Source organism: Triturus cristatus, chromosome 7 (genome assembly GCF_964204655.1).
Source record: "Triturus cristatus chromosome 7, aTriCri1.1, whole genome shotgun sequence".
Lineage (NCBI taxonomy): Eukaryota > Metazoa > Chordata > Amphibia > Caudata > Salamandridae > Triturus > Triturus cristatus.
In genome coordinates, this window is record NC_140590.1 from 6,593,877 (window position 1) to 6,738,055 (window position 144,179).

The window sequence follows — 144,179 nt, forward strand, 5'->3', positions numbered from 1 at the left end:
TGAGGTTTAGGTTTGCGGAGCTCTTCCTACTATGGAATCGTAAGTACTTGCACCTCGCCACCCCCACCCCCATTACAAGGGCTTGGCTGCATTATTTAATGATATTTTGTCGGCCTCCGTATACTTTATTGTTCTCACAAACAATGGACAAGCATCAGCATGTAGCTCCGGGGACACGTCGTGACGCGTTAAATGTTTTACCTTCAGCGTCCCAGCGTCCTTCTACGCTACTTTTGCCTTACTAATCTGACGAGTTTTGATGCGCTACATGATGTACATTCAGCGTCCCAGCTTCTTTCTACGTTATATCTCCCATATAAATACATCATTGAGCCTGATAGATTGTTTACGGGGAGTCTTGCGACACAATACAGGTTTTCCAGCCTATTCGGGGAACCAGTGGCTAAGACAGTGGTGTGCATATAACCTCTGGTTGGCATTACATTATTTGTCACTCCCTACGAGGCTCTTCCATAGCTGCATATGACGTTCTTGTCGTTAACAAGAACTCCAGTATACTCTGTGGCTCAACGCAACGCAGTTTTACAATATTCCTGGTATGTTGTCCTTTTTACCTTCTCGTTTGTTTTTCTGCCTTCTATATCCTAGGACACTATAAATTTAGTGCTCTCCCACCCTGGCCTCGAATTCAACACAGCCTATGAGGGTGAGTTTCCTTACACTACTCCTGTTCATTTTGCGCAGCTAACTCTGGGGTGTCCAGTACAATGATATGTATGTTTTACTGCTGCTGTTTCGAAGTATGTCCTGCACACGTTTGCTCACAATCGATGCATGTCACGGTTACATTGACATTCCCACTTATCTACAACAACCCTGATATCTCGGATTGTTTTTAGTGTAATGCTACCTTGATTGCTGTACTTGTAATTTCTTCTTTCTTTTTTCGCAGGTTGTGTTATTTAACCATGGTACCACACATTTTTAGGGTGCTGTACGTGTGGCCACCATTGATAGCTCCTAGAGGTTGTGACCACCACCAAAAAAGTGTAGGTAGCCTCATCATTTTGTTGGTCCTGAAGAATTGCCAATTATTAAATTACCAGGCAAGAAACATGTTGACCTTTTTAGCACATTGACTCACACACCTAAAGGAGAGAGATGTGCGTTTCACTTTGTTTTTAATCAGGATGGTGACCATGCTTTATTAAAATAGTTTGAAGTGGATCACCTATCCCTGTTTTAGTTCACTCACCTCACACCTCACATGCACCTACACCAACTAGCAGAAGCAACCCCTTACACACCTCAATCATCGGCATTGGAAATAAAGATCTCCGTTAGGAAGGCCCCATTTGGGTGCCTGATCGGGCATTGCACCGCCGGCCCGATAAGGAGCAAGACCCGGTGATGAAGCTTGTTGGGTGTGTGAGGGTCTTCTTTTCCAGAAGGAGCGATTTTCTCTCCTGCGCACTGTATCACCCTCACATTGTCACCTTGGTATCGTCTAGTTATACTACCACACCCTGCGTCACTTTTAGGAACTGCATACCTATTTGTTTTCACATCAAGGGCAACCTGCCATGTCATGAAGAAGGCACCAGATGACACAGACGGTCCACCTTCCATGTCATGAACAAGGGAAGAGGATGCTGAGGAGGGCCACCTGCCATGAACAATAGACCAGGTGGCTCAGAAGGGCCACCTGCCATGTCATGAAGAAGGGACCAAGAGGCACGGGAGGGCCACCTGCCATGTCTAGAACAAGGGAGTGAGAGGCACAGAACCTCCACCTGCCATGTCATGAACAATAGACCAAGAGGCACAGGAGGGCCACCTGCCATGTCCAGAACAAGGGAGTGAGAGGCACAGAACCTCCACCTGCCATGTCATGATGAAGGGACAGGGAGGCTGAAGGGCCACCTTCCATGTCATAAAGAGTGGACCAGGAGGCACAGAACCTCCACCTGCCATGTCATGAAGAAGAGACCAGGAAGTGCAGAAGAGCCACCTGCCATGTCATGAAGAAGGTACCAGGAGGTACAGAAGGTCCACCTGCCATGTCATGACGAAGGGACCAGAAGGCACAGAAGAGCCACCTGCCACGTCATGAACATGAGACAAGGAGGTACAGAAGGGCCACCTGCCATGTTATGAACAAGGGACCGGGAGGCAAAGAAGGTCCACCTGCCATGCCATGAACAAGGGACCATAAGGCACAGGAGGGCCACCTGTCATGTCATGAAGAAGGGACCAGGAGGCACAGAAGTGACCCATTGCCATGTCATGAACAAGGGACCAGGAGGCACAGAAGGGCCACCTGCCACGTCATGAACATGAGACAAGGAGGTACAGAAGGGCCACCTGCCATGTTATGAACAAGGGACTGGGAGGCACAGAGTGGCCCTGCCATGTCATGAACATGAGACGAGGAGGCACAGAAGGGCCCCCTGCCATGTCATGATGAAGGGACCAGAAGGCACAGAAGAGCCACCTGCCAAGTCATGATGAAGGGACCACGAGGCACAGAGGGCCACCTGCCAAGTCATGAACAATGGACTAGGAGGCACAGAAGGTCCACCTGCCATGTTATGAACAAGGGACCGGGAGGCACAGAAGGGCCACCTGCCATGTCATGAAGAAGGGACCAAGAGGCACGGGAGGGCCACCTGCCATGTCTAGAACAAGGGAGCGAGAGGCACAGAACCTCCACCTGCCATGTCATGAACAAGGGACAGGGAGGCTGAAGGGCCACCTGACTGCCCTTGTGGAGTCAAGTTTCAACACACTGCCCTTGTAGTATCAACACACTGCCCTTGAAAAGACAAGTGTCAGCTCACTGCCCTTGTGGAGTCAAGGGTCAACACACTGCCCTTGTGGAGTCAACACACTGCCCTTGTGGAGTCAACACACTGCCCTTGTAGTATCAGCACACTGCTCTTGAAAAGACAAGTGTCAGCACACTGCCCTTGTGGTTTCAACACAATGTCCTTGCAGAGTCAAGTGTACAAAGGGAGTCACTTTGTTCTTCAGCTGGAGTTCAATAGTACATAAGACCCTGGGGCAGTGGTAGTAAGCGGCATTGCCCATCAAATATACTGCCCAATAGCCACTGCCCACCAGTGATACTGCCCAATAACCACTGCCCACCCCAAGCCCTGAGGAAAGGCCAAGCGCACAAACAAAAAGAAGAAAAGCTATTGGGAATATTTGCAAGTTTAATATGTATCTAAACATTAAAGATTCTACTGGAATACATAAGGTTAAAAGTCCGGTATCTGAGCATCTGTGCTATCCTTCAGTCCTCTGGCGCCATCTAGCGCTTCAGAGGGTGCACTGCAGGTCTGCTGGAGCTCCAGGGTCTCTACTTGGACTTGAGGTTCAGAGCTTCTTTCGCTTTGTGAATCTTATCCTTAAACCAGTTTCTGCAACAAAAACAGAGCACGGTTAGCATTGCTTCGAGAGGGGAGCAGTCAGTACAATCAAACGCAAGAGCACAGTAGACACGGCCCCCGAGAGGGGAGCATTCAGGAGGGTCAGATGCAAGAGCAACGTAAGCATTGCCCCCGAGAGGGGAGCATTCAGGAGGGTCAGACGCAAGAGCACGGTAAGCATTGCCCCCGAGAGGGGAGCATTCAGGAGGGTCAGATGCAAGAGCAGGGTAAGCATTGCCCCCGAGAGGGGAGCATTCAGGAGGGTCAGATGCAAGAGCAGGGTAAGCATTGCACCCGAGAGGGGAGCATTCAGGAGGGTCAGACGCAAGAGCACGGTAAGCATTGTCCCCCGAGAGGGGAGCATTCAGGAGGGTCAGATGCAAGAGCACGGTAAGCATTGTCCCCCGAGAGGGGAGCATTCAGGAGGGTCAGACGCAAGAGCACGGTAAGCATTGTCCCCCGAGAGGGGAGCATTCAGGAGGGTCAGATGTCCTGAATGAATCAAAAAACTGTAACTGTGTCCACTTTTGGAGAGGAGGAGAGGCTGAGAGGTGCAGAACCCAGACCTGGTGGACAAAGAGGAAGGCCTAGCTGAATGAACCTGCATGGAGGGTGAATCAAGGGAGTCCCCCCACAGCGGAGAGGACCTGGCGGCCCAGCTGGCCAGAACTAACCCAAGAAGGATGTACAAAGCCAGGTTGTCGAGGACCAAGGAAGCATCTAGGACTGGTTAACTGTGTCATCTATAAAGTAAACATGAGCCACCAGGGACCATGCGCTGACATCATCCGGACCATTGGTAGCCAACCCTTGACAGCCAGAAGGGGCATTGAGGTTTCATCTCTGTAACCGGCACATTTGAGTCCAGTCCCAGTGGCTGCAGCCATGACCCCGGACTCTAGACCTGTAGGAGCTTTGTCTCTTAATGCTTTAGTTCTGGAGATGTCATATATGAAGTCAAACTCAGGGCTTACCCAGTTCTCTAGTCCCAACTGGAGAGTCAATGTGTGCCTCTCCAGTGAAGCTTGCTGTCCATGGTGGAAGAAATGTTGGTGCTGGCCACACTCCAGCATCAGCAGTCCACTTGCTTTAAACCAGGACCTGAGGCTACTTCCGGATCAAATTGTTTTTTCTTGAACTAGAACCAGTGCTCGTAGCCCCAACTAGCAGATTCCAGGTAGCCTCAAAGTTAGAACTAGGCAGGCTTGTTAATGCATGGCAGATCCGGAAGTTTGGGAACCTGCCCAGGACAGGGGAGCCCTTGGCCTTTGGATGAAGGAAGCCAGAAGTGGCCACAGAGCTCTGTGATGTTCGTAGTATCAGGGGCAGTGTCTCGGCCCAGCAGGGGCAAGAACATGCATGTTCTGTTTAACATTCAGTGCCCTAGTTACATGTGCAGCCCCCACTGGAGATTATAGGGTAAATACTCATAGCAAACAGTCTGAGTTCTAGACTCTCCCTCACCTTGGGGGAAGCTCACAACATACTGCCCCTGTAGATTAAAGTGTCAACACACTGCCCTTGTGGAGTCAAGTGTCAACACACTGCCCTTGTAGAGTCAACACGCTGCCCTTGTAGAATCAACACACTGCCCTTGTAGAGTAAAGTGTCAACACACTGCCCTTGTAGAGTCAAGTGTCAACACACTGTCCTTGTGGAGTCAATAAGCAGCCCTTGTAGAATGAACACACTGCCCTTGTAGAGTCAAGTGTCAACACACTGTCCTTGTGGAGTCAATAAGCAGCCCTTGTAGAATGAACACACTGCCCTTGTAGAGTCAAGTGTCAACACACTGCCCTTGTGGAGTCAACAAACTGCCCTTGTGGAGTCAACACACTGCCCTTGAAAAGACAAGTGTCAGCACACTGCCCTTGTAGAGCTGTTTCAACACACTGTCCTTGCAGAGTCAAGTGTACAAAGGGAGTCACTTTGTTCTTCAGCTGGAGTTCAATAGTACACAAGACCCAGAGAAAGCATTGCACCCGAGAGTGGAGCATTCAGGAGGGTCAGACGCAAGAGCACGGTAAGCATTGTTCCCTAAAGGGGAGCTTTCAGGAGGGTCAGATGCAAGAGCACGGTAAGCATTGCCCCCGAGAGGGGAGCATTCAGGAGGGTCAGATGCAAGAGCAACGTAAGCATTGCCCCCGAGAGGGGAGCATTCAGAAGGGTCAGATGTAAGAGCATGGTAAGCATTGCCACCGAGAGGGGAGCATTCAGGAGGGTCAGATGCAAAAGCACGGTAAGGATTGCCCCCGAGAGGGGAGCATTCAGGAGGGTCAGATGCAAGATCAACGTAAGCATTGCCCCCGAGAGGGGAGCATTCAGAAGGGTCAGATGCAAGAGCATGGTAAGCATTGCCTCCGAGAGGGGAGCATTCAGAAGGGTCAGATGTAAGAGCATGGTAAGCATTGCCACCGAGAGGGGAGCATTCAGGAGGGTCAGATGCAAAAGCACAGTAAGCATGGCCCCCGAGAGGGGAGCATTCAGGAGGGTCAGATGCAAGAGCACATTAGACACAGCCCCCGAGAGGGGAGCATTCAGAAGCGTCAGATGCAAGAGCAACGTAAGCATTGCCCCGGAGAAGGGAGCACTCAGTAGGGTCAGTTGCAAGAGCACAGTGCATTGCCTCCTAGAGGGGAGCAGTCAGTACAATCAAACGCAAGAGCACATTAGACACGGCCCCCGAGAGGGGAGCATTCAGGAGGGTCAGATACAACAGCAACGTAAGCATTGCCCCCGAGAAGGGAGCATTCAGGAGGGTCAGGTGCAAGAGTACGGTAAGCATTGCCCCGAGAGGGGAGCATTAAGGAGGGTCAGATGCAAGAGTACGGTAAGCATTACCCCAGAGAGGGGAGCATTAAGGAGGGTCAGATGCAAGACCACAGTAGGCACTGCCCCCAAGAGGGGAGCATTCAGAAGGGCCAGATGCAAGACCACAGTAGGTACTGCCCTTGAGAGGAGAGTATTCAGGAGGGTCAGATGCAAGACCACAGTAGGCACTGACCTTCGAGAGGAGAGTATTCAGGAGGGTCAGATGCAAGAGCAACGTAAGCATTGCCCCGAGAGGGAAGCATTCAGGAAGGTCAGATGCAAGAGCACGGTAAGCATTGCCCATCGAGAGTGGAGCATTCAGGAGGGTCAGATGCAAGACCACAGTAGGCACTGCCCCCGAGAGGGGAGCATTCAGGAGGGTCAGACGCAAGAGCACGGTAAGCATTGCCCCTGAGAGGGGAGCATTCAGGAGGGTCAGATGCAAGAGCAACATGAGCATTGCCCTCGAGAGGGGAGCATTCAGGAGGGTCAGATGCAAGAACAACGTAAGCATTGCCCTCAAGAGGGGAGCATTCAGGAGGGTCAGATGCAAGAGCACGGAAAGGATTGCCCCCGAGAGGGGAGCATTCAGGAGGGTCAGATGCAAGAGCAACGTCAGCATTGCCCCGAGAGGGCAGCATTCAGGAAGGTCAAATGCAAGAGCACGGTAAGCATTGCCCCTGAGAAGGGAGCACTCAGTAGGGTCAGATGCAAGAGCACGGTGCATTGCCTCCTAGAGGGGAGCAGTCAGTACAATCAAACGCAAGAGCACATTAGATGCGGCCCCCGAGAGAGGAGCATTCAGGAGGGTCAGATGCAACAGCAACGTAATCATTGCCCCCGAGAAGGGAGCATTCAGGAGGGTTAGATGCAAGAGTACGGTAATCATTGCCCCGAGAGGGGAGCATTAAGGAGGGTCAGATGCAAGAGTACGGTAAGCATTACCCCAGAGAGGGGAGCATTAAGGAGGGTCAGATGCAAGACGACAGTAGGCACTGCCCCCGAGAGGGGAGCATTCAGAAGGGCCAGATGCAAGACCACAGTAGGCACTGCCCTCGAGAGGAGAGTATTCAGGAGGGTCAGATGCAAGACCACAGTAGGCACTGCCCTCGAGAGGAGAGTATTCAGGAGGGTCAGATGCAAGAGCAACGTAAGCATTGCCCCGAGAGGGAAGCATTCAGGAAGGTCAGATGCAAGAGCATGGTAAGCATTGCCCATCGAGAGTGGAGCATTCAGGAGGGTCAGATGCAAGACCACAGTAGGCACTGCCCCCGAGAGGGGAGCATTCAGGAGGGTCAGACGCAAGAGCACGGTAAGCATTGCCCCTGAGAGGGGAGCATTCAGGAGGGTCAGATGCAAGAGCAACATAAGCATTGCCCCCGAGAGGGGAGCATTCAGGAGTGTCAGATGCAAGAACAACGTAAGCATTGCCCTCGAGAGGGGAGCATTCAGGAGGGTCAGATGCAAGAGCACGGAAAGCATTGCCCCCGAGAGGGGAGCATTCAGGAGGGTCAGATGCAAAAGCACAGTAAGCATTGCCCCCGAGAGGGGAGCATTCAGGAGGGTCAGACGCAAGAGCATGGTAAAAATTTGCCCCCGAGAGGGGAGCATTCAGGAGGGTCAGATGCAAGAGCAACGTAAGCATTGCCGCCGAGAGGGGAGCATTCAGGAGGGACAGATGTAAGAGCAGGGTAAGCATTGCCCCCGAGAGCGGCACAGTCAGTAGGATCAGATGCAAAATCACAGTAGGCATTGCCCCTGACAGGGACACAGTCAGTAGGATCAGACGCAAGAGCACAGTAAACATTGCACCTGAGAGGGGAGCATTCAGGAGGGTCAGATGCAAGAGCAACGTAAGCATTGCCCCTGAGAGGGGAGCATTTAGGAGGGTTAGATGCAGGAGCAACGTAAGCATTGCCCCCGAGAGGGGAGCAGTCAGTACAATCAAACGCAAGAGCACATTAGACACTGCCGCCGAGAGGGGAGCATTCAGGAGGGTCAGATGCAACAGCAACGTAAGCATTGCCCCCGGGAAGGGAGCATTCAGGAGGGTCAGGTGCAAGAGTACGGTAAGCATTGCCCCGAGAGGGGAGCATTAAGGAGGGTCAGATGCAAGAGTACGGTAAGCATTACCCCAGAGAGGGGAGCATTAAGGAGGGTCAGATGCAGGACTACAGTCGGCACTGCCCCCGAGAGGGGAGCATTCAGAAGGGCCAGATGCAAGACCACAGTAGGCACTGCCCTCGAGAGGAGAGTATTCAGGAGGGTCCGATGCAAGTGCAACGTTAGCATTGCCCTGAAAGGGAAGCATTCAGGAAGGTCAGATGCAAGAGCATGGTAAGCATTGCCCCCGAGAGTGGAGCATTCAGGAGGGTCAGATGCAAGACCTGTTGGACAGGCCACACGAAGGGCTTGTTCCCTCCCCGCACGACAGGGCCCGAGCTCCGGCCCACCAGGCATAACCCACGAAAAGCACCCGTACCCCGTCTCCCGACGGATCTTCTGCCCTCGGACCTCTACTCATCACGGGGCCCAGCCCCACCGGCTTCCCCGGCCGGTTCAAGTGTCGTACTTTGGTACTCGGAACCGCGTAGGGGACAGGGCCCTACCTCTGTCTATTTTGGTATTAGCGAACCGCAAATGGTAAATGCGGCACGTACGAGTGCTTTATGTGCCGTTCCAGCTACGAATGCACTGTGTACACATATTCTGCTCAACTACGCGGGTTCCATTTTGGAAGCAGTGGCCATCTTGTCATTGCCCTCACATAGGCTATGATGGAGTTAATACGGGCCTCACAGTACACGGGCTTTCCCTCTGACTTCCCTGTGACCTGGGCAGCTGGCTCTGCTGCCCCGGGTCAAACCGGTCTCACGAGCTCCCCTTCCTCCTTCCACCTGTGATTCGTATCAGGGCTTGACCCGTCATAAAACCCTTTCATTCTACACAATCCCCCGGCTAATCTCTTCCACACCTGCTTGTTCTTGCTTTATGACTTGTTTCTCAAAACAGGAGATGCTTATATTTATTGGGGGGTCTATTTACTTCAAACATGGGATCTGAACCTTCCTGTGTAAATCATTGTGGGCTGGCCGAACTGGAATGTGGGATGGTCATCATGACTCTGCTTTTTCGTTTGTAATGTATACCTTTATATGACCATATCGTAAACCAAGGAATGTATGCCTGGAGCATGATATTTTGTACTTAAGGAGAAGTCCGTTCCTATGATTTTCAGCAGTCTCCTGAGAACATACACGCTGTTGTACTTCTAGGATACCTGTCATTGGTCTGCAGCCAATAAACGAATCTTTGACTTCACCCAGAAGACTCTGTGTTTCTGTAGGTCCGGAACAGGGTGAAACCCCGAAGTCATAGGGTGTGTGCCCCTGCACCGCTGGGTCTAAAATACCCAGTACTTCAGTTTGGCGCCCAACTCGGGCCGATTTCAGCGGTACCAGTCCAAGCCAGAGGTTCGTGAGGAGCTTCGTGTGGAAATTCCGGAGGAAGGCCGCCACTTCATCGACCCCTGCATGTCGACGTGGTCCGAAAGTCTTTTCTGCGAGGTTCTCCGCGTCCCGACAGCTACGAAGGACTGCTGCCCTGATTAATCGACATGTTTTGGACCCTTGACGAGTTTGAGAGAGCGAAACAATCGAGAGAGTCTTCTGGTGACGTCATCGATCAGCAATATTCAGTTAAGTATAAGTGGAGCGTCTCCCATTTGTTTTGGTATCCCTCGGGATCGTTTGATTTGATTTGGTAATTGGTGATTTGGTGTTTGCAAACCCCAAAGCCAGAGGACTCGTGTATTCACGAGAATATCGTAATCGATAATCCTTTGACGTTTGGATCTAGACTAGTGAGCGAAGATGCCTGGTTCTGGACTATTTGGTAGATTATTCTGTTTGGGTTGTGGAAAAGATTTCCAGCTGGAAGAATCATGTCCGGTTCCTCCGGTTGGAACTCCAACTTATGAGCTCTATGTGAAACATGGCGTAGGCCCCATTGCATATAACGAAGTGTGGATCCACTACACCAGGAAAGACGGTGTTTTAAAATGGCCCCAAAATGGTAGTTTTGATACCGATATTTTAGATAATCTGGAAATTAAATTGTTTAAGAAGAAAGCCCGGCCGGCGATGTTTGACTCTTTCCGCTTATGGCGAAAGGAAGCCAAACAGAAGGAAATTAAGCTAGTGAAAAAGAATAAGAGAGAGAGAGGTATGTCAGTAATGCAAGCAGCTGTACAATTTAAAGATAATGAAGAGGAGCAAATGAATGAGCAATTGCACAGGCAGCGTAAGTTAGGGATTGACAAATGTTACCCAGCTTTGCCACATTCTAAGCAGGATGAGTCAGAAGAAAAGGAGAAAGATCCCTTAATGTCGCATTTGTTGAGTTCGCCACCCCCGTATGCTCAAACTGCCACGGCGCCTCCCCAGCTTGTAAATATGCCACCTCCAGTGCATATACTGCAAGCCTTGCCGCAACCGTCAGTTGCTTTGCAACCAGTTCCTATTCCTGTAGCGCAGCCCTCTCAAGCGCCGTCAGTTGTGCTTCCAACTGCCCCCGCACTTCCTGCGACTTTGCTTAATCCAGTAACTGCCTCCCCTAACACTCTTCCTTCTACCACTCCAGTACCTGTCTCTACATCCTCTTTTCTTCCCTCTGTTTTTCCCCCTGTTCTCGCCTCAGCTTCTCCTTCAGCGCGACAGCGTTTAGCTAATGTGGTTACTACATTAATGTCGCCTCTCTTTGGGTCATCTGGTGCAACTCCTGGTGTACAGCGTAAGCAGTTGCGCAGCCAATTGCCTAACCCCGATGAGAAAAAGGTAATAGATCACATGGCGCGTAGATGGATCGTTTTTCCTTCACTGTATGATGTGGAATCGGTTGTTAACACTTTCCATCAATGGGATGCCCCGAAACAGAGATATGTATTCGAGAAAATGTGCGAAATTCTCTGTGAAGAATTGGAGGATAGTGGTAGAAATCCGAACCCGCAGGAATTGTGTAGAGTGAGGTTCGATTTTGGAACTGGTATAATTGTGGACCGCGAAGTAGATAAAGCAGTTGCGGTTGTATTGTCCTTAAGGAATGACGATTGCCAACAGTCATTGTTTGAACACGAGGTCCTTGTGGGGAAAAAGGCAAAAGCGCGACAATACCCTATGAGAGAAGTTCCCCCGGTATGGAAAGAAGCAGTTGCAGCTGTCGGCAATAACCCCGCTGTGCCAGCGCATTTCCAACGTGTTTGGGTGCATGTTCCATGGAAGCGCTCTGAGGTGTTAGCGCTTAAGCAGTCCTTGCCTGATCCCCGTAAAAACCCAGCAGGTTATTATAAAGAGTTGTCACAGACGGCAGGGTCATGCATTATGAATCTGGCCGACATAGACATGTTGTTTGGTAATGTTGTTCCACAGCCTCTATGGGGATCAATTCGTAATGTAGATCACGATGCAGAACTAGGGGATACATGGGCTAACATTGTTGCTGCTGATGCTAGACAAACGGGTGGTGCGAAACCAGAACCTTTAGTAGCTGAATTGCCTGGTAGAATCATCACGTATATGAAGACACTAATGCCTGCGATGCGCGTAAATTGGGACAAGTTATCTGCATGTAAGCAAAAGAAAGATGAGACAGTGTCAGACTTCTTTACTAGGTTTGAGGAAACGTTTATTGACCACAGTGGGCAAGATATGAGTACTGAGGGTGGCCAACGGTTGTTTGTGGATAAGTTTGTGCAGAATTTACTCCCTGACCTGTGTAAAAAGTTGAAAGATTCAGAGAGTTCTTGGGCCGTTTCTTCTTCAGCGCAAATACTGGCTACTGCACAGTATTATGAAAACAGAGATAAAGACGAGAAAGATAGAACGGAGAAGAAAACGAAGGAACTAAAGACAAAGGTCCTTTTACAGCAGGCCTATCCACCACGTGGCGGCGGTAATAATTATAGACAACCCCAAGGTGTCTATCACCAACCCCAACAATTTCAGACTAATCAGCAAATGAATGGGTATTATCAACCACGTGTCCCTGTAGGTCCCAACCAATGTTCATACTGCAAAGAGGAAGGTCATTTTAAATATAGTTGTCCTAAATTAATGCAACGGAACGGTAATATGTATGGCGCAAGAGGTAGAGGTGGTCAGCAAGCTCCTAGAGGCAGAGGGCGTGGAAGTGTACCCCAAAACGCGCGTCCTCTTCCGCCCCAAAGCGCCATTAATAGCTTTGATCAGCAAGCTAATGCGATTAGCAATACGGCCCAGTATTATAATAATGATTATTATGCAGAGGACGGTGATGCAGACAGTAATGATTACTAGGACAGCCATAGACAGAGAGAGGGAGTTGTTTCAGTGCCAGTGGATCAGAGTGGACCGTATGTTGATGTGACTACAGCAAATGTCACGGAGCCTTTCCTGCTAGACACTGGTGCTGCAAAGAGTTCAATCATGCATTCCAAACTCCCTGGCGCACCTTTGTCTGGCGATATAAATGTTTCAGTAGGTTTTTCTGGCGCCCCAGTTAGGAACCTGATTTCCAGTCCCATGTCACTTTCTGTTGGACCTTGCGAGCTGAAAGCGCCCCTGATCCTGACAACAGGTTGTGGTGAGAATTTGCTGGGATTAGATTTGTTGAAAAGATTGCACGCTACACTGCATTGTTCTCCTTCAGGAGTACAACTTACATTAGGCAAGCAAGTGGTTTCTCCAATGTATTTGTCTAAAAACACGATGCCACCTGAATTGTCATCCCTTCCGGATGCCCTTTGGGCTACTGGTCCCAATGATGTGGGCCTCTTGGAAATACCACCATATGTGGTGACTCTGAAGGCTAATGTCAGACTGCCACGTATTCCCCAGTACAAGATCTCTAATGAAGGCCAGAAAGCATTGTTAGACATTGTTAGCGACTTGATTAATAAGGGTGTGATTGAAGAAACAAGAGGCAACGTTTGCAATAGTCCGATTTTACCTGTCTTAAAACGAACGGACCCTTCACAGCCACCTGTTTACAGATTTGTGATTGATCTTAGAGAGGTTAATAAGATTGTTGTGCCTCAGTTTCCGGTTGTCCCTGATATAACTGCCTTGTTAACGATGATTCCAGCCTCTGCTGCATGGTTTTCAGTGATCGATTTAAAGAATGCTTTCTTTAGTATCCCAATTGCAGAAGAGAGCAGAGACATTTTTGGTTTTAGTCTGGGAGGCCGAAGCTTCCGCTTCAAACGCGCTCCCCAAGGCTACTGCGAGAGTCCATCCATATACAGTCAAGCTTTGAAAGCGCAGCTTGATGCACTTGTTTTACCTAGTGGCGCTATCCTGATCCAGTACGTGGACGATTTACTGATCGCTGCAGATACTGAAAAGATCTGTAAAGAAGCCACATTGTCACTGTTGCGCCATTTATCCGCTTACCATCACAAGGTGTCTCTCTCTAAGCTGCAATATTGTCGACAAGAAGTGACCTACTTAGGTCATCTCTTATCGAAGGAGGGAAGGAGACTGACCCCAGAAAGAATTCAAGCCATTGCACAGTTGAGTGTGCCAAAGACACAGAGAGAAGTGCGTGCTTTCTTAGGAATCACCTCATACTGTAGGCATTGGATCCCTAGTTTTTCTTTATTGGCAAAACCTTTATTAGCATTAACATGCAAAGACACACCGAATCCTATCCCATGGTCTGAAGAGTGCCAGAAAAGTTTTGTGGAATTGCGCAATGCGTTGTGTTCAGCACCTGTGTTGGGCACCCCTGACTATAGCAAGCCTTTTACATTGTATGTTCACGAGAAAGATGGATGTGCGTTGTCAGTGTTAACACAGCCTTTTGGCGACAGACCGCGCCCATGCGCGTATTTTTCATCCACCTTGGACCCTGTAGCGAGGGCATTGCCAAGCTGTCTGAGAGCGACAGCTGCTGCAGCGATGTCTATCCGACAATCTGCTGGTCTGGTAATGGACAACACATTGATTGTCATGGTTCCACACGCTGTAGACACATTATTAAATAGAACCAAGACACAACACTTGACTAGTGCGCGATTATCAGGGTATGAACTCACACTGTTAGCTAATCACATACACATAAAGAGATGCAATACGCTGAATCCAGCCACATTATTGCCGATTCCAGCAGACTCAGATGAGATTGAGCAACATGACTGTCTGTTCAGGACAGAAGAAGAGACGAAAGGGAGAGTAGATCTCAAAGATACTCCCCTGACTGAATGTGATGGCACTTTATGGGTAGATGGGTCATGTTTCAAGCTCCCTAATGGTGACACGACTGCTGCATATGCTATCACGACTTTACATACGGTCGTGGAAACTGCACGAGTGCCACATAATTCGGCCCAAGCAGCAGAATTGATCGCCCTCACGAGAGCATGTGTGTTGTCTGAAGGAATGAGAGTGAACATATACACAGATAGCCAGTACGCCTTTGGCGTGGCTCATAATTTTGGGCGTTTGCGGAAAGAGCGTGGGTTCCTGACGTCGCATGGAGCTAAAATTCAGAATGGCAAGTTGGTGAATGATCTCCTTGAGTCACTGACCCTACCTTTGCAAGTTGCGATCATGAAATGCAGTGCGCATAGGAAAGTCACAGATGATGTTGGACGTGGGAATGCGTTTGCTGATGAGACCGCGAGAGAAACAGCACAGAATGTGAAGACTAGAATGTATGTTGCAGGCCCCGCAAGATGGGGTAATAATGTGGGAATGTGTGAGAACACAATAGAGAGTGTGAAGTCGCTTCAGGCTGAAGCTACAGAAGAAGAGTTAAGCAAGTGGAGAGAGAGTATGGGTAAGTTGGATGAGAATGGTTGTTGGATTGACCTGACAGAACATAGGCGATGGTTGTTGCCTGATGCATATGTGCTTCCAGTGGTTACTATGGCACATGGAATGGCGCATATCAGTACGAAAGGTATTTGTAAGTTGTTGGCTCCAGTATGGCAGAATGTTGGGATTCCCAAGTGTGCAGAGAATGTGGTCAAGAATTGCATAGTATGCTTGAAGTACAACCCTGGTAGGGGAACCCCAACTCCGGCTGGTCACTTTGCACCCCCATCATGTCCATTCGAAGTTTTGCAGCTGGACTTTATTCACATGGAAAGATGCAACAACCTGAAATATGTACTAGTGGTTGTTTGTGCTTTCTCAAAATGGGTAGAGGCTTATCCTCTGAAGGATAACACTGCCCTATCCACAGCCAAAGCCCTTGTGAAGGAGTTTTTCCCCAGGTTTGGAATGCCGAGAATGGTGTGGTGTGATAATGGAAGTGAGTTTGTGGGTAAAGTGATGAAGAATGTATGTGAAGGTTTAGGCATAAGGCAGAAATTCCACGCTGCAAATCACCCCCAATCAGCTGGACTAGTTGAACGCTACAATGGAGCCTTAAAGCTCAAGTTGGCCAAAATCCAGGCGAGCACTGGTCTTAAATGGCCTGACGCTCTGCCTCTAGCACTCTTGTCCACCAGAATGACGATACACTCACGAGTGGGACTTAGTCCTTATGAAGTAGTCTTTGGCCGCCCGGCCAACGTATGGGGTGTGCCAAGGCCTACGAAGTTCAGTGAAATAGAGCATCCAGTACTGCTCGATTACCTGTATGATTTGACTGTTAAACTGCGTGTTTTGCACCAACAGGTACATGATACTCTTCCCCAAGCCTCTGAACCTCCTGGACACCCCATCAACCCTGGCTTGTGGGTCCTGGTCCGGAATTTCCAGCGTAAGGGCAACGACGAACCTCGCTGGATCGGCCCCCATCTTGTTCTTCTTTCGACAAGATCAGCAGTGCGAGTGAAAGGGAAGAAGCACTGGATTCATGGTACTCACTGCAAGGTAGTTCCCTTGCCTCTGCCATATGACCAGTGGGTCAACGAGGGTATCGCCGACTCAGAGACAGACATTGTACCTCGCTTTGTACCATTCAGTGACGCCCGCTTAAGAGACACAGCTTCAGACCAAGAGAGTGACAATATTCTGCAGGAAGCTGTGCCGCCATCAAATCGACTGGACACCACTGAGCCTGAACTTTTGTTTCAAGACCAAACAGCACCTGGCCGTCTCCGCTATAACTTGAGACCTAGGCCCATGGACAAATAAAGATTTCCTCATTATTTCCCTTTTGACATTTTTTGCTCTCCCATCTGAAGGACTTTCTTGATTTTTGTTTTTCGAACCACCATCCGGGTTCTGCCGCAGGGTCGCGGTGCCAAGACTTTGGGGTACAAGCCGAAGACGCTAGGTCAACGGTTCTGGTTGGTCTAGGGCGTTTCCCTGGACTGACAGGCGTACTCCTTAGCAGAAGAAACTCATCCACCGCGAGCGGCCCGAGTAGAGGATGGAGTTTTGTAGGATGGAGAGACCGATTGAGGAAATGAACTCTCAAACAAGGATGTGTAGAATTGTAAAAAGTAAATGTTTTGTCTTTTTGTGCTTTGTTACACTGTGTAGTATCATGATGTTTATTGTAGGATGTGTGTTTTCCTTTGCTCCAAAACCCATTGCACCCACTCAACAGCCTATATCTCTTTCTACTGCCTCCTCTCACTCTTTTCACCCTTTGCCTGAGCACGAACAGACCCGACGATCAGAGTTCGTAAATAACTCGTTTATCCAACTCTTGCACCAGCACCAACTGGTAATGAATACGACCAATTGCTGGGTCTGTGGGTTAATGCCCCATACCACTAACAAGGGTATTCCCTACCTGGTGCTGCCATATAGTTACAATGGATCGTCATGGGTATTCCAGACCATGTTTCTCTATGCTCTAGATACGTACTCCCCTCGCCAACCGCGTTCCATCAGACCTGGTACAAATAATAAAGCCTTAGTGAAAGGAGTTGCCGATATGAGTAGGGATATTAATGCATACTCGTCCATTCCCAAAGAAGAGCTGAGACCTTATGTAGGATGGAACGCGACGGGGTATAGTATTAGTCTGGGTGAAAGACAGCGAAAAATCTCATCTCCAATCTGGGTCGTACCCCACCTGGGTCGGTTCTGCTTACAGGGTAATGGTCAGAACCCTAGGGCTCAACTGGGAAGAAGTGACTGTACTGAAACGTACACTTTCCCGTCACAGTTTTCCCCTGCGTTTTTGGCTGCTAAGGGCACATATTTCATCTGTCATGACCGAGCATATACATGGTTGCCCCCTGATTTCTCGGGCACATGTTATATTGCGAACTTGCTACCGCCGACATTTACTGCCGCCTCCGACTATCACAAGACCAGAGTTGTGAGAGGCGTGATTAGTAAGGAGGACACTGCCGGTCAGGAAGCAGGAGATTTCTTCTTGGGTTTCCTGCCGTTTTGGGGACCTATGATCAATAGTAGGAACCTGAGACAGCTGACTCGTGTGGTTGAATCCACCGTCAATGTAACGGCTGGTGCCCTTAGTAATTTGACAGCTGAGCTCCAAGCGGATCGCCTTATGACTTTGCAGAACCGCATGGTCCTAGACGTTATTCTTGCAGACCGCGGTGGGGTATGCAAGGTCATCCAATCCAGTTGCTGCATTTTCATACCAGATAATGCTCCAACAGTGTATCAAGCCATCTCCAAACTCCATAAAATATCTGAAGCCATACACGTGGATAAGGGAGATTGGTCACTGATGGGATGGTTCTGGGAATTGATATCTGCCTGGGGTTGGAAAGTTCTGATGGTCATTGGAATGATCTTAGCCATTCTTTTCCTGTTCTGTCTATGCATACAGTGGGCTCCTGCGATATGTGGCCTCTGTGCTACCTTATGTGTAAGGAAACCTGTATCGAGGGACGAGCTAAGTAATAGGATGATGCTACAGCAACATCTCCATGACTTCGTGAACATTGACCTAGACTCGGATTAAGATGAGTATGGTGATTGCCTATGTAAGGGCAAAAGGAGGGTCTGTCGTACTTTGGTATTCGGAACCGCGTAGGGGACAGGGCCCTACCTCTGTCTATTTTGGTATTAGCGAACCGCAAATGGTAAATGCGGCACGTACGAGTGCTTTATGTGCCGTTCCAGCTACGAATGCACTGTGTACACATATTCTGCTCAACTACGCGGGTTCCATTTTGGAAGCAGTGGCCATCTTGTCATTGCCCTCACATAGGCTATGATGGAGTTAATACGGGCCTCACAGTACACGGGCTTTCCCTCTGACTTCCCTGTGACCTGGGCAGCTGGCTCTGCTGCCCCGGGTCAAACCGGTCTCACGAGCTCCCCTTCCTCCTTCCACCTGTGATTCGTATCAGGGCTTGACCCGTCATAAAACCCTTTCATTCTACACAATCCCCCGGCTAATCTCTTCCACACCTGCTTGTTCTTGCTTTATGACTTGTTTCTCAAAACAGGAGATGCTCATATTTATTGGGGGGTCTATTTACTTCAAACATGGGATCTGAACCTTCCTGTGTAAATCATTGTGGGCTGGCCGAACTGGAATGTGGGATGGTCATCATGACTCTGCTTTTTGTTTGTAATGTATACCTTTATATGACCATATCGTAAACCAAGGAATGTATGCCTGGAGCATGATATTTTGTACTTAAGGAGAAGTCCGTTCCTATGATTTTCAGCAGTCTCCTGAGAACATACACGCTGTTGTACTTCTAGGATATCTGTCATTGGTCTGCAGCCAATAAACGATTCTTTGACTTCACCCAGAAGACTCTGTGTTTCTGTAGGTCCGGAACAGGGTGAAACCCCGAAGTCATAGGGTGTGTGCCCCTGCACCGCTGGGTCTAAAATACCCAGTACTTCACAAGCCGCCATCTTGGGCCCTGCACCACGAGGCCGCGTGGCCTCACCCCGACCCTAACCCCGGGCCTGACCGGCCCCGACATCCCGGCACCACCATCCACCCAGGAGGTGAGCGGACCACTTGGCAGGTCAATGGGAGGACGAAGTGTCAAGAGCTCTTCCCCCGCCAGGTGCCGATCGCCCCAGCTCCCCCGGGCGCTGGCTCCACCCCCTGCTGGGTGTCTGGACACCTCCATCCCGGGCCCTCCGACCTCCAAGTGCGAGGGTCCGGACATCAAAGAGCGCCTGCCCTATAACTGGGGCAACTCCGGAGCAGGAAGGCAGTTGTATCCTGGAGTCGAGAGACACCGAGAGAACTCAGCCTTGACGGACTACTGGCGCTGCCGTAGCCCGCTCTTGTGAACCATCGTCCTGCCTGCTGGCGCTGCCGCGGCCTTCTACAACATCCATCCTCGTCGGGACCTGCTGGCGCTGCCGCGGCCCATTGTAACGACCATCCTCGTCGGGACCTGCTGGCGCCGCCGCGGCCCGTTGTAACGACCATCCTCACCGGGACCTGCTGGCGCTGCCGCGGACCGTACATCGACCATCGTTCCGGGACCTGCTGGCGCTGCCGCGGCCCGCACCAACTAAGCTCGAGGATTGTGAGCTAATCATCATCTCATCCAAACTACCTGACTGGTAGACAGACTGTCCCGCTACCCCTTACCCTGCTTTGAGAGACTTGAATCGAGGGGACCCCTGAGTCCAGACCTCCTTGTACCATTCAACCGTACCTTAAGAAGTGCTTATAAAGAACACTGAACCTTATCCGTGTGTGGTATCTGTCTGTGGGGGGGGAAGTTACTTATCTGTACGATCGCTGGAGACGGCTCTCCCCGGAGACCTCTCCTCCTGACCCCGGCCGACCCTCCCGGTCCGTCTATCCTTTCTAACATTGGTGGCCAGCGGCGCGATCCGAATCAACGCGTAATCGTACAGAGAGTAGCTCACCCCACGACAACAACACGATGTCAGCCAAAGATAGCAACTCCACCGAGAAATTCCAAATGGAGAAATTAGAAGAATACAACCACCGCGAACTGAGACAATTCTGCATAGAACTTGGCATTGCTACCACCGGCCTGAGTACCAAAGAGGATCTAAAGCACGCCCTAGAGTCGTGGGCAGAAACTGGGGTCGCCGGACCCTCCGACCAAAGCAGCATCACACCAGAGGGAAACGCCACGGCTCCCGAGGAGCGGGGAACGGGCCTCTCGCAGGAGGAGATCCGAGAAAGAGAAAGAACCAGATTGCACGAGCTGGAAATGGCACGACTCAAGATGGATGGGGAACTCAAGTTAGCTGAACAGAAACTCAACCTCGAGCACATGCGGCTCCGAGATGAACGAGAAGAGAAGCAGAGACAGAGAGAGCTGGAGGAGAAAAAAATAACGCTCGAGCACGAGCGCAAATTGGCGGAAATAGAACTTCGGAAACAGAATAAAGAACTGGGGGTGCCTGAGCGACCACACACCCCGGGGCCAATCGAGAAAAAAGTCCACATCCCCAAGGATGTTGTCCGCGAGTATGTCCGAGAAGACGACATACAACAGTGGTTTAAAGCCTACGAGATCGCCATGACCTCCCACCGGATCGACCGGAGTGATTGGGGAGCCGGACTCTGGGGGAGGTTTATCAACGAGGGGCGCGATGCCCTACTGCAGCTCCCAGATCACCAAATGTCGTCCTACGACCACATGAAGGCTGCCCTCCTCACCCGCTACGGCCTCACACCCGAGATGTACCGCCAGAGGTTCAGAGATTGCACCCGGATCCCAGGTACAACTTGGGTAGAATACGTGAACTATTTCAGCCGTGCCTTCGAGGGTTGGATAAAGGGGAGCCAGGTCACCACCTACGAACAACTCTTTAACCTGATGGTATGGGAGCACCTGTCGAACAACTGCTTCGTCGAGCTCAGGCAGCACCTCCTCGACAGTAAGCTGACTGACCCCCGGCAGCTCGCCGCCGAAGCTGACCGATGGGAAAGCACCCGAGTGGGCCGGAGGGGGCCACACGAACAGAACAGAAACAACCAAGGCCAGCACCGTCCTCGGGGAGGAGGAGGGGGCCAGGGGCGAGGGAGAGACGCCTTGCCCGCAACACCCGTGGCCAGCACCCCGGCTCCGGCCGGTCGGGGCAACCCCCCGTGGCGTCCTGGGGTCCGAGCCAATGTCACGTGCCACCGATGCCAGCGAGTCGGCCACTACGCCAATGACCCGAGCTGCCCGCAGAACCAAACACCCAAGCCCCGCCAGGTAGCTGCCGCCGCCCTGGGGGAAGAGCGATCATTGGAGGAACCAGAGGAGTATGAGCCGGCCCAGCAAGAGTGGGAACCGGCCGCCATGGTCCTGGCGTGCTTAGGGGGAAGAGACATGGTCCCGCGGGCTCCCCTACCCGCTAACACCAGGAAATACAGTCAGTGGGTGACCATTAATGGACAGCGAGCCGAGGCCTTGCGTGACACAGGCGCCAGTGTGACGGCCGTCCGCTGTCACCTGGTGAAGCCCGAGCAGATCCTGCCGAACATTCTCTGCCCCGTCCGCTCGGCAGACAACTCTGAAAGTATGTGTCAAATGGCCTGCGTTCCATTCGAATGGGGAGGGGTCTCCGGCCTGTTGAAGGTGACGGTCCGGGACGATGCCCCCGTGGACTGCCTCCTGGGAAATGACCTCGAGAGTTCCCCGTGGGCCACCGTGGAGAGAAGAGAGCACCTGGGGATGCTGGGCCTCCCGGACTGGGCCTGCATAACCACCCGGTCCATGGCCGCCCGTGCCGTCCCTCGATCAGAAGAACCAGAATGGCCAGCACCTCCGCCCCCAGTCGCCCCAGTAGAAGACACCGACGAGGCCAGCCTCCCAGACCCGACGGCCGAAGGGGACGCGCAACCCCAGGACCTTCCTGACCTGGCTCAGTGGCGTCAAGAGGGGGGGCCCACCCAAGCACAGTTCCGCCAGGAACAAAAGACCTGTCCCTCCCTCGAGGGACTCCGCCAACAAGCCAGCGCCCAGAACGCAGGGGACTCCACCGGAACTCACTGGGTCTACTGGGATAACGACCTGCTATACAGCGAGCAAAGAATCGCCGAGCTGGGGGCCGGTCGAGTACTGGTGGTACCTCTCCGCTTCAGAGACTTTCTGCTCAACCTGGCCCACGATGTCCCCCTGGCTGGACACCTGGGCCAAGATAAAACGTACAGCCGCCTAGTGACCCACTTTTTCTGGCCGAAGATGAGGAATGACGTCCTAAACCACTGCCGATCTTGCCCCACATGCCAAGCCAGCGGGAAGAGTGGTCGGAAGCTGAAAGCCCCTCTGCAACCCTTCCCTGTGGTCACCACCCCGTTCGAGAGGGTGGGGATAGACATCGTGGGGCCTCTGGACCCCCGCACGGCACAAGGGCACAGGTTCATCTTAGTACTGGTGGACCATGCCACCCGCTACCCCGAGGCGGTGCCCCTACGGACCGTGACAGCTCCGGTGGTTGGCCGGGCCCTAATGGGGATCTTCTCCCGGGTAGGCTTCCCCCGAGAAGTCGTCAGCGACCGAGGCACGAACTTTATATCCAAATACATGAAGTCCCTCTGGCAACAATGCGGGGTCACCTACAGATTCACGACCCCCTATCACCCCCAAGGGAACGGACTAGTGGAGCATTTTAACCGCACCCTCAAGGGGATGATTGGAGGATTGGAAGAGCCCCTCCGTCGCCAGTGGGATGTACTACTCCCGTGCCTCCTCTTCGCCTACCGCGAAGTTCCCCAGAAGTCCCTCGGTTTTAGCCCTTTCGAACTCCTGTACGGGCACCCTGTGCGAGGGCCCCTCAGCCTAGTAAAAGAAGGTTGGGAGATGGCCCCCCTAAAGACCCCTCCAGACGTCTTCAAATACCTCCTGGCCCTACGCAATCAGACCCGGCGCTTCAGAGAGATGGCCAAGGCGAACCTCGAGGCCAGCCAGGAGGACATGAAGAGGTGGTATGATCACAATGCCTCCTCCGTTGAGTTCGAGCCTGGACAACAAGTATGGGTGATGTCCCCCACCGAACCATGTGCCTTGCAAGATAAGTGGACGGGGCCCTTCAAAGTGGTCGAGCGCAAAAGCCCCGTCACTTACCTCATCGACCTGGGGACCTCCCGGAACCCCCTTCGGGTCCTCCACACCAACCGACTCAAACCACACTTTGTGCGCTCAGAACTCAGCCTCCTGATGGCTACGGACAGTGGGGCAGAGGAAGACTCCGAACCCCTCCCGGATCTTCTGAAGACTCAGGAGAATGACGGCTCCGTGGACGGGGTCCGACTCTCTGACACCCTCACTTCGGAGCAACGCCAGGGCTGCCGGAACCTCCTGCTGCAGTTCGCTACCCTGTTCTCCCTCACCCCCGGGGTCACCCCTTGGTGTTTGCACGACGTGGACACCGGGGACAGTCCCCCTGTCCGACACCGGGCCTACCGCGTACCAGATCGGGTACGGGCCTGCATACAGGAGGAGGTGGCCAAGATGCTCACAATCGGGGTCATCGAGCCCTCGGACAGTCCCTGGGCCAGTCCGGTTGTATTGGTCCCCAAAGCCGCTGCCCCCGGCACCGCACCTGAACTGAGATTCTGCGTCGACTACCGGGGCTTGAACGCTGTCACCCGGACCGACGCTCATCCGATCCCCCGAGCAGACGAGCTGATCGACCGGCTGGGGGCCGCCCGCTACCTCAGTATCTTCGACCTAACAGCGGGCTACTGGCAGATCGGCCTCACACCCAGGGCTCAGGAACGGTCAGCCTTCTCTACCCCCGATGGCCACTACCAATTCAAGGTCATGCCCTTCGGCATGAAGAATGCCCCCGCCACGTTTCAACGCCTCGTGAACCAGGTCTTGGCGGGGCTCGAAGGGTTCAGCGCTGCCTACCTGGACGATATCGCTGTGTACAGCCACCACTGGCCCGACCACCTCCGTCACCTCCAAGAGGTCCTACAGGCCCTCCAGCGGGCCGGCCTCACAATTAAGGCCGGCAAGTGCCAAATTGGCCAAGGGTCTGTGACCTACCTTGGGCACCAAGTGGGAAGCGGGCTGGTGGCCCCGCTACAACTTAAGATTGCTGCCATCCAGTCCTGGCAGCCCCCCGTCACCCAGACCGAGGTCCGAGCCTTCTTGGGGATCACCGGCTACTACCGGCGGTTCGTGAAAGACTACGGCAGCATCGTGGGGCCCCTCACGGGTCTCACGTCCAAGAACCAGCCGAAGCGGATTAACTGGACCCCCGATTGTCAAGCGGCCTTCGAGAAGCTGAAGGCCGCTCTATGCACCGCCCCTGTGCTCCAGGCCCCCGATTACAGTCGGGAATTCATGGTACAGACCGACGCCTCCGACCACGGCATCGGAGCCGTCCTTTCTCAGTTAAACCCCGAAGGTCATGACCAGCCGGTGGCCTTCATCAGTCGACGTCTCCTGGCCCGAGAACAGCGCTGGAGCACCATCGAGAGGGAGGCCTTCGCAGTGGTGTGGGCCCTCAAAAAGCTCCGGCCCTATCTCTTCGGTACCCACTTCCGGGTACAAACCGACCATCGACCCCTGCAGTGGCTGATGCAGATGCGGGGGGAGAACCCAAAACTCTTGCGCTGGTCCATTTCCCTGCAGGGAATGGACTTCACTGTGGAGCACCGACCAGGCCAAGACCACGCCAACGCGGATGGCCTGTCCCGCTTTTTCCGCCTCGACGAGGAGAGTCCCCAAGGAGATGGGTGACTCTCCCCGTCTTCAGCTGGGGGGGACGCATGTTGGACAGGCCACACGAAGGGCTTGTTCCCTCCCCGCACGACAGGGCCCGAGCTCCGGCCCACCAGGCATAACCCACGAAAAGCACCCGTACCCCGTCTCCCGACGGATCTTCTGCCCTCGGACCTCTACTCATCACGGGGCCCAGCCCCACCGGCTTCCCCGGCCGGTTCAAGCCGCCATCTTGGGCCCTGCACCACGAGGCCGCGTGGCCTCACCCCGACCCTAACCCCGGGCCTGACCGGCCCCGACATCCCGGCACCACCATCCACCCAGGAGGTGAGCGGACCACTTGGCAGGTCAATGGGAGGACGAAGTGTCAAGAGCTCTTCCCCCGCCAGGTGCCGATCGCCCCAGCTCCCCCGGGCGCTGGCTCCACCCCCTGCTGGGTGTCTGGACACCTCCATCCCGGGCCCTCCGACCTCCAAGTGCGAGGGTCCGGACATCAAAGAGCGCCTGCCCTATAACTGGGGCAACTCCGGAGCAGGAAGGCAGTTGTATCCTGGAGTCGAGAGACACCGAGAGAACTCAGCCTTGACGGACTACTGGCGCTGCCGTAGCCCGCTCTTGTGAACCATCGTCCTGCCTGCTGGCGCTGCCGCGGCCTTCTACAACATCCATCCTCGTCGGGACCTGCTGGCGCTGCCGCGGCCCGTTGTAACGACCATCCTCGTCGGGACCTGCTGGCGCCGCCGCGGCCCGTTGTAACGACCATCCTCACCGGGACCTGCTGGCGCTGCCGCGGACCGTACATCGACCATCGTTCCGGGACCTGCTGGCGCTGCCGCGGCCCGCACCAACTAAGCTCGAGGATTGTGAGCTAATCATCATCTCATCCAAACTACCTGACTGGTAGACAGACTGTCCCGCTACCCCTTACCCTGCTTTGAGAGACTTGAATCGAGGGGACCCCTGAGTCCAGACCTCCTTGTACCATTCAACCGTACCTTAAGAAGTGCTTCTAAAGAACACTGAACCTTATCCGTGTGTGGTATCTGTCTGTGGGGGGGGAAGTTACTTATCTGTACGATCGCTGGAGACGGCTCTCCCCGGAGACCTCTCCTCCTGACCCCGGCCGACCCTCCCGGTCCGTCTATCCTTTCTAACAAGACCACAGTAGGCACTGCCCCTGAGAGGGGAGCATTCAGGAGGGTCAGAAGCAAGAGCACAGTAACCATTGCCCCCGAGAGGGGAGCATTCAGGAGGGTCAGATGCAAGAGAAACATAAGCATTGCCCCCGAGAGGGGAGCATTCAGGAGGGTCAGATGCAAGAACAACATAAGCATTGCCCTCGAGAGGGGAGCATTCAGGAGGGTCAGATGCAAGAGCACGGAAAGCATTGCCCCGAGAGGGGAGCATTCAGGAGGGTCAGATGCAAGAGCAACGTAAGCATTGCCCCCGAGAGGGGAGCATTCAGGAAGGTCAGATGCAAGAGCACGGTAAGCATTGCCCCCAAGAGGGGAGCATTCAGGAGGGTCAGATGCAAAAGCACAGTAAGCATTGCCCCCGAGAGGGGAGCATTCAGGAGGGTCAGACGCAAGAGCACGGTAAGCATTGCTCCCGAGAGGGAAGCATTCAGGAGGGTCAGATGCAAGAGCAACATAAGCATTTCCCCCGAGAGGGGAGCATTCAGGAGGGACAGATGTAAGAGCAGGGTAAGCATTGCCCCATAGAGCGGCACAGTCAGTAGGATCAGATGCAAAATCACAGTAGGCATTGCCCCTGAGAGGGGCACAGTCAGTAGGATCAGACGCAAGAGCAGAGTAAGCATTGCCCCTGAGAGGGGGGCATTCAGGAGGGTCAGATGCAAGAGCAACGTAAGCATTGCCCCTGAGAGGGGAGCATTTAGGAGGGTTAGATGCAGGAGCAACGTAAGCATTGCCCCCGAGAGGGGAGCATTCAAGAGTGTCAGATGCAAGAGCAACGAAAGCATTGCCCCTGAGAGGGGAGCATTAAGTAGGGTCAGATGCAAGAGAATTGTAAGCATTGCCCCTGAGAAGAGCATTCAGGAGGGTCAGATGCAAGAGCAAGGTAAGCATTGCCCCCGAGAGGGAAGCATTCAGGAGGGTCAGATGCAAGAGCATGGTACGATATTGCCCCCGAGAGGGGAGCATTCAGGAGGGTCAGATGCAAGAGCAATGTAGGAAATTGCCCCTGAGAGGGGAGCATTAAGTAGGGTCAGATGCAAGAGCACGGTAAGCATTGCCCCTGAGAGGGGCACAGTCAGTAGGATCAGACGCAAGAGCACAGTAAGCATTGCCCCTGAGAGGGGAGCATTCAGGAGGGTCAGATGCAAGAGCACGGTAAGCATTGCCCCTGAGAAGAGCATTCAGGAGGGTCAGATGCAAGAGCACGGTAAGCATTGCCCCCGAGAGGGAAGCATTCAGGAGGGTCAGATGCAAGAGCACGGTAAGCATTGCCCCCGAGAGGATAGCATTCAGGAGGGTCAGATGCAAGAGCAACGTCAGCATTGCCCCGAGAGGGGAGCATTCAGGAAGGTCAGATGCAAGAGCACGGTAAGCATTGCCCCTGAGAAGGGAGCACTCAGTAGGGTCAGATGCAAGAGCACGGTGCATTGCCTCCTAGAGGGGAGCAGTCAGTACAATCAAACGCAAGAGCACATTAGACACGGCCCCCGAGAGGGGAGCATTCAGGAGGGTCAGATGCAACAGCAACGTAATCATTGCCCCCTAGAAGGGAGCATTCAGGAGGGTTAGATGCAAGAGTACGGTAAGCATTGCCCCGAGAGGGGAGCATTAAGGAGGGTCAGATGCAAGAGTATGGTAAGCATTACCCCAGAGAGGGGAGCATTAAGGAGGGTCAGATGCAAGACGACAGTAGGCACTGCCCCCGAGAGGGGAGCATTCAGTAGGGCCAGATGCAAGACCACAGTAGGCACTGCCCTCGAGAGGAGAGTATTCAGGAGGGTCAGATGCAAGACCACAGTAGGCACTGCCCTCGAGAGGAGAGTATTCAGGAGGGTCAGATGCAAGAGCAATGTAAGCATTGCCCCGAGAGGGAAGCATTCAGGAAGGTCAGATGCAAGAGCATGGTAAGCATTGCCCCGAGAGTGGAGCATTCAGGAGGGTCAGATGCAAGACCACAGTAGGCACTGCCCCCGAGAGGGGAGCATTCAGGAGGGTCAGACGCAAGAGCACGGTAAGCATTGCCCCTGAGAGGGGAGCATTCAGGAGGGTCAGATGCAAGAGCAACATAAGCATTGCCCCCGAGAGGGGAGCATTCAGGAGTGTCAGATGCAAGAACAACCTAAGCATTGCCCTCGAGAGGGGAGCATTCAGGAGGGTCAGATGCAAGAGCACGGAAAGCATTGCCCCCGAGAGGGGAGCATTCAGGAGGGTCAGATGCAAGAGCAACGTAAGCATTGCCCCCAGGAGGGGAGCATTCAGGAGGGTCAGATGCAAAAGCACAGTAAGCATTGCCCCCGAGAGGGGAGCATTCAGGAGGGTCAGACGCAAGAGCACGGTAAGAATTGCCCCCGAGAGGGGAGCATTCAGGAGGGTCAGATGCAAGAGCAACGTAAGCATTGCCCCCGAGAGGGGAGCATTCAGGAGGGACAGATGTAAGAGCAGGGTAAGCATTGCCCCTGAGAGGGGAGCATTTAGGAGGGTTAGATGCAGGAGCAACGTAAGCATTGCCCCCGAGAGGGGAGCATTGAGGAGTATCAGATGCAAGAGCAACAAAAGCATTGCCCCAGAGAGGGGAGCATTAAGTAGGGTCAGATGCAAGAGAATTGTAAGCATTGCCCCCGAGAGGGAAGCATTCAGGAGGGTCAGATGCAAGAGCACGGTACGCATTGCCCCCGAGAGGGGAGCATTCAGGAGGGTCAGATGCAAGAGCAATGTAAGCATTGCCCCCGAGAGGGAAGCATTCAGGAGGGTCAGATGCAAGAGCACGGTAAGCATTGCCCCCGAGAGGGGAGCATTACGGAGGGTCAGATGCAAGACCACAGTACGCACTGCCCCCGAGAGGGGGGCATTAAGGAGGGTCAGATGCAAGAGCATGGTAAGCATTGCCTCCGAGAGGGGAGCATTAAGGAGGGTCAGATGCAAGACCTCAGTAGGCACTGCCCCCGAGAGGGGAGCATTCAGTAGGGCCAGATGCAAGACCACAGTAGGCACTGCCCTAGAGAGGAGAGTATTCAGGTGGGTCAGATGCAAGACCACAGTAGGCACTGCCCCTGAGAGGGGAGCATTCAGGAGGGTCAGATGCAAGAGCAACGTAAGTATTGCCCCCGAGAGGGGAGCATTCAGGAGGGTCAGATGCAAGAACAACGTAAGCATTGCCCCCGAGAGGGGAGCATTCAGGAGGGTCAAATGCAAGAGCACGGTAAGCATTGCACCCGAGAGGGGAGCATTCAGGAGTGTCAGATGCAGGAGCACCGTAAGCATTGCCCCCGAGAGGGGAGCATTCAGGAGGGTCAGATGCAAGAGTACGGTAAGCATTGCCCTCGAGAGGGGAGCATTCAGGAGGGTCGGATGCAAGAGCAACGTAAGCATTGCCCCCGAGAAGGGAGCATTCAGGAGGGTCAGATGCAAGAGCAACATAAGCATTGCCCCCGAGAGGGGAGCATTCAGGAGGGTCAGATGCAAGAACAACGTAAGCATTGCCCTCAAGAGGGGAGCATTCAGGAGGGTCAGATGCAAGAGCACGGAAAGGATTGCCCCCGAGAGGGGAGCATTCAGGAGGGTCAGATGCAAGAGCAACGTAAGCATTGCCCCGAGAGGGGAGCATTCAGGAGGGTCAGATGCAAGACTACAGTCGGCACTGCCCCCGAGAGGGGAGCATTCAGAAGGGCCAGATGCAAGACCACAGTAGGCACTGCCCTCGAGAGGAGAGTATTCAGGAGGGTCAGATGCAAGACCACAGTAGGCACTGCCCTCGAGAGGAGAGTATTCAGGAGGGTCAGATGCAAGAGCAACGTAAGCATTGCCCCGAGAGGGAAGCATTCAGGAAGGTCAGATGCAAGAGCACGGTAAGCATTGCCCCGAGAGTGGAGCATTCAGGAGGGTCAGATGCAAGACCACAGTAGGCACTGCCCCCGAGAGGGGAGCATTCAGGAGGGTCAGACGCAAGAGCACGGTAAGCATTGCCCCTGAGAGGGGAGCATTCAGGAGGGTCAGATGCAAGAGCAACATAAGCATTGCCCCCGAGAGGGGAGCATTCAGGAGGGTCAGATGCAAGAACAACGTAAGCATTGCCCTCGAGAGGGGAGCATTCAGGAGGGTCAGATGCAAGAGCACGGAAAGCATTGCCCCCGAGAGGGGAGCATTCAGGAGGGTCAGATGCAAGAGCAACGTAAGCATTGCCCCCGAGAAGGGAGCATTCAGGAAGGTCAGATGCAAGAGCACGGTAAGCATTGCCCCCAAGAGGGGAGCATTCAGGAGGGTCAGATGCAAAAGCACAGTAAGCATTGCCCCCGAGAGGGGAGCATTCAGGAGGGTCAGACGCAAGAGCACGGTAAGCATTGCCCCCGAGAGGGGAGCATTCAGGAGGGTCAGATGCAAGAGCAACGTAAGCATTGCCCCCGAGAGGGGAGCATTCAGGAGGGACAGATGTAAGAGCAGGGTATGCATTGCCCCCGAGAGCGGCTCAGTCAGTAGGATCAGATGCAAAATAACAGTAGGCATTGCCCCTGACAGGGGCACAGTCAGTAGGATCAGACGCAAGAGCACAGTAAGCATTGCACCTGAGAGGGGAGCATTCAGGAGGGTCAGATGCAAGAGCAACGTAAGCATTGCCCCTGAGAGGGGAGCATTTAGGAGGGTTAGATGCAGGAGCAACGTAAGCATTGCCCCCGAGAGGGGAGCATTCAGGAGGGTCAGACGCAAGAGCAACGAAAGCATTGCCCCTGAGAGGGGAGCATTCAGGAGGGTCAGATGCAACAGCAATGTAAGCATTGCCCCAGAGAAGGGAGCATTCAGGAGGGTCAGATGCAAGAGTACGGTAAGCATTGCCCGAGAGGGGAGCATTAAGGAGGGTCAGATGCAAGAGTACGGTAAGCATTACCCCAGAGAGGGGAGCATTAAGGAGGGTCAAATGCAAGACTACAGTCGGCACTGCCCCCGAGAGGGGAGCATTCAGAAGGGCCAGATGCAAGACCACAGTAGGCACTGCCCTCGAGAGGAGAGTATTCAGGAGGGTCAGATGCAAGACCACAGTAGGCACTGCCCTCGAGAGGAGAGTATTCAGGAGGGTCCGATGCAAGTGCAACGTAAGCATTGCCCCTGAGAGGGGAGCATTCAGGAGGGTCAGATGCAAGAGAAACATAAGCATTGCCCCCAAAAGGCTAACATTCAGGAGGGTCAGATGCAAGAACAACGTAAGCATTGCCCTCGAGAGGGGAGCATTCAGGAGGGTCAGATGCAAGAGCACGGAAAGCATTGCCCCGAGAGGGGAGCATTCAGGAGGGGCAGATGCAAGAGCAACGTAAGCATTGCCCCCGAGAGGGGAGCATTCAGGAAGGTCAGATGCAAGAGCACGGTAAGCATTGCCCCCAAGAGGGGAGCATTCAGGAGGGTCAGATGCATAAGCACAGTAAGCATTGCCCCCGAGAGGGGAGCATTCAGGAGGGTTAGACGCAAGAGCACGGTAAGCATTGCCCCCGAGAGGGGAGCATTCAGGAGGGTCAGATGCAAGAGCAACGTAAGCATTTCCCCCGAGAGGGGAGCATTCAGGAGGGACAGATGTAAGAGCAGGGTAAGCATTGCCCCCGAGAGCGGCACAGTCAGAAGGATCAGATGCAAAATCACAGTAGGCATTGCACCTGAGAGGGGCACAGTCAGTAGGATCAGACGCAAGAGCACAGTAAGCATTGCCCGTGAGAGGGGAGCATTCAGGAGGGTCAGATGAAAGAGCAACGTAAGCATTGCCCCTGAGAGGGGAGCATTTAGGAGGGTTAGATGCAGGAGCAACGTAAGCATTGCCCCCGAGTGGGGAGCATTCAGGAGTGTCAGATGCAAGAGCAACGAAAGCATTGCCCCTGAGAGGGGAGCATTAAGTAGGGTCAGATGCAAGAGAATTGTAAGCATTGCCCCTGAGAAGAGCATTCAGGAGGGTCAGATGCAAGAGCACGGTAAGCATTGCCCCCGAGAGGGAAGCATTCAGGAGGGTCAGATGCAAGAGCACGGTAAGCATTGCCCCCGAGAGGGGAGCATTCAGGAGGGTCAGATGCAAGAGCAATGTAAGCATTGCCCCTGAGAGGGGAGCAGTAAGTAGGGTCAGATGCAAGAGCGCGGTAAGCATTGCCCCTGAGAGGGGCACAGTCAGTAGGATCAGACGCAAGCGCAGAGTAAGCTTTGCCCCTGAGAGGGGAGCATTCAGGAGGGTCAGATGCAAGAGCACGGTAAGCATTGCCCCTGAGAAGAGCATTCAGGAGGGTCAGATGCAAGAGCACGGTAAGCATTGCCCCCGAGAGGGAAGCATTCAGGAGGGTCAGATGCAAGAGCATGGTAAGCATTGCCCCCGAGAGGGGAGCATTCAGGAGGCTCAGATGCAAGAGCAATGTAAGCATTGCCCCTGAGAGGGGAGCATTAAGTAGGGTCAGATGCAAGAGCACGGTAAGAATTGCCCCTGAGAGGAGAGCATTCAGGAGGGTCAGATGCAAGAGCACGGTAAGCATTGCCCCTGAGAGAAGAGCATTCAGGAGGGTCAGATGCAAGAGCACGGTAAGCATTGCCCCCGAGAGGGAAGCATTCAGGAGTGTCAGATGCAAGAGCACGGAAAGCATTGCCCCCGAGAGGGGAGCATTACGGAGGGTCAGATGCAAGACCACAGTACGCACTGCCCCCGAGAGGGGGGCATTAAGGAGGGTCAGATGCAAGAGCATGGTAAGCATTGCCCCCGAGAGGGGAGCATTAAGGAGGGTCAGATGCAAGATCTCAGTAGGCACTGCCCCTGAGAGGGGAGCATTCAGTAGGGCCAGATGCAAGACCACAGTAGGCACTGCCCTAGAGAGGAGAGTATTCAGGTGGGTCAGATGCAAGACCACAGTAGGCACTGCCCCTGAGAGGGGAGCATTCAGGAGGGTCAGATGCAAGAACAACGTAAGCATTGCCCTCGAGAGGGGAGCATTCAGGAGGGTCAGATGCAAGAGCACGGAAAGCATTGCCCCGAGAGGGGAGCATTCAGGAGGGTCAGATGCAAGAGCAACGTAAGCATTGCCCCCGAGAGGGGAGCATTCAGGAGGGTCAGATGCAAGAGCACGGTAAGCATTGCCCCCAAGAGGGGAGCATTCAGGAGGGTCAGATGCAAAAGCACAGTAAGCATTGCCCCCGAGAGGGGAGCATTCAGGAAGGTCAGATGCAAGAGCACGGTAAGCATTGCCCCCAAGAGGGGAGCATTCAGGAGGGTCAGATGCAAAAGCACAGTAAGCATTGCCCCCGAGAGGGGAGCATTCAGGAGGGTTAGACGCAAGAGCACGGTAAGCATTGCCCCCGAGAGGGGAGCATTCAGGAGGGACAGATGCAAAAGCACAGTAAGCATTGCCCCCGAGAGGGGAGCATTCAGGAGGGTCAGACGCAAGAGCACAGTAAGCATTGCCCCTGAGAGGGGAGCATTCAGGAGGGTCAGATGCAAGAGCAATGTAAGCATTGCCCCTGAGAGGGGAGCATTTAGTAGGGTTAGATGCAGGAGCAACGTAAGCATTGCCCCCGAGAGGGGAGCATTCAGGAGTGTCAGATGCAAGAGCAACGAAAGCATTGCCCCTGAGAGGGGAGCATTAAGTAGGGTCAGATGCAAGAGAATTGTAAGCATTGCCCCTGAGAGGGAGCATTTAGGAGGGTTAGATGCAAGAGCAACGAAAGCATTGCCCCAGAGAGGGGAGCATTCAGGAGGGTCAGATGCAAGAGCATGGTAAGCATTGCCCCTGAGAGGAGCATTCAGGAGTGTCAGATGCAAGAGCACGGTAAGAATTGCCCCTGAGAGGGGAGCATTCAGGAGGGTCAGATGCAAGAGCAACGTAAGCATTGCCCCGAGAGGGGAGCATTCAGGAGGGACAGATGCAAGAGCAACGTAAGCATTGCCCCCGAGAGGGGAGCATTCAGGAGGGTCAGATGCAAGAGCACGGTAAGCGTTGCCCCTGAGAGGGAAGCATTCAGGAGCGTCAGACGCAAGAGCACGGTAAGCATTGCACGCAAGAGGGGTGCAGTCAGGAGGGTCAGACGCAAGAGCGCGGTAAGCGTTGCCCCAGAGAGGGGCGCAGTCAGGAGCATCAGATGCAAGAGCACGGCAAGCATTGCCCAAGAGGGGAGAAGTTTGGAGGGATGGACGCAAGAGCACGGCAAGCATTGCCCCCGAGAGAGGCAAAGTCAAGATGGTTAGACATAAGTATGGACGAAAAGGGGAGCCCCGAGGAAGAGTCAGACACCCGTATGGAAGACAGAGACACTAGCATGGAAGATATAGACACGGGTATGAAAGAGCTAAACACTTGTATGGAAGACAGAGACACTAGCATAGAACAGTTAGACACTAGTATGGAAGATATAGATACTAGTAAAGACACTAGCAAACAAAAGGGGATGTTTACAAAGAAGTGTCGGAGAGCAGCGTTAGATTTCTTTGCTTAACACTGTGCTCCGCCACTTCTGAAACGCAGGGCTTCACCATATTTACAACAATCCGGTGCAGCCCTGCATTTCCCCTGCGCTGGTGCTAATTTCAGCTGCCTAGCGCCAATGCTGGCACCCTTGCACTTTGATGCAAGGGTGCCTGTATTGGGTTAATGATTGTGTGCCGAAAGGTGTCCCTTCCTGAGCATAAACAATCTCAAATGGCGATTTGTTACTTTCATGTGTGCTGCTTTGTGCAACACATATAGAAATTGCAACTTGTCCTTTTTAAAATGATTGTTTATGTGCAGGAAGGGACACCTTCCTGCACATAAACAATCATGCATGCGTTTTGCTGGTTCTATGTGTGCTGCACAATACAGAACACATAGAAACAGCAAAAACGAGGAGAAAGAATGCATTTCTCCTCGTTTCACCATGTTAAGACCAGGTTTTTCTTGTTCCTCATTTTGGCACTGCTTCCTATTTACGTCGCCCTTGTGAATAGAGGGCAGCATCATGGGTGCTGTGGCAGAATGCCCACCGCAACACCCACTGCCCACCCCTTTCATGCTAAGTGTAGCGTGAAAGGGGGCCTTGTAAATAAGGCAAAGCCCGTATCGCCACAGGAATATCTTTAAAAGTGACGTACCTGTGGCGATAGGGGCTTGTAAATATGCCCCCAAGTGTATTGTCAGTCTGTTTCCTGTTTCCAGTTGTGGAGAGCCGTCGGAGCGTGCGAGGCGACCAAGGCGAAGTGAAGCCGAGTGTGTGTCAGCTAATTGCGGGTGGTTCGTCTTCCTTTTCCTCTCGGAGCAGAGCTCATCTGAGCGGGCGAGTGCGGCAGCCGTTGTCAGTTGCCATGGAGAGTGTGCCCCAAGATCCACACAGAAGCAGCGCAGTTAGGACTGGGTGTGGCTTCAAGGTTTTCTCAGTGTGCCCTACTTGTAACTCACTTTTTTCCTGCCTTACCGTGCTCCACAGGCCAGCGGGAGTGATGCTCCAGTGCGGAGCATGTGCTGTGGAATTGAGAGGGGGTGCCCACGCTTCAAGGGCACAGCAGAAGTTGCAGCGGGCCCCGAACCTATTGACACATCAGAGCGGGGTGCTGTGAACCTGCGTGTCTTAAGGCTGGCGCAGCGTTGTGCCGGCATTCTTCTTTACTCCTTTGAGTTCTGTATTGCCTGGCCTTCGTTTTGGCGCTGTCCCAGCCTAGTGAATCTGGAGCAGACTCGAAAGCAATGGGTGTTGCGGTGGAACGCCAACAGCAGCACCACCCATATCCCGTCCCTGTGCCGCAGCAGACTGCAGCAGGATGGGGCATATTTTCAAGGTGGCGTTAAGCCACGTTAAGTACCTTAGTTCCACCTTGTAAATAAGGGGAATGGCGCAACGCCACGGAAACATCTGAAAAAGTGAGGCTCCGGTGCCGTTAGGGGCTTGTAAGTATGCCCCCGAGTTCTGAGAGCCCCATCAGACAGAAACTACCAAAGGACCACTTATCCTTGTGCACATATTACAGATGAAGTTTCGAATCTCACCTGCATAGTTGGGGCCCTTGTAGAGGAAGTTAAAAGGATGTCTTTACAGCAAATAATGAACCATAGGCTTGGGCAACACAGGGACCAGAACGCTGAAGAATTAAGGTTTCAAATCCAACAGATCCAAAGTGATGAAAACTGTGAGGCAGCTCAGGGTACCCGGGGCTCAGATAGAAAGGGCCCGATTCACAGAACTAACTTAAGACAAAATCCTAAACTTACTACCATTTTGGTATTCACAGAAGGCACTTACTCATTTTGGTATTCACAGAAGGCACTTACTCATTTCGGTATTCACAGAAGTTAGGAGTCCTAACTTTAGGACTCCTAAATGCCTTCTGGGAATACCGAAAGTCTTAAAATTAGGATTTTTCTCAGTTTAGTAGTAGTATAGTTAGGACTCCTGACTTTAGGACTCCTAAATGCCTTCTGTGAATACCGAAAGTCTTAAAATGAGGATTTTTCTCAATTTAGTAGTAGTAAAGTTAGGACTCCTAACTTTAGGACTCCTAAATGCCTTCTGTGAATACCGAAAGCCTTAAAATGTTGACGTTTCTCAGTTTAGTAGTAGTATAGTTAGGACTCCTAACTTTAGGACTCCTAAATGCCTTCTGTGAATACCGAAAGTCTTAAAATAAGGATTTTTCTCAATTTAGTAGTAGTAAAGTTAGGACTCCTAACTTTAGGACTCCTAAATGCCTTCTGTGAATACCGAAAGCCTTAAAATTAGGATTTTTCTCAGTTTAGTAGTAGTGAAGTTAGGAGTCCTAACTTTAGGACTCCAAAACTGAGAAAAATCCTAATTTTAAGGCTTTCGGTATTCACAGAAGGCATTTAGGAGTCCTAAAGTTAGGACTCCTAACTTCTGTGAATACCAAAGTGAGTAAGTGTCTTCTGTGAATACCAAAATGAGTAAGTGCCTTCTGTGAATACAAAATTGTAGTAAGTTTAGGATTTTGTCTTAAGTTAGTTCTGTGAATCGGGCCCAAAGTGTGCAAGTTCATGATGCGCAGCAACAATCAATAAGTCATGGTATCCCGGCAGTGTCGAGCAATAGAATCTCTGTCGTAGGACAAGGAACGTCACGTGAAGGACAGGCCCCTCAGGGACCCTCAGGGACCCTCAGGGATCGAGAATGAAGGTAGGCAGATAACTTCAGAGCTCCAAGTAATACATATTACAAATACATCCACCTCCTCTAAGACGGATGGGCTCCCCGAAAGAGCAAGGAAACGGCTAAGAAGGGCTCGTAAGAAAACAAGACAGGTACGGCTGATAGACCCGAGGATGGGTACCCCATCTTTGAACCTATTCTATTGGAAACCGACAAGTGAACTCATCTGGGATGGAGCTGGGGACAACCACATGTATGCGGCAAACTGCCCCAGTGGATGAGACCCCGGCGCAGAGACCCCGAAAAAACAACCATGAGAACAAGGCGAGCGTGAACTCCGCCCTTGCCAGAAAGCATTCATTGAAATGTTCAAGATAAACATACAGACAGGAGATCTGGAAGAAAAAACGAGCTGCTTGCGAGGATTTATGGTTGAAGCTACATTATGCCTGCAAAACAGACAATATTAAAGCCTTTTGGGAACCATTAATGACCTGTTCAATGGTAGCAAGTGACATAAACTATCATCATATGGGGAGTGAATGTCCTTAAAAAGAGAAGTGATTACAAATAGACACAGTAAATGAGGCAATGATAATAGCAACTATAGATGGAATTAGATCTAATGTTGAGCCCGGCCCTTATGGGATCCGCAAAGCTGTCTTTAAAGCCAACCCAGAGCTGTGTCAAGAGTACCGACTCCACTGTTCAAAGATGTTGTAGCAATAAAAGTGGTTCCGGAATCATGGCCTTTATATAGAACGGCCCTTCAGAGAATCCGTCTCACTATCGGCTCATAGCACTAACCGATGTGGAGGCGAAGGTCTAACCGATGTGGAGGCGAAGGTCTATCCGATGTGGAGGCAGAGGTCTAACCGATGTGGAGGCAGAGGTCTAACCAATGTGGAGGCAGAGGTCTAACCGATGTGGAGACAGAGGTCTAACCAATGTGGAGGCAAAGGTCTAACCGATGTGGAGGTGAAGGTCTAACTGATGTGGAGGTGAAGGTCTAACCAATGTGGAGGCGGAGGTCTAACAGATGTGGAGGCAAAGGTCTAACCGATGTGGAAGCAAAGGTCTAACTGATATGGAGGCGAAGGTCTAACCGATGTGGAGGTCTAACCGATGTGAAGGCGAAGGTCTAACTGATGTGGAGTCGAAGGTCTAACCGATGTGGAGGTGAAGGTCTAACCGATGTAGAGGCAGAGGTCTAACGGATGTGGAGGCAGAGGTCTAACCGATGCGGAGGCAGAGGTCTAACCGATGTGGAGGCAATAATCTAACCGATGTGAAGGCAGAGGTCTAACCGATGTGGAAGGGGAGGCTTAACCAATGTGGAGGCGAAGGTCTATCCGATGTGGAGGCAGAGGTCTAACCGATGTGGAGGCAGAGGTCTAACCAATGTGGAGGCAGAGGTCTAACCAATGTGGAGGCGAAGGTCTAACCGATGTGGAGGCGAAGGTCTAACCGATGTGGAGGTAGAGGTCTAACCGATGTGGAGGCGAAGGTCTAACCGATGTGGAGGCGAAGGTCTAACCGATGTGGAGGCAAAGGTCTAACCGATGTGGAGGCGATGGTCTAACCGAAAGTCTAACTGATGTGGATGCGAAGGTCTAACCGATGTGGAGGCGAAGGTTTAACCAATGTGGAAGCAGAGGTCTAACCGATGTGAAGGCGAAAGTCTAACTGCTATGGAGGCGGAGGTCTAACCGATTTGGTCTAACCGATGCGGAGGCAGAGGTCTAACCAGTGTGGAGGCGAAGGTTTAACCAATTTGGAGGCGAAGGTCTAACAGATGTGGAGGCGGAGGTCTAACCGATGTGGAGGGGAAGGTCTAACCAATGTGAAGGTGCAGGTCTAACCGATGTGGAGGCAGAGGTCTAACCGATGTGGAGGCGAAGGTCTAACCGATGTGGAGTCGAAAGTCTGACCGACGAGAAGGCGAAGGTCTAACCGATGTGGAGTGGAAGGTCTAACTGATATCGAATGGAATGTCTAACCGATGTGGAGGCGGAGGTCTAAACAATGTGGAGGCAAAGGTCTAACTGATGTGAAGGCAGAGGTCTAACCGATGTGAACGCGAAGGTCTAACCGAAGGTCTAACCGATGTGGAGGCGAAGGTCTAACCGATGTGGAAGCAGAGGTCTAACCGATATGGTCTAACCGATGCGGAGGCAGAGGTCTAACCAGTGTGGAGGCGAAGGTTTAACCGATTTGGAGGTGAAGGTCTAACCTATGTGGAGGCGTAGGTCTAACCGATGTGGAGGCGAAGGTCTAACCGATGTGGAGGTGAAGGTCTAACCAATGTGGAGGCAGAGGTCTAACCGATGTGGATGCAAAGGTCTAACCGATGTGGAGGCGATGGTCTAACCGATGTGGAGGCGAAGGTCTAACTGATGTGGTGGCGAAGGTCTAACCAATGTGAAGGTGCAGGTCTAACCGATCTGGAGGCGGAGGTCTAACCCATGTGGAGGCGAAGGTCTAACCGACGTGGAGTCGAAGGTCTGACCGTCGAGAAGGCGAAGGTCTAACCGATGTGGAGGGGAATGTCTAACCGATGTGGAGGGGAAGGTCTAACCGATGTGGAGGGGAAGGTCTAACCGATGTGGAGGCGGAGATCTAACCTATGTGTAGGCGAAAGTCTAACTGATGTGGAGGCGATGGTCTAACCGATGTGGAGGCGGAGGTCTAACCGATGGGGAGGCGCAGGTCTAACTGATGTGGAGGCGAAGGTCTAACCGATGTGGAGGCGAAGATCTAACCGATGAGGAGGCGAAGGTCTAACCGATGTGGAGGCGCAGGTCTAACCAATGTGGAGGCGGACGTCTAAACGATGCAGAGGCAAAGGTCTAACTGATGTGGAGGCAGAGGTCTAACTGATGTGGAGGTGAAGGTTTAACCGAAGGTCTAACTGATGTGGAGGCGAAGGTCTAACCGATGTGGAGGCGAAGGTCTAACCGATGTGGAGGTGAAGGTCTAACCAATGTGGAGGCAGAGGTCTAAACGATGTGGATGCAAAGGTCTAACCTATGTGGAGGCGATGGTCTGACCGATGTGGAAGCGAAGGTCTAACTGATGTGGTGGCGAAGGTCTAACCAATGTGAAGGTGCAGGTCTAACCGATCTGGAGGCGAAGGTCTAACCGATGTGGAGGCAAAGGTCTAACCGACGTGGACTCGAAGGTCTGACCGTCGAGAAGGCGAAGGTCTAACCGATGTGGAGGGGAATGTCTAACCGATGTGGAGGGGAAGGTCTAACCGATGTGGAGGGGAAGGTCTAACCGATGTGGAGGCGGAGGTCTAACCAATGTGGAGGCGGAGGTCTAAACGATGTGGAGTTAAAGGTCTAACTGATGTGGAGGCAGAGGTCTAACTGATGTGGAGGCGATGGTCTAACCGAAAGTCTAACTGATGTGGATGCGAAGGTCTAACCAATGTGGAGGCGAAGGTTTAACCAATGTGGAAGCAGAGGTCTAACCGATGTGAAGGCGAAAGTCTAACTGCTATGGAGGCGGAGGTCTAACCGATTTGGTCTAACCGATGCGGAGGCAGAGGTCTAACCAGTGTGGAGGTGAAGGTTTAACCAATTTGGAGGCGAAGGTCTAACAGATGTGGAGGCGGAGGTCTAACCGATGTGGAGGGGAAGGTCTAACCAATGTGAAGGTGCAGGTCTAACCGATGTGGAGGCAGAGGTCTAACCGATGTGGAGGCGAAGGTCTAACCGATGTGGAGTCGAAAGTCTGACCGACGAGAAGGCGAAGGTCTAACCGATGTGGAGTGGAAGGTCTAACTGATATCGAATGGAATGTCTAACCGATGTGGAGGCGGAGGTCTAAACAATGTGGAGGCAAAGGTCTAACTGATGTGAAGGCAGAGGTCTAACCGATGTGGACGCGAAGGTCTAACCGAAGGTCTAACCGATGTGGAGGCGAAGGTCTAACCGATGTGGAAGCAGAGGTCTAACCGATATGGTCTAACCGATGCGGAGGCAGAGGTATAACCAGTGTGGAGGCGAAGGTTTAACCGATTTGGAGGTGAAGGTCTAACCTATGTGGAGGCGTAGGTCTAACCGATGTGGAGGCGAAGGTCTAACCGATGTGGAGGTGAAGGTCTAACCAATGTGGAGGCAGAGGTCTAACCGATGTGGATGCAAAGGTCTAACCGATATGGAGGCGATGGTCTAACCGATGTGGAGGCGAAGGTCTAACTGATGTGGTGGCGAAGGTCTAACCAATGTGAAGGTGCAGGTCTAACCGATCTGGAGGCGGAGGTCTAACCGATGTGGAGGCGAAGGTCTAACCGACGTGGAGTCGAAGGTCTGACCGTCGAGAAGGCGAAGGTCTAACCGATGTGGATGCAAAGGTCTAACCGATGTGGAGGCGAAGATCTAACCGATGAGGAGGCGAAGGTCTAACCGATGTGGAGGCGCAGGTCTAACCAATGTGGAGGCGGAGGTCTAAACGATGCGGAGGCAAAGGTCTAACTGATGTGGAGGCAGAGGTCTAACTGATGTGGAGGCGAAGGTCTAACCGAAGGTCTAACTGATGTGGAGGCGAAGGTCTAACCGATGTGGAGGCGAAGGTCTAACCGATGTGGAAGCAGAGGTCTAACCGATGTGAAGGCGAAGGTCTAACTGATATGGAGGCGGAGGTCTAACCGATATGGTCTAACCGATGCGGAGGCAGAGGTCTAACCAGTGTGGAGGCGAAGGTTTAACCAATTTGGAGGTGAAGGTCTAACAGATGTGGAGGCGGAGGTCTAACCGATGTGGAGGGGAAGGTCTAACCAATGTGAAGGTGCAGGTCTAACCGATGTGGAGGCAGAGGTCTAACCGATGTGGAGGCGAAGGTCTAACCGATGTGGAGTCGAAAGTCTGACCGACGAGAAGACGAAGGTCTAACCGATGTGGAGGGGAAGGTCTAACCGATATGGAGGGGAATGTCTAACCGACGTGGAGGGGAAGGTCTAACCGCTGTGGAGGCGGTGATCTAACCGATGTGTAGGAGAAAGTCTAACCGATGTGGAGGCGAAGGTCTAACCGATGTGGAGGCGGAGGTCTAACCGATGGGGAGGCATAGGTCTAACTGATGTGGAGGCGAAGGTCTAACCGATGTGGAGGTGAAGGTCTAACCGATGTGGAGGTCTATCCGATGTGGAGGCAGAGGTCAAACCAATGTGGAGGCGGAGGTCTAAACAATGTGGAGGCAAAGGTCTAACTGATGTGAAGGCAGAGGTCTAACCGATGTGGAGGCGAAGGTCTAACTGAAGGTCTAACCGATGTGGAGGTGAAGGTCTAACCAATGTGGAAGCAGAGGTCTAACCGATGTGAAGGCGAAGGTCTAACTGATGTGGAGGCGGAGGTCCAATCTATATGGTCTAACCGATGCGGAGGCAGAGGTCTAACCAGTGTGGAGGCGAAGGTTTAACCGATTTGGAGGCAAAGGTCTAACCTATGTGGAGGCGTAGGTCTAACCGATGTGGAGGCGAAGGTCTAACCGATGTGGAGGTGAAGGTCTAACCGACGTGGAGTTGAAGGTCTGACCGACAAGAAGGCGAAGGTCTAACCGATGTGGAGGGGAAGGTCTAACCGATGTGGAGGGGAAGGTCTAACCGATGTGGAGGGGAAGGTCTAACCGATGTGGAGGCGGAGATCTAACCTATGTGTAGGCGAAAGTCTAACCGATGTGGAGGCGATGGTCTAACCGATGTGGAGGCGGAGGTCTAACCGATGGGGAGGCGCAGGTCTAACTGATGTGGAGGCGAAGGTCTAACCGATGTGGAGGTGAAGGTCTAACCAATGAGGAGGCGAAGGTCTAACCGATGTGGAGGTGGAGGTCTAACCAATGTGGATGCAGAGGTCTAAACGATGTGGAGGCAAAGGTCTAACTGATGTGGAGGCAGAGGTCTAACCGATGTGGAGGCGAAGGTCTAACCAAAGGTCTAACTGATGTGGAGGCGAAGGTCTAACCGATGTGGAGGCGAAGGTCCAACCGATGTGGAAGCAGAGGTCTAACCGATGTGAAGGCGAAGGTCTAACTGATGTGGAGGCGGAGGTCTAACCGATATGGTCTAACCGATGCGGAGGCAGAGGTCTAACCAGTGTGGAGGCGAAGGTTTAACCGATTTGGAGGCGAAGGACTAACAGATGTGAAGGCGGAGGTCTAACCGATGTGGAGGGAAAGGTCTAACCAATGTGAAGGTGCAGGTCTAACCGATGTGGAGGCAGAGATCTAACCGATGTGGAGGCGAAGGTCTAACCGACGTGGAGTCGAAGGTCTGACCGACGAGAAGGCGAAGGTGTAACCGATGTGGAGGGGAAGGTCTAACCGATATGGAGGGGAATGTCTAACCGATGTGGAGGGGAAGGTCTAACCGATGTGGAGGCGGAGATCTAACCGATGTGTAGGGGAAAGTCTAACCGATGTGGAGGCGAAGGTCTAACCGATGTGGAGGCGGAGGTCTAACCGATGGGGAGGCAAAGGTGTAACTGATGTGGAGGCAAAGGTCTAACCGATGTGGAGGCGAAGGTCTAACCGATGTGGAGGTGAAGGTCTAACCGATGTGGAGGTCTAACCGATGTGGAGGCAGAGGTCTAACCAATGTGGAGGCGAAGGTCTAACTGATGTGGAGGTGAAGGTCTAACCAATGTGGAGGCAAATGTCTAATGATGTGGAGGCAAAGGTCTAACAGATGTGGAGGCGGAGGTCTAACCTATGTGGAGGGGAAGGTCTAACCAATGTGAAGGTGCAGGTCTAACCAATGCGGAGGCAGAGGTCTAACCAGTGTGGAGGCGAAGGTTTAACCGATTTGGAGGCGAAGGTCTAACCGATGTGGAGGCGTAGGTCTAACCGATGTGGAGGCGAAGGTCTAACCGATGTGGAGGTGAAGGTCTAACCAATGTGGAGGCAGAGGTCTAACCGATGTGGATGCAAAGGTCTAACCGATGTGGAGGCGATGGTCTAACCAATGTGGAGACGAAGGTCTAACTGATGTGGTGGCGAATGTCTAACCAATGTAAAGGTGCAGGTCTAACCAATCTGGAGGTGGAGGTCTAACTGATGTGGAGGCAGAGGTCTACCCGATGTGGAGGCGAAGGTCTAACCGACGTGGAGTTGAAGGTCTGACCGACGAGAAGGCGAAGGTCTAACCAATGTGGAGGGGAATGTCTAACCGATGTGGAGGCAAAGGTCTAACCGATGTGGAGGCAGCGGTCTAACCGATGTGGAGGCAGAGGTCTAACCAATATGGAGGCGGAGATCTAACCAATGTGGAGGTGAAGGTCTAACCAATGTGGAGGCAAAGGTCTAACGATGTGGAGGCAAAGGTCTAACAGATGTGGAGGCAGAGGTCTAACCTATGTGGAGGGGAAGGTCTAACCAATGTGAAGGTGCAGGTCTAACCAATGCGGAGGCCTAACCGATGTGGAGGCGAAGGTCTAACCGACGTGGAGTCGAAGGTCTGACCGACGAGAAGGCGAAGGTCTAACCGATGTGGAGTGGAAGGTCTAACCGATATGGAGGGGAATGTCTAACCGATGTGGAGGCGGAGGTCTAAACAATGTGGAGGCAAAGGTCTAACTGATGTGAAGGCAGAGGTCTAACCGATGTGGAGGCGAAGGTCTAACCGAAGGTCTAACCGATGTGGAGGCGAAGGTCTAACCGATGTGGAAGCAAAGGTCTAACCGATGTGAAGGCGAAGGTCTAACTGATGTGGAGGCGGAGGTCTAACCGATATGGTCTAACCGATGCGGAGGCAGAGGTCTAACCAGTGTGGAGGCGAAGGTTTAACCGATTTGGAGGTGAAGGTCTAACCTATGTGGAGGCGTAGGTCTAACTGATGTGGAGGCGAAGGTCTAACCGATGTGGAGGTGAAGGTCTAACCAATGTGAAGGCAGAGGTCTAACCGATGTGGATGCAAAGGTCTAACCGATGTGGAGGCGATGGTCTAACCGATGTGGAGGCGAAGGTCTAACTGATGTGGTGGCGAAGGTCTAACCAATGTGAAGGTGCAGGTCTAAGCGATCTGGAGGCGGAGGTCTAACCGATGTGGAGGCGAAGGTCTAACCGACGTGGAGGCGAAGGTCTGACCGTCGAGAAGGCGAAGGTCTAACCGATGTGGAGGGGAATGTCTAACCGATGTGGAGGGGAAGGTCTAACCGATGTGGAGGGGAAGGTCTAACCGATGTGGAGGCGGAGATTTAACCTATATGTAGGCGAAAGGCTAACTGATGTGGAGGCAATGGTCTAACCGATGTGGAGGCGGGGGTCTAACCGATGGGAAGGCGCAGGTCTAACTGATGTGGAGGCGAAGGTCTAACTGATGTGGAGGCGAAGATCTAACCGATGAGGAGGCGGGAGGTCTAACCGATGTGGAGGCGCAGGTCTAACCAATGTGGAGGCGGAGGTCTAAACGATGCGGAGGCAAAGGTCTAACTGATGTGGAGGCAGAGGTCTAACTGATGTGGAGGCGAAGGTCTAACCGAAGGTCTAACTGATGTGGAGGCGAAGGTCTAACCGATGTGGAGGCAAAGGTCTAACCGATGTGGAAGCAGAGGTCTAACCGATGTGAAGGCGAAGGTCTAACTGATATGGAGGCGGAGGTCTAACCGATATGGTCTAACCGATGCGGAGGCAGAGGTCTAACCAGTGTGGAGGCGAAGGTTTAACCAATTTGGAGGCGAAGGTCTAACAGATGTGGAGGCGGAGGTCTAACCGATGTGGAGGGGAAGGTCTAACCAATGTGAAGGTGCAGGTCTAACCGATGTGGAGGCAGCGGTCTAACCGATGTGGAGGCGAAGGTCTAACCGATGTGGAGTCGAAAGTCTGACCGACGAGAAGACGAAGGTCTAACCGATGTGGAGTGGAAGGTCTAACCGATATGGAGGGGAATGTCTAACCGACGTGGAGGGGAAGGTCTAACCGATGTGGAGGCGGAGATCTAACCGATGTGTAGGGGAAAGTCTAACCGATGTGGAGGCGAAGGTCTAACCGATGTGGAGGCGGAGGTCTAACCGATGGGGAGGTGGAGGTCTAACTGATGTGGAGGCGAAGGTCTAACCGATGTGGAGGTGAGGTCTAACCGATGTGGAGGTCTAACCGATGTGGAGGCAGAGGTCAAACCAATGTGGAGGCGGAGGTCTAAACAATGTGGAGGCAAAGGTCTAACTGATGTGAAGGCAGAGGTCTAACCGATGTGGAGGCGAAAATCTAACTGAAGGTCTAACCGATTTGGAGGTGAAGGTCTAACCAATGTGGAAGCAGAGGTCTAACCGATGTGAAGGCGAAGGTCTAACTGATGTGGAGGCGGAGGTCAAATCTATATGGTCTAACCGATGTGGAGGCAGAGGTCTAAACAGTGTGGAGGCGAAGGTTTAACCGATTTGGAGGCGAAGGTCTAACCTATGTGGAGGCGTAGGTCTAACCGATGTGGAGGCGAAGGTCTAACCGATGTGGAGGTGAAGGTCTAACCGACGTGGAGTTGAAGGTCTGACCGACGAGAAGGCGAAGGTCTAACTGATGTGGAGGCGGAGGTCTAACCGATATGGTCTAACCGATACGGAGGCAGAGGTCTACCCAGTGTGGAGGCGAATGTTTAACCGATTTGGAGGCGAAGGTCTAACCTATGTGGAGGCGTAGGTCTAACCGATGTGGAGGGGAATGTCTAACCGATGTGGAGGCAAAGGTCTAACCGATGTGGAGGCAGCGGTCTAACCGATGTGGAGGCAGAGGTCTAACCAATGTGGGGGCGGAGGTCTAACCAATGTGGAGGTGAAGGTCTAACCAATGTGGAGGCAAAGGTCTAACGATGTGGAGGCAAAGGTCTAACAGATGTGGAGGCGGAGGTCTAACCTATGTGGAGTGGATGGTCTAACCAATGTGAAGGTGCAGGTCTAACCAATGTGGAGGCAGAGGTCTAACCGATGTGTAGGCGAAGGTCTAACCAACGTGGAGTCAAAGGTCTGACCGACGAGAAGGCAAAGGTCTAACCGATGTGGAGGGGAAGGTCTAACCGATATGGAGGGGAATGTCTAACCGACGTGGAGGGGAAGGTCTAACCGATGTGGAGGCGGAGATCTAACCGATGTGTAGGGGAAAGTCTAACCGATGTGGAGGTGAAGGTCTAACTGATGTGGAGGCAGAGGTCTAACCGATGGGGAGGCGGAGGTCTAACTGATGTGGAAGCGAAGGTCTAACCGATGTGGTCTAACCGATGCGGAGGCAGAGGTCTAACCAGTGTGGAGGCGAAGGTTTAACCGATTTAGAGGCGAAGGTCTAACCGATGTGGAGGCGTAGGTTTAACCGATGTGGAGGTGAAGGTCTAACCGATGTGGAGGTCTAACCGATGTGGAGGCAGAGGTCTAACCAATGTGGAGGCGGAGGTCTAAACAATGTGGAGGCAAAGGTCTAACTGATGTGAAGGCAGAGGTCTATCCGATGTGGAGGCGAAGGTCTAACCGAAGGTCTAACCGATGTGGAGGCGAAGGTCTAACCGATGTGGAAGCAGAGGTCTAACCGATGTGAAGGCGAAGGTCTAACTGATGTGGAGGCGGAGGTCTAACCGATATGGTCTAACCGATGCGGAGGCAGAGGTCTAACCAGTGTGGAGGCGAAGGTTTAACCGATTTGGAGGCGAAGGTCTAACCGATGTGGAGGCATAGGTCTAACCGATGTGGAGGCGAAGGTCTAACCGATGTGGAGGGGAAGGTCTAACCGATGTGGAGGCGGAGATCTAACCTATGTGTAGGCGAAAGTCTAACCGATGTGGAGGTGATGGTCTAACTGATGTGGAGGCGGAGGTCTAACCGATGGGGAGGCGCAGGTCTAACTGTTGTGGAGGTGAAGGTCTAACCAATGTGGAGGCGAAGATCTAACCGATGAGGAGGCGAAGGTCTAACCGATGTGGAGGAGGAGGTCTAACCAATGTGGAGGCGGAGGTCTAAATGATGTGGCGGCAAAGGTCTAACTGATGTGGAGGCAGAGGTCTAACCGATGTGGAGGCTAAGGTCTAACCGAAGGTCTAACTGATGTGGAGGTGAAGTTCTAACCGATGTGGAAGCGAAGGTCTAACCAATGTGGAAGCAGAGGTCTAACCGATTTAAAGGCGAAGGTCTAACCGATATGGTCTAACCGATGTGGAGGCAGAGGTCTAACCAGTGTGGAGGCGAAGGTTTAACCAATTTGGAGGCGAAGGTCTAACAGATGTGGAGGCGGAGGTCTAACCGATGTGGAGGGGAAGGTCTAACCAATGTGAAGGTGCAGGTCTAACCGATGTGGAGGCAGAGGTCTAACCGATGTGGAGGCGAAGGTCTAACCGATGTGGAGTCGAAAGTCTGACCGACGAGAAGGCGAAGGTCTAACCGATGCGGAGGGGAAGGTCTAACCGATATGGAGGGGAATGTCTAACCAACGTGGAGGGGAAGGTCTAACCGATGTGGAGGCGGAGATCTAGCCGATGTGTAGGGGAAAGTCTAACCGATGTGGAGGCGAAGGTCTAACCAATGTGGAGGCGGAGGTCTAACCGATGGGGAGGCGGAGGTCTAACTGATGTGGAGGTGAAGGTCTAACCGATATGGAGGTTAAGGTCTAACCGATGTGGAGGTCTAACCGATGTGGAGGCAGAGGTCTAACCAATGTGGAGGCGGAGGTCTAAACAATGTGGAGGCAAAGGTCTAACTGATGTGAAGGCAGAGGTCTAACCGATGTGGAGGCGAAGGTCTAACCGAAGGTCTAACCGATGTGGAGGCGAAGGTCTAACCGATGTGGAAGCAGAGGTGTAACCGATGTGAAGGCGAAGGTCTAACTGCTGTGGAGGCGGAGGTCTAACCGATATGGTCTAACCGATGCGGAGGCAGAGGTCTAACCAGTGTGGAGGCGAAGCTTTAACCGATTTGGAGGTGAAGGTCTAACCTATGTGGAGGCGTAGGTCTAACCGATGTGGAGGCGAAGGTCTAACCGATGTGGAGGTGAAGGTCTAACCAATGTGGAGGCAGAGGTCTAACCGATGTGGATGCAAAGGTCTAACCGATGTGGAGGCGATGGTCTAACCGATGCGGAGGCGAAGCTCTAACTGATGTGGTGGCGAAGGTTTAACCAATGTGAAGGTGCAGGTCTAACCGATCTGGAGGCTGAGGTCTAACTGATGTGGAGGCAGAGGTCTAACCGATGTGGAGGCGAAGGTCTAACCGACGTGGAGTTGAAGGTCTGACCGATGAGAAGGCGAAGGTCTAACCGATGTGGAGGGGAATGTCTAACCGATGTGGAGGGGAAGGTCTAACCGACGTGGAGGGGAAGGTCTAACCAATGTGGAGGAGGAGATCTAACCTATGTGTAGGCGAAAGTCTAACCGATGTGGAGGCAATGGTCTAACCGATGTGGACGCGGAGGTCTAACCGATGTGGAGGCAGCGGTCTAACCGATGTGGAGGCAGAGGTCTAACCAATGTGGAGGCGGAGGTCTAACCAATGTGGAGGCAAAGGTCTAACGATGTGGAGGCAAAGGTCTAACAGATGTGGAGGCGGAGGTCTAACCTATGTGGAGGGGAAGGTCTAACCAATGTGAATGTGCAGGTCTAACCAATGTGGAGGCAGAGGTCTAACCGATGTGGCGGCGAAGGTCTAACCAGCGTGGAGTTGAAGGTCTCACCGACGAGAAGGCGAAGGTCTAACCGATGTGGAGGGGAAGGTCTAACCGATATGGAGGGGAATGTCTATCTGACGTGGAGGGGAAGGTCTAACCGTTGTGGAGGCGGTGATCTAACCGATGTGTAGGGGAAAGTCTAACCGATGTGGCGGTGAAGGTCTAACCGATGTGGAGGCGGAGGTCTAACCGATGGGGAGGCGGAGGTCTAACTGATGTGGAGGCGAAGGTCTAACGATGTGGAGGCAAAGGTCTAACAGATGTGGAGGCGGAGGTCTAACCTATGTGGAGTGGATGGTCTAACCAATGTGAAGGTGCAGGTCTAACCAATGTGGAGGCAGAGGTCTAACCGATGTGTAGGCGAAGGTCTAACCAACGTGGAGTCAAAGGTCTGACCGACGAGAAGGCAAAGGTCTAACCGATGTGGAGGTGAAGGTCTAACCGACGTGGAGTTGAAGGTCTGACCGACGAGAAGGCGAAGGTCTAACTGATGTGGAGGCGGAGGTCTAACCGATATGGTCTAACCGATGCGGAGGCAGAGGTCTACCCAGTGTGGAGGCGAATGTTTAACGGATTTGGAGGCGAAGGTCTAACCTATGTGGAGGCGTAGGTCTAACCGATGTGGAGGGGAATGTCTAACCGATGTGGAGGCAAAGGTCTAACCGATGTGGAGGCAGCGGTCTAACCGATGTGGAGGCAGAGGTCTAACCAATGTGGGGGCGGAGGTCTAACCAATGTGGAGGTGAAGGTCTAACCAATGTGGAGGCAAAGGTCTAACGATGTGGAGGCAAAGGTCTAACAGATGTGGAGGCGGAGGTCTAACCTATGTGGAGTGGATGGTCTAACCAATGTGAAGGTGCAGGTCTAACCAATGTGGAGGCAGAGGTCTAACCGATGTGTAGGCGAAGGTCTAACCAACGTGGAGTCAAAGGTCTGACCGACGAGAAGGCAAAGGTCTAACCGATGTGGAGGGGAAGGTCTAACCGATATGGAGGGGAATGTCTAACCGACGTGGAGGGGAAGGTCTAACCGATGTGGAGGCGGAGATCTAACCGATGTGTAGGGGAAAGTCTAACCGATGTGGAGGTGAAGGTCTAACTGATGTGGAGGCAGAGGTCTAACCGATGGGGAGGCGGAGGTCTAACTGATGTGGAAGCGAAGGTCTAACCGATGTGGTCTAACCGATGCGGAGGCAGAGGTCTAACCAGTGTGGAGGCGAAGGTTTAACCGATTTGGAGGCGAAGGTCTAACCGATGTGGAGGCGTAGGTCTAACCGATGTGGAGGTGAAGGTCTAACCGATATGGAGGTCTAACCGATGTGGAGGCAGAGGTCTAACCAATGTGGAGGCGGAGGTCTAAACAATGTGGAGGCAAAGGTCTAACTGATGTGAAGGCAGAGGTCTATCCGATGTGGAGGCGAAGGTCTAACCGAAGGTCTAACCGATGTGGAGGCGAAGGTCTAACCGATGTGGAAGCAGAGGTCTAACCGATGTGAAGGCGAAGGTCTAACTGATGTGGAGGCGGAGGTCTAACCGATATGGTCTAACCGATGCGGAGGCAGAGGTCTAACCAGTGTGGAGGCGAAGGTTTAACCGATTTGGAGGCGAAGGTCTAACCGATGTGGAGGCATAGGTCTAACCGATGTGGAGGCGAAGGTCTAACCGATGTGGAGGGGAAGGTCTAACCGATGTGGAGGCGGAGATCTAACCTATGTGTAGGCGAAAGTCTAACCGATGTGGAGGTGATGGTCTAACTGATGTGGAGGCGGAGGTCTAACCGATGGGGAGGCGCAGGTCTAACTGTTGTGGAGGTGAAGGTCTAACCAATGTGGAGGCGAAGATCTAACCGATGAGGAGGCGAAGGTCTAACCGATGTGGAGGAGGAGGTCTAACCAATGTGGAGGCGGAGGTCTAAATGATGTGGAGGCAAAGGTCTAACTGATGTGGAGGCAGAGGTCTAACCGATGTGGAGGCTAAGGTCTAACCGAAGGTCTAACTGATGTGGAGGCGAAGTTCTAACCGATGTGGAGGCGAAGGTCTAACCAATGTGGAAGCAGAGGTCTAACCGATTTGAAGGCGAAGGTCTAACCGATATGGTCTAACCGATGTGGAGGCAGAGGTCTAACCAGTGTGGAGGCGAAGGTTTAACCAATTTGGAGGCGAAGGTCTAACAGATGTGGAGGCGGAGGTCTAACCGATGTGGAGGGGAAGGTCTAACCAATGTGAAGGTGCAGGTCTAACCGATGTGGAGGCAGAGGTCTAACCGATGTGGAGGCGAAGGTCTAACCGATGTGGAGTCGAAAGTCTGACCGACGAGAAGGCGAAGGTCTAACCGATGCGGAGGGGAAGGTCTAACCGATATGGAGGGGAATGTCTAACCAACGTGGAGGGGAAGGTCTAACCGATGTGGAGGCGGAGATCTAACCGATGTGTAGGGGAAAGTCTAACCGATGTGGAGGCGAAGGTCTAACCAATGTGGAGGCGGAGGTCTAACCGATGGGGAGGCGGAGGTCTAACTGATGTGGAGGTGAAGGTCTAACCGATATGGAGGTTAAGGTCTAACCGATGTGGAGGTCTAACCGATGTGGAGGAAGAGGTCTAACCAATGTGGAGGCGGAGGTCTAAACAATGTGGAGGCAAAGGTCTAACTGATGTGAAGGCAGAGGTCTAACCGATGTGGAGGCGAAGGTCTAACCGAAGGTCTAACCGATGTGGAGGCGAAGGTCTAACCGATGTGGAAGCAGAGGTGTAACCGATGTGAAGGCGAAGGTCTAACTGCTGTGGAGGCGGAGGTCTAACCGATATGGTCTAACCGATGCGGAGGCAGAGGTCTAACCAGTGTGGAGGCGAAGCTTTAACCGATTTGGAGGTGAAGGTCTAACCTATGTGGAGGCGTAGGTCTAACCCATGTGGAGGCGAAGGTCTAACCGATGTGGAGGTGAAGGTCTAACCAATGTGGAGGCAGAGGTCTAACCGATGTGGATGCAAAGGTCTAACCGATGTGGAGGCGATGGTCTAACCGATGTGGAGGCGAAGGTCTAACTGATGTGGTGGCGAAGGTCTAACCAATGTGAAGGTGCAGGTCTAACCGATCTGGAGGCTGAGGTCTAACTGATGTGGAGGCAGAGGTCTAACCGATGTGGAGGCGAAGGTCTAACCGACGTGGAGTTGAAGGTCTGACCGACGAGAAGGCGAAGGTCTAACCGATGTGGAGGGGAATGTCTAACCGATGTGGAGGGGAAGGTCTAACCGACGTGGAGGGGAAGGTCTAACCGATGTGGAGGAGGAGATCTAACCTATGTGTAGGCGAAAGTCTAACCGATGTGGAGGCAATGGTCTAACCGATGTGGACGCGGAGGTCTAACCAATGTGGAGGCAGCGGTCTAACCGATGTGGAGGCAGAGGTCTAACCAATGTGGAGGCGGAGGTCTAACCAATGTGGAGGCAAAGGTCTAACGATGTGGAGGCAAAGGTCTAACAGATGTGGAGGCGGAGGTCTAACCTATGTGGAGGGGAAGGTCTAACCAATGTGAATGTGCAGGTCTAACCAATGTGGAGGCAGAGGTCTAACCGATGTGGCGGCGAAGGTCTAACCAGCGTGGAGTTGAAGGTCTCACCGACGAGAAGGCGAAGGTCTAACCGATGTGGAGGGGAAGGTCTAACCGATATGGAGGGGAATGTCTATCTGACGTGGAGGGGAAGGTCTAACCGTTGTGGAGGCGGTGATCTAACCGATGTGTAGGGGAAAGTCTAACCGATGTGGCGGTGAAGGTCTAACCGATGTGGAGGCGGAGGTCTAACCGATGGGGAGGCGGAGGTCTAACTGATGTGGAAGCGAAGGTCTAACCGATGTGGTCTAACCGATGCGGAGGCAGACGTCTAACCAGTGTGGAGGCGAAGGTTTAACCGATTTGGAGGCGAAGGTCTAACCGATGTGGAGGCGTAGGTCTAACCGATGTGGAGGTGAAGGTCTAACCGATGTGGAGGTCTAACCGATGTGGAGGCAGAGGTCTAACCAATGTGGAGGCGGAGGTCTAAACAATGTGGAGGCAAGGGTCTAACTGATGTGAAGGCAGAGGTCTAACCGATGTGGAGGCGAAGGTCTAATCGAAGGTCTAACCGATGTGGAGGCGAAGGTCTAACCGATGTGGAAGCAGAGGTCTAACCGATGTGAAGGCGAAGGTCTAACTGATGTGGAGACGGAGGTCTAACCGATATGGTCTAACCGATGCGGAGGCAGAGGTCTAACCAGTTTGGAGGCGAAGGTTTAACCGATTTGGAGGCGAAGGTCTAACCTATGTGGAGGCGTAGGTCTAACCGATGTGGAGGCGAAGGTCTAACCGATGTGGAGGTGAAGGTCTAACCAATATGGAGGCAGAGGTCTAACCGATGTGGATGCAAAGGTCTAACCGATGTGGAGGCGATGGTCTAACCGATGTGGAGGCGAAGGTCTAACTGATGTGGTGGCGAAGGTCTAACCAATGTGAAGGTGCAGGTCTAACCGATCTGGAGGGTGAGGTCTAACTGATGTGGAGGCAGAGGTCTAACCGATGTGGAGGCGAAGGTCTAACCGACGTGGAGTTGAAGGTCTGACCGACGAGAAGGCGAAGGTCTAACCGATGGGGAGGGGAATGTCTAACCGATGTGGAGGTGAAGGTCTAACCGACGTGGAGGGGAAGGTCTAACCGATGTGGAGGCGGAGATCTAACCTATGTGTAGGCGAAAGTCTAACCGATGTGGAGGCGATGGTCTAACCGATGTGGAGGCGGAGGTCTAACCGATGGGAGGCGCAGGTCTAACTGATGTGGAGGCGAAAGTCTAACCGATGTGGAGGCGAAGGTCTAACCAATGAGGAGGCGAAGGTCTAACCGATGTGGAGGCAGAGGTCTAACCAATGTGGAGGCGGAGGTCTAAACGATGTGGAGGCAAAGGTCTAACTGATGTGGAGGCAGAGATCTAACCGATGTGGAGGCGAAGGTCTAACCGAAGGTCTAACTGATGTGGAGGCGAAGGTCTAACCGATGTGGAGGCGAAGGTCTAACCGATGTGGAAGCAGAGGTCTAACAGATGTGAAGGCGAAGGTCTAACTGATGTGGAGGCGGAGGTCTAACCGATGCTGAGGCAGATGTCTAACCAGTGTGGAGGCGAAGCTTTAACCGATTTGGAGGCGAAGGTCTAACCGATGAGGAGGCAGAGGTCTAACCGATGTGGAGTCAAAGGTCTAACCAACGTGGAGGCGAAGGTCTATCCGACGTGGAGGCAAAGGTCTATCCAATGTGGAGGCAGAGGTCTAACGGATGTGGAGGTGAAAGTCTAACTGACGTGGATGCGAAGGTCTAACCGATGTGGAGGCGGAAGTCTAATCGATGTGGAGGCGGAGGTCTAACCAATGTGGAGGCGGAGGTCTAAACGATGTGGAGGCAAAGATCTATCTGATGTGGAGGCAGGGGTCTAACCGAGGTGGAGGCGAAGGTCTAACCGAAGGTCTAACTGATGTGGAGGCGAAGGTCTAACCGATGTGGAGGCGAAGGTCTAACCGATGTGGAAGCAGAGGTCTAACCGATGTGAAGGGGAAGGTCTAACTGATGTGGAGGCAGAGGTCTAACTGATATGGTCTAACCGATGCGGAGGCAGAGGTCTAACCAGTGTGGAGGCGAAGGTTTAACCGATTTGGAGGTGAAGGTCTAACCGATGTGGAGGATGAGGTCTAACCAATATGGAGTCAAAGGTCTAACCGACGTGGAGGCGAAGGTCTAACCGACGTGGAGGCAGAGGTCTATCTGATGTGGAGGTGGAGGTGGAGGTCTAACCGATGTGGAGGCGAAGTTCTAACAGACGTGGATGCGAAGGTCTAACAGTTGTGGGGACGGAGGTCTAACCGATGTTGAGGCAGAGGTCTAACCGATGTGGAGGCGGAGATCTTTGCATCAGGCCTACTTAAGGACCTTGAAGAATGGGCCGCATTGAACATAATACCAATATATCAATCAGGATTCCAGAGAGAACAGTCAACAATCACAAATCTGCGTCCCTCACATTGATGACGGAGACGCCAATATACAAGAAGTATCTGCTATGCGATAGGTCTCGCATTTGTAATCAATAAATCAATCAATCATGGCATTTGTACAGCACACTACTTACCCGGGAGGGTCTCAAGGCGCTGGGGGGGAAAAGCTGCTACTGTTCGAAGAGTCAGGTCTTGAGAAGTCTTCTGAAGGTCAGAAGGTCTTCTGTCTGCCATAGGCGGATGGGGAGGGTGTTCCATGTCTTGGCGGCGAGGTGGGAGAATGATCTGCCGGTGGCGGTCACTTTTCAGATGCAGGGGACAGTGGCGAGGGCGCAGTCTACGGAGCGGAGCTAGCGGGTGGGGGTGTAGAGCCTGAGTCGGCTGTTGAGGTACGTTGGTCTGGTGTTGTGGAGTGCCTTGTGTGTGTGGGTGAGGGGTTTGAAGGTTATCCTCTTGTTGACAGGGAGCCAGTGCAAGTCTCTCAGGTGGGGTGTGATGTGGTTGTGGTGAGGGGTGCTGAGGATCAGGCGTGCGGAGGCGTTCCGTAGAACAGTCTACTGCTGACGAGGGCCTGGGTGACCGTCCTTCTTGTTTCGGTGGGATCCACTTGAAGATCCTGCGAAGCATGCGGAGGGTGTTGAAGCAGGAGGAGGAGACGGCGTTGACCTGCCTCATCATGGAGAGGGTAGAGTCGAGGATGACCCCTAGGTTGTGTGCGTGGTCGGTGGGTGTTGGGGATGTTCCTAGTGCAGTCAGCCACCAGGAGTCATCCCAGGCCGAGGGGGTGGATCCGAGGATGAGGACCTCAGTCTTGTCCCAGTTCAGCTTCAGTCTGCTGTTCATCATAGGCGATGGCCTTCATTCCTTCATGGAGGTTGGTTTTGGCAGTGTGGGGGTCCTTGGTGAGTGAGAGGATCAGCTGGCTGTCGTTGGCATAAGAGATGATGTTGAGGTCGTGACGTCGTGCGATGTGGGCAAATGGTGCCATGTAGACGTTGAACAACATTGGGCTGAGGGATGAGCCTTGGGTTACGCCGCAGATGATCTTGGTGGCTTCGGAGTGGAAGGGGGGGAGGCGGACGCTCTGTGTTCTGCCGGAGAGAAAGGAGGAGGTCCAGTCCAGGGCCTTCTCTTGGATTCCGGCGTCATAGAGGCGCATTCGTAGTGTGCGGTGGAAGACCGTGTCGAAGGCGGCTGACAGGTCAAGGAGCATGAGGGCCGTGGTTTCTCCATTGTCTAGCAGGGTCCTGATATCATCGGTGGTGACGATGAGGGCAGTTTTGGTGCTGTGGTTGCTGTGGAACCCGGACTGGGACGGGTCCAGGATGCTGTTCTCCTCAAGGAAGCTGGTCAGTTGTTTGTTGAAGGCCTTTTCAATGATCTTTGCCGGGAACGGGAGCAGGGAGATGGGTCAGAAGTTCTTGAAGACCTTGGGGTCCGCCTTGGGATTCTTGAGTAAGGCGTTGATCTCTGCGTGCTTCCAGCTCTCTGGGAAGGTCGCTGTCTTGAAGGAGATGTTGATGGTTTTCCGGAGATGGGGTGTGATTGTGCTGCTGGTGGCTTTATTGAAGATGTGGTGTGGACAGGGGTCTTCCGGGGATCCGCAGTGGACGGTGTTCATGATCTTGATGGTGTCGTTGATGTTGGTCCAGGTGATCAGGCGGCTGGTGTGGGTGGTGGTCGTGGGAGCGGGGGTCTCAGTGGTTGCCGGGGTGGTGACGGCGTTGAAGCTGTCATGGATGTCTGCGATCTTGCGATGGAAGAAGGTGGCAAGCGAGTCGCACAGGTCTTGCGAAGGTGAGATGTCATTGGTGTTGGAGCTGGGTTTGGAGAGTTCCTTCACGATGTTGAAGAGCTCTTTGCTGTTGTGTGCGTTGTTGTCTAGGCGGTCTTTGAAGAAAGTCCATTTGGCTGATCTGATGAGGTGGTGGTGTCTGCGGGTGGTGTTCTTGTGGGCTGGGTAGCTTTCCGGTGTTTGTTCACGGATCCAGTTTTTTTTTAGTTTTCGGCAGGTTTGCTTGGAGGCCTGGAGGTCTTCGGTGAACCAGCTGGCTTTCTTGCTAGTGTGGGTATTGGAGGGCTTCTTGAGTGGAGCGAGGGTGTTGGCTCAGTCGTTGATCCACTGTTTGAGGTTGCGAGCGGCGGTGTCGGGGTTGGTCGGATCTGCGGGTGCGCTCCGGGCGAGGGTGGTGGCAAGCTGGTTTTCGGTGACTTTGCTCCAGCAGCGGTGCAGCATCTGTTGGGTGCGGTGGTGCATGGTGGGTTTCCGGAAGGTGAAGTGGATGCAGCGGTGATCGGTCCAGTGGAGTTCGGTGGTGTGGTTGAAGGAGACGTGGGAGCTTGCGGAGAAGATGGGGTCAAGCGTGTGGCCGTCAGAGTGGGTGGCTGTAGTGACGAGTTGTCTGAGTCCGAGGTTGGCGAGGTTGTCGATCAGGGTGGAGGAGTTGGTGTCGTTGTTGTTCTCGAGGTGGAAGTTCAGGTCCCCGAGGAGGATGTAGTCCGTGGAGGCGAGGGCGTGTGTGCTGACGAGGTCGGTGATGGAGTCGCTGAACTGTGCTCGTGGTCCGGGGGTCTGTAGATGAGGGTTCCTCTGAGGGTGGTATTGGGATCGGTGTGGATCTGGAAGTGCAGGTGTTCGGCAGTGCTGAGGGTGTCATCGGTGTTGGTTGAGACTTTGAGAGTGTTCCTGTGGACAATGGCGATTCCTCCTCCTGCTCCATTGGTGCGGTCCCTGCGGGTCATCTTGTAGCCTTCCAAGATGGCTATGGCAAAGTCGGGTGCAGAGAAGGGGTTTAGCTAGGTCTCCGTCAGGAAGGCAACGTCTGGGGTGTTGGAGTCCAGTCGGTCCCAGAGTTCCACAGCGTGTTTGCATGCGGAGCGGGTGTTGAGAAGGATGCATCTGAGGTGGTTGGGTTCTTTGGTAGGTGGGTTGGTGGGCCGGATGCTGGTGAAGCTGCAGTTCCAGCAGGAGAAGGATCCTTGGGTGCGCTTCAGGTTGGCCAGGCAGCAGGTGCGTGATCGTCCGGCGTTGAGTGCATGGATGGTGCTAGAGTTGTTGCCGAGGTGGGCGTTGTGGCGTTCGCGGGGGCCAGGGGTCCTGGTGCTGAGCGCGGTCCAGGCGCGGATGGGTGCAGACGCTGGCGGCGCACCCACTGCGCGGCCGAGCAGCGTCCGTCATATATGGGGAGATGGGAGGGAGGAGCAGCTGGGAGGTGGGAGGCAGGAGGTAGGGGCAGGGAATGGGCAGTCAGGGGGACGGGGCCAAAGGGGACTCATCGTCGAGAATGGGAGAGGTGAACGGCATGGAAGGCAAGGGCACAGAATCACGGGGGCACAAAAGGAAAACTGGGCACAGATCACGGAGGTCACAGAAGGAAAAATGGGCACAGAATCACAGGGGCACGGAAGGAATACCGGTCACAGATGACGGGGGTCACAGAAGGAAAAAAAACAGCACAGAATCACGGGGGCACATAAGGAAAACCGGGCACAGATCACGGGGGTCACAGAAGGAAAAAATGGGCAAAGAGGCACGGAGGCACAAAAGGAAAACCGGGCACAGATCACGGGGGTCACAGAAAGAAAAACGGGCACAGAATCACGGCGTTTGAGCTATTGATATTGTAAATGATGATACATTTTATTTATGTTTTTTGAAAATCTGCAAGTGGTGCGTAAACATGTAGGGCCCGATTCACAGAATTAACTTAAGACTAAATCCTAAACTTACTACTTTGTGGTATTCACAGAATGCACTTACTACTTTTGGTATTCACAGAATGGATTTACAACTACTAACTTTACGTCCGCACTCGGGCCGGAAATTCCGGCCCGGAGGCGGAGCTTCCGGCCCGGAGGTGGGGCTTCCGGCCCGGAGGTGGGGCTTCCGGCCCGGAGGCGGAGGTGGAGATTTCGGCCATGCCGTCAGGAAGAGCGTTGAGCAGATCAGGGCCTGCTGAGTCCGAGCCCCAAGTTTCTGTTACAAAGACCCAGGAGGGTTTCCTTTGACATACAAAGTCTCTGAAGGCTAAATTATTTTTGACCAGGGAACGAGCATTGATGAGAAAGCCTAATTCTTTCAGGAGGGGTGGGAGCTCTTGTGTCCCTAATTTCATGCAGGAGTTAGTGACAGATACCGGAAGTGCTGTCCCAGACTCCGCATCTGTGGCCCTGCATGGTGACACCATGACCTGTAGCCTTCAGGTACCACAAATCCAGGAAAAGACCAGAGCCTGCATCTGTGGCCCTGAATGGTGACACCTCGAGCTGCAGCCGTCAGGTGCCCATGAATCAAGGAAAAGACCAGAGCCTGTATAGGAAAGTAGGACCTGCTTCACATGGGTACCCCCACTTTTTGCTGGTTTTTCACTGTTTTTCGACCTTAGTCTGGCTGTGGCCCTGCTAATCAGGACCACAGCCTAGCTGCTTCCTCTCTAAAATGGTTTCCATGTACATTAGGTACATCTCTAATTCTAATTGGATTCTGGAGTGCCTTATAAGCCCCTAGTATATGGGATACTATGTACCTAGGGCATAGGTACCTTAGAGGCTTACTAGGGGCTGCAGCGTGTATTATGCCACCCCTGGGAAGCACTTCAAAATGACACCACAGGTCTGCTACTGCAGCCTGGGTAAGGGTGTGCTTGCACCACTTACTGTGGTATAGGCTACCTATATCACTACCCTATCCAGACACATATGAACCTATAAGCCACTCCTATGGCAGGCCTTGACAATCCTGAAGGCAGAGTGCTTGGTTTTATGTGAGAGGGTGCCCAAGCATGAGCTGAGCCCCTCTGCAGCTTTCGGAAATACTTCCTTATGGCTGTTCTGTGATACACAACATCTTGTTGGGGCGACCTTTCACCTCAGCTCCAATGGCACAGCCCAAACTGCATTTGCACTTAATTTTTCCATTGCTTTCTGAATTAGTCCAGTTTATTCCTTTTATATTTCTTCTCTCTTTAAACTCGTAACACTGTTCAAATCTACATGTAAGGTAAGCATTTTCCTGGGTTTCTCATGTTGAAAATGGGCCGTCCGAGCCTCTTATTTAAAAGAGGTACAAGCGCTGAGTTCAATGAAAGCAGTTTATTTAAAAACCCAATGCCTCTTGGGCCCTTAGTCAGGGGCAACTGAAAATAACAACAACACATACATTAAATACTGTTCACGAATTCATTTTTGACATTTACTGCTCCAGGCACTCCTTCCTATATCCCTCCCTTCACTGCTCCCTGCACTCCTTCCTGTATCCCTCCCTTCCTGCTCCAGGCACTCCTTCCTCTATCCCTTCCTTACTGCTCCAGGCACTCCTTCCTGTATCCCTCCCTTCCTGCTCCAGGCACTCCTTCATGTATCCCTCCCTTACTGCTCCCTGCACTCCTTCCTCTATCCCTTCCTTACTGCTCCAGGCACTCCTTCCTGTATCCCTCCCTTCCTGCTCCAGGCACTCCTTCATGTATCCCTTCCTTAATATTCCAGGCACTCCTTCCTGTATCCCTTCCTTAATATTCCAGGCACTCCTTCCTGTATCCCTTCTTTACTGCCCCCTGCACTCCTTCCTGTATCCCTTCTTTACTGCTCCAGGCACTCCTTCCTGTATCCCTCCCTTCCTGCTCCCGGCACTCCTTCATGTATCCCTCCCTGCACTGCTCCCTGCGCTCCTTCCTGTATCCCTCCCTTTCTGCCCCTGCACTCCTTCCTGTATCCCTCCCTTCCTGCTCCCTGCACTCCTTCCTGTATCCCTTCCTTAATATTCCAGGCACTCCTTCCTGTATCCCTTCCTTATTTCTCCAGGCACTCCTTCCTGTATCCCTTCTTTACTGCTCCAGGCACTGCTTCCTGTATCCCTTCCTTACTGCTCCCTGCACTCCTACCTGTATCCCTCCCTTACTGCTCCCTGCGCTCCTTCCTGTATCCCTCCCTTCCTGCTCCAGGCACTCCTTCCTGTATCCCTTCCTTAATATTCCAGGCACTCCTTCCTGTATCCCTTCCTTAATATTCCAGGCACTCCTTCCTGTATCCCTTCCTTAATATTCCAGGCACTCCTTCCTGTATCCCTTCTTTACTGCTCCCTGCGCTCCTTCTTGTATCCCTCCCTTCCTGCCCCTGCACTCCTTCCTGTATCCCTCCCTTCCTGCTCCAGGCACTCCTTCCTGTATCCCTTCCTTAATATTCCAGGCACTCCTTCCTGTATCCCTTCCTTATTTCTCCAGGCACTCCTTCCTGTATCCCTTCTTTACTGCTCCAGGCACTCCTTCCTGTATCCCTTCCTTACTGCTCCCTGCACTCCTACCTGTATCCCTCCCTTACTGCTCCCTGCGCTCCTTCCTGTATCCCTCCCTTCCTGCCCCTGCACTCCTTCCTGTATCCCTCCCTTCCTGCTCCAGGCACTCCTTCCTGTATCCCTCCCTTACTGCTCCCTGCACTCCTTCCTGTATCCCTCCCTTCCTGCTCCAGGCACTCCTACCTGTATCCCTCCCTGCACTGCTCCCTGCGCTCCTTCCTGTATCCCTCCCTTACTGCTCCCTGAACTCCTTCCTGTATCCCTCCCTGCACTGATCCCTGCACTCCTACCTGAATCCCTTCTTTACTGCTCCCCGCACTCCTTCCTGTATACCTTCTGTCTATCCTTGTTTCTAGCTCTTCTCCCACTCTCTTCTATCAGACCATATCAATGTCTAACTCTTCCCTGGGCTCCTCCATCCATCCATATAACCGTGTAACCCTTTCATAGTAGTGTCTCTATTGCTTCCCAGTTCTAGGTCTTTCATACTTGTGTTTGTCTCTTCTCTCAGCTCCTCAGTACTGGACGCTGCACTCGCCCCATGGGCCAGTGATGGTGCAGGAACGTCCTTGCCTGACGCTGCCCTCACCCCACATGGCAGACATGGTGATGGGCAGGTGACTGGTCCCACAGTCCGCTCGCCCTCCCGTGACCACAAGGGCAGTAGAGCTTCACAGATGGACTTTACCTCACAGTTGATACAGGTTCACTGTTGTGGATTTTGCGAAACACCTCCTTGGTTTTTTCACCGACATTGGAGGCCACTTCTACAACCTTGTCTTTGAATTCCTTCAGGTTTTCGCCAATGCTGGGGGAGGCGTCGGCGGAGGCGTCGGCCTTGGTGACGTCTGAGGGGGAGAGGGGATAAACACTTCATTAACAGGCACTGTAGAGCTGAGAAGCAGGCACAAGAAGCGAGCAGAGAAGCCTAGAGTCAGGTTGTGATTGGAAAGATTGTGGTCTGATTCCCAAAAACAATCTGAGACAAAAGTCTAACTTTACGACTTTTAATATTCACAGAGGTCATTTACGAGTTGTATCTTTCTGGAATCTCCAGCTCGGGCCCTACTCTCTGGCTCGGGCTGTACTCTCTGGAATCTCCAGCTCGGGGATTACTTTCTGGCTCGGGCTGTACTCTCTGGAATCTCTGGCTCGGACCATACTCTCTGGCTTGGGCTGTACTCTCTGGAATCTCTGACTCGGACCATACTCTCTGGCTTGGGTTGTACTCTCTGGAATCTCAAGCTCGGGGATTACTCTCTGGCTTGGGCTGTACTCTCTGGAATCTCCAGCTCGGGCCCTACTCTCTGGCTCGGGCTGTACTCTCTGGAATCTCCAGCTCGGGGATTACTTTCTGGCTTGGGCTGTACTCTCTGGAATCTCAAGCTCGGGCCATACTCTCTGGCTTGGCCTGTGCTCTCTGGAATCTCTGGCTCTGGCACTACTCTCTGGCTTGGGCTGTACTCTCTGGAATCTCCAGCTCGGGCATTACTCTCTGGCTCCGGCCCTACTCTCTGGCTCGGGCTGTACTCTCCGGAATCTCCGCCTTGGGCTGTACTCTCTGGCTCCGACCCTACTCTCTGGCTCGGGCTGTACTCTACGGAACCTCTGGCTTGGGCATTACTCTCTAGCTCAGCTGTACTCTCCGGAATCTCCGGCTCGGACTGCACTCTCTGGCTCCGGCCCTACTCTCTGGCTCGGGCTGTACTCTTTGGAATCTCTGGCTCGGGCTGTACTCTCTGGCTCTGACCTTACTCTCTGGCTCGGGCTGTACTCTCCGGAATCTCCGGCTCGGGCATTACTCTCTGGCTCAGCTGTACTCTCCGGAATCTACGGCTCGGACTGTACTCTCTGGCTCCGGCCCTACTCTCTGGTCCGGGCTGTACTCTTCGGAATCTCTGGCTCGGGCCATACTCTCTGGCTCCGGCCCTACTCTCTGGCTCCGGCCCTACTCTCTGGCTCGGGCTGTACTCTCCGGAATCGCCAGCTCGGGCCATTCTCTCTGGCTTGGGCTGTACTCTCTGGAATCTCCAGCTCGGGCATTACTCTCTGGCTCCGGCCCTACTCTCTGGCTCTGGCTGTACTCTCTGGAATCTCCGGCTCAGGCTGTACTCTCTGGCTCTGACCCTACTCTCTGGCTCGGGCTGCACTCTCCGGAATCTCTGGCTCGGGCATTACTCTCTGGCTCAGCTGTACTCTCCGGAATCTCCGGCTCGGACTGTACTCTCTGGCTCCGGCCCTACTCTCTGGCTTGGGCTGTACTGTTTGGAATCTCTGACTCGGGCCATACTCTCTGGCTCCAGCCCTACTCTCTGGCTCAGACTCTACTCTCTGGCTCGGGCTGTACTCTCTGGAATCTTCAGCTCGGGCCATACTCTCTGACTTGGGCTGTACTCTCTGGAATCTCCAGCTCGGGCATTACTCTCTGGCTCGGGCTGTACTCTCCAGAATCTCCGGCTCGGGCTGTACTCTCTGGCTCCGGCCCTACTCTCTGGCTCGGGCTGCACTCTCTGGAATCTCCGGCTCGGGCTGTACTCTCTGGCTCCAGCCCTACTCTCTGGCTCGGGCTGTACTCTCCAGAATCTCTGACTTGGGCATTATTCTCTGGCTCAGCTGTACTCTCCGGAATCTCCGGCTCGGGATGTACTCTCTGGCTCTGGCCCTACTCTCTGGCTCGGGCTGCACTCTCTGGAATCTCCGGCTCGGGCTGTACTCTCTGGCTCAGCTGTACTCTCCGGAATCTCCGGCTCGGGCTGTACTCTCTGGCTCCGGCCCTACTCTCTGGCTTGGGCTAGATGAAGTGTAATCAATGGTCCAGAATTTTTACAAAAAGGAACATTAGGAATGTGTGAAAAATGGTAGAGCAGGTCACGAAAATCAGTTTGGAAAGGGAAACGGGTGTGGCCAGACACTGCATCACATTCCAGAAAGGTTTGCTCCTTTGCATTATGGTACATGCAGTTCACAATTTACGCTCCCCTCAGTGCTGACTGTAGTGTTACACCAAACTTTCATGTAACACTACAGTCAATACTGAGCCAATAGGTCAAATAGGACGAGTGATGGTGTGGGTAGAAGGTGGCTGAGTGCTGTGGGTAGAAGGTGGCTGAGTGCTGTGGGTAGAAGGTGGCTGAGTGCTGTGGGTAGAAGGTGGCTGAGTGCTGTGGGTAGAAGGTGGCTGAATGCTGTGGGCTAAAGGTAGTTCAGTTCTGTGAGTAGAAGGTTTCTTAGTTATATGTACAACTGCTACAAGTGGTATGGGTAGATACCATCTCCTGTACAAGTGGTAAGGGTGGATGCTGTCTCTTGTACGAGTGGTACGGGTAGAAGCTCTCTTGTACAAGTGGTAAGGGTAGAAGCTATCTCTTGTACAAGTGGTAAGGGTAGAAGCTATCTCTTACACAAGTGGTTTAGGTAGAAGCTGGCTCTTGCACAAATGGTACGAGTAGAAGCTGACCTTTGCACAAGTGGTCTGGGTAGAAGCTGTCTCTTGTGCAATTGGTAAGGGTAGAAGCTGTCTCTTGTACATTTGGTAAGGGTTGATGCTGTCTCTTGTACAAGTGATATGGGTAGAATCTGTCTCTTGTGCTAGTGGTACGGGTAGAAGCTGTCTGTTGTGCAAGAGGTGGTAAGGGTAGAAGCTGTCTCTTGTGCAAGTGGTGGTAAGGGTAGAAGCTGTCTCTTGTACAAGTGGTAAGGGTATAAGCTATCTCTTACACAAGTGGTTTAGGTAGAAGCTGGCTCATATACATATGGTACGAGTAGAAGCTGACTTTTGCACAAGTGATCTGGGTAGAAGCTGTCTCTTGTGCAATTGGTAAGGGTAGAAGCTGTCTCTTGTACATGTGGTAAGGGTTGATGCTGTCTCTTGTACAAGTGATACGGGTAGAATCTGTCTCTTGTGCTAGTGGTACGGGTAGAAGCTGTCTGTTGTACAAGTGGTCTAGGCAGGAGCTGTATCTTGTGCAATTGGTAAGGGTAGAAGCTGTCTCTTGTACATGTGGTAAGGGTTGACGCTGTCTCTTGTACAAGCGGTATGGATAACACTCTTGTGCTAGTGCTACGGGTAGAAGCTGTCTCTTCTACAAGTGGTCTGTGCAGAAGCTGTCTCTTGTGGAAGTGGTAAGGGTAGAAACTGTCTCACGTACAAGTGGTAAGGGTAGAAGCTGTTGCTTGTACAAGTGGTCTGGGTAGAAGCTGTCTCTCGCATAAGTGGTAAGGGTAGATGCTGTCTCTTGCACAAGTGGTCTGGGTAGAAGCTGAGTCAGGGACAGGTGGTAAGGGTAGATGCTGTCTCTTGCACAAGTGGTAAGGGTAGAAACTGTCTCTTGTACAAGTGTTAAGGGTTGATGCTGTCTCTCGCACAAGTGGTAAGAGTACAAGCTGTCCCTTGTACATGTGGTAAGGGTAGAAACTGTCTCTTGTTCAAGTGGTAAGGGTAGAAGCTGTCTCTTATACAAGTGGTCTGGGTAGAAGCTGTCACTTGTACAAGTAGTAAGGGTAGACGCTGTCTCTCGTACAAGTGGTAAGGGTAGAAGCTGTCGCTTGTACAAGTGATCTGGGTATAAGCTGTCTCTTGTACAAGCGATCTGGGTAGAAGCTGTCTCTCAAACAAGTGGTAAGGGTAGATGCTGTCTCTTGCACAAGTGGTCTGGGTAGAAGCTGTGTCAGGGACAAGTAGTAGGGGTAGATGCTGTCTCTTTCACAAGTGGTAAGTGTAGAAACTCTCTCTTGTACAAGTGTTAAGGGTTGACGCTGTCTCTCGCACAAGTGGTAAGGGTACAAGCTGTCCCTTGTACATGTGGTAAGGGTAGAAGCTGTCGCTAGTATAAGTGGTCTGTGTAGAAGTTTTCTCTCTTACAAGTGGTAAAATTGGAAGCTGGCTCTTGTATAAGTTGTCTAGGTAGATGCTGGCTCTCGCACAAGTGGTCTGGGTAGAAGCTGTCTCTCGCAGAAGTGGTAAGTGTAGACGCTATCTCTCACACAAGTTGTCTGGGTAGGAGCTGTCTCGCGCACAAGTGGAAAGGGTGAAAACTGTCTCTCATACAAGTGGTAAGGGTAGAAGCTGTGTCATACAAGTGGTCTGGGTAGAAGCTGTCTCTTGTACAAGTGGTCTGGGTAGAAGCTGTCTCTCGCACAAGTGGTAAGGATAGATGGTGTCTCTTGCACAAGTGGTCTGGGTAGAAGCTGTCTCTTGCACAAGTGGTAAGGATAGAAGCTGTCTCTTGTACAAGTGGTCTGGGTAGAAGCTGTCTCTTGCACAAGTGGTAAGGGTAAATGCTGTCTCTTGCACACGTGATCTGGGTAGAAGCTGTCTCTTGGACAAGTGGTAAGGATGTTGTCTCTTGCACAAGTGGTCTGGGTAGAAACTGTCTATTGTACAAGTGTTAAGGGTTGACGCTGTCTCTCGCACAAGTGGTAAGGGTACAAGCTGTCGCTTGTACATGTGGTAAGGGTAGAAACTGTCTCTTGTTCAAGTGGTAAGGGTAGAAGCTGTCTCTTATACAAGTGGTCTGGGTAGAAGCTGTCTCTCGAACAAGTCGTAAGGGTAAATGCTGTCTCTTGTAGGCCTGGGTGGTAAATTCCGTTCCGTTCGCGGAATTTGCGGAATTTGGGTAATTTCGCGTTCCGCGGAGAACGCAAAATTGTCCAAAATTCTGCGTTCCGCGACTTCGCGAAATTTTTTGCTTGTTCGCGTTCTCAATATGCGTGTTCGCGAGATATTTCACCCCGAGCACGCAAACAGCGATCGCGAACAGGAAAAAAGTATCGCGAACAAGCAATTCCGCGTGTTCGCGGAATTTCTGCGTGTTCGCGGATATTTTTTACCGTTTCGCGGAGATTTGCGTAACGCGATTACGCAAATTCCGCCCACCCCTAGTCTCTTGCACAAGTGGTCTGGGTAGAAGCTGTGTCAGGGACAAGTATTAAGGGTAGATGCTGTCTCTTTCACAAGTGGTAAGGGTAGAAACTCTCTCTTGTACAGGTGTTAAGGGTTGACGCTGTCTCTCGCACAAGTGGTAAGGGTACAAGCTGTCCCTTGTACATGTGGTAAGGGTAGAAGCTGTCGCTAGTACAAGTGGTCTGTGTAGAAGTTTTCTCTCTTACAAGTGGTAAAGTTGGAAGCTGGCTCTTGTATAAGTGGTCTAGGTAGATGCTGGCTCTCGCACAAGTGGTCTGGGTAGAAGCTGTCTCTCGCAGAAGTGGTAAGTGTAGACGCTGTCTCTCACACAAGTGGTCTGGGTAGGAGCTGTCTCTCGCACAAGTGGTAAGGGTGAAAACTGTCTCTCGTTCAAGTGGCAAGGGTAGAAGCTGTCTCATACAAGTGGTCTGGGTAGAAGCTGTCTCTTGTACAAGTGGTCTGGGTAGAAGCTGTCTCTCGCACAAGTGGTAAGGATAGATGGTGTCTCTTGCACAAGTGGTCTGGGTAGAAGCTGTCTCTTGCACAAGTGGTCTGGGTAGAAGCTGTCTCTTGCACAAGTGGTAAGGGTAGATGCTGTCTCTTGCACATGTGATCTTGGTAGAAGCTGTCTCTTGGACAAGTGGTAAGGATGTTGTCTCTTGCACAAGTGGTCTGGGTAGAAGCTGTCTCTTGCACAAGTGGTAAGGGTAGATGCAGTTTTTTGCACAAGTGGTCTGGGTACAAGCTGTGTCTCGCACAAGTGGTAAGGGTAGATGCTGTCTCTTGCACAAGTGGTCTGGGTAGAAGCTGTCTCTTGCACAAGTGGTAAGGGTAGAAGCTGGCTCTGGGTTTCCTTACAAGATGGCTCAGCAGTTTGAGTATCAGCTGGCTCAGAGGAATGAGGTATAGCACTGAGAAGTGCCAACAGTTGGCAGATAAAGCGCCTTACCAGTCATCACTGCTAGTGTCACAAGAAGCACAGCCAAGGGCAGGAGCAGCTTCATGGTGAACTCTGATTAAGTCAATCTCTGCAAAAGAAAAGTAAAGACTAAAGCTGTGCAAACCCTTAACTTAGGAGGACTCCGAGAGCCTCACACGGCCCTGTACCCACAGCATCAAAACCCCCATGATCCTCACTCACGGCCCTGAACCCACATCCCCACACATGGCCCAGAACCCACAGCTCCCTGAAACCCACACCCCCACACACTGCCCTGAAACCCACAGCCCCACACACCGCCCTGAAACCCACAGCCCCACACACTGCCCTGAACACACAGCCCCACATACTCCCTTTAAACTCACAGCCCCACACGACCCTGAACCCACATCCCCACACATGGCCCTGTAACCCACAGCCCCACCTATGGCCCTGAAATCCACAGTTTTCTGACACCCACAGACCCACACATGGCCCTGAAACACACATCCTCACATGGCCATAAAAAATACAGTCCTACACACGACCCTGAAACTCGCAGCCCCACATACGACCCTGAAACCACAGTCCCACACATTACCCTGATCCATCAGCCCCGAAACCCACTGCCCTGCACACGGTCCTGAAACCCACATCCTCACACACAGTGCTGATACCAACAGCCCCACACATGACCATCATCCAAAAGCCCCACACACAACCCTGCAACCCACAGCCTAAGACAGTCTTCGACCCTGAGCCCGAGACAGAGCCTTGGCACTGACCCTGAGACAGCCCCCCGCCCTCAGCCATGTGACGACCCTCAGCCACAGGAAGGCCTTCAGCCACAGGAGAATCCTCAGCCATAGGAACATCCATAGCCACGGGAAGACCCTCAGCTATAGGAAGAATCTCAGCAGCGGAAAGACCCTCAGAAGCAAGAAGACCCTCAGCCATGGGACCTCAGCCATAAGAAGTCCCTCAGCCATGGGAAGACGCTAAGCCACAGGAAGGCCCTCAGCCGCAGGAAAATCCTTAGCCACAGGAGGATCCCCAGCTATAGGAAGAATCTCAGCTGTGGAAGGCATGGGAAGACCCTCAGCCACAGGACGATTCTCAGCTGCGGAAGGAAGACCCTCAGCCATGGGAAGACCTTCAGCCACTGGAAGTATCTGAGTAACAGCAATACCAGCCATAGAAAGGTCCTCAGCAGCAGGAAGACCCTCAGTCACAGGAAGACCTTCAGCCACAGGAAAATCCTTAGCCACGGGAAGACCCTCAACCATGGGAAGACCCTCAGCCACAGGAAGACCCGTAGCCACAGGAAGACCCTTAGCCACGGGAAGACCCTCAGCTATTGGAAGAATCTCAGCAGTGGAAAGACCCTCAGAAGCAGGAAGACCCTCAGCCAGAGGAACATTCTTAGCCATGGGAAGACCCTCAGCCACAGGAAGACCCTCAAACATGGGAAGACCCTCAGTAGCAGGAAGACCCTCAGCCACAGAAACATTCTTAGCCAGTGGAAGACCCTCAGCCACAGGAAGACCCACAGCCTTGGGAAGACCCTTAGCCGTGGGAAGACCCTCAGCTGCGGGAAGTCCCTCAGCAACAACCCTCAGACATGGAAAGACCCTTAGCCACAGGAAGTCCCTCAGCCATGGGAAGATCCTCAGCCGCGGAAAGACCCTCATCCACAGAAAGACCCTCAGCAACGACCCTCAGAATTGGGAAGACCCTGAGCCGTGGTAAGACCCTCAGCCACAGGAAGTCCCTCAGCCATGGGAAGAATCTCAGCCGCAGAAAGACCCTCAGCCCCAGGAAGACTCTCATCCATACTAAGACCCTCAGCTGTGGGAAGACCCTCAGCAACGACACACAGCCACAGGAAGACCCTCAGGAATCAGAAGACCCTCAGCCACAGGAAGACCCTAGCCGTGGGAAGACCCTCAGCCACGGGAAGTCCCTCAGCAATGACCCTCTACCATGGGAAGACCCTCAGCCACAGGAAGTCCCTCAGCCATGGGAAGATCCTTAGTCGTGGAAAGACCCTCAGCCACAGGAAGTCCCTCAGCGATGGGAACATTCTCAGCTGCGGAAAGACCCTCAGCCCCAGGAAGACTTTCAGCCATGTGAAGACCCTCAGCTGTGGGAAGACCCTCAGCAACGACCCTCAGCCATGGGAAGACCCTCAGCCACAGGAAGACCCTCAGCAACGACCCTCAGCCATGGGAAGACCCTGAACCACATGAAGTATCAAAGTAACGGCAAGACCAGCCATAGGAAGACCCACAGCTGGGGGAAGACCCTCAGCCACGAGAAGACCCTCAGCCATGGGAAGGCCCTCACCATCAGGGCGTGGGATGTGAGTGTGCTCTTAGTGTGAGGTTCTGAGGGCTTCTGACGTGTGCTCCTAGACACTGGACTTTGAGTGACCATCAGTGTGTGTTGGACCGAGAGACCCCACCCTCAGCGAATGCATGTGGGGACCCCTCAGAGCCTTATCCGAAGGTCACACCGAGAGCCCACGTCATCAGGGAAGCTTAGCCTGGGGGGTGCATATAGATGTAGTGTCAGTGACGTCTCACAACCCGCATGCTAAGGGCACACACTGAGAACCCCACTCTCAGGGATGCTCAAATCATCAGACTCAGGGATTGCATGAGGGTTGACATCATACGGTCTCCTAAGAACCCTACCCCAGGGTTATGGTAAAAAAAAAGTCCTCCGGAACTACAATCTCAGGTCCCAGGTACTCCAGATTATTGTGGTGTCAGAGACCACTCAGTGCCATTCCTACGCACACACTCGTATCACACTGAAAGTCACTCAGAGTCCCGAGTCTAAGAGCACACGTCAGAACCCCCCTAAACCACATATCCCATAGTGACGGTCACTCAGAGTCCAGTGCCTAGAAGCATTAGTAAAGGTCCCTCAGAACCTCACATCCCACAGTGACGGTCACTCAGAGTCCATTATCTAGCAGTATACATCAGGGCCCCTCAGACAGACCATCACGCTAAGGGCCCACTCACATCCCACAGTAACAGTCACTCAGAGTCTAGAGTCTAGGAACACACATCAGGACCCCTCAGAATCTCACACTGAGGGTACACTCACATCCCACAGTGACAGTAACTCAGCGTCCAGAGTCTAGGAGCACACATCAGGACCCCTCAGAACCTCACACTGAGGGCACACTCACATTCCACAGTGAAGGTCACGCAGAGTCCACGGTCTGGGAGCACACATCAGGACCCCTCAGAACCTCACACTGAGGACACACTCACATCCCACAGTGACGGTCACGGAGAGCCCACTGTCTGGAAGCACAGGTCAGGATCCCTCAGAACCTCACATCCCACAGTGACGGTCACTCAGAGTCCAGAGTCTAGGAGCACACATCAGGACCCCTCAAAACCACACACTGAGGACACACTCACATCCCACAGTGACGGTCACTCAGAGTCCAGTGCCTAGAAGCATCAGTAAAGGACCCTCAGAACCTCACATCCCACAGTGACAGTAACTCAGCGTCCAGAGTCTAGGACCACACATCAGGACCCCTCAGAACCTCACACTAATGGAACACTCACATCCCACAGTGACGGTCACTCAGAGTCCAGAGTCTAGGAGCATCAGTAAAGGACCCTCAGAACCTCACATCCCAGTGACGGTCACTCAGAGTCCAGTGTCTAGCAGTATACATCAGGACCGCTCAGAACCTCACACTGAGGACAGAGTCACATCCCACAGTGACGGTCACTCAGAGTCCAGTGTCTAGCAGTGTACATCAGGACCCCTCAGAGCGTCACACTGAGGGCACAGTCACGTCCCACAGTGACAGTCACTCAGAGACCAGTGTCTGGGAGCACATCAGTACCCCTCAGAATCTCACACTGAGGACACATTCATGTAGGAGAGTAGGATCTGCTTCACATGGGTACCCCCACTTTTTGCTGGTGTTTCACTGTTTTTCGACCTTAGTCTGGCTGTGGCCCTGCTAATCAGGACCACAGCCTAGCTGCATCCTCTCTAAATTTGTTTGCATGTACATTCGGTACATATCTGATTGGATTCTGGAGTGCCTTAGAAGCCCCTAGAATATGGTATACTATGTACCTAGGGCATAGGTACCTCAGAGGCCTACCAGGGGCTGAAGCATGTATTATGCCACCCCTGGGAAGCACTCCAAAATGGCACCACAGGTCTGCTACTGCAGCCTGGGTAAGGGTGTGCATGCACCCTTTACAGTGGTATAGGCTACCTATATCCACATATATATACAGACACATAAACCTATAAGCCACTCCTATGGCAGGCCTTGACAATCCTGAAGGCAGAGTGCTTGGTTTTATGTGAGAGGGTGCCCAAGCATGAGCTGAGCCCCTCTGCAGCTTTCGGAAATACTTCCTTATGGCTGTTCTGAGATACAGACATACCATATACTCTTAAGTGCATTATAACCTCGCGGTAAATGCTAACTTTGGGATGGCTGCATCAAAACATGTCGTGTTTGGTGTCAAACGATTTGGAATACTACCCCCCCCCACCCCCCCCCCCCCCCGCCAGCTCTGGCGACAGAGGTAGCATTCCACCCTTTTAGAGGGAGAAACATGTTCACACTGGTCAAACCCGGTAGGAATTTCCTGAGCCCTGGCATCACACAATGGATGCCTCTGGCACAGACACGGATCTGGCCTCCTACTGCTGACCAAAACTCTGGCAGGGAAGGCCTGGAAAATAGGTTTCCTGTCGAAGGGAGGTGTAACCCCCTCCCCAGACAGGCAGATGTGTTTTGGGGCTGGGCGGGAGCACTCTCTGGTGCTTTGAAGTCATGCACTGGGGGCACGGTTGCAGGGGCTACCTACCCCTGCTCTGATGCGAAACTGGACAAAGGAAATGGGTGTAACCACCCCTCTTTCCAAGTCCACCCATAGGTGGGGCCTTAGAGTTAGTTCATACCCTAAACTTGGTATAATTATAGGAATCCAGTCCCTAGGACTTTAGATTACCCTGGACGAAACTCTGCATCATATATCCTGAACCTTCGACTTTCTATCTTGACTAGAAGACGGAAGAAATCTCCCTTGGGGTCAAGTAGTGACTCCTCTGCTTGGCAGGCACCAAAGAAGCAACTGACCGGTCTGCATCGCTGAAGCTCCCGCCGGACGCCAAAGTCTTTGCATCACCAGGGGTGGATTTCCAGACTTCATCGAGGCTACCCTGAGTCCCCAGCAAAGCTGAGGCCCATGGCTATCGTGGGTGACGTAGAACCGTGACCCCTGGACAAGGTGAACTTTTGCAGCAACACTATCTTCCTGGATATCCTCGAAGTTGTCCTTTGGGCTCCTAGTAGCCCCAGCCTTGAGCACCTCCTGCACCGAAGATTGTTGACCTCCACTCCACGAGTGACCCGTGGGCCAGCTCCAAGTGCGACTGCTCGAGACTCCTTCGCGATCACTAGCCCATTGGCTGGCAGGTCCCGATGAAGGCAACTCCTCTTCTACTTGGGCTTTCTGGGTGAGTCCCTCAGACCTTGCTGGTCTGCACCGCAGTCCTTTCTCTGAATTCCAGTGACTTGCCATTGCCAAGGCTTGTTGGGACCAATCTGGTCGCTGACACATCAGCACTCGACAAACTTCATGGGACAGCTAGAATCTGGCTCGTGGACTTCGTCAACGCCTCCTGGACCTCGTGGCTGAAGAGTCAAGACACCCAACAACTCAACTGAAGCGCCCGACATCTGTGAGCATAGGTTCACCCTGCCCTTGGTCACTGGCTAGTGACCCAGACTCTGTCCCCTCTGCTTTCAGAATCCTTCCATCCTAGATCCAGGTTTGGATCTCTTCGGACACTTCTCCTCTTCACGGCAGCAGTGGTTCTTTGCAGGCTTCTATTGAAATCGACGAAGCGACCCGACACCAAAAGACATCTATGCACCCGGCTTCCCTGGATGAGGTAACTCGAGTACTCCAGTGCTCCCGTAGGTGCTATCCCTAGAACTTCTTATGTCCAAAAGCGTTTGGTCCTGACTCGATTAGAAGTGTCCCTAATCTTTACATTTCCAACCGCGACATTGCCCATAGAAGACAACGGGAATCCGCGGTTGTGTTTACACACTGCATACAGTCCCCTTGGGTCCCCTGTGTCACTACCTTGGGTGGTTCCTTGGGGTCCCAGTAATTCTACAGGCTCTAGGCCTTGTGTCTATTCCAGTCGTGGTTCTTATACCACTTTTTGGTATATGGTTTGGTACGCCCCTAGGGCCCAAACGTGTATTAGTGCTTTTACTGATGCTTGCTCACTTGTAAACTAAGTACTTCGAACTCCAGTCTCATAAAGAGACTAGAGGGGTGTGTTGAACCTTAAATACATATGTTTTGAATATATACCTGGTGTGGTTGTCATTTCATTTGATCATTCAAGAGATTATAGACTGGTAAAACAAGCTGTTTTACATTCCTTCAAGACTTAGCCTGAAGGCTGCTCTCCATAGCCACCACTAGGATAGCTTTCATATAAGGTTGTCTTTAACCATTCACCATAAGGGGTTGTTTGGACTGATACAAGGTGCCCACTAGAACTAGTGGACAGCATATATCAGGCCACCTTCTCACAGCTACGACGTCTGAAAGTGCCCGACGAACAGCGAGTGATATTGGTAGCAAATCCTACGGACTGCTGTGATAGAAGTATGCCATCAGGCTTGAAGTATTAATCACTATTCCTGCGTTAGCTACCTGGAAATCTAAATAAGTTGAGACTGGGCTGGTTCAACAAACTTTTTCTTTGATCAGACATAAGGGTCAATTATTATCTTTTTCATCGTCCTGAAGATGGTCTAACGGACTTTTAAGCGACAGAGACCGAAACGTCGACCAGCTCATCTATTTATACTGTTATTTGGGTTCCTTGGAAAATGTTTTCTGTTGTTTCAGATCTGTTTTCCAATACAGCAACATTTTGGAATAGATGTTTACATACTTGACCCTGAGGTCACAACTTTTTATATAACATTGATTTACCTCGGTTCTTGTGTGTAGTTACATTGTTTTGTACCCTTTCTATTTGCTTTTATTAAATAACTTGATTTGTTGAAATATACTCACCCGTGTTTAAAATGTTCATTTGAAGATTCATCATGATCTAAATGGGTCAAGTTTGATTTTAATTGTTCATTAGTCAGCCACCACTTGAGGGCTTGACAATAGATTTATTCATGTTACTGATGTTTGTTTAGTTATTTTGAAATAAATCCTTCGTAGGCACTCTTACCTATTAAATGTTACATGTCCCAAGCCTCCAAGGGTCTATTGGGTTTACCAAATTTCTTTTTACTCTTTGTGTATTTGGATTAGCTTTTTTTACTTGGGTTCCCCAATCCATCTTATCATTAAGAGTGAGGCCCAAGTAGTCAAAAAACGACACCCTTTCTCGGGGCCTGCCACCCATTTGAGGATTTGGGCAATTGCTAGTGTTAGCGTGGAAAACCATATACTTTGATTTCTGGAGGTTTATCTTCAGTTTCCTATTCCTGCAAAATGTGCAGACCTCCTCCAGTACCCGCTGCATACCCATTGGAGTCTTAGACAGTAGCAGCGTATCGCCCGCAAACATTAAAGCTGGTATTTTGCGGTTCCCTAACCTCGGTGAGTCTATATCTTTCACTGCCAATAAGGTTTCAATTAGACCATTTAAAAAGAGGGAGAACAGGGTCGGGGCTAAGACACATCCCTGTCTCACCCCTTTCTCTACAGGGAAAGGAGCTGTCAATTCCCCTTTCTTGCCATATCTTACTCTCTCGTAAGTATCCTGGTGTAAGCGCTTCAGCTGGTGGCATAAATAAGTTGGTACTCCCCTGTCATGGAGTAGGTCCCATAGCTGGTCGCGCTGCACTGTATCGAAGGTGGGTTTAAGGTCCACGAAGGTTAGATACAGGCTTCCACCCTCCAAAATTACAGTTTTCCAATCTGAAAATCTGGTCAATTGTTGAAATTTTTGGCCCTAAAACCAGCTTGTAAAGGTGTTAAAACTTTCTTTTCATTTTGTAAAGCGCTATATCACCCGTGAGGGTATTGTGGTGCTGAAGCGTTACAGCACATTTCCTCCTAAGTCCCTGGAGATGTCCATCAAAGAGGACTCCTGACTAACAGATGTCCCTCCATGGAAGCGCCCTGTCCTAGCAGACTGCCGACCTCAGATGATTTCCTGCCATGAAAAGGATCTGTCACACATGAACCAGAAGATGTCATGCCCCAGCCCCCAGATATGCCCAGAACTGCAAATCCTCAGGTCCATCAGAAGGCCAGCCCCAGAGGATGCTCTCCGGTGACATCTCCCGCTGCATGCGTCCACCCGCAGCAGATGTCACCCCCAGCACCAGCATCGACCGAGTGGATTTGAATTCGATGTCAGCGACTGACAGCACAACATTTTTCTTTTGCAGCAACACTTAGAATTCGATATTTATTACTACACCCTGAGGAAGCCCCATGGCGAGAAGGCCTTTGTAAGGGGGCGAAACACGTGTTGGCTGTTTTTTGCTACACTTGACTCCAAATATTACAAGCATTACATACCTTACTATAACACATTAAAAAATTGAAATTATTTCCGAAAGAGAAAAAAAGAGTGACTAGCACACCGTCAAGGAGATGTCCTGCCCAAGGAGACGAGGAATTACCCTGCTGCAAACCTAGGGCAAAGAACAGCATAGAGATATCTTGCCCACAGTCATAGCCACAGGAGATATCCTGTCCCAGAAGATATCCTGTCCCAGCCATAGCCCAGGAGATATCCTGCCCAGTCCTCAGCCCCAGGAGCTATCCTGCCCCAGTTCCAGGAGATATCCTGCCTCACCCATAGCCCCAAGAGATATCCTGCCCTAGCCGTAGCCCCAGGAGCTATCCTGCCCTAGCCATAGCCCCAGGAGATATCCTGCCCTAGCCATAGCCCGGGAGAAATCCTGCCTCATCCATAGTCCCAGGAGATAGTCTTCCCCAGTTACAGCCCTAGGAGATATCCTGCCCTAGCCATAGCCAGTGTCCAGTATCCAGAATTTGTAAAGCACGAACAATTAACCGAGGGTGTTAAGGCGCTGGGGGCCGTCGGGAAGATTAAGCGAGCTATTGCCCACAGTCACATGGTGCTGGGCTTACCTATCGCTGGTTCCGGGGATCGAACCATGTGCCCCCATGGTCTGAAGTCAGGTGCTCTGGCCGCTGCACCACACCTCTTCCTAAACATGAGCTATCCTGCCCCAGCAATAGCCACATGAGATATCCTCTCCCAGCCATAGCCCCAGGAGATATCCTGCCCTAGCCATAGCCCCAGGAGATATCCTGCCCCAGCCTTAGCCTCAGGAGATATCCTGCCTCTGCCGCAGAAGACATCCTGTCCCAACCCCACAAGATTTCCTGGCCCAGCTATAGCCCCATTTGATATCCACAGCCAGCCTAAGCCCCAGCCCTAGGAGATATCAGCCATAGCCCCAGGTGATATCATCCCCCATCCTCGGCTCCAGGAGCTATTCTACCCTAGACATAGCCCCAGGAGATATTATCTGCCAGCCATAGCCCCAATAGATATATTGCCCCAGCCATAATGCCAGGAGATATCCTGCCCCAGCCATAACCCCAGGAGATGTCCTACCCTATTCATAGCCCCAGGAGATGTCTTGCCCCAGCTATAGCCCCAGGAGATATCCTGCCTCAGTCATTGCCCTAGGAGATATCCTGACCCAGCCCTAGGATATACCCTGCCCCAGCCATAGACCCAGGAGATATCCTGCCCTAGCCATAGCCCCAGGAGATATCCTGCCCCAGCCATATCCCAAGGAGATATCCTGCCCTATTCATAGCCCCAGGAGATGTCTTGCCCCATGTAGGAGAGTGGCATCGACTGCATAGTTGCCCCCAACTTTTTGCTGATGTTTTGACTGTTTTATGACTCTAGCCAGGCTGTGGCCCTGCTATCCAGGACCCCAGCCTATCTGCTTCCTCTCTTAAACGATGTGAGTACCCTAGGTACAACCCAATTAGATACTGAGGATACCCTGTCAGCCCCTTGTAGATGGTACCCTAGGTACCCAGGGCATGGGTCCCACAGAGGCCTACCAGGGCTGCAGCACTTATTGTGCCACCCTGGGACAGCCATACCAACTGACACCACCAGACCACTACTGTAGTCAGGGTAAGGTGGTGCTAGCACCCCTTACAGGGATACAGGTACCCTGTATCCCACCTATGTACAACACATATACTCTCGTAGGTCACCCCTATAGCAGGCCTTGGTAATCCTACAAGGCAGGGTGCTGAGGTATGTGTGAGGGGGGACCCCTACCTGAGTAGGGCCCCTCTGCAACCTTCGTAAAATCATTGCTGGGTTGTTTGTAGTGTAGCCATACCATATATTCTTAACCGCATTATAAACATATCGCGATAGCGTGATAACTTGAGAATGGCTACACAGAACCATATCGTGTTTGGTGTCAAACATGTAGGAATCATACCCCCTGTCCAGCCATGGGCATGAGGATACGATTCCCCCCTGCTAGAGGGGCGATATGGGAAAAGCTGCAGAATTTAGACACCAATTTAAAAGTGCACACGCAGTACAAAATGGATGCTACCCGCCACCCACCCGACTCTGGCTGCCTGTTGCTGGGGAAAATCCCAGCCTCGACAGCTGGACAATAGGGCTCCTGTGGCAGGGAGGTGCCAGCACCTCCCCAGACAGGATGTGTGGATTGGAACTGGGTGGGTGCACCATATGTGGCCTTTCAGAGTTGCACGTAGGCTGCTACAGCGCCTACATTCTGCATACACCGCCTGCAACCGGTTCAGGGGCATCCTGCCACTCGCCCAGGTGGGAAACACACAAAGGGGAGAGGGTGTAGCCACCCTTTCCCGCCTCACCTCTCATTGGTGGACACTACTCTGGACATTCCCCTAATCTCGGAGATAAAGGTGAATAACGTGGCCCCAGAGCCTCAGATTAATCTTAGACTTCACAGACTTGACCTTCGATGAGCTGCTGGCCAGCTGACTGAAGAAATCTCCCTTGGGGTAAAGGAGTTACCCCCCTGCTTGGCAGGCACCTGAAACACTGCAAGTGACCCAGTTGGAACTTCGCTGCTCTCATGGACTTCGACGACTTCCAGCAACCTTGAGGTGGGTTTCCCAAGCATCCCAGAGGCCAGTGAGTGTGCTCAGCGAGTCTGAGCACCGTGGACCGCGTGGGTGCCGAGATTCTCAATACCCCAGGACACCGGCCACCTCTTGCATAGCACACGACCCTGACCAGTGGGGAAGTTGTGCTTTGGCCCATTATTGAGCCAAACTCTCAGTAGCAATTGTGCCAAAGATCAGTGCCCTAGACCCCACCGGTGGCCCGGGGGTTCCCCTTTTACACACTCCAAATTGCTGCCTCCCGCGGTACCCTTGTCTTTCGACTGGTGGGCCCTAGCGGAGGTCAATCTCGACATTTAAGAGTTCCCCTGGTTTCTCCAGGCCTGCTCTACCATCTCTCCAAAGGAGACCTCTCACAGACCTCGTGGGTCCGCACCAGTAGCTGATTTGTTCATCTTGCGTGGGTTGCGGTTGCCAAGGCTTTGTGGATCCAATCCGGACACTAACACCGCAGCGACCCTCATCCTTTGTGGAACAGTCGCCCTCTAGAAGCTGGCCTTCCTGGAAGCCTCCTGGAGCCCGTGGCTGCTGATCCAAGCTACCCATCTTCCACCTGGAAGCACCCGACATTCACGTTTTTCCATTGAAAATCAGCCCGCGACCCGACATCGAAAACGACATATGCACCCGGCTTCCCTGGGGCAGGTAACAGTGGTACCTCGGTACTCTCGTGGTAGTGGGCTCCTCAAAAGCTTAACTCTAAGCCCTTGACTTTGAACTCCTGCTAGAAGTGTCTTTAATCTTTTAAAATCAAACCGCGACATTCTCCATAGGCTATAATAGAGATCCCGATAGCAGCTACTTGCACTGCACGCGCCTCCCGTGGGTCCACTTCCTCATAACTTGGAGTGGATTATTAAGGGGCCAGCGATCCTAAATGCCCTAGGCATTGTCTGTAGAATTGTCGTGGTTCTTATACCACTTTTTTAATATATGGTTTGGTCCCCCCTGGGACCGTGTGATTCCAGTGCTATTTATTGTATCTATAAATGCTTGTCTGAATTTTAACTTTACCTCTAGCCTCATAAAGAGACTTGTGGGATTCTGTCTAGAATAAATACATATATTTTATATATATACCTGTGTGGACTACTCTTTCATTTGGTGATTCAAGAGATTATCTATGGTAAAACAATAAGCTTAACACTCCTTCAAGACTTAGCCTGAAGGCTGCTCTCCACGACTACCACTAGGATAGCTTTCTTTAAAGGTCGTCTTTTAAACCTATCACGATAAGAGTCGAATTGGACTGGTGCAAGGTGTCCCCTATAACTAGAGGACAGCATATGCCAGGCCAACTTCTCACACCCCAGCCATAGCCCCAGGAGATATCCTGCTTCAGTCATTGCCCCGGGAGATATCCTGACCCAGCCACAGACCCAGGAGATATCCTGCCCCAGCCTCGGCCCCAGGAGATATCTTGCTGCAGCCATGGCCCAGGAGATATTCTGCCCCAGTCAAAGCCCCAAGAGGTACCCTACCCCAGCCTCGGGCCAGAAGAGATATACTGCCCCAGCCATAGCCCCAGGAGATGTCCTGCCCTAGCTATAGCCCTAGGAGCTACCCTGCCCCAGCCATAGCACCAGGAGATGTCCTGCCCCAGCCTCAGCCCCAGAATACATCTTGCCACAGCCCCAGGAGATTTCCTGCCCCAGCCTTAGCCCTAGGAGATGTCCTGCTCTAGACATAGCCCCAGGAGATATCCCGTCCCAGCCATAGCACCTGGAGATATCCTTCCCCAGCCATAACCCCAGGAGATGTCCTGCCCTAGCCATTGCCCCAAGAGATGTCTTGCCCCAGCTATAGCCCCAGTAGATATCCTGCCTCAGTCATTGACCCATGAGATATCCTGCCCCAGCCCCAGGATATACCCTGCCCCAGTCATAGACCCAGGAGATATCCTCCTAGCAATAGCCCCAGGAGCTATCCTGCCCCAGCCATAGCACCTGGAGATGTCCTGCCCCAGCCATATCCCCAGGAGATATCCTGCCCCAGCCTCAACCTCAGACGATATCTTGCCACAGCCTCAGGAGATATCCTGCCCCAGCCTTAGCCCTAGGAGATATCTTGCCGTAGACATAGCCCCAGGAGATATCCTGCCCCAGCCATAGCACCAGGCGATATCCTGCCCAGCCATAACCCCAGGAGATGTCCTGCCCTATCCATAGCCCCAGGAGATGTCTTGCCCCAGCTATAGCACTAGGAGATATCCTGCCTCAGGCATTGCCCCAGGAGATATCCTGACACAGCCCCAGGATATACCCTGCCCCAGCCACAGACCCAGGAGATATCCTGCCCCAGCCTCGGCTCCAGGAGATATTTCTGCCCCAGCTATAGCCCCATTAGATATCCAGCCCCAGCAATAGCCACAGGAGATATCCTGCCTCAGTCATAGCCCCAGGAGATGTCCTGCCCTAGCCATAGCCCCAGGAGATATCCTGCCACAGCCATTGCACCAGGAGATATCCTGCCACAGCCATAGCACCAGGAGATGTCCTGCCCCAGCTATAGCCCCAGGAGATATCCTGCCTCAGTCATTGCCTCAGGAGATATCCTGCCCCAGCAATATCCCTAGGAGATATCCTGCCCAAGCCCCAGTTCCAGGAGATATCCTGCCCCAGCCTTAGCTCTAGAGATGTCCTGCCCTATACATAGCCCTAGGAGATATCCTGGCCTAGCCATAGCCCAAGGAGATGTCCTGCCCCAGCTATAGCCCCAGTAGATATCCTGCCTCAACCTTAGCCTCAGGAGATATCCTGCCTCGGCCCCAGAAGATATCCTGCCCCAGCTATAGCCTCATTTGATATCTAGCCCCAGCAATAGCCACAGGAGTTATCCTGCCTCAGTCATAGCCCCAGAAGCTATCCTTCCCCATCGTCGGCCCTAGGGGATATCCTACCCCATCCACAGACCTAGGAAATATTCTCTGCCAGCCATAGCCCCAATGGATATACTGCCCAGCGATAACCCCAGGACATATCCTGCCCCAAACACAAGAAATATCTTGACCCAACCATATCCACAGGAGATATCCTGCCCCAGCCTCGGCAGCAGGAGATTTCCTGCCCCAGCCGTAGCCCCAGGAGTTATCCTGCCCCAGCCAGATATCCAGGAGATATCCTGCCCCTGCTGTAGCACCAGGTGATGTCCTGCCCCAGATATAGCACTAGGAGATATCCTGCCTCAGTCAATTCCCCCGGAGTTATCCTGCCCAAGCCATATCCCCAGGATATATCCTGCCGCGGCCTCGGCCCCAGGAGATATCCTGCCCAAGCCCCAGGAGATATTCTGCCCAAGCTATAACCCCAGGAGATGTCCTGCCCCAGCCATAGCCCCAGGAGATATCCTGCCCTAGCCATAGCCTCAGGAGATGTCCTGCCCCAGCTATAGCCCTGGGAGATATCCTGCCCCAGCCTCAGTTTCAGAAGGTATCTTGCCCCAGCCTTGGCCCCAGGAGATATCCTGCCCCAGCCTCAGCCACAGGAGATATCCAGCCTCAGTCCCAGGAGTTATTTTGCCCTAAAGTCGGCCCCAGGAGTTATCCTGCCCCAGTCATAGCACCAAGAGGTACCCTACCCCAGCCTCAGCCAGAGGAGATATACTGCCCCAGCCATAGCCCCAGGAGATGTCCTGCCCTAGGCATTGCCCCAAGAGCTATCCTGCCCCAGCCATATAACCAGGAGATGTCCTGCCCCAGCTTTAGCCCCAGAAGATATCTTGCCCCAGGAGATATCCTGCCCCAGCCTTAGCCCTAGGAGATATCCTGCCCCAGCCTCAGCCCCAGAAGATATCTTGCCCCAGGAGATATCCTGCCCCAGCCTTAGCCCTAGGAAATGTCCTGAACTAGACAGAGCCCCAGGAGATATCCTGCCCCAGCCATAGCACCAGGAGATATCCTGCCCCAGCCTCAGCCCCAGAAGATATCTTGCCCCAGGAGATATCCTGCCCCAGCCTTAGCCCTAGGAAATGTCCTGAACTAGACAGAGCCCCAGGAGATATCCTGCCCCAGCCATAGCACCAGGAGATATCCTGCCCCAGCCATATAACCAGGAGATGTCCTGCCCTAGCCAGAGTCCCAAGAGATGTCTTGCCCCAGCTATAGCCTCAGGAGATATCCTGCCTCAGTCATTGACCGAGGAGATATCCTGCCCCAGCCGCAGGATATACCCTGCCCCAGCCATAGACCCAGGAGATATCCTGTCCTAGCCATAGTCCCAGGAGCTATCCTGCCCCACCCATAGCCCCCGGAGATATCCTGTCTCAGTCATTGCCTCAGGAGATATCCTGCCACAGCCATATCCCCAGGAGATATCCTGCCCCAGCCTCAGCCCCAGAAGATATTTGCCCCAGCCCCAGGAGTTATCCTGCCCCAGCCTTTGCCCTAGGAGATGTCCTGCCCTAGACATAGCCCCAGGAGATATCCTGCCCCAGCCATAGCACCAGGAGATGTCATGCCCTAGCAATAGCCCCAGGAGATGTCTTGCCCCAGCTATAGCCCCAGGAGATATCCTGCCTCAGTCGTTGCCCCAGGAGATATCCTGCCCCAGCCCCAGGATATACCCTGCCCCAGCCATAGTCCCAGGAGATAGCCTGCCCCAGCCTCGGTCCCAGGAGATATACTTCCCCAACCTTAGCCTCATTAGATATCCAGCCCCAGCAATAGCCACAGGAGATATCCTGCCTCAGTCATAGCCCCAGAAGATATCCTTCCCCATCGTCGGCCCTAGGGGATATCCTACCCCAGCCATAGACCTAGCAAATATTCTCTACCAGCCATATCCCCAATAGATATACTGCCCCAGCCATAAGCCCTGGAGATATCCTACCCCAGCCATATCCCCGGGAGATATCCTGCACCAGCCTTAGCCCTAGGAAATGTCCTGAACTAGACAGAGCCCCAGGAGATATCGTGCCCCAGCCATAGTCCCAAAAAATGTCTTGCACCAGCTATAGCCTCAGGAGATATCCTGCCTCAGTCATCGACCGAGGAGATATCCTGCCCCAGCCGCAGGATATACCCTGCCCCAGCCATAGACCCAGGAGATATCCTGCCCTAGCCATAGTCCCAGGAGCTATCCTGCCCCACCCATAGCACCAGGAGATGTCCTGCCCCAGCTATAGCCCCAGGAGATATCCTGACTCAGTCATTGCCTCAGGAGATATCCTGCCACAGCCATATCCCCAGGAGATATCCTGCCCCAGCCTCAGCCCCAGAAGATATTTTGCCCCAGGAGTTATCCTGCCCCAACCTTTGCCCTAGGAGATGTCCTGCCCTAGACATAGCCCCAGGAGATATCCTGCCCCAGCCATAGCACCAGGAGATAGCCTGCCCCAGCCATAACCCCAGGAGATGTCATGCCCTAGCAATAGCCCCAGGAGACGTCTTGCCCCAGCTATAGCCCCAGGAGATATCCTGCCTCAGTCGTCGCCCCAGGAGATATCCTGCCCCAGCCCCAGGATATACCCTGCCCCAGCCATAGCCCCAGGAGATAGCCTGCCCCAGCCTCGGTCCCATGAGATATCCTGCCCCAGCAATAGCCACAGGAGATATCCTGCCTCAGTCATAGCCCCAGAAGATATCCTTCCCCATCGTCGGCCCTAGGGGATATCCTACCCCAGCCATAGACCTAGCAAATATTCTCTACCAGCCATAGCCCCAATAGATATACTGCCCCAGCCATAAGCCCTGGAGATATCCTACCCCAGCCATATCCCCGGGAGATATCCTGCCCCAGCCTCCGCCCCAGGAGATATCCTGCCCCAGCTCCAGGAGTTATCCTGCACCAGCCTTAGCCCTAGAGATGTCCTGCCCTAGACATAGCCCCAGGAGATATCCTGGCCTAGCCATAGCCCAAGGATATGTCCTGCCCCAGCAATAGCCCCAGTAGATATCCTGCCTCAGTCATTTCCTCAGGAGATATCTTGATCCAGCCATATCCCCAGAATATATCCTGCCCCGGCCTCGGCCCATTGAGATATCCTGCGCAAGCCCCAGGAGATGTCCTGCCCCAGCCATAACCCCAGGAGATGTCCTGCCCCAGCCTTGGTCCTAGGTGATATCCGGCCTCGGCCCCAGGAGATGTCCTGCCCCAGCTTGAGCCCCAGGAGATAACCTGTCTCAGTCATTGCCCCAGGAGATATCCTACCCCAGCCATAACCCCAGGAGATATCCTGCTCCAGCGATCAACCCATGAGTTATCCTGCCCCAGCCATGACCCCAGGAGATGTCCTGCCCCAACTATAGCCCCGGGAGATATCCTGCCCCAGCCTCAGCCTCAGGAGATATCCAGCCTCGGCCCCGGGAGATGTCCTGCCCCTGTCTCGGCCACAGGAGATCTCCAGCCTCAGTCCCAGGAGTTATCCTGCCACAACCTCGGCCCCAGGAGATATACTGCCCCAGCCTCGGCCCAGGAGATGTCCTGCCCCTGTCTCGGCCCCAGGAGATGTCCTGCCCCAGCCTCGGCCCCTGGAGATTTCCTGCCCCTGTCTCCGCCCCAGGAGATGTCCTGCCCCAGCCTCGACTCCAGGAGATGTCCTGCCCCAGCCTCGGCCCCAGGAGATATCCTGCCCCAGCCTCGGCCCCAGGAGATGTCCTGCCTCTGTCTCGGCACCAGGAGAGGTCCTGCCCCTGTCTCGGCCCCAGGAGATCTCCTGCCCCTGTCTCGGCCCCTGGAGATGTCCTGCCCCAGCCTCGACCCCAGGAGATGTCCTGCCCCTGTCTCGGCCCCAGGAGATGTCCTGCCCCTGTCTCGGCCCCTGGAGATGTCCTGCCCCAGCCTCGGCCCCAGGAGATGTCCTGCCTCTGTCTCAGCCCCAGGAGTTATCCTACCCCAGTCGTAGCCCCAAGAGGTACCCTACCACTGCCCCAGCCATAGCCCCTGGAGATGTCTTGCCCTAGCCATAGCCCCAAGAGCTATCCTGCCCCAGCCGTAGCACCAGGAGATGTCCTGCCCCAGCTATAGTCACATGAGATATCCTGTCTCAGTCATTGCCTCAGGAGATATCCTGCCCCAGCCATATCCCCAGGAGATATCTTGCCCCAGCCTCAGCCCCAGAAGATATCTTGCCCTAGCCCCAGGAGATATCCTGCCCCAGCCTTAGCCCTAGGAGATATCCTGCCCTAGCCATAGTCCCAAGAGATGTCTTGCCCCATCTACAGGCCCAGGAGATATCCTGCCTCAGTCATTGACCCAGGAGATATCCTGTCCCAGGGCCAGGATAAACCCTGCCCTAGCCATAGACCCAGGAGATATCCTGCCCCAGCCTCGGCCCCAGGAGATATCTCGCTGCAGCCATGGCCCCAGGAGACATCCTGTCCCAGCCCTGGCCCCAGGAGATATCCTGCCCCAGCCTGAGACTCAGGATATATCCTGCCTCGGCCCCAGAAGATATCCTGCCCCAACCCCAGAAGGTTTTTTGCCCCAGCTATAGCCCCATTAGATATCCAACCCCAGAAATAGCCACAGGAGATATGCTGCCTCAGTCATAGCCCCAGAAGATATCCTTCCCCATCGCTGGCCCTAGGGGATATCCTACCCCAGCCATAGACCTAGCAAATATTCTCTGCCAGCCATAGCCCCAATAGATATACTGCCCCAGTCATAAGCCCAGGAGATATCCTGCCCCAGACACAGGAAATATCTTGCCCCAGCCTCTTCCCCAGGAGATATCCTGCCCAGCCTTAGCCACAGGAGATATCCTGCCCCAGGCATAGCCCCAGTAGATATCCTGCCCCAGCTATAGCCCCTGGATATATCCTGCCCCAGCCATGGCCCAAGGAGATGTCCTACCCCAGGCATAGCCCCAGGAGATATCCTGCCCTAGCGATCAACCCATGAGTTATCCTGCCCCAGCCATAGCCCCAGGAGATATCCTGCCCCAGCCATAACCCCAGGAGATGTCCTGCCCCAGCTATAGCCCCGAGAGATATCCTGCCCCAACCTCGGCCCCAGGAGATAACCTGTCCCAGCCTCGGCCCCAGGAGATGTCCTGCCCCAGCCTCGACCCCAGGAGATGTCCTGCCCCAGCTATAGCCCCAGGAGATATACTACCCCAGCCTTGGTCCTAGGTGATATCCTGCCTCAGCCCCAGGAGATATTCTGGCCCAGCCTCGGCCCCAGGAGATGTCCTGCCTCTGTCTCGGCCCCAGGAGATGTCCTGCCTCTGTCTCGGCCCCAGGAGATGTCCTGTCCCAGCCTCGGCCCCAGGAGATATCCTGCCCCTGTCTCGGCCCCTGGAGATGTCCTGCCTCTGTCTCGGCCCCAGGAGATGTCCTGCCTCTGTCTCGGCCCCAGGAGATGTCCTGCCCCAGCCTCGGCCCCTGGAGATATCCTGCCCCAGCCTCGGCCCCAGGAGATGTCCTGCCTCTGTCTCGGCCCCTGGAGATGTCCTGCCCCAGCCTCGGCCCCAGGAGATGTCCATCCCCAGCCTCGGCCCCAGAAGATGTCCTGCCCCAGCCTCGGCCCCTGGATATGTCCTGCCCCAGCCTCGGCCCCAGGAGATGTCCTGCGCCTCTGTCTCGGCCCCAGCAGATGTCCTGCCCCTGTCTCGGCCCCGGGAGATGTCCTGCCTCTGTCTCGGCCCCTGGAGATGTCCTGCCCCTGTCTCGGTCCCTGGAGGTGTCCTGCCTCTGTCTCGGCCCCAGGAGATGTCCTGCCCCTGTCTCGGCCCCAGGAGATGTCCTGCCCCTGTCTCGGCCCCAGGAGATGTCCTGCCCCTGTCTCGGTCCCTGGAGATGTCCTGCCCCTGTCTCGGTCCCTGGAGATGTCCTGCCTCTCTCTCGGCCCCAGTAGATGTCCTGCCTCTGTCTCGGCCCCAGGAGATGTCCTGCCCCAGCCTCGGCCCCTGGAGATGTCCTGCCCCAGCCTCGGCCCCCGTCCACCCCAGCCCGGGGCCTCTGCTCACCTCAGGAGTGAAGAAGAGGAGTCTTTGCTGAGGCTGAAGGCGAGGAGCCTGATATACCCGTCCTGACCCCTCTGAGTACACATGGAGGGAGGGGCTGTCGGGGGTGGGAGGGGCTGGTAAGGGGGGATTTGTTTGTTTCCTCCACATTTCACTCTGTCCCTCTGCTGCGTCCGGAGCATTATTTGAACAAAGATTCTGTTCAGAACCCGAGATAACAGGACTGGGGCGGGGGGGGGGGGGGGGGAGCCCACTATCACCCCCTCAGTACACTCGGGGGCAGACAATGTCATGCATTGGACGTGAGATGAAGGACTCAATCCAGAACCTGAGAGTGATAACCAGGCTGGGGGTCTGTCACTCACTGAGTATCACTCACTGGGGCTTTGACACACCTCGGAGCACGACCTCACAGTTTGGCCCGATGCGCACACACCCTAGACAGTCTTTCCTTTGTTGTGACGCTCTCACCTTGGTGCAGTGTCACTCAATGGGAGTGAAGCTCACACCTTGGGCAATCTCGGACCTTTTGTGTGAGACTCACACCTTGGTGCAGTGTCACTCATTGGGAGTGAAGCTCACACCCTGGAGCAGTCTCTGCCACTTGGCGTGAGATTCACACCTCGGTGCAGTGTCACTCACTGAAAATGAGTCTCACACATTGGGCAGTCTCTGCCACTTGGTGTGAGACACACATTGGTGCAGTATCACTCACTGGGAGTGAGGCCCACACACCCTAGGCAGCCTCTGTCATTTGGCAGGAGACTCACACCTTGGTGCAGTGTCCCTCATTGAAAATGAGGCGCCCACCCTGGAGCAGCCTTTCTCATTTATCTGGAGACTCACACCTTGGTGCAGTGTCACTCACTGAAAATGCGTCTCGCATCCTGGGCAGTCTCTGTCATTTGGTGTGAGACTCACACGTTGGTGCAGTGTCACTCATTTGGAGTGAAGCGCACACCCTCGAGCTGTCTCTGTCATGTGGTGTGAGACTCACACGTTGGTGCAGTGTCACTCATTTGGAGTGAAACGCACACCCTGGAGCTGTCTCTTTCATTTGGTGTGAGACTCACACCTTGGGGCAGTATAACTCATTGGGAGTGAAGCTCACACCCTGGGCAGTCTCTGCCATTTAGTGTGAGATTAACACCTTGGTGCAGTGTCACTCATTTGGAGTGAAGCGAACACACTGGAGCTTTCTCTGTAATTTCGCATCAGACTCACATCTTGGTGCAGTGTCACTCATTGAAAATGAGTCTCACACCCTGGGCAGTCTATCTCATTTGATGTGAGATTGTTAGAATGGGGGGTCTCTGGTTGGCGCAGGTATGCACTTGCGACAAGCAGGGACCCTCTCCTCCAAGTCAGGGCAAAGGATTGCTCTCAGCAGACAACCGCTGCTCACCCTCTAGGTAGTGTGGCGCGAGCAGTCAGGCTAATCTCTAGAGCACATATGGTTAAGCACTTGCAGTGTCCCACAATAACCACCAACCCACCACACAGAGGCACGAGACGGTATTTGTAAAAATATATAGCTCTTTATAGAAATTTCTCAAGCAGGCTTTTAAATACAGTCTTTAGGCTTTAAACACGGATCCAGTTACTTGTTGGTACTTTAAGATGCCACAGTTCTTCTTAGTTCAAGGCGGGGTGCTGACTTCACCTCTTTTGGGGGTCTGTGCACGTCGCAGCGCTCTTCGTATGCATCGTACTGCTCTTCGGGACGATCCCTACTACGTCTCACGCTTCCTGCATGAGCAAGCGTACGGGGCAGACGATCTTGCAGGCAGTACGGGCCTTACGGTTGGCCTGCGAGAACGTGTACAGTTCTCTGGGTTGCAGCCGTACGCTGCCTGTACGCTGGGGGTCAGAACACGCACGAGTCTCTAAACTGCAGCCGTATGCGGCAGGTACGCTGAGGCTTTCGGAGCGCACAATTTCAACTATACTCCAGCTGTAGGCTGGGGTTTTCAACATCGCACAGTACCTTATTTCTTGGGGGGAATTCGAGGCGACTTCAGCAGTCGTAGAGGGGGCGTCCCACGGCGCGGTGCAGTCCGGCTTCGTAGCGGGCAGCGATGCGTGGTGGGGCGCCTCTTGACTCCGGCATCCGTCGCGATGCTGAGGAAGGCGGGGTAGCGGCTGGCGTGAATTCAGCAGCGAGGCGCTGCCAACAGGGTATCGTCCAGGAGAGGCGAACTCAGGTGCGGGCGATCTTTGCGGTGGGCTCTACGGCTCGGGGACCACAGAGCCTCGTTACTTGGACTGGACTGTCCTTTGTTTCGCTGCGAGCTCCGGCTCGAGGGGGCAACAGTTTGCGATGCTCAGGCCAGGCGGGGCAGGCCGTTACGGTGCTCACTGCGGCACAGTTGTCCAGGGGTCACGTTGCTCGGCGGGATGAGGGCACACAGGTTCTCAGAGTGCGGGAAAGGTTCCCAGTCGCACTCGGGTCTCTGGAATTAGCGCTGAAGGGGGGATCCACCAGCCACAGCTTCCTCCTTCCAGGGAGAGGTAGCGCCCACTGTTCCTGGGGCGCAGTTCAGGAGGCAAGTTCACAAGCAAGCCCTTGGAGATTGTTTCAGATGCACAAGTGAACAGAAAGTCTTTCTGTCTTTTCTTCTTCTCTCCTTCTTGCAGCAAGGCACCCACCACAGGCCATTCTCTCAGGCTAGAGACAGTACTCCTCCATGTAGCTTTTCCAGGTCCTTCTCTTCAGGCAGAGTTTCTTCTTGGCGCAAACAGAATCTGATTTCTTAGGAGCAGGGCTCCTTCTTTTATACACAGTTTCTTTTGTTCTTTGTGGCCAGGGGGCCTGTGCCTGGCTCAGTCCGGTTTTGGAGCGTTTTTTGTTGTGGTGACTCTGCTCTTTCCTTTCAGCAGCAGGGCAGAGACATCAGACGCTCCACAGGGGGCGGAGCCAGCATTGTGGTGGCAGAGCACAGGTCTATTCAAGAGTCAAGGTGTACTCCTCCCACCTATCCTGGTGTAATCTCTCTACCCACCACCTGGCAGCCAGCCTGTCTCCTGGAATTCCCCAGCCCTGCCCCTCACTGAAACTAGACAGCACACACACACACACACAGCAGAGGCGGACTGAAATGGCCAGGCAAGTAAATACTAACTTTCTAAAAGTAGTATTTACAAACACAGGATGTTAACATAAACTTTACTAAAATAAGTATTTTATTATTCTGAGTTCAGGCATACTAAACTTGACTTCCTACCATGCTCTATGAGTCCACTGGGATTATAGAGTGTAATAATTCCAGCAGCCCATTCTGGCCTATGGAGAGCAGGTAGCCTTTCAATAGTGAAAAACGAAAATGGCTGTAATTCACTATTAGGACATGCCACACACATCAGGGCATGTCCTACTTTATGCTTACAATGCACCCTGCCCTTGGGCCTACCATAGGGGTGACTAATATGTAGTTAAGGGAAGGTTTAGGGACTGGCAAGTAGGTACACTTGCGCAGTCAGCATGACAGTACCAGACTGCACGCAGGTTCTGCAATGGCAGACCTTAGACACATTTTACTAGGCCGCTTCTGTGGGTGGCACAACCAGTGCTGCAAGCCCACCAGCAGCATTTGTATTTACAAGCCCTGGCACTCCTGGTGCACTTTACTAGGGGCTGACAGTAAACCAAATGAACCAATCATGGACACCAATCAATGTATACACTTTTCAAAGGGAGCACTTGCACTGTGGCACTGGTTGGCAGTGGCACAGTGCCCTGAGCAGCTAACACCAACAAAACACATGAGGCACATCAGCAAAAAGTGGAAGGGAGACTCACGCCAAGGTGCCAGGTCTAACACGTGTCCCCTCCAGCTGAAAGGTAGGGGGAACTACCTTACCCCAGGGAGTTCCTCTTCACTAAGGCGGAAAAACCTGGACAGACCGTCAGCATTGGCGTGATCTGTGGAAGGGCGATGTTCCACCGTAAAGTCCATACCCTGTAGGGAGATGGACCACCACAACAGTTTTGGGTTCTCACCCCTCATTTGCATCAACCATCTGAGGGGCCTGTGGTCCGTCTGAACCCGGAAGTGAGACCCAAACAATTAGGGTCTTAGCTTCTTCAGCGCCCAGACCACAGCAAATGCTTCTCGCTTGATTGCACTCCACCTTTGTTCCCGTGGAAGTAACCTCCTACTATTGAAGGCTACAGGTTGGTCCCAGCCCTCCTCAGTCATCTGTGAGAGAACAGCCCCTACACCATGCTCTGATGCATCTGTCTGCACTAGGAATTCTTTGGAGAAGTCAGGAGCCAAGAGCACGGGCGCCGTGCACATGGCAGTCTTCAGGGTGTCAAAAGCTTTCTGACAGGTGTCAGTCCAGATCACTTTCCTGGGCTGCTTCTTAGAAGTCAGCTCTGTCAAGGGAGCAACAATGCTGCCATACCCCTTGACAAACCTCCTGTAGTACCCTGTGAGTCCTAAAAAGGCCATCACCTCTGTCTGGGTCTTTGGGGGCTCCCAAGCCAGGATGGTTTCAATCTTGGGTTGGAGGGGCGCCACCTGGCCGCTCCCCACTTGGTGTCCCAAGTACACCACAGAACCCTGCCCGATCTGACACTTGCTTGCCTTGATCGTGAGGCCTGCCTTGCGCAGCGCCATCAACACTTCCCGGAGGTGGTGCAGGTGTTCTTCCCATGTGCCACTGAACACTGCGATGTCATCCAGGTAGCCGGCGCTGAACTCGGTCAGCCCCGCCAACACCTGGTTGACCAACCTCTGGAAGGTGGCAGGGGCATTCTTCATCCCAAACGGCATAACCCGGAGCTGGAAATGCCCATCTGGTGTGGAGAATGCTGACCTCTCTTTGGCCCCATCAGTCAAGGCGATCTGCCAGTACCCCGACGTCAAATCAAACGTGCTGAGGTACCGTGCAGCCCCTAACCGATCGATGAGCTCATCAGCTCTGGGGATGGGGTGCGCGTCAGTCTTCGTGACTGAATTGAGTCCTCTGTAGTCCACACAGAACTGGAGTTCGGGTGTGGTACCCGGCGCTGCAGCCTTTGGGACCAAGACCACTGGGCTGGCCCAAGGACTGCTGGAGGACTCAACCACCCCTAGAGCAAGCATCTTTGAGACCTCTTCTTTGATGCAGGCTCTGACCCTGTCAGTCACTCTGTAAGCTTTGTGCTTCACAGGCATGCTGTCTCCTGTGTCCACATCATGGACGCACCAATCTGTGACACCAGGAACCAGGGAGAACAGGTCAGGAAACTGCCCCAGCAGCTGGCGGCAGTCATTCTGTTGCTCAGGGGTCAGGGTGGGTGAGAGGTTAACTCCATCCACTGACCCGTCTTGCTCTGAGGCTACCAGGAGGTCAGGAAGAGGCTCGGACTCCTCTTCCGCCCCATCATCTGTGGCCAAGAGCATGCCCACTTCGGACCTCTCCAAGTGGGGCTTTAGTCAATTGACATGTAGGACCCTCAAGGGGTTCCTGGGAGACTGCAAGATCACCAAATAAGTGACAGGACTCTTGCGCTCTACAATCTCAAAGGGTCCGGTCCACTTGTCTTGGACTGCATAAGGCTCCACAGGGGCCAGGACCCACACCTTTTGTCCAGGTTGAAGCTCAACCAGAGTGGCATTCTGGTCGTACCACTGAAGTACTGGGTATTTTAGACCCAGCGGTGCAGGGGCACACACCCTATGACTTCGGGGTTTCACCCTGTTCCGGACCTACAGAAACACAGAGTCTTCTGGGTGAAGTCAAAGAATCGTTTATTGGCTGCAGACCAATGACAGGTATCCTAGAAGTACAACAGCGTGTATGTTCTCAGGAGACTGCTGAAAATCATAGGAACGGACTTCATCTTAAATAGGCCTTTTTCGGCCTCAAGCATACATTCCTGAGTTTTATGAAACGGCAATATAACAGTGTACATTACAAAGAAAAGGCAGAGTCATGATGACCATCCCACATTCCAGTTCGGCCAACTCACAATGATTTACACAATAAGGTTGCGATCCCACGTTAGATGTCAGTAGACCCCCCAATAAACATGAGCATCTCCTGTTTTGGGAAACAAGTCATAAAGCAGGAACAAGCAGGTGTGGAAGAGATTAGCCGGGGGTTTGTGTAGGATGAGAAGGGTTTTATGATGGGTCGAGCCCTGATGCTAATCACAGGTGGACGGAGGAAGGGGAGCTCGTGAGACCAGTTCGACCCGGGGCAGCGGAGCCAGCTGCCCAGGTCACCGAGAAGTCACGGGAAAGCACATGTACTGAGAGGCCCGTATTTGCTCCATTATAGCCTATGTGAGGGCAATGACAAGATGGCCACTGCTTCCAAAATGGAACCCGTGTAGTGCAGCAAGATAACGTGTACGCAGTGCATTCAGGGCTAGAACGACGAGTAAAGCACTCGTACATGCCGCATTTACCATTTGCGGTTCGCTAATACCAAGATAGACAGGGGTAGGGCCTGGTCCCCTACGCGGTTCCGAAGAGTAAAGTACGACAGACCCTCCTTTTGCCCTTACATAGGCAATCACTATACTCATCTTAATCCGAGTCTAGGTCAATGTCCGCAAAGTCATGGAGATGTTGCTGTAGCATCATCCTATTACTTAGCCCGTCTCTTGATACAGGTTTCCTTACACATAAGGTAGCACAGAGGCCACATATCGCAGGAGCACACTGTATGCACAGACAGAACAGGAAAAGAATGGCTAAAATCATTCCAATGACCATCAGGACTTTCCAACCCCAGGCAGATATCAGTTTCCAGAACATCCCATCAATGACCAATCTCCCTTATCCACGTGTATGGATTCAGATATTTTGTGGAGTTTGGAGATGGCTTGATACACCGTTGGAGCATTGTCTGGTATGAAAATGCAGCAACTGGATTGGATGACCTTGCATACCCCACCTCGGTCTGCAAGAATAACGTCTAGGACCATGCGGTTCTGTAAAGTCATAAGGCGGTCCGCTTGGAGCTCAGCTGTCAGATTACTAAGGGCACCAGCCGTTACATTGATAGTGGATTCAACCACACGTGTCAGCTGTCTCAGGTTCCTACTATTGACCATAGGTCCCCAAAACGGCAGGAAACCCAAGAAGAAGTCTCCTGCTTCCTGACCGGCAGTGTCCTCCTTACTAATTACACCTCTCACGACTCTCGTCTTGTGATAATCAGAGGCAGCAGTGAAGGTAGGCGGTAGCAGATTCGCAATATAACATGTGCCCGAGAAATCAGGGGGCAACCATGTATATGCTCGGTCATTACAGATGAAATAGGTACCCTTGGCAGCTAGAAACGCCGGGGAAAACTGTGACGGGAAAGTGTACGTTTCGGTACAGTCACTTCTACCCAGTTGAGCCCTAGGGTTCTGACCATTACCCTGTAAGCAGAACCGACCCATGTGGGGTACGACCCAGATTGGAGATGAGATTTGTCGCTGTCTTTCACCCAGACTAATACTATACCCCGTCGCGTTCCACCCTACATAAGGTCTCAATTCTTCTTTGGGAATGGACGAGTATGCGTCAATATCCCTACTCATATCGGCAACTCCTTTCATCAAAGCCTTATTATTGGTGATGGGTCTGATGGAACGCGGTTGGCGAGGGGAGTACGTCTCCAGAGCATAGAGAAACATGGTCTGGAATGCCCATGATGATCCATTTGAACTATACGGCAACACCAGGTAGGGAATACCCTTGTTAATGGTATGTGGCATTAACCCACAGACCCAGCAATTGGTCGTATTCACTACTAGCTGGTGCTGGTGCAAGAGCTGGATAAACGAGTTATTTACGAACTCCGATCGTCTGGTCTGTTCGTGCTCAGGCAGGGGGTGAAAAGAGTGAGAGGAGGCAGTAGAAAGAGGGGTAGGCTGTTGAGTGGGTGCAATAGGCTTTTGAGCGGAGAAAAACACAAGTCCTACAATAGACATCATAATACTACACAGTATAAAAAGGCACAAAAAGACAAAACATTTACTTTTTACAATTCTACACATCCTGGTTTTAGAGCTCATTTCCTCGATCGGTCTCTCCATCTTAAAAAACTCCATCCTCTACTCGGGCCGCTCGCGGCGGGTGAGTTTCTTCTGCTGAGGAGTACGCCTGCCAGTCCAGGGAAACGCCCTAGACCAACCAGAACCGTCGACCTAGCGTCTTCGGCCTGTACCCCAAAGTCTTGACACCGCGACCCTGCGGCAGAACCCGGATGGTGGTTCGAAAAACAAAAAATCAAGAAAGTCTTTCAGATGGGAGAGTAAAAAATGTCAAAAAGGAAATAGTGAGGAAATCTTTATTTGTCCATGGGCCTAGGTCTCAAATTATAACGTAGACGGCCAGGTGCCGTTTGGTCTCGAAACAAAAGTTCAGGCTCAGTGGTGTCCAATCGATTCGATGGTGGCACAGCTTCCTGCAGAATATTGTCACTCTCTTGGTCTGAAACTGTGTCTCTTAGGCGTGCATCACTGAATGGTGTGAAACGGAGTACAGTGTCTGTCTCAGAGTCGGTGATACCCTCTTTGACCCACCGGTCATATGGCAAAGGCAAGGGGACTACCTTGCAGTGGGTACCATGAACCCAGTGCTTCTTCCCTTTCACTCGCACCGCTGACCTTGTCGATAGCAGAACAAGATGAGGGCCAAGCCAGCGGGGCTCGTCGTTGCTCTTGCGCTGGAAGTTCCGCACTAGCACCCACGTACCAGGGTTGATAGGGTGTCCAGGAGTTTCGGAAGCTTGGGGAAGAGTATCATGTACCTGTTGGTGCAAAACACGTAGTTTAACAGTCAAATCATACAGGTAATCGAGCAGCACTGGATGCTCTATCTCACTGAATTTCGTGGGCCTTGGCACACCCCATACATTAGCCGGGCGGCCAAAGACCACCTCGTAAGGACTAAGTCCCACTCGTGAGTGTATTGTCATTCTGGTGGACAGGAGTGCTAGAGGCAGGGCATCAGGCCATTTAAGACCAGTGCTCGCCTGAATTTTAGCCTACTTGAGCTTTAAGGCTCCATTATAGCGCTCTACCAATCCAGCTGATTGGGGGTGATTTGCAGCGTGGAACTTCTGCTGGATGCCTAAACCTTCACATACATTCTTCATCACTTTACCCACGAACTCACTCCCATTATCACACCATACCACTCTCGGCATTCCAAACCTGGGGAAGAACTCTTTCACAAGGACTTTGGCTGTGGACAGGGCAGTGTTATCTTTTAGAGGATAAGCCTCTAACCATTTTGAGAAAGCACAAACAACCACTAGTACATATTTCAGGTTGTTGCATCTTTCCATGTGAATAAAGTCCAGCTGCAAAACTTCGAATGGACATGATGGGGGCGCAAAGTGACCGGCTGGAGTTGGGGTTCCCCTACCAGGGTTGTACTTCAAACATACCATACAATTCTTGACCACATTCTCTGCACACTTGGGAATCCCAGCATTCTGCCATACTGGAACCAACAACTTGCATATACCTTTCGTACTGATGTGTGCCATTCCATGCGCCATAGTAACTACTGGAAGCACATACGCGTCAGGCAACAACCATCGCCTATGTTCTGTCAGATCAGTCCAGCAACCATTCTCATCCAACTTACCCATACTCTCTCTCCACTTACTTAACTCTTCCTCTGTGGCTTCAGCTTGAAGCGACTTCACACTCTCTATTGTGTTCTCACACATTCCTACATCATTAACCCATCTTGCGGGGCCTGCAACATACATTCTAGTCTTCACATTCTGTGCGGTTTCTCTCGCGGTCTCATCAGCAAACGCATTCCCACGACCAACATCATCTGTAACTTTCCTGTGCGCACTGCATTTCATGATCGCAACTTGCAACGGTAGGGTCAGTGACTCAAGGAGATCATTCACCAACTTGCCATTCTGAATTTTAGCTCCATGCGACGTCAGGAACCCACGCTCCTTCCACAGTCGTCCAAAATTATGAGCCACGCCAAAGGCGTACTGGCTATCTGTATATATATTCACTCTCATTCCTTCAGACAACACACATGCTCTCGTGAGGGCGATTAATTCTGCTGCTTGGGCCGAATTATGTGGCACTCGTGCAGTTTCCACGACCGTATGTAAAGTCGTGATAGCATATGCAGCAGTCGTGTCACCATTAGGGAGCTTAAAGCATGAACCATCTACCCACAAAGTACCATCACACTCAGTCAGGGGAGTATCTTTCAGATCCACTCTCCCTTTCGTTTCTTCCTCCGTTCTGAACAGACAGTCATGTTGCTCAATCTCACCTGAGTCTGCTGGAATCGGCAACAACGTAGCTGGATTCAGTGTATTGCATCGTTTTATGTGTATGTGATTCGCTAACAGTGTAAGTTCGTAACCCGATAGGCGTGCACTAGTCAAGTGTTGTGTCTTGGTTCTATTCAATAATGTGTCTACAGCATGTGGAACCATAACGATCAATGTGTTGTCCATTACCAGACCAGCAGATTGTCGGATAGACATCGCTGCAGCAGCTGTCGCTCTCAGACAGCTTGGCAATGCCCTCGCTACAGGGTCCAAAGTGGATGAGAAATACGCGCATGGGCGCGGTCTGTCGCCAAAAGGCTGTGTTAACACTGACAACGCACATCCATCTTTCTCGTGCACATACAATGTAAAAGGTTTACTGTAGTCAGGAGTACCTAACACAGGGGCCGAACACAATGCATTACGCAGTTCCACGAAACTTTTCTGGCACTCTTCAGACCATGGGATAGGATTCGGTGTGTCTTTGCATGTTAAGGCTAACAAAGGTTTTGCCAGCAAGGAAAAACTAGGGATCCAATGCCTACAGTATGAAGTGATGCCCAAGAAAGCACGTACTTCTCTCTGTGTCTTTGGCACACTCAACTGTGCAATGGCTCGAATTCTTTCTGGGGTCAGTCTCCTTCCCTCCTTCGATAAGAGATGACCTAAGTAGGTCACTTCTTGTCGACAATATTGCAGCTTAGATAAGGACACCTTGTGATGAAAAACGGATAAATGGTGCAACAATGATAATGTGGCTTCTTTACAGATCTCCTCAGTATCCGCGGCGATTAGTAAATCGTCCACATACTGAATCAGGATAGCGCCACTAGGTAAAACAAGTGCATCAAGCTGTGCTTTCAGAGCCTGACTGTATATAGATGGACTCTCACAGTAGCCCTGGGGAGCGCGTTTGAAGCGGAAGCTTCGGCCTCCCAGACTAAACCCGAAAATGTCTCTACTCTCTTCTGCAATTGGAATGCTAAAGAAAGCATTCTTTAAATCGATCACTGAAAACCATTCAGCAGAGGCTGGAATCATCGTTAACAAAGCAGTTATATCAGGGACAACTGGAAACTGTGGCACAACAATCTTATTAACCTCTCTAAGATCAATCACAAATCTGTAAACAGGAGGCTGTGAAAGGTCCGTTCGTTTTAAGACAGGTAAAATCGGGCTATTGCAAACGTTGCCTCTTGTTTCTTCAATCACACCCTTATCAATGAAGTCGTGGACAATGTCTAACAATGCTTTCTGGCCTTCATTAGAGATCTTGTACTGGGGAATACGTGGCAGTCTTACATTAGCCTTTAAAGTCACCACGTATGGCGGTATCTCCAAGAGGCCCACATCATTGGGACCAGTAGCCCAAAGGGCATCCGGAAGGGATGACAGTTCAGGCGGCATTGTATTTTTGGACAAGTACATTGGGGAAATTACTTTCTTGCCTAATGTAAGTTGTACTCCCGAAGGAGAACAATACAACGTGGCATGCAATCTTTTCAACAAATCCAGTCCCAGCAAATTCTCACCACAACCTGTCGTCAGAATCAGAGTTGCTTTCAGCTCGCAAGGTCCAACAGAAAGTGACACGGGACTAGAAATTGGGTTCCTAACAGGGGCGCCAGAGAAACCTACTGAAACATTTATGTCGTCAGACAAAGGTGCGCCAGGGAGTTTGGAATGCATAATTGAACTCTTTGCAGCACCAGTGTCTAGCAGGAAAGGCTCCGTTACATTTGCTGTAGTCACCTCAACATACGGTCCACTCTGATCCACTGGCACTGAAACAACTCCCTCTCTCTGTCTACGGCTGTCCTAGTAATCATTATTTTCTGCATCACCATCTTCTGCATAATAATCATTATTATAATACTGTGCCGTATTACCAATCGCGTTAGCTTGCTGATCAAAGCTATTAATGGTATTCTGAGGCGGCAGAGGACGCGCATTTTGGGGAACACTTCCACGCCCTCTACCTCTAGGAGCTTGCTGACCACCTCTACCTCTTGCGCCATACATATTACCATTCCGCTGCATTAATTTAGGGCAACTATATTTAAAATGACCTTCCTCTTTGCAGTATGAACATTGGTTGGGACCTACCGGGACACGTGGTTGATAATACCCATTCATTTGCTGATTGTTCTGAAATTGTTGGGGTTGGTGATAGACACCTTGGGGTTGCCTATAATTATTTTGACCTCCACGTGGCGGATAGGCCTGCTGCAAAAGGACCTTTGTCTTTAATTCCTTCGTTTTCTTCTCTGTTCTATCTTTCTCGTCTTTATCTCTGTTTTCATAATACTGTGCGGTAGCCAGTATTTGCGCTGAAGAGGAAACAGCCCAAGAACTCTCTGAATCTTTCAACTTTTTACACAGGTCAGGGAGTAAATTCTGCACAAACTTATCCACAAACAACCGTTGGCCACCCTCAGTACTCATATCTTGCCCACTGTGATCAATGAACGTTTCCTCAAACCTAGTAAAGAAGTCTGACACTGTCTCATCCTTTTTCTGCTTGCATGCAGATAACTTGTCCCAATTTACGCGCATTGCTGGCATTAGTGTCTTCATATACGTGATGATTCTACCAGGGAGTTCAGCCACTAAAGGCTCAGGTTTCGCGCCACCAGTTTGTCTTGCATCGGCAGCAATAATGTTAGCCCATGTATCCCCCAGCTCTTGGTCATGATCCGCATTACGGATTGACCCCCATAGGGGCTGTGGAACAACATTACCAAACAACATGTCTATGTCGGCCAAATTCATAATACATGATCCTGCCGTTTGTGACAATTCTTTATAATAACCTGCCGGATTTTTACGGGGATCAGGTAAGGACTGTTTAAGCGCTAACACCTCAGAACGCTTCCATGGAACATGCACCCAGACACGCTGGAAATGTGCTGCCACAGCGGGGTTAGCACCGACAGCTGCAACCGCTTCCTTCCATACCGGGGGAACTTCTCTCATAGGGTATTGTCGCGCTTTTGCCTTTTTCCCCACAAGGACCTCTTGTTCAAACAATGACTGTTGGCAATCGTCATTCCTAAAGGACAATACAACCGCAACTGCTTTATCTACTTCGCGGTCCACAATTATACCAGTTCCAAAATCGAACCTCACTCTACACAACTCCTGCGGGTTCGGATTTCTACCACTATCCTCCAATTCTTCACAGAGAATTTCGCACATTTTCTCAAACACATATCTCTGTTTCGGGGCATCCCATTGATGGAAAGTGTTGACAACTGATTCCACATCATACAGTGAAGGAAAAACGATCCATCTACGCGCCATGTGATCTATTACCTTTTTCTCATCGGGGTTAGGCAATTGGCTGCGCAACTGCTTACGCTGTAAACCAGGAGTCGCACCAGATGACCCAAAGAGAGGAGACATTAATGTAGTAACCACATTAGCTAAGCGCTGTCGCGCTGAAGGAGAAGCTGAGGCAGAAACAGGGGGGAAAACAGAGGGAAGAAAAGAGGACGTAGAAACAGGTACTGAAGTGGTGCAAGGAAAAGCGTTGGGAGAGGCCGCTGGTGAATTAGGCAAGATTACAGGAAGCGCGGGGGCAGTTGGAAGCACAACTGGCGGCCCTTGAGGGGGCTGCGTTACATTAATAAGAGCCGGTTGTGCGGCAGCTGGTGGTTGCGGCAAAGCCTGCAATACATTAACTGGAGGTGGCATATTCACAAGCTGAGGAGGCGCCGTAGCATTTTGCGCATATGGGGGTGGCGAACTCAACAAGTGTGAAATTAGGGGATCTTTCTCCTTGTCTTCGGACTCATTTTGCTTAGAGTGCGGTAAAGCCGGGTAACATTTGTCAATCCCTAACTTACGCTGCCTGTGCAATTGCTCGCTCATCTGCTCCTCCTCATTGTCTCTAAATTGTACAGCTGCTTGCATTACTGACATACCTTTCTCTCTTTTATTCTTTTTCGCTAGCTTAATTTCCTTCTGTTTGGCTTCCTTCCGCCATAAGCGGAAAGAGTCAAACATCGCCGGCCGGGCTTTCTTCTTAAACAATTTAATTTCCAAATTATCTAGAATATCGGTATCGAAACTACCATTTTGGGGCCATTTTAAAACACCGTCCTTCCTGGTGTAGTGGATCCACACTTCGTTATATGCAATGGGGCCTACGCCATGTTTTACATAGAGCTCATAAGTTGGAGTTCCAACCTGAGGAACCGGACATGATTCTTCCAGCTGGAAATCTTTTCCACAACCCAAACAGAATAATCTACCAAATATTCTAGAACCAGGCATCTTCGCTCACTAGTCTAGATCCAAACGTCAAAGGATTATCGATTACGATAGTCTCGTGAATACACGAATCCTCTGGCTTTGGGGTTTGCAAACACCAAATCACCAATTACCAAATCAAACCAAACGATCCCGAGGGATACCAAAACAAATGGGAGACGCTCCACTTATACTTAACTGAATATTGCTGATCGATGACGTCACCAGAAGACTCTCTCGATTGTTTCGCTCTCTCAAACTCGTCAAGGGTCCAAAACAGGTCTATTAATCAGGGCAGCAGTCCTTCGTAGCCGTCGGGACGCGGAGAACCTCGCAGAAAAGACTTTCGGACCACGTCGACATGCAGGGGTCGATGAAGTGGCGGCCTTCCTCCGGAATTTCCACACGAAGCTCCTCACGAACCTCTGGCTTGGACTGGTACCGCTGAAATCGGCCCGAGTTGTGCGCCAAACTGAAGTACTGGGTATTTTAGACCCAGCGGTGCAGGGGCACACACCCTATGACTTCGGGGTTTCACCCTGTTCCGGACCTACAGAAACACAGAGTCTTCTGGGTGAAGTCAAAGAATCGTTTATTGGCTGCAGACCAATGACAGGTATCCTAGAAGTACAACAGCGTGTATGTTCTCAGGAGACTGCTGAAAATCATAGGAACGGACTTCATCTTAAATAGGCCTTTTTCGGCCTCAAGCATACATTCCTGAGTGTTATGAAACGGCAATATAACAGTGTACATTACAAAGAAAAGGCAGAGTCATGATGACCATCCCACATTCCAGTTCGGCCAACTCACAATGATTTACACAATAAGGTTGCGATCCCACGTTAGATGTCAGTAGACCCCCCAATAAACATGAGCATCTCCTGTTTTGGGAAACAAGTCATAAAGCAGGAACAAGCAGGTGTGGAAGAGATTAGCCGGGGGTTTGTGTAGGATGAGAAGGGTTTTATGATGGGTCGAGCCCTGATGCTAATCACAGGTGGACGGAGGAAGGGGAGCTCGTGAGACCAGTTCGACCCGGGGCAGCGGAGCCAGCTGCCCAGGTCACCGAGAAGTCACGGGAAAGCACATGTACTGAGAGGCCCGTATTTGCTCCATTATAGCCTATGTGAGGGCAATGACAAGATGGCCACTGCTTCCAAAATGGAACCCGTGTAGTGCAGCAAGATAACGTGTACGCAGTGCATTCAGGGCTAGAACGACGAGTAAAGCACTCGTACATGCCGCATTTACCATTTGCGGTTCGCTAATACCAAGATAGACAGGGGTAGGGCCTGGTCCCCTACGCGGTTCCGAAGAGTAAAGTACGACACCACCGCTTCATTTCCTCTTGGCTGGCTTTGCCTCAGCAAGTTGCCTGAAATGCCTAGTCTGGTTCCTGAAGGTCAGCATGTAACTGTATGCATTCTGGGGAGGTTTCCTGGGAGATTGCTCCCAGCCTACCTTGACCAGACTGAGAGGTCCTCGCACTGGGTGGCCATACAGAAGCTCAAAGGGACTGAACCCTAGAGACTTCTGTGGCACCTCACGGTACGCAAAGAGAAGGTATGGTAAGAGGACGTCCCACTTACACCTCATGGGTTCCTCAAGACCCATAATCATGCCTTTTAGGGTTCGGTTGAATCTCTCAACCAACCCGTTTCCTTGGGGGTGGTAAGGGGTGGTGAACTTGTAGGTTACACCTCACTCTTGCCAAAGGGATTTCATATATTTCAAAATGAAATTAGTGCCCCTGTCAGACACCACCTCTAGAGGGAATCCCACTCGGGAGAAAATTCCCATCAGTGCCCGTCTCACCACTTGGGCCGTCACTGTCCTCAGAGGGATGGCTTCAGGGTACCGGGTGGCATGGTCCACCAAGACCAGGATGAACCTGTTGCCCATGGCTGTCTTGGGGTCCAGTGGCCCCACAATGTCAATCCCCACTCACTGGAATGGGGTACTGACCACAGGGAAAGTTTGGAGTGGAGCCTTTTGCTTCCTTCCACTCTTACCACTTGCCTGGCAAGTCTGGCAGGTCCTACAATGAGCATCTGAGCTCCTGTGCATTTGAGGCCAATAAAAGTGGGCGACAAGCCTCTCATATGTCTTGTCCTGCCCCAAATGCCCTGCTAATGGCACATCGTGAGCCAGCCCCAGTAGGAAGGCTCTGAAGCGCTGGGGTACCACCCACCAGCGCACGGGCTGACCCAGGTTCAGAAACCTTAGGCTCTGAAAACAGGAGGTCATTCTCCCAGTAAATGAAATGTGTACCGGACTGATCACCATTGGCCTGGGCTGCAGCCTGCTGCCGCATACCCACGAGAGAGGGGCATTCTCTCTGCTCCCTGCAGAATTCCTCCCTGGAGGGGCCTCCTTCTTGCTGCCAATGGGTCAGCTCAGGCAGGTCCCCCAGTTTGGCTATCTGTTCCCCTGTAGGCTCCAGGGCATCCCCCTCAAGGTATGCTTCCTCCTGGGCCGTGGGAACTTTAGGGGCCGGTTTCCCGCGCCTCCTGCGCCCTCTCCCTAAGGCCGGTTCCTGGGCCTCTCACTCAGGCTCCAGGATCTCTTGAACACCCATACTGACTGCAATTGACCGGGTGGTCATGCACGCCCAATCGGGTAAACCCACCATCCGCAGGTGAGCTGTCTTCTCCACCTTTTCCCAAGGGGAGCTCTCCAAATCATTCCCTAGGAGACAGTCTACAAGCATGGCAGTTCTCACAGCGACTTGCAGAGTACCAGAGACCCCCCCCCCCACTCAAACGGAACTTGAGCCATTGGACAACGACTCTCTGTGTTGTCAGCATTGACAACCCGACAATAGGCATGAGGTACAACCTGCTCTTGAGATACCAGGTGCTGCCGGACTGCAGTCACACTGGCGCCTGTGTCTCGAAGAGCCTCTACCTTCCTCCCATTGACGGTCACCACTTGCCCATATTTCTTATTGTTAGAGGGCAAGTAGGTTTCAGGGACCATTTCACTGTCTCCTAGTGAGACTAGGGTCATCTGAACGGGGTCCCACTGAAGAACCAGAACCTTATGGGCCTGGCGGCACAGGGTACGCCTTAATCTCCTGGGTTCACCTGCTTTAACTAACAAGGACACGGGACACTCTGTCAGGCGTATAAGATCAGATTTATTAGCTGCAGCTAGTACAGTTGTCCCAGAAGTACACACAGTATGTTCTCAGAAGACTGCCACTTCACTCCGTGGCGCGCAATCTTTTATAGTACATAGATGACATACAGATTAACCAGAAACACACCCAATACATACATAGTGAACCAATAAGGAAAGTTCGAAAACAAGACATGTCCAATGAAAAGAGTTTAAAAACAAGATATTGAGTAACCCAAAGAAGCCTCTCCTCCAACTGTATTTGTCAACCCTCCCCACAGGTTAATTCATTAACGTGTCTGCAACTGACTTGCAGGTGGCAGGATACATTTGTGTGCTTTGGAGGACAGTTGTGAAACGAGAGAATACGAGCAGAGAACAGCAGAGGCCAGTAGATAAGATAAAGTCAGAGGAGAATAGTGTGAACCAACAGATAGATGAGACAGAGATTAGTCAAACCAGACAGGGATTAGTGTTTATCGGCCAGTCGCTGACACCAGTTTGTAAACAGAGGCAGAAGGCTATTTTGACACAATACTGCAGGAAAAGCAGAAAAGACTTTGTTCGCCGTGCTGCCTGAATGAGGGCCACACAAAATGGCGGCGGAACACAAAATGGCGTCTCAAAACGATCGAGATCGAAAATCGAATTTCCTCAGACCCTCCAGAACTCAGGCAAAGTACACAGACTCACGTTAATCTGAGTCGATGTCGATGGCCATGAGGTCATCGAGCTGTTGCTGCAACATCATTTTAATGTTCTCTGTTCTCTGTGACTTAGGTCTTGGGATGCATACAGTAGCACAAAGGCCGCAGATGGCGGGGCCACAGTGCATACAGAGACAACAAGAGAAAATGATGGCCAAAACCATTCCAAGGAATGTTAATACCTTCCATCCCCATTTGGACAGCAGTCCCCAAAACCACCCCAATAACGACCAATTTCCTTTGTCCTGATGAATCGACTTGGAGATTACATGTAATTTAGAGATGGCTTGGTATACCGTCGGAGCATTGTCAGGTATATAAATACAGCAACTAGATCTGATCAATTTACAGACTCCACCCCGGTCCGCAAGAACAACGTCTAAGGCAAATCGGTTCTGTAATGTCATAAGACGATCCGCCTGTAGTTCTGCCGTGATATTACTTAAGGCTCCTACAGTGATGTCTATAGTAGTCTCTACGACACGAACCAATTGTCTTATATTTCTGCTGTTGACCATTGGACCCCAAAAAGGAAGAAATCCTTTGAGGAAATCTCCTCCCTCTTGTCCTGCTGTGTCTTTGGAATCCATAATTCCTCTGCCATATCTGTTTCTATGATGATTTGAAGAAGCAGTGTATGTAGGGGGAAGAAGGAAAGCTATATAACATGTTCCAGAGAAACCAGTCGGCAACCACATATAGGCTCTATCGTGGCAGATAAAATACGTGCCCTGAGATGGTACTAACGGCAGCGAATTCTGAGATGAGTGGATGTACGTATGGGAACAAAAGCTTTTTCTTTGTTCGGTGTCAGCAGTCTGGCCATTTATTTGTAAACAGAAATTGCCTTGATGAGGTACAGTCCATATTGGTGGAGATTTTCCCTTTTTAATCTTATCACTACGGCTAGTGATGTAATGAGTGACGTTCCAATCAGTATATGCTTTCCTTTCATCAACAGAAATGTTACTATTTTCCATGATTTTAGCCATAGCTACCATTCCCTTTATCAACGAACTATGACTAAAATCTGGACCACCAATATAGGAACTGACAGGACGTTTAAATCGGCTCTGATATGCGTTAGAGAATATTACAAAATAAGCCCAAGCGGAACCTTCATATGAGAACGGAAGAACTAAATATGGCATCCCTTTATCTGTGGTGTGAGGCATAAGTCCACACACCCAACAGTCGGTTGTATTGATCACTAATTGGTGCTGGTGCAATAACTGGACAAATGTATTATTGTAATATTCAGTTCTTCTGATGAGTTCATGCTGAGGAAGTGTATGAAATAGATGTGGAGAGATAGTAGAATAAGAAGGCAAAGGGATAGAAGCAGGGACAACTTTTTGCTACATAGCATGAACAATCCAACCTATACACGCCAATAAAATACACAATAATATAAAAACACATAACGTTACACCACAACGACTGTACATTAATTTACAATACTTTTCTCTCATTTTGTCCTTTTTCTCTCTTTCTCCTAATGTAGTTTCCATCTTCTAAGTGGATGCTCACGGCAATCTTCCTCAATCACTTACTTACGATTATCTGCCGTCCTATGACACTGCAAGTCCTGCAGGCCTATTGCCACTACTCAGGTCACAACCAAGACTCCTACCGTGCAAACAGGATAGAAACTACATGGAAGAGAGAATCTCAAGTTTTCTTCTTCAGTCTAGGTCTCAAATCGTAATGAACTTTGTTAGGTATAGTCTGATCCTGAAACAATGTTTGTGGATTCGTAGTATCTAAGCGAAGATGCGGTGGTACAGCTTGTTGAAGAATGTCATCGTCTTCTTTTTCCGACAGTGTTCCATTCAGGTGTGCATCACTAAAATGTACGAATCGAGGGATCTTTTCACTTTCAGAGTCACTTATACCCTTACGGACCCACTGATCAAAGGGCAAAGGTACCTTCTTGCAGTGCACGCCGTGTATCCACTTTTTCTTTCCTTCGACCTTCACTGCTGTACGGGTAGTTAACAGAACTTGCCGAGGCTCTTTCCAGCGAGGCTCCAAATTCTTCGTCCTTTGGAAATTCTTCACACAAACCCAGTCACCTGGCTGGATGGAATGACCTGGGTCTGTGGAGGCCTCTGGCAAAGCGTTCTGAACCTGTTGATGGAGAACACGCAATTTAGTTGTAAGGTCATGCAAATAATCAATCAACATTGGGTATGGTATGTCAGAATATTTTCTAGGGCGAGGGACTCCCCATATATTAGCTGGGCGGCCAAAGACAATCTCGTATGGGCTAAGTCCCAAACGGGAATGCACAGCTGTTCTGGTGGATAGAAGAGCCAAAGGTAAAGCATCGGGCCAATTAAGACCTGTACTGGCTTGTACTTTAGCAAGCTTGAGCTTTAAAGTACCGTTGTAGCATTCCACTAGACTCGCTGACTGTGGATGGTTTGCCGCATGGAACTTCTGATTTATACCAAGACCTGCACAAACCTTTTGCATGACTTGGCCCACAAATTCACTCCCATTGTCACTCCAATGCGCGGCAAACCAAATCTAGGGAAAAACTCTTTTAGAAGTACTCTGGCAGTAGATAAAGCAGTGTTGTCTTTCAGGGGGTAAGCCTCTATCCATCTAGAAAAGGCACATACCACCACTAGAACATATTTGAGATTGTTGCATCGTTCCATGTGAATGTAATCGATTTGCAACACCTCAAATAGATAAGTCGGGGGAGCAAAGTGACCTGCCGGAGTTGGGGTTCCCTTTCCCGGATTGTACATCAAGCAAATAATGCAATGTTTCACTACATTATCTGCACACTTGGGGATTCCTTCATTCTGCCACACTGGAGCCAAAAGCTTGCATATTCCTTTTGCACTTAGGTGGGCTGGACCATGCGCCATAGTAACTACAGGCAGTACATAGACGTCCGGTAACAGCCAACGTTGGTATTCAGACAATTCTACCCAACATACCATCTCATCTAACATTCCTGTACTTTCTTTCCACTTCCTCAATTCTTTCTCTGTAGCCTCTTCTTGAATCTATTTTACACTTTCTACTGTGTCCTCATACATTCCTCTTTCTCTGACCCAATTTGCAGGGCCCGCAACATACATGCGACTTGTTGCATCTATGGCTGTCCTTTTCGCTACCTCATCCGCAAATGCATTCCCGCGACCAACATCGTCAGTAATCTTCTTATGCGCACCACACTTCACAATGGCTATCTGGGTAGGCAAAGCAAGTGACTCCAGAAGGTCAGTCACCAACTGTCCATGCTGTATCTTAGTACCGTGGGAGGTAAGAAATCCCCTTTCCTTCCACAGACGCCCAATATTGAACGCCACACCAAACGCATACTGGCTGTCGGTATATACATTCACTCTCTTTCCTTTGGCTAACACACACGCTCTGGTCAAAGCTATCAGTTCTGCTGCTTGAGCTGAATTATGTCTGATGCGTGCTGTCTCCACAATCGTATGCAAGGTAGTAACAGCATAGGCTGAAGTTTTCTCTCCATTAGGAAGCTTAAAATAAGTACCATCCACCCAAAGCGTCCCATCCGGATTCACTAGTGGCGTATCTGTCAAGTCAATTCTACCTTTTGTCTCTTCCTCAGTACGGAGGAAACAATCATGTTGTTCTTGAACACCTTTCTCCTCCGGAAGAGGCAACAAAGTAGCTGGATTCAAAGTGTTATATCGTTTAATGTGCACGTGACTAGCCAAGAGCGTCAGTTCGTATCCAGATAAACGAGCACTCGTAAGATGCTGCGTTTTCGCCCTATTTAGCAAAGTATCCACTGCATGTTGTACCATAACAACAAGAGTATTATCTAGCACCACTCCAGCATACTGACGAATAGAAATTGCAGCTGCTGCTGTCGCTTTAAGACAACTAGGCAATGCCTTGGCTACCGGGTCTAACGTAGCCGAAAAAGAGGCACATGGTCGCTGTTTATCTCCAAATCGTTGCGTTAAGAATGACAGCGCACAACCTTCTCTCTCATGGACATAGTGCGTGAAGGGCTTACTGTAATCAGGAGTACCCAACACAGGAGCAGAGCACAGAGCAGTACGTAAGTCAGTAAAACTCCTCTGACATTCGTCAGTCCACGGAAGGGGCTGAGGTGTATCTTTCAAAGTGAGTGCCAACAGAGGTTTAGCTAACAAAGAAAAGTTCGGAATCCACTGCCTACAATAAGAAGTAATGCCCAGAAAGGCACGCACCTCTCTTTGTGTGGATGGCACAGACATTCGCGCAATCGCTTGAATACGTTCTGGGGTTAATCGCCTTCCCTCCTTTGACAAGAGATGACCCAAGTAGGTAACCTCTCGACGAACATATTGTAGCTTAGAAGGTGAAACCTTATGATTAAGATCAGACAAGTGACGCAACAATGCAACAGTCACATTTTAGCATATATCCTCTGAGTTAGCAGCGATTAACAAGTCGTCCATGTATTGAACAAGAGTAGCACCTGGGGGCAAAGGAAAAGCATCAAGCTGACATTTCAGAGCTTGACTATAAATTAAGGGGCTCTCACAATAGCCTTGGGGTGCGCGCTTGAACCGGAAGCTCCGGCCTCCAAGAGAGAAGCCAAAAATATCCCTACTCTCTTCGGCAATGGGAATACTAAAGAAAGCATTCTTCAGATCGATAACGGAAAACCAAGCCGCTGTGGAAGGTATCATTGTCAACAGAGCAGTGATATCTGGGACAACAGGAAACTGTGGTACAACAACTTTGTTTACCTCCCGAAGATCAATTACAAAGCGATAAACAGGAGGTTGGGAAGGATCAGTGCGTTTAAGAACAGGAAGAATAGGGCTATTGCATATGTTTCCTCTTGTTTACTCAACCACACCCTTCTGAATCAAATCATGAATGATTTCCAACAGCGCTTTTTCACCTTCAGTGGAAATTCTGTATTGGGGAATGCGTGGCAATTCAGCATTGGGCTTAAGAGTAACAACATAAGGTGGGATCTTAAGACAACCAACATCATTTGGACCCGTAGCCCAAAGCGTTGCAGGAAGAGAGAGCAATTCAGGTGGAAATTTATCTTTAGACAAATACATTGGAGAAGTCAATTTTTGTCCTAAAGTAAGATGTACACCAGAAGGAGAACAATATATCGTGGCATGCATTCTTTTCAATAAATCCAAGCCCAATAGATTCTCACCGCAACCATTCGTCAAGAGAAGCGGAGCTTCCAAATCATAAGGGCCAATGAAATAGGCAAAGGGCAAGAAACCGGATTACGAACTGGGGCGCCAGAAAATCCTACAGATACATTTGTTAAGCCGGACAAAGGTGCCCCAGGGAGTTTAGAATGAATGATAGAACTTCTCATCGCACCAGTATCTAAAAGAAATGGTTCTGAAACCCCATTGTAGTGACATTAACATAAGGTTCATTCTGATCTACTGGAATCGACACAACTCCCTTACTTTGTCCATGGCTGTCCTAGTTAGTATGAAGACTTTCATTCTCGCCTTCAACATAGTGGTCATCATTGTAATACTGTGTAGATCGAACGTTTTGCTGATCAAAGTAGTTCACGGAGTTTGGAGGAGGAAGGGAATGCTGTTCTTGGGTCAACACACCTCGACCTCTACCTCTGTTTGCTGACTGGAGGCCACCACGACCTCGTGGAGCAGATAGTGCTCCATTGCGCTGCAATAAAACCCGACAACTATTCTTGAAATGACCTTCCTCCCTACAATAGGCACATTGATTAGGACCTAACAAAGGTCACGGAATATACGGCTTAGGCTTTTGATACACCCTCTGAAACTGCGAAGGCTGTTGAAACTGGGGCTGAGCATAGCGAGGGGGATAAGCTTGTTGCTAGAGAAACTTAGTTTTCAATTCTTTAGTCTTTTTCTCTTGCTTTTCTTTCTCTTCTTTATCCCTGTTCTCATAATATTGAGCAGTAGCCAATATCTGGGCAGAAGAAGAAACAGCCCATGAACTCTCGTAGTCTTTCAACTTGTGTGACAGCTCGGGAAGCAAATTAAATACAAATTTATCTACAAATAATCGCTGTCCACCCTCTGTAGTCATATCTTGACCACTGTGATCGATAAATGTCTCCTCGAAACGAGTGAAGAAATCGGAGGCACTCTCATCCTTCTTTTGTTTACACGCAGCTAGTTTATCCCAATTGACTCTCAAGGCAGGCATCATCGTTTTCATTAATGTAATAATCCTACCAGGGATTTCTGATATCAAAGCATCAGGCTTGGCACCACCCACTTGAGCCGTATCCACGGCAATTATAGCAGCCCAAGTACCACCCAATTCTTGAGCGTGATCTTCCCTACGAATCCTAGCCCATAACGCTTGTGGGACTACATTTCCCATCAACATATAAATATCGGCTAGATTCATAATACAAGCATCAACAGTCTGTGACAATTCTTTATAATAACCCGCAGGATTCTTACGAGGATCCGGTAGAGACTGTTTAAGCGCTAAAACTTCAGATCTCTTCCAGGAGATATGTACCCATATACGCTGGAAGTGAGCAGGAACAGCTGGATTAGGACCCTGGGCTGCAACCGCTTCTCTCCACACTGGAGGAACCTCTCTCATTGGGTAATTTTTCAGTGTCAGCCTAACCGAAGGTTCGGATTCAAGAAAAGTCTGCGAGGAAAATAAGGATCTAAAGGAAACAAGTGTCCTTACAGCGTCCTCAACCTTAGAACCCACAATGAGTCCTTTATCGGAATCAGCCTGAACATCTAACAGACCCTGAGGAACCGAACCCAAATCCATGTCCTCCCATTCTTTAACGAGGGTGTCACACATAACATTGAAAACATATCTCTGCGTGGGCGCACTCCATTGTGAAAAGGTGGACATAATATCGGGCACATTATATTGGGGACCCCTCTCGATCCATTTGCGTGCGAGAGAGTCCAACCTTTCTTGTTCTTCGGAAGCTGGGAACTGACTACAAGACTGTCTTCGAGAAAAAGCCGGAGACACATTTAAAGCCTCAAAGAAAGGAGATAAAAGACCAGAGACAGTATCTGTGAGTCGCTTACGTACAGACGGAGAATTGGACATAAGGATAGGGGACAAGGTATTAGGCGAACTAACAGAAGGGGAACCAGTAATTACAGGAGGAGGAGAAGGCAAAGGAGATCGAAGTTCAGGAGATGAGGGCAAAGAAGTCGAAGGCAAAGCTGGTAGGGGCAATACTTGAAGGGGCAAATGTGGAAGAGCCGGAGCAGGCGGAGGCACAACTGGCGGCTGAACAGGCTGTAACAACGGGGGTGCATTAGCACCTTGTACATAGGGCGGAGGCAATCTCAATAGGTGAGACATCAAGGGATCTTCCTTTAAGTCCTTTCTTTTATCCTGAGGGGAAGCAGGCAACACCGGATAACATTTATCTATCGCCATACGATGCTGTCTTTCTGGAATTTCCTTTGCATTATCGACTTCATCATTTTTAAACTGTTGAGCAGCCTGTATAATCGTCATACCCTGTGCTTTCCTATCTTGTTTTGCTTGCTTAATTTCTCTCTGTTTGGCTTCCTTACGCCAAAGGCGGAAAGAGTCAAACATTGCCGGCCGGGCTTTTCTTTTAAATAAAACTGCTTCCAAATTATCTAGTATATCAGGCTCAAAACTACCATTTTCTGGCCACTTTAAAACTCCATCTTTCTTCGTGTATCGGGTCCATGCCTCGTTAAGGGCAATGGGGCCAACACCATGTTTAGAATAGAGCTCATATGTGGGAGTTCCAACCGAAGGAATTGGACAAGAGTCCTCCAGCCGTGAATCCCTATCACAACCAAAACAACAAAGTTTTCCAAACTTAGTCAGACCAGGCATTGTTATTTCACTGGACTGTTCACAAACATCAAGGGGGTTAAATCAATTATCGCGGCACAAATGTACTCACCCCTCGGCTTCGGCTTCGGCTTTTGCAATAGCCGAATCAAAGACCCAAAGAACCAAAGAACCAAACAAAATTGTGGGAGCTACCCACCAAATACTTAGCTAAGGATGTCTTCATACGCCAACAGAGGCCCGTCTATCGTCTCACCTTACCATACATCACCAAAAGAGGGCCAAGGCAGGGCGACAGTCAGGGCAGCAGTCGTCAGTAGCCGTCAGGAAGGAGTAACCACGCTGCAAAAGACCTTCGGACCACTTCGACATACAGGGGTCGCTTGACGTGGTTTGCGATTCCTCCAGAATTTTCTTGCGAGGTTCCTCCCGACCTTCAGGCAGAACCACTACCACTGAACCAATAATTCCATAGTGAACCAATAAGGAATTCTGGAGGAATCGCGAACCACGTCAAGCGACCCCTGTATGTCGAAGTGGTCCAAAAGTCTTTTGCAGCGTTGTTACTCCTTCCTGACGGCTACTGACGACTGCTGCACTGACTGCCGCCCTGCATTGGTCCTTCCTTTGCTGATGAATGGTAAGGCGAGATGATAGACGGGCCTATGTTGGCGTAAGAAGACATCCTTAGTTAAGTATTTGGTGGGTCGCGCCCACAATTTTGGTTCTTTGTTTCTTTGTTCCTTTGGTCCTTAGATTCGACTATTGCAATAGCCGAAGCCGAGGGGTAAGTGCATTTGTGCTGTGTAAAATTGAATTTTCCCCCTTGATGTTTGTGAACAGTCCGGTGAAATCACGAGATGCCTGGTCTGACTAAGTTTGGAAGAATTTGTTGCTTTGGTTGTAATAGGGATTCCCGGCTTGAGGAACTCCCACTTATGAGCTCTATTCTAAACATGGTGTTGGCCCCATTGCCTTTAACAAGGCATGGACCCGATACACGAAGAAAGATGGTGTTTTAAAATTGCCAGAAAATGGTTGTTTCGAGCCTGACGTGTTAGATAATTTGGAAGCAATTTTATTTAAAAGAAAAGCCCGGCCGGCAATGTTTGACTCTTTCCGCCTTTGGCGTAAGGAAGCCAAACAGAGAAAAATTAAGCAAGCAAAACGAGATAGGAAAGCACAAGGCATGACGATTATACAGGCTGACCAGCAATTCAAAGATGACGAAATTAATAATGCAATGGAAATTTCAGAGAGACAGCATCGTATGGCGATAGATAAATGCTATCCGGTGTTGCCTGTTTCCCCTCCTGATAAAAAGAAAGATTTAGAGGAAGATCTCTTAATGTCTCACTTATTGAGATTGCCACCACCCTAGGCACAAGGTGCTAATGCACCCCCGTTGTTACAGCCTGTTCAGCCGCCAGCAGTACCTCCGCCTGCTCCGGCTCTTCCGCATTTGCCCCTTCCAGTATTGCCTCTACCAGCTTTGCCTTCAATTTCTTTGCCCTCATCTCCTGAACTTCGATCTCCTATGCCTTCTGCTCCTCCTGCAATTACTAGTTCTCCTTCAGTTAGCTCGCCTAATAGCTTGTCCCCTATCCTTATGTCCAATTCTCCGTCTGTGCGTAAGAGACTCACGGACACTGTCACTGGTATTTTATCTCCTTTCTTTGAAGCTTTAAATGTGTCTCCGGCTTTTGCTCAAACACAATCTCGTAGTCAGTTCCCAGCTTCCGAAGAACGAGAAAGGTTGGACTCTCTCGCACGCAAATGGATCGAGAGGGGTCCCCAGTATAGCGTGCCCGATATTATGTCTACCTTCTCACAATGGAATGCGCCTACGCAGAGATATGTTTTTAACGTTATGTGCGATACTCTCGTTAAAGAATGGGAGGATATGAATTCGAATTCAGTTCCACAGGGTTTGTTAGATGTTCAGGCTGACTTCGATAAAGAACTTGTTGTGGGTTCTAAGGTTGAGAACGCTGTAAGGACACTTATTACCTTCAGAACCTTATTGTTCTCTCAAACTTTCCTTGACTCCGATCCTTCGGTTAGGCTGACACTGAAGAATTATCCTATGAGAGAGGTTCCTCCAGTATGGAAGGAAGAGGTTGTAGCTCAAGGTAATAATCCAACTATTCCTGCTCACTTCCAACGTATGTGGGTACATGTCCCCTGGAAGAGATCTGTATTTATAGCACTTAAACAGACTCTACCGGATCCTCGTAAAAACCCTGCGGGTGATTATAAAGAATTATCACAGACTGTTGATGCTTGCATCATGAATTTAGGTGATATCGATATGTTAATGGGAAATGTAGTTCCGCAAGTGTTATGGGCTAGGATTCGTAGACAGGATCATGTTCAAGCATTAGGTGGTGATTGGGCTGCTATAACTGCCATGGATGCAGCTCAAGTAGGTGGTGCTAAGCCTGAAGTTTTGATCTCAGAACTCCCTGGTAGGATTATTACATTAATGAAAACGATGATGCCTGCCTTGAAAGTTAATTGGGATAAACTAGCGGCGTGTAAACAAAAGAAAGATGAAAGTGTCTCTGATTTCTTCACTCGTTTTGAGGAGACATTTATCGATCACAGTGGTCAAGATATGACTACAGAAGGTGGACAGCGATTATTTGTAGACAAGTTTGTATTTAATTTGCTTCTCGAGCTGTCACACAAGTTGAACGATTCTGAAAGTTCATGGGCTGTTTCTTCTTCTGCCCAGATATTGGCTACTGCTCAATATTATGAAAACAGGGATAAACAAGAAAAAGAAAAGCAAGAGAAAAAGACAAAAGAATTAAAAACGAAGGTTCTCTTGCAACAAGCTTATCCTCCTAGTTATGTTCAGCCTCAGTTTCAACAGCCTCCGCAGTTTCAGAGGATGTATCAAAGGCCTGAGTCATATATTCCGCGACCTTTGTTAGGTCCTAATCAATGTGCCTATTGTAGAGAGGAAGGTTATTTTAAGAATAGTTGTCCGGTTTTATTGCAGCGCAATGGAGCACTATCTTCTCCACGAGGTCGTGGTGGCCTCCAGTCAGCAAATAGAGGTAGAGGTGTGTTGACTCAAGAACAGCGTTGCCTTCCTCCTCCTAATCCCGTGAACTACTTTGATCAGCAAAATGTTAGATCTACACAGTATTACAATGAAGATCATTATATTGAAGGTGAAAATGAAAGTATTCATGCTAACTAGGACAGCCATGGACAAAGTAAGGGAGTTGTGTCGATTCCAGTAGATCAGAATGGACCTTATGTTAATGTCACTACAATGGGTGTTTCAGAGCCATTTCTTCTAGATACTGGTGCGATGAGAAGTTCTATCATTCATTCTAAACTCCCTGGGGCACCTTTGTCTGGCTTAACGAATGTACCTGTAGGATTTTCTGGCGCCCCTGTTCTTAATCCGGTTTCTTGCCCTTTGCCTATTTCATTGGCCCTTACGATTTGGAAGCTCCGCTTCTCTTGACGAATGGTTGCGGTGAGAATCTGTTGGACTTGGACTTATTGAAAAGAATGCATGCTACGATACATTGCTCTCCTTCTGGTGTATATCTTACTTTAGGACAGAAACTGACTTCTCCAATGTATTTGTCTAAAGACCAATTTCCACCTGAATTGCTCTCTCTTCCTGCAACGCTTTGGGCTACGGGTCTGAACGACGTTGGTTGTCTTGAGATCCCACCTTATGTTGTTACTCTCAAGCCTAATGCTGAATTGCCACGCATTCCCCAATACAGAATTTCCACTGAAGGTGAAAAAGCGCTTTTGGAAATCATTCATGATTTGATTCAGAAGGGTGTAGTTGAGGAAACGAGAGGAAACATATGCAATAGGCCTATTCTTCCTGTTCTTAAACACACTGATCCTTCTCAACCTCCTGTTTATCGTTTCTTAATTGATCTTCGAGAGGTAAACAAAATTGTTGTACCACAATTCCCTGTAGTCCCAGATATCACTGCTTTGTTGACGATGATACCTTCCACAGCGACTTAGTTTTCTGTTATCGATCTAAAGAATGCTTTCTTTAGTATTCCCATTGCAGAAGAGAGTAGGGACATTTGTGGCTTCTCTCTTGGAGGCCGAAGCTTCCGGTTCAAGCGCGCACCTCAGGGCTATTGTGAAAGTCCCTCTATTTACAGTCAAGCTCTAAAATGTCATCTAGATGCTTTTTCTTAACCGTCTGCTGCTACCCTTATTCAATACATGAATGACTTATTGATCGCCGCTGATTCAGAGGATATTTGCAAGAATGTGACTGTTGCATTGTTACGACACTTGTTTAATCTGAATCATAAGGTTTCACCTTCCAAATTACAATATATTTGTCGAGAGGTTACCTATTTGGGTCATCTCTTGTCAAAGGAGGGACGACGATTAACCCCAGAACGAATTCAGGCGATTGCGCAAATGTCTGTGCCATCCACACAAAGAGAGGTACGTGCCTTTCTGGGCATTACTTCTTATTGTAGGCAGTGGATTCCGAACTTTTCTTTATTGGCCAAACCTCTGTTGGCACTTACTTTGAAAGATACACCTCAGCCCCTTCCGTGGACTGACGAATGTCAGAAGAGTTTTTCTGACTAACGTGCTGCTCTGTGCTCTGCTCCTGTGTTGAGTACTCCCGATTACAGTAAACCTTTCACGCTTTATGTCCATGAGAGGGAAGGTTGTGCGTTGTCAGTTTTAACGCAGCGATTTGGAGACAAACAGCAGCCATGTGCCTATTTTTCGCCTACGTTAGATCCAGTAGCTAAAGCATTGCCTAGTTGTCTTAAAGCGACAGCAGCAGCAGCAATTTCTATTCGACAGTCTGCTGGAGTGGTACTAGATAACACTCTTATTGTTATGGTGCCACATGCAGTGGATACCTTACTAAACAGGACAAAAAGGCAACATCTTACAAGTGCTCGTTTGTCTGGATATGAGCTGACGCTCTTGGCTAGTCACGTGCACGTCAAACGATGTAACACTTTGAATCCAGATACCTTGTTGCCTCTTCCAGAAGATAAAATGTTCAAGAGCAACATGATTGTTTCCTCCGTACTGAGGAAGAGACAAAAGGAAGAATTGACTTAAAAGATACGCCGCTAGAAAATCCGGATGGAATTCTATGGGTGGATGGTTCTTGTTTTAAGCTTCCTAATGGAGATACAGTTTCAGCCTATGCTGTTACTACTTTGCATACAGTTGTGGAAACAGCACGCATCAGACACAATTCAGCTCAAGCAGCAGAACTGATAGCTTTGACCAGAACGTGTGTGTTGTCGAAAGGAAAGAGACTGAATGTGTATACAGACAGCCAGTACGCATTTGGTGTGGCGTTCAATTTTGGGCGTCTATGGAAAGAAAGGGGATTCCTTACTTCACATGGCACTAAAATACAGCATGGTCTTTGCCTGCCCAGATAGCGATTGTGAAGTGTAGTGCGCATAAGAAAGTTACCGATGATGTTGGTCGAGGAAATGCATTTGCGGATGAAGTAGCGAAAAGGACAGCGAGAGAAGCTACAAGTCACATGTATGTTGCGGGTCCTGCGAATTGGGTTAAAGAGAGAGGAATGTATGAAGATACAGTAGAAAGTGTAAAATCGATTCAGGAAGAGGCTACAGAGAAAGAATTGAGGAAGTGGAAAGAAAGTACAGGAATGTTAGACGAGAAGGGATGTTGGGTGGAATTGTCAGAGCACCAAAGTTGGCTGTTACCAGACGCCTATGTACTACCAGTAGTTACTATGGTGCATGGTCCAGCCCATTTAAGTGTGAAAGGTATATGCAAGCTTCTGGCTCCAGTGTGGCAAAACGAAGGAATTCCAAAGTGTGCAGACAATGTAGTGAAACATTGTATTGTTTGTCTGATGTACAATCCGGGAAAGGGAACCCCAACTCCAGCAGGTCATTTTGCTCCTCCGACATATCCATTTGAGGTGTTGCAAATCGATTACATTCACATGGAACGATGCAACAACCTCAAATATGTTCTGGTGGTAGTGTGTGCCTTTTCTAGATGGATAGAGGCTTACCCCCTGAAAGACAACACAGCTTTATCTACTGCCAAAGTTCTACTAAAAGAATTTTTCCCCAGGTTTGATTTGCCGCGCATTGTCTGGAGTGACAATGGGAGTGAATTTGTGGGTCAAGTCATGCAAAAAGTTTGTGCGGGTCTTGGTATAAAGCAGAAGTTCCATGCGGCAAACCATCCAGAGTCAGCGGGTTTAGTAGAATGTTATAATGGTACACTTAAGCTTAAACTCGCAAAGGTGCAAGCTAGTACAGGACTTAATTGGCCCGATGCTCTACCATTGGCTCTTCTATCCACCAGAACAGCAGTACACTCTTGTTTGGGACTTACGGTGGAAAGAACCTCGGTTGGTCCTCCTAACCACGAGAACAGCAGCGAAAGTCAAAGGAAAGAAAAACTGGATTCACGGCGTGCATTGCAAGAAAGTGCCTTTGCCGCTACCCTTTGATCAGTGGGTCCGAAAGGGTATTAGAGACTCTGAAAGCGAAAAGGTTCCACGATTTGTACCTTTTAGTGATGCACGCCTGAATGGAACATTGTCGGAGAAAGAGGATGATGACATTCTCCAGGAAGCAATACCACCACATCGTCACTTGAATACGACAAATCCACGAACATTGTTTCAAGAACAAACTGTACCAGATAAAAATAACTATAATTTGAGACCTAGACTGAAAAAGAACACTTAAGATCCTCTCTCCTTTGTAGTTTTCTATCCCGGTTGCAGGGTCACGGTAGGAGTCTTGGTTGTGACCTGAGTAGTGGCAATCGGCCTGCAGGACTTGCAGTGTCATAGGACAGCAGACAATTGTGACCAAGTGATTGAGGAAGATTGCCGTGAGCATCCAAAGAAAGATGGAGACTACATTAGGGAAAAGAGAGAAAAAGGATAAAATGAGAAAAGAATCCTGTAGAATAATGTACAGTCGTTTTGGTATAACTTTATGTATTATTATATTATAGTGTATTCTATTGGCGTGTATAAGTTGGATTGTTTATGTTTTGCAGCGAAAAGTTATCCCTCCTTCTATCTCTTTGTCTTCTACAATCTCTCCACATCTATTTCATACACTTCCTCAACATGAACTCATTAGACGAACTGAGTATTACAATAATTCATTTGTTCAGTTATTACATCAATACCAATTAATACAACCGACTGTTGGGTATGTGAACTTATGCCACATACCACAAAAAAAGGGATGCCATATTTAGTTCTTCCATTCTCCTATGAAGGTTCCGCTTGGGCTTATTTTGTTATTTTCTCCAACGCCTATCAAAGCAAATTCAGGCGTCCCGTTGGTTCATATATTGTTGGTCCAGATTTTAGCCATAGTTCGTTGAAAAAGGTAATGGTAGCTATGGCTAAAATCATGGAAAATAGTAGGATTTCCGTTGATGAAAGAAAAACGTATACCAACTGGAACGTCACCAATTATATCACTAGCCTTAGTGATAAGGTTAAACAGGGAAAATCTCCACCGATTTGGACTATACCTCATCAGGGAAATTTTTGCCTACAAATAAATGGTCAGTCTGCTGACACCGGACAAAGAAATAGCTGTTCCCACACATACGTCTACTCCTCTCAGAATTCGCCGCCGTTAGTACCATCTCAAGGCACATATTTAATCTGTCACGATAGAGCTTACACTTGGTTGCCGACTGGTTTTTCTGTACATACACTGCTTCTGCAAACCATCATAAAAACATATATGGTAGAGGGATTATTGATTCCAAAGACACAGCAGGACAAGAGGGAGGAGATTTCCTCAAAGGATTTCTTCCTTTTTGGGGTCCTATGGCCAATAGCAGAAATATAAGACAACTGGTTTGTGTCGTAGAAACCACTATAGACATCACTGTAGGAGCTTTGAGTAATATCACAGCAGAACTACAGGCGGATCGTCTTATGACATTACAGAACCAAGTTGTCTTAGACTTTGTTCTTGCAGACCGTGGTGGAGTGTGTAAATTGATCGGGTCGAGTTGCTGTATTTTCATACCTAATGACGCTCCGACAGTATACCAAGGCATCTCTAAATTACATATAATCTCCGAGTCGATTCATCAGGACGAAGGAGATTGGTCATTATTGGAGTGGTTTTGGGGACTACTGTCCAAATGGGGTTGGAAGGTATTGACATTCCTTGGAATAATTTAAGCCATCATTTTCTCTTGTTGCCTTTGTCTGCACTGTGGCCCTGCCATCTGCGACCTTTGTGCTACTATATGCATCCCTAAACTCAAGTCACAAAGAACGGAGAATATTAAAATGATGGTACAGCAACAACTCGATGACCTCATGGCCATCGACATTGACTCAGATTAACGTGAGTCTGTGTACCTTGCCTGAGTTCTGGCAAAAGGAGGGTCGGAGGAAATTCGATTTTCGATCACGATCGTATCGACCCGCCATTTTGTGCTCCACAGCCATTTTGTGTTGCCCTCACTCAGGCAGCACGGCAAACGAAGTCTTTTCTGCTTTTCCTGCAGCATCGTGTCGAAATAAGCCTTCTGCTTCTATTTACAAAGCTGGTGTTAGGACTGGCCGAGTACACTAATCCCCGTCTGGTTTTCCTAATCCCTGTCTCAACTATCTGTTGGTTCACACTATTCTCTTCTGACTTTATCTTATCGTCTGGCCTTCGCTGTCCTCTGCTCGTATTCTCTTGTTTTACAACTGTCCTCCAAAACATACAAATGTGTCTCGCCACCTGCAAGTCAGTTACAAACCCGTTAATTAATTAACTTGTGGGGAGGGATGGCAAACACAGTTGGAGGTGAGGCTTCTTCGAGTTACTCGATACCTTGTTTTTAAGCTTTTCCTATTGGTCCTGTTCTGTTTTCCAACTTCTCGTATTGGTTCTTTTTGTATGTTTTAGGTGTGTTCTTGGTTAATGTATATGTCACCTATGTACTATATAAGATTGTGCACCACGGAGTGAAGTGGCAGTCTCCTGAGAACCTATCTTGTGTACTTCTGGAATAACTGTGCTAGCTGCAGCTAATAAATCCGATCTTTTACGCCTGACAGAGTGTCCCGTGTCTCTGTGTAGCTAAGCAGGCGAACCCCAGAGATTAAGGCGTACCCTGCGTCGCCAGGCCCATAAGGTTCTGGTTCTTCAGTACGCGTCCTACCGCTCTTCGGGACGCTCCCTACTACATCTCACGCTTCCCGCGTGAGCAAGTGTATGGGCCGACGATCTTGCAGGCAGGACGGGCCGTATGGTTGGCCTGCGAGGACGCGTACAGTTCTCTGGGTTGCAGCCGTACACTGCCTGTACGCTGGGGGTCAGAATGCGCACGAGTCTCTAAGCTGCAGCTGTACGCGGCAGGTACGCTGAGGCTTTCGGAGCTTACAATTTCGACTATGCTCCAGCTGTAGGCTGGGGTTTTCAACAGCGCACAGTACCTTATTTCTTGGGGGGAATTCGAGGCGACTTCAGTAGTCGTAGAGGGGGCGTCCCACGGCGCGGTGTGGTCCGGCTTCGTAGCGAGCAGTGATGCGTGGTGGGGCGCCTCTTGACTCCGGCATCCGTCGTGATGCTGAGGAAGGCGGGGCGGCGGCTGGGGTGAATTCAGTGGCGAGGCGCTGCCAACAGGGTATCGTCCAGGAGAGGCGAACTCAAGTGCGGGCGATCTTTGCGGTGGGCTCTACGGCTCGGGGACCACAGAGCCTCGTTGCTTGGACCGGACGGTCCTTTCTTGCGTTGCGAGCTCCGGCTCGAGGGGGCAGCAGTTTGCGATGCTCAGGCCAGGCGGGGCAGGCCGTCACGGTGCTCACTGAAGCACAGCCGTCCAGGGGTCACGTTGCTCGGCGGGATGAGGGCACACAGGTTCTCAGAGTGCGGGACAGGTTCCCAGTCGCACTCGGGTCTCTGGAATTAGCGCTGAAGGGGGTATCCTCCAGCCACAGCTTCCTCCTTCCAGGGAGAGGTAGTGCCCACTGTTCCTGGGACGCCGTTCAGGAGGCAAGTTCACAAGCAAGCCCTTGGAGATTGTTTTAGAAGCACAAGTGAACAAAAGGTCTTTCAGTCTTTTTCTTCCTCTCTCCTTCTTGCAGCAAGGCACCCACCACAGGCCAGTCTCTCAGGCTAGAGACAGTACTCCTCCATGTAGCTTTTCCAGGTCCTTCTCTTCAGGCAGAGTTTCTTCTTGGCGTCAATAGGATCTGATTTCTTAGGAGCAGGGCTCCTTCTTTTATACACAGTTTCTTTTGTTCTTTGTGGCCAGGGGGCCTGTGCCTGGCTCAGTCCGGTTTTGGAGCACTTTGTTGTGGTGACTCTGCTCTTTCCTTTCAGTGCAGAGGGCAGAGACATCAGACGCTCCACAGGAGGCGGAGCCAGCATTGTGGTGGCAGAGCACAGCCCTATTCAGAGTCAAGGTGTACTCCTCCCACCCATCCTGGTGTAATCTATCTACCCAGCACCTGGCAGCCAGCCTGTCTCCTGGAATTCCCCAGCCCTGGCCCTCACTGAAACTAGACAGCACACACACACACAGCAGAGGCGGAATGAAATGGCCAGGCAAGTAAATACTAACATAAACTTTACTAAAATAAGTATTTTATTATTCTGAGTTCAGGCATACTAAACTTGACTTTCTACCATGCTCTCTGGGTCCGCTGGGATTATAGAGTGTAATAATTCCAGCAGCCCATTCTGGCCTATGGAGAGCAGGTAGCCTTTCAATAGTGAAAAACGAAAATGGCTGTAATTCACTATTAGGACATGACACACACATTAGGGCATGTCCTACCTTATGCTTACAATGCACCCTGCCATTGGGCTTACCATAGGGGTGACTAATATGTAGTTAAGGGAAGGTTTAGTGACTGGCAAGTAGGTGCACTTGCGCAGTCAGCATGACAGTACCAGACTGCACGCAGGTTTTGCAATGGCAGACCTTAGACACGTTTTACTAGGCCGCTTCTGTGGGTGGCACAACCAGTGCTGCAAACCCACCAGCAGTATTTGTATTTACAAGCCCTGGCACTACTGGGGCACTTTCCTAAGGGCTGATAGTAAACCAAATAAGCCAAACATGGAAACCAATCAATGTATACACTTTTCAGAGGGAGCACTTGCACTGTGGCACTGGTTGGCAGTGGCACAGTGCCCTGAGCAGCTAACACCAACAAAACACATGAGGCACATCAGCAAAAATTGGAAGGGAGACTCACGCCAAGGTGCCAGGTCTAACAGAGACTCACACCTTGGTGCAGTGTCACTCATTGAAAATGAGGCTCACACCCTAGAGCACCCTCTATCATTTGGTGTGAGGCTCACACCTTGGTGCAGTGTCCCTCATTTAAAATGAGTCTCATACCCTGGGCAGTCTATCTCATTTGATGTGAGACTCACACCTTGGTGCAGTGTCACTCATTGGGAGTGAAGCACACACCCTGGGCGGTCTCTATCATTCGATGTGACACTCACACCTTGGTGCAGTGTCACTCACTGAAAATGAGTCTCATACCTTGGGCAGTCGCTGTCATTTGATGTGAGACTCACACCTTGGTGCAGTGTCACTCATTTGGAGTGAAGCACAAACCCTGGAGCAGTCTCTGTCATTTGACGTGAGACTCCGACCTTGGTGCAGTGTCACTTATTTGGAGTGAAGCGCATACCCTGGAGCTGTCTCTATCATCTGGTGTGAGACTCCCACCTTGGTGCAGTGCCACTCATTGGTAGTGAGGCTCACACCCTGTGGCACTGGCTCTTTCACTGGAGTGAACCTCTCACCTTGGTGCAGTGTCACTCATTGGGAGTGTGGCTCACACCCAATGGCACTGGCTCATACTGGAGGGAACCTCTCAACTTGGTGCAGTGTCACTCATTGGGAGTGAGACTCACACCCTGTGGCATTGGCCTTTGTCATGGAAGGAACCTCAAATCTTGGTGCAGTGTCACTCATTGGGTGTGAGGCTCACACCCTCGGGCCCTGGCTCTTGCACTGGAGGGAACCTCTCACGTTGGTGTAGTGTCACTCTTTGGGTGTGAGGCACACACCCTTAGCACTGGCTCTTGTACTGGAGGGAACCTCTCACCTTGGTGAAGTGTCACTAATTGGTAGTGAGGCTCACACCCTGTGGCATTGGCCTTTGTCTTGGAGGGAACCTCTCAACTTGGTGCAGTGTCACTCATTGGATGTCAGGCTCACACCCTGTGGCACTGGCTCTTGCACTGGAGGGAAGCTCTCACCTTGGTGCAGTGACACTCATTGGGAGTGAGGGTCAAACCCTGTGGAATTGGCATTTGTCTTACAAGTAATTTCTCATCTTGGTGCAGAGTCACTCATTGGGAGTGAGGCTCACACCCTGTGGCACCGGCCTGTGTCTTGGAGGGGACCTCTCACCTTGGTGCATTGTCACTCATTGGTAGTGAGGCTCACACAATGTGGCACTTGCTTTTGCACTGGAGTGAACCTCTCACCTTGGTGCAGTGTCACTCATTGGGAGTGTGGCTCACACCCAGTGGCACTGGCTCTTACTGGACGGAACCTCCCACTTTGGTGCATTGTCACTCATTGGGAGTGATGCTCACACCTGTAGGAGAGTAGGATCTGCACTTATGCTGCCTCCACTTTTTTTCTGATGTATACACTGGTTTCTGGCTATAGCCTGGCTGGGTCCCTGCTAATCAGGGTCCCAGTCTCTCTGTTCTCTCTAAACCGTTTGGTGTGCATATTAGATGCACTAGTGATTGGATACTGTGGTACCTTATGAGCCCCTAGTATATGGTATCTTAGGTACCTAGGGCATTGGTACTTCACAGGCATACCAGCAGCTGCAGCATGTATTATTCCACCTCTGGGAAGCATTTTCAATCTGACACCACAGGCCTGCTACTGCAGCCTGTGTGAGGTAGTGTTAGCACTCCTCACAGAGGTATAGGTTCCTATATCTCACCATACACACATATATAAACCTATCAGCAACCCCCTCTTAGCAGGCCCTATCAATCCTGAGGGCAGGGTGCTTGGTTTACTATGTGAGGGGGTGCTTCTGCATGAGCAGGACCCCTCTGCAGCTGGCAGAGTCTATTCTCTGTTGCTGTTTGTGAATGCGGTTAAACCATATACTCTTAAGTGCATTATAACCTCGCGGTAAATGCTAACTTTGGAATGACTGCATCAAAACATGTCGTGTTTGGTATCAAACAACTTGGGATCATACCCCCACACCAGTAACTGGTGTGGGTGTATGATCCCACCCTTCTAGAGGGGATGACATGTACCCACTGTACTAAACAACAAGAATCCCATAGAGCCCTGGCATCACAAAATGGATGCCACCAGCACAGACACTGGGCTGCCCTCCTGCTGCTGACCGAAACTCGCATTGGAGGAAGCCCAACAAAAGGCATCCTGTCACAGGGAGGTGTCACCACCTTCCAGACAGGATTTAGGGTATTGGAGCTGGGTGGGTGCACTCTTAGAGTGCTGTGAAGTCCTGCACTGGGGGAGCAGTAGGCTCCTCTGTGCATATGCCAGCTCAAACCGGTTCAGGGGATACCTGCCCCTGCTCTGGCGCGAAACTGGACAAAGGGAAGTGGGTGTAACCACCCACTACCCTGACCCTCCTAGAGGAGCGGTCATAGAGCTAGTCCCTCCCCTATCCTTACTATAAGATAGCAAGCATTGCCATTGCAAAACAGATATCCCTGGACGACGCTCTACAAAGAAGAATCCTGGCCCTTCGATGTCCCACTACCTTTGGAAGACAGAAGAATCTCCCTTGGAGTCAAGGAGTGACTCCCTGCTTGGCAGGCACAAAAACTCTTAATCGACGGTTGCAAACTTTCCCGCTCCCGGCGGAGTTTGAAGTCCCTGCTGCCCCGGAAGTAGATTTCCTAACTTCTCGATGACCCCTGTGAGTCCCCAGTGAAGCTGTGGTGAGTGGACCCCACGAGTGACGAGGAACAGCAATACCCGTGGACCTTGCACTATTGTCGAGTGCAAACCCTAAACAACAATCTACAAACTTGTGCATTGGACCATTTGTGGCCCAGCCTCCAGCAGGTCTTGCACCAAAAATCAGCTGCCTACCCTGTCCCGAGTGACCGTGGGCTCCTGTGAAGCATTTCCTGAGGCGGTGTATTTGCGATCACTTGCCCGTTGGCTAGTTGGTCCCCTGAAGACTTTCTCATCAACTCTCCTGGTTGCTCCAGGCCTGCCCTCAGGTAAACACCCAAAATATCGATTCCAAAATATCGACTGCCCAGAATATCGAAGTTAAAATATAGAGTGGACAGAATATCGACTCTACAAAATATAGATAGGTCAGAATATCGAAATTGGGGTACAAAATATCGATTACCAAAATATAGACCTTAAAAATATCGATTACCAAAATATAGACCTTAAAAATATCGAATACCATAATATCGAATTTTAAAATATAGATTACCATAATATCGAAAAAAAAATTGTGTTATGTATGGTAGTATATGTGTTAAAATGATGTATTATTGTTGTAATGTATGTTTAATTTATTTAAACAAATGAATGTTATGTAATTTAATTATTGCGTAATTTAATTCCGTAGCGGGTTGTGGGTTTATAGGGGAATAGGGTGGGAAGTAATTTAATTATGGTTAATTAAATGTTAATTATATTTATATGTTTTGATAATTAATTAATTGATAATTAATTATTAATTGGTAATTTATTTTTATTAATTGGTAATTAATTTATATTAATTGATTAATTGATAATTATGTTAATTGTATTTGTTATTAATAGGAGCGGGTTGTGGGTTTGTAGGGGAATTGGGTGAGAAGTAAATTAATTGTAATAAAGTAAATATAATTTTTTTTATTTCTGTGTATTGATAATTGATAATTAATTTGTAATTGGTAATTAATTATTTTTAATTGGTATTAAATTTTTATCAATTGATAATTAATATTTTAAATGGTAATTAATTGTTATTAATTGGTAATTATTTTTAATTAACTTTTTATCAGTATTGATAATTAATGTCATCTTATATTTAATTTAAATCATTACTTTCCCTACTTTTGCACTCTCTGGAGTGGGAATAGTAATTTTTACCTCTACGCTATCCAACGCTTTCCCTACTGTTGCACTGTTTGGAGTTGGAATAGTAATTTTAACCCCTACGCTATCCCACGTTTTCCCTACTGTTGCACTCACTGGAGTGGGACTAGTAATTTTTACCTCTACGCCATCCAACGCTTTCCCTACTGTTGCACTCTCTGGAGCGGGAATAGCAATTTTTACCCCTACGCTATCCAACGTTTTCCCTACTGTTGCACTCACTGGAGTGGGAATAGTAATTTTTACCTCTACGCTATCCAACGCTTTCCCTACTGTTGCACTCTCTGGAGTGGGAATAGTAATTTTTATCCCTACGCTATCCAACGTTTTCCCTACTGTTGCAGTCTCTGGAGTGGGAATAGTAATTTTTACCCCTACGCTATCCAACGTTTTCCCTACTGTTGCACTCACTGGAGTGGGAATAGTAATTTTTACCTATACGCTATCCAACGCTTTCCCTACTGTTGCACTCTCTGGAGTGGGAATAGTAATTTGTACCCCTACGCTATCCAACGTTTTCCCTACTGTTGCACTCACTGGAGTGGGAATAGTAATTTTTACCCCTACGCTATCCAACGCTTTCCCTACTGTTGCACTCACTGGAGTGGGAATAGTAATTTTTACGCTCTCAGTTTCCAACAAAACCTCGACTTTTTAAAATTACTTATATTATGTTTACATTTTAAGCTATTTTATATTATATTATGTATGTTTTATTTAATTGTTTTTAATATTTAAATAATTTTATATTATTTTTAATACATTTAAAAAATTCGATATTTTGGCTAACTATATTTTGACAGTCTATATTTTGGAATCGATATTTTAGTACTTACCTGTTTGTAGAAAGGGAGTCGATATTCTGTCACTCGATATTTTAGTGTCGATTTTTTGTATAGTCGATATTTTGTCCCTCGATATTTAGTCACTGAACCCTGCCCTCACTTACCCTTGCTGGGTGAGTCCATCAGACCTTGCTGGTCTGCATCATCGACTTTCTCCAGTCTACACAAGACTTGCAGTTGCCAAGGCTTGTTGGCTCCAATCCGGTTGCCGATACCGTCATCAGCTGCAGACATTGTGGTACACTCGGAATCCAGCTGCTGGTCATTGTCGATCCCTCCTGGACCTCGTGAGCAAAGAGTCAAAACACCACCGATGACCTGAATCAACGCGACATCTGTGGTCATCCATCTTGCTGGCCACCGGTCACTCGCAAGCGAACTTGAACACTGTCCCTTCAATTTTCAGGTCTTCTTCATCTTCAATCCACTTTCGGATTCCACCGGACACTTCTCCAGTCGTCACAAGCAGCAAGTCTTCTTTGGTCTCCATAGAAAACAGCGACGCGACCCGACACCAAAAGACACCTATGCACCCGGCTTCCCTGGGTGAGGTAACTCGTGCACTCCAGTGCCCAAGTGTCTGTTGGCCCTCGAAGTACTTACCTTGTAAGTGGCTTGTTTGTTAACTTCCTCGAAGTGCCCTTGAACTTTAAAATTCAAACCGCGACTTGCTCTATTGAAACCAATAGGGAACCCGCGGCTGTGTTCACACACTGCACGCGTCTCCCGTGGGCTTGTTACTTACCTGCTAACACTGCAGTAGTGAAGCCCCAGCGATTCCCCGGGCCCTAGGCCTTGTCATATTGCAAGTCGACTTGTTAACCCATTTTTTTAGTAAATGGCCTGGTACGCCCCTAGGGCACCAGCCATATTTGTGCTTAATTTATTGTGAAACGTTGACATTTGAATGTGTCCCTGGCTTCTAATCTCATAAAGAGATTAGTAGAGTGTGTCTAGAAATAAATACATATATATTTGATATATATACCTGTGTGGTGTCCTTTCATTTGGTAATTCAAGAGATTATAAGGTAAAACAAGCTGCTTTACATTCCTCAGAGACTTAGCCTGAAGGCTGCTCTCCACAGCTACCACTAGGATAGCTTTCTTTAAAAGGTTGTCTTAAACCTATCTACCATAAGAGTCGAATTGGAATGGTGCAAGGTGGCCACTAGAACTAGTGACCATCATATGCCAGCCAACTTCTCACAAAACCCTATTGCACAGGCATTTGTCTTGGAAGGAACCTCTCACCTTGGATCAGTGTCATTCATTGGGAGTGAGGCTCACGTCCTGTGGCATTTGCCTTTGTCTTGGAGGGGACCTCTCACCTTGGTGCAGCGTCACTTATTGGGAGTGAGGCTCACACCCTGTGGCACTGGCTCTTGCACTGGAGGGAACCCCTTACCTTGGTGCAGTGTCACTCATTGGGAGTGAGGCTCACACCCTGTGGCATTGGCCTTTGTCTTGGAAGGAACCTCAAAACTTGGTGCAGTGTCCCTCATTGGGTGTGAGGCTCAAGCCCTCTGCACTGGCTCTTGCACTGGCGGGAACCTCTCACCTTGGTGTAGCGTCAAACTTTGGGTGTGAGGGACACAAACTGTAGAACTGGCTCTTGCACTGGAAGGAACCTTTCACCTTGTTGCAGGGTCACTCATTGGGAGTGAGGATCACACCCTGCGGCATTGGCATTTATCTTGGAGGGAACCTCTCAAGTTGTTACAGTGTCACTCATTGGGAGTGAGGCTCACACCCAGTGGCATTGGCCTCTGTCTTGGAGGGGACCTCTCACCTTGGTGCATTGTCAATCATTGGTAGTGAGGCTCAAACCCTGTGACACTGGCACTTTCACTGGAGTGAACCTCTCACCTTGGTGCAGTCTCCCTAATTGGGAGTGTGGCTCACACCCAGTGGCACTGGCACCTACTGGAGGGAACCTCCCACCTTGGTGCACTGTCACTCAGTGGGAGTGAGGCTAACACCTTGTGGCATTGGCATTTGTCTTGGAAGGAACCTCTCACCTTGGTGCAGTGTCACTTATTGGGAGTGAGACTCATACCCTGTGGTATTTGCCTTTGTCTTGGAAGGAACCTCTCACCTTAGTGCAGGGTCACTCATTGGGTGTGAGGCTCACACCCTATGGCACTGGCTCATGCACTGGAGGGATCCTCTCACCTTGGTTCAGTGTCACTCATTGGGAGTGAGGCTCACACCCTGTGGCACTGGCTCTTGTATAGGTGGGAAACTCCCACCTAGGTGCAGTGCTATTCATTGGGAGTGAGGGTCACACCCATTGGAATTGGCATTTGTCTTGGAAGGAATCTCTCATCTTGGTGCAGTGTCGCTCATTGGGAGAGAGGCTCTCACCCTGTGGCATTGGCCTTTGTCTTGGAGGAGACCTGTGGGAGCCGGCCTCGTGCCGTGGTCCTGTTTCCCCGCGCTAAGCCGCACGAGGTCCCATGCACATCGGGGCTCCTCCATTTTGGATTATGCGTCACTCCACGTGACCACCTGCGTGACCCTGCTCTAACCGGCCTCGGTCCCAGCGAGGCCCGACATCGAGACGCCAACCCCTGGCCCGGGGGACACCACGTGAGCCCTTCCCACTCCCGGCGGAGGGCAGTATCGATGGGACCCCCAACCGTCCTTCCACACCTAGGTGCGATCGCCCCACAGCTCTCTGGGGCCTGGCGCCTCTCCTGCTGGGCGTCTGGCCGCTCCCTACCCGGCCTCTCCGCCGCCTCCGGGCGCAAGGGTCCGGACATCAAAGGGCTCCCGTCCTATATCTGGGGCGACCCGACAACAGGACGGTAGTTGTATCCTGGAGTCAAGAGCCCTGCTGATCGGATCGCGGCTGACCCTACGGAAGAAGACTCACCCTGAACCCACCACTTGAGCCCTGCTGACGACGTCGCGGCTCCACCGTGCTTAAAGACCTTCACGTACCTTTGGGGCCCTGCTGACGCTGTCGCGGCCCGACCTTGTTGAACATTACCATCAGAGCCCAGCTGACCTCGTCGCGGCTCGACCGAAGCGGACCTACCACCGGAGCCCTGCTGACTGTGTCGCGGCTCGACCTAAGCGGACCTACCACCGGAGCCCTGCAGACGCCGTCGCGGCTCCCCATGTCCGAGCCGCTCTGAGACCAGCACTCGAGGTCTGGCGCAGAGCCCTCCTGTACCTGGTTGGTACTAAGACTGTCTCGCTACCCTATCCTTCTAACAAACATTGAGACTCTTATAGGATCCCTCGATCCCACTGTAAATATTGAACGTATTACTGCTGATAAAGAACCAAGTCACGCAACTGATATTGAGTCCTGTGTGGTGGTGTTACTGGGCCTAGTACGATCATAGGAGAAAGACCTCCCCGAGGGGGCTTCTCAGCGGCGCTCGGCTATAACTTTGCGGTAGGAAGGTGCCCCGGAAAAGTCTCCCCGACTACCCGGTGGGCCTCCCTCCAACAGGACCTCTCACCTTGGTGCATTGTCAATCATTGGTAGTGAGGCTCATACCCTGTTGCACTGGCTCTTTCACTGGAGTGAACGTCTCACATTGCTGCAGTGTCACTCAATGGGAGTGTGGCTCACACCCATTGGCACTGGCTCCTACTGGAGGGAACTTCCCTCCCTGGTGCAGTGTCACTCATTTGGAGTGAGGCTAACAACATGTGGCATTGGCATTTGTCATGGAAGGAACCTCTCACCTTGGTGCAGTGTCACTCACTGGGAGTGAGGCTCACACCCTGTGGCACTGGCTTTTGTCTTGGAGAGGACCACTCCCCTTGGTGCAGTGTTACTCATTTGTAGTGAGGCTCACACCCTATGGCACTGGCTCTTTCAATTGAGTGACCCTCTCACCTTGGTGCAGTCTCACTCATTGGGAGTGTGGCCACATCCAGTGGCACTGGCTCTTTCTGGAGGGAACCTCTCACATTGGTGCAGTGTCATTCATTGGGAGTGAGGCTAACAACCTGTGGCTTTGGTATTTGTCTCGGAAGGAACCTCTCATCTTGGTGCAGTGTCACTCATTGGGAATGAGGCTCACATCCTGTTACATGGTGCAGTGTCCCTCATTGGGTGTGAGGCTCAAGCCCTCTGCACTGGCTCTTGCACTGGCGGGAACCTCTCACCTTGGTGTAGCATCACTCTTTGGGTGTGAGGGACACAAACTGTAGCACTGGCTCTTGCACTGGAAGGAACCTCTCACCTTGTTGCAGGGTCACTCATTGGGAGTGAGGATCACACCCTGCGGCATTGGCTTTTATCTTGGAGGGAACCTCTCGAGTTGTTGCAGTGTCACTCATTGGGAGTGAGGCTCACACCCTGTGGCATTGGCCTTTGTCTTGGAAGGATCCTCTCACCTTGGTGCAGTTTCACCCATTAGGTATGAGGCTCACAGCATGTGGCACTGGCTCTTGCAATGGAGGGAACCTCTCACCTTGGTGCAGTGTTATCAATTGGATTTGAGGCTCACACCCTGTGGCACTAGCGCCTCCACTGGAGGTAACCTCTCACCTTGGTGCAGTTTCACTCATTGGGAGTTAGGCTCACACCCTGTGGCACTGGCCCTTGTACATGTGGGAAACTCCCACCTTGGTGCAGTGTCACTCATTGGGAGTGAGGCTCACACCCAGTGTCATTGGCCTTTGTCTTGGTGGGGACCTCTCACCTTGGTGCAGTGTCACTCATTGGGAGGGAGGCTCACACCCTGTGGCACTGGCTCTTGTATAGGTGGGAAACTCCCACCTAGGTGCAGTGCTACTCATTGGGATTGAGGGTCACACCCTTTGGAATTGGCATTTCTCTTGGAAGGAATCTCTCATCTTGGTGCAGTGTCGCTCATTGGGAGTGAGGCTCTCACCCTGTGGCATTGGCCTTTGTCTTGGAGGGGACCTCTCACCTTGGTGCATTGTCAATCATTGGGAGTGAGGCTAACAACCTGTGGCATTAGCATTTGTCTCGGAAGGAACCTCTCATCTTGGTGCAGTGTCACTCATTGGGAATGAGGCTCACATCCTGTGGCATTGACCTTTGTCTTGGAAGGAACCTCAAAACTTGGTGCAGTGTCCCTCATTGGGTGTGAGACTCAAGCCCTCTGCACTGGCTCTTGCACTGGCGGGAACCTCTCACCTTGGTGTAGCGTCACTCTTTGGGTGTGAGGGACACAAACTGTAGCACTGGCTCTTGCACTGGAAGGAACCTCTCACCTTGTTGCAGGGTCACTCATTGGGAGTGAGGATCACACCCTGCGGCATTGGCATTTATCTTGGAGGGAACCTCTCAAGTTGTTGCAGTGTCACTCATTGGGAGTGAGGCTCACACCCTGTGGCATTGGCCTTTGTCTTGGAAGGATCATTTCACTTTGGTGCAGTGTCACCCATTAGGTATAAGGCTCACACCCTGTGGCACTGGCTCTTGCAATAGAGGGAACATCTCACCTTGGTGCAGTGTTATCCATTGGATTTGAGGCTCACACCCTGTGGCACTAGCGCCTCCACTAGAGGGAACCTCTCACCTTGGTGCAGTTTCACTCATTGGGAGTTAGGCTCACACCCTGTGGCACTGGCTCTTGTACATGTGGGAAACTTCCACCTTGGTTCAGTGTCACTCATTGGGAGTGAGGCTCACACCCAGTGGCATTGGCCTTTGTCTTGGAGGGGACCTCTCACCTTGGTGCATTGTCAATCATTGGTAGTGAGGCTCAAACCCTGTGACACTGGCACTTTCACTGGAGTGAACCTCTCACCTTGGTGCAGTGTCCCTAATTGGGAGTGTGGCTCACACCCAGCGGCAATGGTACCTACTGGAGGGAACCTCCCACCTTGGTGCACTGTCACTCATTGGGAGTGAGGCTAACACTCTGTGGCATTGGCATTTGTCTTGGAAGGAACCTCTCAACTTGGTGCAGTGTCACTTATTGGGAGTGAGACTCATACCCTGTGGCATTGGCCTTTGTCTTGGAAGGAACCTCTCACCTTAGTGCAGGGTCACTCATTGGGTGTGAGGCTCACACCCTGTGGCACTGGCTCTTGCACTGGAGTGATCCTCTCACCTTGGTTCAGTGTCACTCATTGGCAGTGAGGCTCACACCCTGTGGCACTGGCTCTTGCATAGGTGGGAAAATCCCACCGAGGTGCAGTGCTACTCATTGGGAGTGAGGGTCACACCCTTTGGAATTGGCATTTGTCTTGGAAGGAATCTCTCATCTTGGTGCAGTGTCGCTCATTGGGAGTGAGGCTCTCACCCTGTGGCATTGGCCTTTGTATTGGAGGGGACCTCTCACCTTGGTGCATTGTCAATCATTGGTAGCGAGGCTCATACCCTGTTGCACTGGCTCTTTCACTTGAGTGAACGTCTCACATAGGTGCAGTGTCACTCATTGAGAGTGTGGCTCACACCCATTGGCACTGGCTCCTACTGGAGGGAACTTCCCTCCCTGGTGCAGTGTTACTCATTGGGAGTGAGGCTAACACCCTGTGGCATTGGCATTTGTCTTGGAAGGAATCTCTCATCTTGGTGCAGTGTCGCTCATTGGGAGTGAGGCTCTCACCCTGTGGCATTGGCCTTTGTATTGGAGGGGACCTCTCACCTTGGTGCATTGTCAATCATTGGTAGCGAGGCTCATACCCTGTTGCACTGGCTCTTTCACTTGAGTGAACGTCTCACATAGGTGCAGTGTCACTCATTGAGAGTGTGGCTCACACCCATTGGCACTGGCTCCTACTGGAGGGAACTTCCCTCCCTGGTGCAGTGTCACTCATTGGGAGTGAGGCTAACACCCTGTGGCATTGGCATTTGTCTTGGAAGGAATCTCTCATCTTGGTGCAGTGTCGCTCATTGGGAGTGAGGCTCTCACCCTGTGGCATTGGCCTTTGTCTTGGAGGGGACATCTCACCTTGGTGCATTGTCAATCCTTGGGAGTGAGGCTAACAACCTGTGGCATTGGCATTTGTCTCGGAAGGAACCTCTCATCTTGGTGCAGTGTCACTCATTGGGAATGAGGCTCACATCCTGTGGCATTGGCCTTTGTCTTGGAAGGAACCTCAAAACTTGGTGCAGTGTCCCTCATTGGGTGTGAGGCTCAAGCCCTCTGCACTGGCTCTTGCACTGGCGGGAACCTCTCACCTTGGTGTAGCGTCACTCTTTGGGTGTGAGGGACACAAACTGTAGCACTGGCTCTTGCACTGGAAGGAACCTCTCACCTTGTTGCAGGGTCACTCATTGGGAGTGAGGATCACACCTTGCGGCATTGGCCTTTGTCTTGGAAGGATCCTTTCACCTTGGTGCAGTGTCACCCATTAGGTATGAGGCTCACACCCTGTGGCATTGGCTCTTGCAATGGAGGGAACATCTCACCTTGGTGCAGTGTTATCCATTGGATTTGAGGCTCACACCCTGTTGCACTAGCGCCTCCACTGGAGGGAACCTCTCACCTTGGTGCAGTTTCACTCATTGGGAGTTAGGCTCACAACCTGTGGCACTGGCTCTTGTACATGTGGGAAACTCCCACCTTGGTGCAGTGTCACTCATTGGGAGTGAGGCTCACACACAGTGCCATTGGCCTTTGTCTTGGAGGGGACCTCTCACCTTTGTGCATTGTCAATCATTGGTAGCGAGGCTCATACCCTGTTGAACTGGCTCTTTCACTTGAGTGAACGTCTCACATTGGTGCAGTGTCACTCATTGAGAGTGTGGCTCACACCCATTGGCACTGGCTCCTACTGGAGGGAACTTCCCTCCCTGGTGCAGTGTCACTCATTGGGAGTGAGGCTAACAACATGTGGCATTGGCATTTGTCATGGAAGGAACCTCTCACCTTGGTGCAGTGTCACTCATTGGGAGTGAGGCTCACACCCTGTGGCACTGGCTTTTGTCTTGGAGCGGACAACTCCCCTTGGTGCAGTGTCACTCATTGGGAGGGAGGCTCACACCCTGTGGCACTGGCTCTTGTATAGGTGGGAAACTCCCACCTAGGTGCAGTGCTACTCATTGGGATTGAGGGTCACACCCTTTGGAATTGGCATTTCTCTTGGAAGGAATCTCTCATCTTGGTGCAGTGTCGCTCATTGGGAGTGAGGCTCTCACCCTGTGGCATTGGCCTTTGTCTTGGAGGGGACCTCTCACCTTGGTGCATTGTCAATCATTGGGAGTGAGGCTAACAACCTGTGGCATTAGCATTTGTCTCGGAAGGAACCTCTCATCTTGGTGCAGTGTCACTCATTGGGAATGAGGCTCACATCCTGTGGCATTGACCTTTGTCTTGGAAGGAACCTCAAAACTTGGTGCAGTGTCCCTCATTGGGTGTGAGACTCAAGCCCTCTGCACTGGCTCTTGCACTGGCGGGAACCTCTCACCTTGGTGTAGCGTCACTCTTTGGGTGTGAGGGACACAAACTGTAGCACTGGCTCTTGCACTGGAAGGAACCTCTCACCTTGTTGCAGGGTCACTCATTGGGAGTGAGGATCACACCCTGCGGCATTGGCATTTATCTTGGAGGGAACCTCTCAAGTTGTTGCAGTGTCACTCATTGGGAGTGAGGCTCACACCCTGTGGCATTGGCCTTTGTCTTGGAAGGATCATTTCACTTTGGTGCAGTGTCACCCATTAGGTATAAGGCTCACACCCTGTGGCACTGGCTCTTGCAATAGAGGGAACATCTCACCTTGGTGCAGTGTTATCCATTGGATTTGAGGCTCACACCCTGTGGCACTAGCGCCTCCACTAGAGGGAACCTCTCACCTTGGTGCAGTTTCACTCATTGGGAGTTAGGCTCACACCCTGTGGCACTGGCTCTTGTACATGTGGGAAACTCCCACCTTGGTTCAGTGTCACTCATTGGGAGTGAGGCTCACACCCAGTGGCATTGGCCTTTGTCTTGGAGGGGACCTCTCACCTTGGTGCATTGTCAATCATTGGTAGTGAGGCTCAAACCCTGTGACACTGGCACTTTCACTGGAGTGAACCTCTCACCTTGGTGCAGTGTCCCTAATTGGGAGTGTGGCTCACACCCAGCGGCAATGGTACCTACTGGAGGGAACCTCCCACCTTGGTGCACTGTCACTCATTGGGAGTGAGGCTAACACTCTGTGGCATTGGCATTTGTCTTGGAAGGAACCTCTCAACTTGGTGCAGTGTCACTTATTGGGAGTGAGACTCATACCCTGTGGCATTGGCCTTTGTCTTGGAAGGAACCTCTCACCTTAGTGCAGGGTCACTCATTGGGTGTGAGGCTCACACCCTGTGGCACTGGCTCTTGCACTGGAGTGATCCTCTCACCTTGGTTCAGTGTCACTCATTGGCAGTGAGGCTCACACCCTGTGGCACTGGCTCTTGCATAGGTGGGAAAATCCCACCTAGGTGCAGTGCTACTCATTGGGAGTGAGGGTCACACCCTTTGGAATTGGCATTTGTCTTGGAAGGAATCTCTCATCTTGGTGCAGTGTCGCTCATTGGGAGTGAGGCTCTCACCCTGTGGCATTGGCCTTTGTATTGGAGGGGACCTCTCACCTTGGTGCATTGTCAATCATTGGTAGCGAGGCTCATACCCTGTTGCACTGGCTCTTTCACTTGAGTGAACGTCTCACATAGGTGCAGTGTCACTCATTGAGAGTGTGGCTCACACCCATTGGCACTGGCTCCTACTGGAGGGAACTTCCCTCCCTGGTGCAGTGTCACTCATTGGGAGTGAGGCTAACACCCTGTGGCATTGGCATTTGTCTTGGAAGGAATCTCTCATCTTGGTGCAGTGTCGCTCATTGGGAGTGAGGCTCTCACCCTGTGGCATTGGCCTTTGTATTGGAGGGGACCTCTCACCTTGGTGCATTGTCAATCATTGGTAGCGAGGCTCATACCCTGTTGCACTGGCTCTTTCACTTGAGTGAACGTCTCACATAGGTGCAGTGTCACTCATTGAGAGTGTGGCTCACACCCATTGGCACTGGCTCCTACTGGAGGGAACTTCCCTCCCTGGTGCAGTGTCACTCATTGGGAGTGAGGCTAACACCCTGTGGCATTGGCATTTGTCTTGGAAGGAATCTCTCATCTTGGTGCAGTGTCGCTCATTGGGAGTGAGGCTCTCACCCTGTGGCATTGGCCTTTGTCTTGGAGGGGACCTCTCACCTTGGTGCATTGTCAATCCTTGGGAGTGAGGCTAACAACCTGTGGCATTGGCATTTGTCTCGGAAGGAACCTCTCATCTTGGTGCAGTGTCACTCATTGGGAATGAGGCTCACATCCTGTGGCATTGGCCTTTGTCTTGGAAGGAACCTCAAAACTTGGTGCAGTGTCCCTCATTGGGTGTGAGGCTCAAGCCCTCTGCACTGGCTCTTGCACTGGCGGGAACCTCTCACCTTGGTGTAGCGTCACTCTTTGGGTGTGAGGGACACAAACTGTAGCACTGGCTCTTGCACTGGAAGGAACCTCTCACCTTGTTGCAGGGTCACTCATTGGGAGTGAGGATCACACCTTGCGGCATTGGCCTTTGTCTTGGAAGGATCCTTTCACCTTGGTGCAGTGTCACCCATTAGGTATGAGGCTCACACCCTGTGGCACTGGCTCTTGCAATGGAGGGAACATCTCACCTTGGTGCAGTGTTATCCATTGGATTTGAGGCTCACACCCTGTTGCACTAGCGCCTCCACTGGAGGGAACCTCTCACCTTGGTGCAGTTTCACTCATTGGGAGTTAGGCTCACAACCTGTGGCACTGGCTCTTGTACATGTGGGAAACTCCCACCTTGGTGCAGTGTCACTCATTGGGAGTGAGGCTCACACACAGTGCCATTGGCCTTTGTCTTGGAGGGGACCTCTCACCTTTGTGCATTGTCAATCATTGGTAGCGAGGCTCATACCCTGTTGCACTGGCTCTTTCACTTGAGTGAACGTCTCACATTGGTGCAGTGTCACTCATTGAGAGTGTGGCTCACACCCATTGGCACTGGCTCCTACTGGAGGGAACTTCCCTCCCTGGTGCAGTGTCACTCATTGGGAGTGAGGCTAACAACATGTGGCATTGGCATTTGTCATGGAAGGAACCTCTCACCTTGGTGCAGTGTCACTCATTGGGAGTGAGGCTCACACCCTGTGGCACTGGCTTTTGTCTTGGAGCGGACAACTCCCCTTGGTGCAGTGTCACTCATTTGTAGTGAGGCTCACACCCTAAGGCACTGGCTCTTTCAATGGAGTGAACCTCTCACCTTGGTGCAGTGTCACTCTTGGGAGTGTGGCTCACATCCAGTGGCATTGGCTCTTTCTGGAGGGAGCCTCTCACCTTGGTGCAGTGTCGCTCATTTGGAGTGAGGCTAACAACCTGTGGCATTGGCATTTGTCTCGGAAGGAACCTCAAAACTTGGTGCAGTGTCCCTCATTGGGTGTGAGGGTCAAGCCCTCTGCACTGGCTCTTGCACTGGCGGGAACCTCTCACCTTGGTGTAGCGTCACTCTTTGGGTGTGAGGGACACAAACTGTAGCACTGGCTCTTGCACTGGAAGGAACCTCTCACCTTGTTGCAGGGTCACTCATTGGGAGTGAGGATCACTCCCTGCGGCATTGGCATTTATCTTGGAGGGAACCTCTCAAGTTGTTGCAATGTCACTCATTGGGAGTGAGGCTCACACCCTGTGGCATTGGCCTTTGTCTTGCAAGGATCCTCTCACCTTGGTGCAGTGTCACCCATTAGGTATGAGGCTCACACCCTGTGACACTGGCTCTTGCAATGAAGGGAACCTCTCACCTTGGTGCAGTGTTATCAATTGGATTTGAGGCTCACACCCTGTGGCACTAGCGCCTCCAATGGAGGAAACCTCTCACCTTGGTGCAGTTTCACTCATTGGGAGATAGGCTCACACCCTGTGGCACTGGCCCTTGTACATGTGGGAAACTCCCACCTTGGTGCAGTGTCACTCATTGGGAGTGAGGCTCACACCCAGTGTCATTGGCCTTTGTCTTGGTGGGGACCTCTCACCTTGGTGCAGTGTCACTCATTGGGAGGGAGGCTCACACCCTGTGGCACTGGCTCTTGTATAGGTGGGAAACTCCCACCTAGGTGCAGTGCTACTCATTGGGATTGAGGGTCACACCCTTTGGAATTGGCATTTCTCTTGGAAGGAATCTCTCATCTTGGTGCAGTGTCGCTCATTGGGAGTGAGGCTCTCACCCTGTGGCATTGGCCTTTGTCTTGGAGGGGACCTCTCACCTTGGTGCATTGTCAATCATTGGGAGTGAGGCTAACAACCTGTGGCATTAGCATTTGTCTCGGAAGGAACCTCTCATCTTGGTGCAGTGTCACTCATTGGGAATGAGGCTCACATCCTGTGGCATTGACCTTTGTCTTGGAAGGAACCTCAAAACTTGGTGCAGTGTCCCTCATTGGGTGTGAGGCTCAAGCCCTCTGCACTGGCTCTTGCACTGGTGGGAACCTCTCACCTTGGTGTAGCGTCACTCTTTGGGTGTGAGGGACACAAACTGTAGCACTGGCTCTTGCACTGGAAGGAACCTCTCACCTTGTTGCAGGGTCACTCATTGGGAGTGAGGATCACACCCTGCGGCATTGGCATTTATCTTGGAGGGAACCTCTCAAGTTGTTGCAGTGTCACTCATTGGGAGTGAGGCTCACACCCTGTGGCATTGGCCTTTGTCTTGGAAGGATCATTTCACTTTGGTGCAGTGTCACCCATTAGGTATAAGGCTCACACCCTGTGGCACTGGCTCTTGCAATAGAGGGAACATCTCACCTTGGTGCAGTGTTATCCATTGGATTTGAGGCTCACACCCTGTGGCACTAGCGCCTCCACTGGAGGGAACCTCTCACCTTGGTGCAGTTTCACTCATTGGGAGTTAGGCTCACACCCTGTGGCACTGGCTCTTGTACATGTGGGAAACTCCCACCTTGGTTCAGTGTCACTCTTCGGGAGTGAGGCTCACACCCAGTGGCATTGGCCTTTGTCTTGGAGGGGACCTCTCACCTTGGTGCATTGTCAATCATTGGTAGTGAGGCTCAAACCCTGTGACACTGGCACTTTCACTGGAGTGAACCTCTCACCTTGGTGCAGTGTCCCTAATTGGGAGTGTGGCTCACACCCAGCGGCAATGGTACCTACTGGAGGGAACCTCCCACCTTGGTGCACTGTCACTCATTGGGAGTGAGGCTAACACTCTGTGGCATTGGCATTTGTCTTGGAAGGGACCTCTCAACTTGGTGCAGTGTCACTTATTGGGAGTGAGACTCATACCCTGTGGCATTGGCCTTTGTCTTG

The 144,179-nt window shown here is 51.3% G+C and overlaps 1 protein-coding gene across 1 annotated transcript; it reads right to left on the reverse strand.

Moving 5' to 3' along the window:
• Positions 1–3,161: 3,161 nt before the first annotated feature.
• Positions 3,162–88,952, reverse strand: APOC1 (apolipoprotein C1). Its single transcript, XM_085615466.1, has 4 exons — positions 88,862–88,952; positions 68,799–68,877; positions 62,636–62,795; positions 3,162–3,386 (listed from the first exon to the last, which is right to left on the reverse strand). The coding sequence occupies exons 2-4, from the start codon at positions 68,851–68,853 to the stop codon at positions 3,326–3,328; spliced, it is 276 nt and encodes a 91-aa protein (XP_085471592.1). The 5' UTR covers positions 68,854–68,877; positions 88,862–88,952; the 3' UTR covers positions 3,162–3,325.
• Between the last annotated feature and the right edge of the window lie 55,227 nt (positions 88,953–144,179).

Bases quoted from the DNA above. Each gene is read 5' to 3' on its own strand.
- APOC1 (XM_085615466.1), bottom strand. From the start codon at position 68,853: ATGAAGCTGCTCCTGCCCTTGGCTGTGCTTCTTGTGACACTAGCAGTG. The intron at 62,796-68,798 runs GTAAGGCGCTTT...TCTCCCCCTCAG, and splicing joins GACACTAGCAGTGATGACTG to ACGTCACCAAGGCCGACGCC. The intron at 3,387-62,635 runs GTAAAGTCCATC...TTTTTGTTGCAG, and splicing joins GAACCTGTATCAACTGTGAG to AAACTGGTTTAAGGATAAGA.